Source organism: Carassius auratus, unplaced genomic scaffold (assembly GCF_003368295.1).
Source record: "Carassius auratus strain Wakin unplaced genomic scaffold, ASM336829v1 scaf_tig00019657, whole genome shotgun sequence".
Lineage (NCBI taxonomy): Eukaryota > Metazoa > Chordata > Actinopteri > Cypriniformes > Cyprinidae > Carassius > Carassius auratus.
In genome coordinates this window covers 1-144,179 of record NW_020524977.1, presented here as the reverse complement: position 1 = coordinate 144,179, position 144,179 = coordinate 1, and the positions used below count along the sequence as shown (strand labels likewise).

General features: G+C 36.4%; 1 protein-coding gene across 1 annotated transcript; it reads left to right on the top strand.

The window, feature by feature from the left end:
• Positions 1 to 27,279: 27,279 nt before the first annotated feature.
• LOC113076289 (kelch-like protein 29) lies at positions 27,280 to 142,807 on the top strand. Its single transcript, XM_026248950.1, has 10 exons — positions 27,280 to 27,367; positions 29,030 to 29,200; positions 34,548 to 35,048; positions 68,667 to 68,805; positions 78,447 to 78,643; positions 82,431 to 82,690; positions 96,115 to 96,313; positions 121,795 to 121,977; positions 122,319 to 122,499; positions 142,139 to 142,807. The coding sequence occupies exons 1-10, from the start codon at positions 27,280 to 27,282 to the stop codon at positions 142,362 to 142,364; spliced, it is 2,145 nt and encodes a 714-aa protein (XP_026104735.1). The 3' UTR covers positions 142,365 to 142,807.
• The last annotated feature ends 1,372 nt before the right edge of the window (positions 142,808 to 144,179 follow it).

Genomic DNA, 144,179 nt, shown 5'->3' with positions numbered 1-144,179 from the left:
ATGTCCATATTTGTGATGCAATGTATCTGAATGCTAAAATATTATTTATTGTATAAATTATAGGCTTTGTACTTCAGTTCCAACGGTGACACAGAAGCGGGTGCGTTGATGTTTAGTTCACTGTATTTTCGCTATCATTTTCAACTGTTTCCTTGTACCTGCAGAATCAACTTTAACACTCATTGTCTTATTGATAATACATCACTCTATAAAGGTCTGCTTTTATTTGTCTACCATGAAATCAAAACATCTGTTTTTTTTAAATAATGAAAACAAGGTCGCTTTCTGCCATTTGAGTTTCATTTTTGAACACATTAAAAAAATTACTGGAACTCGGCGTTTATAGGCTACGTTATTTGTCTTACAGTTTTTTTCCCCTTGTTTATCTGTAAACCTGAACCATGACATCTGTGTACCATTCCACCCATAGTAGTCTGATAGATAAATAGACAGATAATTGGATAGATGGATGGTGGATGGATGAATGGGTAGACAAATGAATAAATGGGTGGATAGGTAGATGAATGGATGAAAGAAAGAGGGTTAAATAGGTAGATAGATAGATAGATAGATAGATAGATAGATAGATAGATAGATAGATAGATAGATAGATAGATAGACAGACAGCTAGATAGATAGATAGATAGATAGATAGATAGATAGATAGATAGATAGATAGATAGACAGCTAGATAGATAGATAGATAGATAGATAGATAGATAGATAGATAGATAGATAGATAGATAGATAGATAGATAGATAGATAGATAGATAGATAGATAGATAGATAGATAGATAGATTTTAATAAGTACATACAGGGTTAAAAAAAACAGTTTTAAAAGGGTTAAAACAATTCCTTGTATTGGAAGCAGTTTATTATTTGGTATGTAGGAATGTGAGAATGTTCTTCTGAATGAACAATTACTATTCAGTGTTCATCTGTGAATTTGAGGTTACACTTGATCATGTTCCACCGCCTCTACCTGAAAAGGTCAGTGGCTTGTTTGCCACCATTTAAAAAGGTCACTTTGAAGCCCAGGACCTCTTGAGAAGCGAACAGGGCGAGCTGTCTTTGAGCTGCGCTATATTGGACGTCTGGGAGAAATGCAGTGAGTTCGTTTTCACTGACAGGTTCTTTGTTAGCAACACCATTACTGCAACCTCACGGATAGCCAGAGGTTCTCTTGCCAACAACTATAAAAATTATGGTCCAAGGGGCCATTAATTTCACACAGAACTCTTTTCTCCGTTTTACATGTTAGATTGAATTGCAACAGGATGTCCTTGGGGTCGTTTTTGAGTGTTGGGAAAGCATCCCTTATGAGGGGAAATTAGAGCAAAAGAAATAACTCATTCGAGGTCTTGTTCTGTTTCTGTGCCGAAGAATTTCTCTTGTAGACTTCTACCTCAACCAAATGATTTCTTTTCAGTTTAACTGCCGTACTCATGACACGTACAAGTCTCTAAAGTTCAGTGGGTGATTTTTCATTTTCAATGTCCTTAATTTCATAGAAAATCAAGTCAGCTTATAACGTGATCCCAGTAAGAGCCCACTGGAATCTGAAGCCTGCGTTTGGCAGATTTTGCATTCAATCACGATGATTCTGCTCGTCCGACAGATCCGCTGATGGAAGCCAAGGCCTTTCAATTCTGTGTTTATTCAATCACATTTCTGCCATTTCAAAAAAGAGCAGCAGGAGCTCTGACCTGGTTCAAAAAGCCCAGTGTCCCAGTGCAGTCCTGCCGGGCTGTGGCGTCGTGCCATTTTGGTTCATTGGCAGAAAAAAAGCAACGTCTCTCAGGTCATCCCACCAATAACTGGCATTTAAAAAGGTCCAGACAGTTAAAGTTGACATTCAGTGGACTAACTTCTTTAAGGTTAACTTAAAGGAAAGCAGATAACAGATGCAACCATGAGCACCTTCAAACCTGTGGGAGTAAAATAATATCAGTCTTCAAAAGCTGAAGATTCAGAGCTAATGCATCATCTTACATTTCATGCAAAGGATCAGACACACACATGGCAAAAATCATTGCCACACACATATATATATTTTAGATACATAATATGCTAAATAAAAAAGGTCAAAGTGTATTCATTTTTAATTTTTAGAAACCCATTCATTTGCTTTTTTAACTGTGCATCATTATATGGTTTGTTGCATTGTATTATTTGTTCTGCACAAAAAATATCCATTGTTTACCCTCTAAGGGCTTTAGCTAAGCAAAGCCATTTGAAAATGAACCTATCCATTAAGTATTTCATAAAATATATCAAATTGCAGTCCAAGGCTTGATTGCCGTACATGATCTCCATTTGATTTTGAAACAAAGAGGTGCAATGATTGAACCACCTTCACAAGTGGCGATGGGGAGGAGTTATGTCACTTCTCCTCACCGGGGCTTGGAAAGACACTACACTCATTTGTCTGCATTTCCAATTGGATGCGTCTAATGGCAGCAGCAGTGCATTGTTGAAGTTTGTTTGGGGCCACTGTGCAGCGGGAGAAATCGATAACCAATTGACTGTGATTTCATAGCCTTTCATTTTGAAAGATTTAAGGCAAGACTTTCATCCATATTGTCCTTCCAAAGTATACAAAGAGACTGGCGTTGTTTAATATAATATTGTGTTTGGAGTAAATATAATGGAAAAATATGCTGCAGTCATTTAGTAGTCATTAGCTGCATCTTTAACTCTCTCTCTCAGAATCTTTAGATATACTTATATAAACGTTTCAATAAATATAAATAATTTATTTAATTTTATATAATTTATTTTATTTTTATTTAGTGCTTTTTACAATTCATGCTCTTTTACAGTTTTTGAAACCATTCAGCTGATCTCTGTGTCTGGCGGTAGCACTCTTAGCTTAGCTTAGCATAGATCATTGAATCTGATTAGACCGTTAGCATCTGTCTCAAAACTGACCATATTTTCTATAGTATGGTTTTTATAGTTTCTATATTTTTCCTATTTTAAACATTATTCTTTTGTAGTTACATCGTGTACCAAGACCGACGAAAAATGAAAAGTTGTGATTCCATTGTAATAATTTTGCGCCTGTGTAATATCATTGCTCCTGCTGCACCCATGGTATGGCGGCAAAGTTCCTTGATCCTTGAGTCTAATCAGATTCAATGATTGAAGCTAAAAGTGCTACCTCCAGACCCGGAGATCGGCTGAATGGATTCAAAAATGGTAAAACTCAGCTGTTTAACTCTAGAAAAGTTGATAAAAAAAAGTGAGAAAAGGTGAAAAAAGTGTTCCTTTAATATCCATGGAAACCCTTCATTGCACAAAAATTCTTCAAATTAATAAAATTCTCTTCACACTAAATAAATAATGGTTCTTTTAAGAGTGTGGAACCTGCTGCTGCACAAAATGTTCTTTATGGGGGGGGGGGTGTTCTTTAGATCATTACAACGTTCTTCACAGTAAGAAACGAAAAGGTTCTTTGAGGAACCAAAGATTTATCTTCAGCGGCATTGCTGAGAAAACTCCCTTTTAAATACTTTATTTTTAAGGGTGTAGAACCTTCTGTTGCATTAAGGAAGTTCTCTAGATCATTAAAAATGTCTTCACACTAAGTAAAAATTTTCTTTTAAGGTTCTTTGAGGAACCCAAAATGGTTCTTCATTGGCATCACTGTGAATATCACCCTTTTGTAGCCTTTATTTTTAGAAGTGTAGTGGAAAATGATTTGTTAGATTATTAAATGAAAGAAAAAAGAAAATTATTATTTTTAGAAATGTTCACTGAAAGGTTAATTGCAGAACCCAAACTAGTTCTTCTATTACTGCAGAAACCCCTTCTTTAAGGGTTGCATTTAGTTAGTTTTAATTAATTTAGAGTTTCTTGCACCGTAAAACAGTTCTGATCTTGGTCAGTTATGTTCGTTTAGCTCTTTCACTGGTTGGTAGAAGTTTGAATAGGTTGTAGAAGAAACATGTTTTCATTCAAAAGTGACATCCGTGCTTCTCCTCTCGTGCCACTGCTAGTACCGTAGCTCGTGTTTTCATCTCTTCTTTGCATATATGCTCCTCAACCTCTGCAAATTCTCAAGAGAAGCCAGATCGTGAGCTCTCATCTTAATAAGAGACACATTAATAAGAGATAAGCTTAAAATGCATGGGAAGTTTGGGGGCGACTCAATCATGGTGTTCCGTTGTGCTTCTCATTGAGTCGTTCCTCATCACAATCACAAATTTACCAATCACGCCACATCCAAATGCTCGAAAGCAACAGCATTGAGCCGACAAATCACCGCAGGCTGGTTTGATACTCAAGAAGCATGTTTGCGATTCCCTGACACTATTGCATGATGGAATTGACATACTGTACGTATTTGCCTGATCTCTCACACGCATGCAACCCCTTCCATTCATCCAGTCCATTACCGCTAGTGTTAGTCGCAGTCATAAACATCAGCCAAGTTTATGAGTCATATCTCGCTTTTGTGCCTGTAGAAAAGCAAACAGCCCGTAGACTCTCTAGGGGAGCTATTTGCGTGCCACTTTTCTCTGCCGTGTGCCGCACTTCACGAGCAAATGCTTCCCGGTGCCCCCTGTCTTTCTTATCAACGTTATCTACAAATGGAGCAGAGATGTTTGAAGGTCATAATGAAATTAGAAATATTTCACCATGCCCTTGCGGAGCGGGTAAAGCGCAAGAGAGTGCAATAAATATTTTTGAACGAGGGCAGTGCCCCATCATTTCTTTCCACTCTGTTGGATATATTATCACTGTCATTTTTCCCCCTACCTATGCTGCTGGGAAGGTATTACAACATAGATTTTTATGATTCATCAGGGATTAAATCAATGCTGTTTGGGTTCATGCGCTCATTTTTTTAAGCTTCTGAGAAGCCCCACAATGCACTGTGTCATTAGGTTACTGGTATTACCATAAGAAAGCATTGTGGGAGAATGTCCTTGACGTTTACTCTTCCACTGTATGATCACAAAAGCAAAGTTTGCAAAGTAATGCCTAATAGAGATGCAAATATCCGATTGAATGGGCGGACGTCTCTCATGGATAGTGGCCTTTTGGCACAAGTATCAGGATTAAAGCTTTCTGGTTGTGCTTTTAGTAATTCTGGAGTTTTATTTGCTTTTACTAATGTAGCCAATCACCATCAGCACAACACAACACAACTGTTTCTATAACAGTTGCGCTTTAAATTAGCATTTTAACTCTGCAATGTTGAATACATTACACAGGATTTAAGCTTTTAATGGTATTAAAAGAAGGCTGCATTTATTTTATTAAATGCACAGTAATACTGTAAAATATTATTTAAATTTACAGTGATGCTTTCTGTTTAAATATATATTAAAATGTAATTTATTCCTGTAATGCAAAGCTGAGTTTTCAGCATCATTACTCCAGTCTTCAGTGTCACATGATCCTTCAGAAATCATACTGATATGCTGATTTGCTCAAGAATATATATATTTTTTCATTATTACTAATATGGAACACTACTGTGCTGCTTAATTGTTGTGTGGAATATTAGGCATGATATACTTGTTGAATAGAAAAAAGAAAAGCAAAAGCATTTATTTAAAATATTGTTTTGTAACATGATATACACATTTACTTTTAAATTCATTCATCTTTTCTTTAAAAGTATTAATTTAGATAATAATAAATTAAACTATTATTAGTAAGGTTTAGGTATTTTCTATGTTGTTGTTTAAATAACTTAAATAATTCCTCCTTAATTTCTAGTCTGTCATGCAAAAATTGTAAGCATAGTCAATTAAGGACAATTGGACAATTTAGTTAATTTTGCATTTAATTACTTTTATACAGTATACGTTTATAGAAAAAGAGCACTACAAATTCACTATGTACATGTTAATATAATGGTCTCATGTTTCCAAATCTGAGTTTGAGAAATTATTTAATATCTTCTTATTCATTGTCTCATTTTTTGTCATCTGAATCAACAGCCTCCGAGTTTCCGTGCTATTGTGCCAAATACAGGGCCGAGAGAGAAATTTAATTAGTTCTGAACGAATGGCAGCTAATTATTAAAAGAGACTTAGCGTATTTTTATTAAGTATTTGTGTTCGACCCTTTTGTTAGAACAAGGTGTTCGTGTGACAATGGAACATTTAATTACATTTCTTTTGTCTTATTAAAAACTACTAATGATTCAGAAACCTCGGCTGTTATTGCTACCATTATGAAGGGACCGATATGAAATGTGTCTCGGCAGAGCCAGTTCTGTTTCCATTTTTGTTCTCTTTTGCCTTCTAAAGAGTCTCTCACTCGCCGTGCCCTTCAAGAGGCAGGGTGAGGCATCATTACAAGGTAATATTTTCCCGCTTTAGGCACCGGCATTTTGATTTATTTCTTGTAAGAGAAAAATATTAATATTTATACACCGTGATGGGAGGGAAAACATTTAGGCAGTTGTTTTTATTCAGATCATTTAAATTTGTAATACGAAGAGTAAAAATACGAGTAGAGCTCTGATGTGAGCTGCATATGCCGCTGGTAAATTAAATGTATGAACAGCATGGTGGAAGGAGAAGCGCTTTTAGCAGCTGAACTTGTGGAATTTTGGAAGCCAAGGCCTCAGTCGAGCTCAAAGGTTGTTTTGAACCCTCTTTTGTGTTTGGCATGTAGTGTTAATGTACACCAGTGTAAAGCAGTTACCTGTTTATCCAGAGATAATGTGTTCTGAGCAGATTTTTGGTGGCAAAACTGTTATTTTTTTTTAAATAATGTTGATTGATTTAGTGTGGGCAGTGTGTATTGTAAAAATTATGAGTATATACTGCATGTACACATGTATGTTTTTAAAATGAACACTAACCAAACATCAAATAACAAAACAATTCAGTGTTGGTGAGTAAATGAAACCCTGTTACTAACCAGTTGGTTGGTGACTTAAAAAAAAAAAAAAAAAGATTAATTCTAGCAATGCCTAAAAATGCTATATGGATTAGTGTTGTTATTAAATCACAAAGATTTTGAAAACGGATTTAAAAAAATCTTGTTGTTTACAAAAGAGAAGCAGTTTAAATAAAAATAACCAAAATAATAGTTATGTTTTATCGTTTGAAAGAAAAAAAAAAGAAAAGAAAATAGTAATAAACAAGTTATATTTGTTATAGATAGATAGATAGATAGATAGATAGATAGATAGATAGATATTATATTAGTATTGCAACTGTTGTTATATAAAATTATAATAATAATAATTAAAAATAATATTTTTGATTATATAAATTAAATTTATTGTGAAATACTTTACAATTCAGTAATATTATAGTGATATTTCTTATATTATTTTTTAAATGAATAAAATAAATAAATTAAAGTCCATTTAAAATTTTAGGTTTCTTATGCAAAAACAGCTGCTCTTTATTTTTTACATCCGTTTTCCAACATCACTTTGGTCTTTTTCACTTTGGTCAGTATAAACAGGCTATTATTGCTACTGTACCTTTAAGACGGCATGTAAATGACCTGTTATGATTGGCTAACGTCTGTGTATCAGCATAGTTCATTCATTCATGAGTGTGTTCTGTTGCTGAGTAGCCGTTAATATGTTCACATAGGTATGAGCTCATGATGGTGACTTCTGCTTAGTTTTCAGAAGGAAGTTTTGATTTTGCATAGTCTTCATAGTACAACGAGTTCTCGAGAGAAAGGAAAAGTTGCTTTCCATGATGAAATGTTTCAGTAGATGAAACACTTCTGTGAATGATCACAAGTTATCATGCTCAGTCCTTCAGTGTGTGTGTGTGCGTGTGAAAAAAAGACCATATGGCTACTTTATCATACATTAATCTCCCAACAGAGAGAAACCAGTAACCATGATAAATAACATGCAGGGGAAAGCAATAAGAAGAAGAGTACAAATGGTAATATGAAGTAACTGCAATGTAAGAGTACTACAAAAAACTAAATGGGTACAAATAGCCGCAGTGTTTTCTGCAATGGCCTTTTACTCGACGGCCCATAATTGGTTTGTAGCTGCATTCTAGTGCGATTTGCTCTCTAATGGAGATGCATGCGGCCTTGTGACAGGATACGGAGGACACAACCCTCGGAGAATAGCCTGCGAATCTATTCCTCCACCCGGACGTTTGTAAGAGTCATTAAGTGCGTTTAAATGAGGTTGTTAAAACTGATGAAATGAGGCAGTGTATTTGAGAGTGGACGCAGAGACCATTTTTCAGCGTTACACACTCGGGGCGATCATCCATCTTCTGCCACGGATGGCAAAAAGTCCCGCGACCGCAGCGCTTGGGGGCAAGTGTCAAAGAAATAAAATGCACGTAAGCAGACCCATTATGCTGCAATAACAAAATGATGGAAATGATATTTGTTTCAATTACGTTGCTGCTGCCGCAAACGGGAACATGACGCTCACTGGAAGGACATGATTTGCTTGTGGACACATTTCAACAGTCGATTGTGAATTAGTTTCCTTTGTCAACAGAGCATTTGATCAACATACGAAGCACAGTCGTTTCGTTTCACAGTTCGGGAGGAAATTAAAGTCGTCTTGCAACAGTAACCCTGGCGTAGTCCGAGGACATGATAACCCTCGAGGGCCGCTCGATCGATGTGAGCTGGCACACTCAGCAGAGACCTGAAGTGACAGTGGGAAACACAGAGTGGGACAGAAACACACACACACACACACACACACACACAGTTTTATGGGAAACATTCCATAGGTGTAGTAGTTTTTATACTGTACAAACTGTATTTTCTATCACCCTACACTAACCATACACCTAAACCAACTATCTGCATATTTTTAGATTTTCAAAAAAACTTAAAGGGGGGGTGAAATGCTTGTTTTCACTCAATATCCTGTTAATCTTGAGTACCTATAGAGTAGTACTGCATCCTTCATAACTCCAAAAAGTATTTAGTTTTATTATATTCATAAGAGAAAGATAGTCTTTACCGATTTTTCCCGGAAAAACACGACCGGCTGGAGGCGTGACGTGTGGGCGGAGCTAAAGAATCACGAGCGCCAGTTGCGTTGAGAGCGTGTGGAAGCTGTGACAGCTGTGAAGGCTGAAACTGAACGAGAGCAGCAGCAGCAACGACTCGCTCCGAGCGGGGCTCGAACCCGGGTCTCCGATGGGAGGCGGACGCACTAACAAGGAGGCAGAGATATTTGAAGCAGTTTTACTCACCGCCTGTGGTTCCAACACACAATCGTGACCCTTTTTCGTTGGGATTGCATCATCCTTAAGAAATAAACGATACGCAAATCCGTCGTCAAACTGGGCTTTGTTTGTAAAATAAGCATTTCAGAAATGCAGGGAACAAACAAAAACACTTGCACAACTCCGTTGATGCTCTGTAAAAATAAACTCCATCCACTGGTCCCTTAATGCTGTTTCTCTTTTGGTAATCTGTGCAGGGTTGTCTTGCCCTGGCAACCAAAAACACACTCCTTTTGTGAGATTTTGCGACGCTCTCGCTCTGATCAGCGAATGCCTGTTGTGCTCTCACTCAGTGCTCTGCTATACGGGAGCGCGCGCTCTTCCGGCAGACGTGCCCTTAGGACCCATATAAGGAAATTCCGCTCCATCTAACGTCACACAGAGCCATACTCGAAAAAAACTTTCCAAAAATACCGGAAGGAGTATTTTTGGAACAGAAATACTCCTTCAAACATACAACTTAATTTTTGAAACTTTGTCCATGTTTAGCATGGGAATCCAACTCTTTAACAGTGTAAAAAACTCAGTATGCATGAAATAGCATTTCACCCCCCCTTTAATTCTGTATGATGTACAAGCTTGTTTCTTAATGGGGACCTAAAATTCATGGGTCACAGTTGATGCTCCCAATAAAAAGCGTCAACATTCACAAACCACTGTCCACTATTATTTTTTTTCAACAGAAAAGAATGCAACGAGCTCGTAATCATGACTTTATGAGTTGGAAATAGGAAGTTTCTGATGGCACGTGAAGACAGCAGAGAAGTGCTCTCGCTCAGCACAGTGCAGTGAATCATTTTGTTAACTTTGTAGTTTGTTATTTTGAGTCGTATGTGACGAGGTAACACACGTCCCTCTCATAATATATTGCTTTACAGATCTATCCCTGAGTCTCTACCCGAGCATCAAGTGTTGTCCCGCATCGCACCGCAGTCGTGCAGGTCTCTAATAGAAAGATGCCTGTTATAATGTTATGATCGAGGCTCTGGACTTTTTTCTATAACAAACTATCAAATATTTCTATAAAAACTTTCATGTCCTGGCAGTGACAAATAGCTTGTTTTAAATTGAATTTAATTACATTAATGTTATAAGTTGACATTTAGGCTACAATAAATATTTGATCCTCTACTATGTAAAAGGAACACTGCTGTAGAAAGCACCTTATTTGTCGAAGTGTTTGCAAAACCAATGTTATTAAACTTTTGTTCATATAGCAGTTGGCCTACTTTTAAAGGAAACAAGTGCACAATACACATGAAAGCATTAATAGTTTTGTGCATAACAATGTGATTAATTGTGATTAATCACAGAAAATAATGCAATTAATCGAGATTTTTTTATGTCACATCTGTTTGTCATTGACATTGAACACAGCTATTTTATTCATTTATTAATATGGCTGCTACTGCTCCAACTACGACTACTATTATTATTGATCAGTTACAATTTTTACTGAATGATTTTTAATTGTTGTTTCTGCACATCTCCCACTGTGCAAACTGAAGTCATGGAATATATCACATAAGTTGTATGGACTATACTGCTAATGGATTTTTTCTTCAGAATGACTATCGATGTAATTTTACTGGTAACATGTCATGACAGCATCTCCGCTCATATGCAGCTCATATCTATCCGTTCTTCTCCGATCTCAATCTTTACTCACCGAGCAGTTTTCAGGTATTACAAAAGCCTTTAATTACTCGCTCACTTAAATCAGATAAAGTGTATCTAGACTTAATTACTGTCAGTAAAGGGGTCAACTTGAATAATACAAACAATTAGCTTCGGCGTAGACACCGGTGCGCGTTAAAAGGGCGTCAGTTCCATTCATCAATATGCCAACGTGATGCATGAAGACGTTACACATTTTGTTATTAAAGTGAAGTCGAGATTGTCAGACTGCGGGATGCATTCTATTGAGTAACACAAACTGAATTCAGATGAAACAAGTAGTTTATAGCCACTATTTGAGGTTTGGTTTTGTTCTGTATAGATTAATCATCAATCAGTTTGCATGTTATTTTGATTTCATTAGTAATTTAGAATTTATGTACATTAATGCAGGTGAGTGCAGGGGTGATCTGAGGACCAGCACATTACAGCTCTCCCAGATCATTCCCACACAGCACTTTCACAATCTGAGAGCATGAGACATGCTAAACAAAAGCAAGAGAAGATGACTTTCCTCATGGAGATGCAGTCCAAAAACTGCAGCAAAGTTCAGTTGTGAGAGTGAAAAGTGAATGTAATGTGTGTCACATAATCTTGCCGTCATGACCAAGGTTGGACGAGCAGAGCTGGAATAGAGTATCAGAGTCGAACTACTAAGTTTGAAGAGAAAAATTGTCCAGTTTGCTTAGATATTTACTTATTTATGGTATGGTTAATGGAAATATTCCTAATTTTATGTTCTTTGTGGAGCTGGTGGTTGTTTATAAAACCGAATCGGTCAGTGTTGAAGCTCAGTGTTCATCTTCATTTCCCTGATAGATAAGTGGATGCTAGTTAGAAGGGTTTATTTGTAATTGATCTTTATGCAGAGGTGGGTAGAGTACCCAAAAACTTTACTCAAGTAAAAGTAAAAGTAATTCTAGAAATATTTACTCAAGTAAAAGTAAAAGTACTAGTCTTGAATAGTTACTTGAGTAAGAGTAAAAGAGTATCGGATAAAAAATCTACTCAAGTAGTTAGTTACTAGTTACTTTGGGTCATATATACGGAGCCTTTTTTTATATAGATATATAGACAAAAAATGTATGTAATGTATGTGTGTGTGTATAAATGTATATATTTCATCAGCCTTTAATCCAATTTATGTAATTTATTATAAAACCCTGTCTGTTTATTTAAGTAACAAATATAGGTGTCATGCCATAACATATTTTTAATACGACTGACTTTATTTTAAATGTGAATTTAACATTGAAAATTAATGTGATATAAATATTGCTACTAATCTTTCATTGTTCAGAAAGAGAGCAAATAACATTTACATTATTAAACATAATTTTCACTGACAGTCTAGATTTCATTCACTCTCAGAAACTACCATTAAAATCACTGAAACTGTTAACACTGTGAAATCAATATCTTAATTATAGATTCGTACACACATCTGCACTTTGTTGTTTCTGACGAGAGAATTCGGCAGAAAGAGGTATTCAGTAAGTGAGCGAGTGAAGGAAGCACCGGCATTTCAGCGATGACTCATCTGAATGCCTCTGATTGGCCATTGCATTCAAAAGCTCAACAGAACCGTGTGTGATTGGTTATAATGTGCAGCGCTGTAAAAACGCGTCTGTCACTGGCTCAGCGCCAGCAAGCGATCACAGATCTGAATTTAGCAGCTGATGATATGACTTGCTGAACGTACTCGCACTGGTGTGATTGTATTAAAATTAATAAAATCTTAATCGGCTATTCTTTGTCTTTTGGAAGCTGCATTCAACCTGTTATAAGCCACACACGTACAACAAACTAATGTCACAGTGGTATCATGTACTGTAATCGAATGTAGCCCAAGTTATTACCTGTTAAACAGTAGACAGCACACGCGTTCATCTAATAAGGATCTCCATCGCAAGCAAATAATAGCCTTTGCAGATTAGCTTTCAATTCAGTGCAGTTCCATAGCCCCGTTTTCAACGCTGCTAATATTCTTAAACGTTACAACTCTGAGTGAACCGCTTCAGAGCTCAGCTCGTGAAGCAGGGAACTGAACGACTCAATCAAACTGATTCATGAACCAATTCACTCGTTTGCCAATTGGTTTGATCAAGCCTTTGAACAGAGTTGACTCAAAAGAATGAATCATTAGCGAATGGGCATCGCTCATTGTCCAGAGAAAAGTAGACGGCGCGTTTGGAATAAACTGAAGCATTTATTGCATTAAGATAAAGTAACGAGAGGGGCGTCGCCCACAGTAACGAAGTAAAAGTACAGATTTTTCCCAAAAAATGTACTCAAGTAAGAGTATAAAGTACCCATCTTTAAATATACTCCGAAAAGTATTCGTTACCCCGAAAAATTACTCAAGTAAATGTAACGAAGTAAATGTAACTCGTTACTACCCACCTCTGTCTTTATGACATCATTTTATTACTTCTTAAACTTAAACTGACTCATTGGTGTGTGTGTGTGTGTGTATGTGTGTGTGTGTGCGTGCGTGCGTGCGTGTGTGCGTGCGTGCGGAGAGCACAAAATAAAGCTTAAAAAGCAGATGGGAAGTCATCAAGTCTGTGAGAGCAGAGTTTGATCTTCGTGCAGTGTGTCCATCTGATGTGTTTTAGCTGATCGCCTTTTTTAACGCATCGCTGGAAATTCAGCCACTAGTTGTCAAGAAAATTAGAAACAACAAGTAAAAAAAGTCTGTGAATGTTATACCGCAGTGAATTTCAGTCTCATTTTTGTAACTGTCTTTCTTTAATCTTCCTGTATGCTAGAGGCTAGGTTTATGAGGCTGGCAGAAAAAAACACTTTATTTCTCAGAAGATAACACCAGGCCCAAGGAGGCCCTGGCCATAGGAAACACTGGCACTAGTGATATGACTGTCAAAAATTATGTAAATATTTGTGAATATACACATGTTATAATGATTTAAATAGGAGAACATTTCTACTTATTCACATGGGGAAAATGCAATATATATAATAATAATACAATAAATTATGCAAAAAATACATTATTCATTTTTTATTAATTAAATAATAAATGAAGAAATAAAAGTACAACATTGAAAAATTGTGTACATGCAAATTGCACAAAATAGTGACTTTGTTAGAAATTTGAGTAATAGAAAAAACTCTAACTGCGGGTATTAAAATGAACATAAAAAACACTGCTTTAGAAAAAAAAAATTATAATCATTGATAATATATGGATAGTAGTAGTAGATTGTATGTGCTTATTCCCCGCGGGTTGTAAAAGAGACTAGTTTTTTAGTCCCAGTCCATCTGTACGTGAGTCACATGATGTCTCTGCTTAGATCAGCATCTATTGAGGGTGGAATGGATGTAAACTGCAGAAGCCAGCTAATGTGAGGAATACAAACACTAATGCAGGTGAGTGCAGGGGTGATCTGAGGACCAGCACATTACAGCTCTCCCAGATCATTCCCACACAGCACTTTCACAATCTGAGAGCATGAGACATGCTAAACAAAGGCAAGAGAAGATGACTTTCCTCATGGAGATGCAGTCCAAAAACTGCAGCAAAGTTCAGTTGTGAGAGTGAAAAGTAAAAAGTAGGCCTATTTTAAATAAAATAAAAAAGTTCACAATACATTACTTTTGAATGCATTATTTGTTTTGTGCGATTAATCACTGAAAATAATATGATTAATCGAGATTTTAAAATTTAAATCGCTGCTCAGCTCTATTATTGTGAATATCTGTTTGTAATTGACTTTGAACAAAGCTATTTTATTAATTTATTAATATGGCTGTTACTGCTACAGCTACGACTACTATTATTATTGATCAGTTACATTATTTACTGAATGATTTTTAATTGTTGTTTCTGCACATTTCCCACTGTGCCAACTGAAGTCAAGGAATATATCACACAAGGTGAAAAATTTGTGTAATGTCACATAGTCCCCAAAAAATAAAAATTTGTTCACTTTGCTTAGATATTTACTTTTAGTTTTAGTTTTTGGCTAAATATTGTTGTAAGTAAATCATAAATCAGAAAAACTGCTAGAGAACACAGACATTTATTGGCACTCATCTTTTGGACTTGTCATTTTGACTCTTATTGTCTATAGACTGTAGTTCACATATGCACTTGTGTAGAATAGAAATATCAGAAATTAAGATTGATTTAAAAAATCTAACATTTTTGGCTCCCTAAAAAGATCAAAGTGAAAATCAACAAATGCACTTAGATATTTACAAAAATGTTTTTTGGGAAAGAAATCTTGTAATTGATCAATTCTAAATGATTTATATGAAATAATTAAATGAATTTATTAATAAGAATGCAACACTGAACACTGAATTGTGTACTTTTAAAATGCACAAAAATTTATATTACTGAAAATATAGCATGCATTTGAATAATAAAAATCCTAAGTTAATGTAAAAATTGAATTCATTTAAAATACACAATTTAATAATGTTGAAATTATAGCATAACAAAAATTTAACCGTTAAATTTAAGTCTATTAAATATTAAGCATGTAACTGGACAGAAAAAAACACAGCTACATTTGCATTTGACTTTTAACTCAAAATCCCATTTTGTCCCATTTTATAATCTATGCTTGATTAGTTTATATATGCGTCTGTGTTGCTTAGACATGTCAGAACTGAGACATTTCTATTAATAACCTAATAATCTAAAAAATAAATAAATAAAAATTGGAGCTTCAAGAAGATTAAAGTAAAAATCGACAAATATAGTTAGATATTTACATTTTTGAATGAAAATGTGAGGGGTTCCCGTACAAAATGTGTGCCGTGATGCTAGTGTGTGTGCAGATGCTGTGGTGCTCAGAATTGCTGTGTGGTTGCTAAGGTGATTTGGGCGGTTGCTAGGGCATTGCTGACTGGCTTTGATATTAGCATCTCATATATCACAGCACTCTTTGTGAGGGTCAGCAGAAGCGCAGTGTGATACTCTCAGAAAAACAAAAGTCGGACAGAAGCACATTTACGCCGCGTGTCTTGAGGGTGAATGAAGCATCAGGTGCTTGTTGTGAGCGTGAATAAGCCCACGTCTCACGCTGCTGTTTCTTTATGGTGTTGTGTGATTTTTCTCGGTGATTGGCAGTCCTGTGGCTCGGGCCGGAGCAGCCAGCTGATGTTTGACAGTCTGCTGGGGTTCCTCCTCCATTTAATGACCTGATTTCCTGCCGATGTGCCCGCATTGACAAAGCCACGGCCGAGACAGAATCAGGCTGTTTCAGCCCACTGGTAATTGGAGGGAAAAAGCAAAGAGGTTCCTGAGGAAGATGACATCATCACTCGGAGGAGGTGTGGAGTGTTATTCTGGGTGCCGGTCAACATCATTTAGATGCACCTGTTTGCCCCGGTCAGCTTTTCTTTCTTTAAATAAATTCACCCCCCAAGGCGGTGCGGACCGACTACCATGATCCAAAAATAGATGGAAGTGTACTATTTTATTGTGCCATCGAGTGTTTTTATTTCGCCCCACCAGTGTAGAAATTATTTTGGAGATTTTTTTTTAAAGACATAGCAAATTGTAATACACAGAGGAGGGTGGGACTAGTTAAAAAAAAAATCTAATTTCTTTTTAGGTTTCTATAGAACATTTCCACCGCTTGTGCTGAGATTTTTTTTATTATTATTAAAATTAGTTTTATTAAACACACTATTGGGGGGCATGTTGTCACGATATGGAATATTATATCCAGTAACATTTTATGCTTTTATGCCAAATTTGGAATTTTGGAAAAATTATTCCTTAAATAGTAAAAATGCAAAAAAAAAAAAAAAAAAGCTTAACACAAACACACACATAGATAGATAATATATATAAATTAATAAAATAAGTGTAGAAATTACAATATAGAATGCATCTGACCACCTGATAAAAGTGTGACAATTAAATCTCGTCATTTTGTATTGCATGTTTTTATGTGTTCATATAAAATAAAATAAAAATGCTGTATACTTTATTAATTCTTGAATAATAATAAGTTAAAATATTATTTATTAATAATTAAACCATACGTTTGAATAATACAATTCATAAGGCATTCTAATTTAATAAAAATCATAAAAGCACTCAATAGTTGGACTTTGACTCAAAATCTAGTTTTTAAAATATATCCCTTGTGACATCTAGCCCCGTGTCCCCAACAATCTGTAGCCTATATATGCGTGTGTGTGGGATAGGAATATCAGAAATTAATATCTACTTAAAAAAAATCACAGTTGTCCATCTGTTGTCCTGTAAGTGCTGAGTGCTCCAGCCTCAGTGCTGTTATAATGTCACAGTGAATGAAGTTTATCTTCTGTCAGTCTATGACGTTCTCCCTGTGGTCTCTTTGTTGACTTGTGACCATTATTTTGTGACCAAACGAGTGGCAATCAGTGGCATTTATAGGACCCAGCATGAGGCTTCTCTCTCGCTCTGGTTTGTTCTTGTGACTCGACTTCACGTGAAGGACAGCCACAGTTACACATCATATTAGCAAGATTTTTAATGCTTAATATCTGTCACAAAACTTCAGAGCAATCGTAGAGATGAAATGACTCTGAATGAGTCTCGATGAAAGTTGAATCAGCTCTGTGAGTCAGGAGTCCATTATAATCATGTCTGAATCAAACTCTGATAGCTGACAATCACTTTCCCTGAAATAGTTTGAGGTGTCAAAGAGATTTTTTAAACTTAACATTTTTAAAGCAAAATGATGCTGCCTAGTAAAATTCCTAATTTTGATCAAAAATATAAGGCAGCGTTGTATGAGACGGTCTCAGAATGCATTCCGGTGAGATCAGAGAAGAGTTTGCATCCAAGATTGTGATTTAAGTTTGTTTTGATTTAGAAATATCTGCATAAATTAGCAGTGCATGCAATATGGATAAATGTAATGAATTGTGCTTATTAGAGTATGCCAGAGACTGTTGGCATAAGATCATTAGTTTGTTATTCTTACAGATCCACTCTTGTGCTATTTTTGCTGCAGTTGAACTTAATGCGTTTTGTTGTGTTGCAAGACATGAACATTAGCGGAGCATGTGGTGCACTTCAGATCAGTCATTTATGAGCTTCCATTGTTTAAGATGCCCATATTCATTCTGCAAGCGACAGAGCAACTGGATGTCATCTATTTTCAATGAGAGCTGATGATTTGAGGCTACAGAGACCCCGAGCATAATGTATCTTAATGCAGATGAGCAGTGATCTGATGCAATGACTGCAAATAGTGACCAACATTTCACTGACCTCGCTTCTAGAAGGAATTTTTTTTTCACTCATTTTCTTATTTTTCTCTTGTTACAAGGTTGAAACCATGTTATTGTGTACTTAAGACATATTGAACTCCAGTTCTGTGAAGAATTACGGATGACATTCAGCAAGGGTGCTTTAAAATTGATCAGTTAACCTTTTATATTGTGGCAAAAGGTGTATATTTAATTTTTTTAAGCTTTGTATTTATTAAATATTCATGAAAGAAAATAAGCAGCACAACTGCTTTCAACATGGATAATAATAAGAAATCTTTTTGCGCTGCAAATCAGAATATTCGAATGATTTCTTATCTTTTCATACAGAAATATCTACAGTGACTTCCAGTAATTTTTTTTCCTCTTTCCCAGCAGTATTCCATCATTTCTCAAAGAAAGCCGGGATTCTTTTAAGTCTGATGACAAGTGAACCTTGGCAACCCACGTTTGAGAGTTACTGAGCACTTACATTTCACGCTTGAGATCCGACATATGAAAATGTATAGCAGCTCAGCTAAATATGTCAGAACAGGTCTGACAGATCTGAATTCCAATGTCACACGCATTTTCCACTTTGCCCTTTCCCTAGGTGTTTGCTCTCCACTCAACATTAATGCTACTGCTTCACGTGATTCAGCACTTTTAAAAGGTCTTGTCCAGAACAAATTGCTTGCACATTTTGTTCATTGTGTACCAGTGTTTACAATGAAAAAGGGAGTCATCAAGACGCTTTTTCTGTGGCTCTTTGGTTCAAAATGATAGTTATGTTCCGTGAATCAGAGCCAAGAGTCTCAGGCCAAGTGAAAATGGCATGTCAAAGAAGATGATGTGATGCCTGATGATGGATAGAGCTTTCTTCTTTCGTTCTCTCTCTCCTCTGCCCCCGACTGTGTCGCCATATTATCCTTGGCCACAACATGTTGGAAAAAGAAGATGAAATAAAATAGAAAAACCCATTTGGCCTCCGGTTTGGGTTTGCTAGCAGTCTTTCTGTGTGATCCTTGCGGTCATGAATTAGTGGAGAGTATTGTTTGTGGCAGGCAGAATCAGTGAACAGGTGCTGTTATTGAAATGTTGATTTTGATTGAATTTGAATGTACACTGACGTTCGCTCGAAATGACTTGGACTGTGAGAGTGACACAGAGACTCTTCTTGCACTGAAACAGGACCAAATCATATGATCAGTTTAGTTTAGTATGAACACATCATATGCATAGCAACACCCTGATAACCACACAGAACATCATCCAAAATCAAAGTTTTTGTTTACATATGTGCGGGTACTGTTCACATTTATATATATATATATATATATATATATATATATATATATATATATATATATATATATATATATATATATATATATATATATATATATATATATATATATATATATATAAATACACATATATATACAGCATATATTTCAAAAATATTTACATGTATATATTTATATTACACACACACACACACATATATATATATATATATATATATATATATATATATATATATATATATATATGTATATAATGTAAAAAAAGTTTATTTTTGATGTGATTAATCGCGATTAATCGTTTGACAGTACTAATATGTATGTATACACACACACACACACACACACACACACACACATATATATATATATATATATATATATATATATATATATATATATAATGTAAAAGAAAGTTTATTTTGGATGCGATTAATCACGATTAATCGCGATTAATCGTTTGACAGTACTAATATATATGTATACACACACACACACACACACACACACACACATATATATATATATATATATATATATATATATATATAATGTAAAAGAAAGTTTATTTTGGATGCGATTAATCACGATTAATCGTTTGACAGTACTAATATATATTATTAATATATATATATTACTAATATATATGTATATACACACACATACTGTATACACACACACACACACACACACACACACACACAACTGCTTTGCACATTAGTAGTTTTGATTAAAAACGTGTCTTAAGACTTAAGAATTTATTCCAATACTCATATATATAATTATAATCCTCATAACAGTAAATAAGCTCCCTCTAGTGGTTATTATACCTAACTAATGGACTCTTAACACTGGATAACGCTCCTGAGCTAAATGCAACGTTACGTGACATTGTTCACAAGCTGTTATTTTTTATGTTTTTCTTTTTTTTTTTAACGCTGATTGAGAGATTATTTGAGACATGATACATTTTAGTAAGTTGTACTGTATCTTTAAACATATCTTTTCAATCTGTCGCGCCAAATTAAAGAAATCCAAAATGTCATGTATTGTTTGAATTTTGTGGTTAAAATGTACAGGATTTGAAAGCTGAGACTTTCTTTCTTATCAGAAGTAACAAAGCGGTTTGTGATTATTGCATGAGAGGCGGCTACAAATAAAGTCTGATGAAGGAAAAGATTCAGATCTGGCAACCCTGGTCAACCCTGGCTTGAATTACAGCTGATTCATGGGGTTCAAAAAGTATTGTGTTAATGGCGTGGCATTAATGTGTTTTTATTGCTTAAACAATATTAAATTAGAAAAGAAAAAAAAAACCACTCTCTTCATGCAAGTTGCTTTCTGACACATTTTCCCACCCCCTTTTGATTGACTGGATATAATCGGCTCTGATCATCGGCTGTTTTAAACAATCAGCTGGTGGAGATAATTGCTTTTTAAAAAATGTTTGCATATTGTAAATGTGCTGGAAGGCTTTTGTGTTTGGTTGTGATGTGAGCCGATGTAGCAGTGCTGGTAATGGAGTGGAGAGCAGCTTTTTAATGTCTCAATGTCAACTCCCTTATACTGGGAAGAACCAGAGTGATTAACATTTTATTACTGCCCTGTTGCTGACCTGGCACCCTCTTTCTGTCTAAATCGCGCTTTAATTCACTCAAGTTTTTTTTTTACCCTCTCTCTGTCTCTTCCTCCCTCTTGTTCTCTTCTCAGCTCTGGTAGACACACTCACTCACACACACACACACACACACACACACACACACTCTCCCCGCAGCTTCGGTCCCATTCTTGCAGCATTCCTACATGTCAGTCAGATAACATATTCTCAAACAGCACGTTTATGCCAGCAGGAGCAGATGTTTCCCACATGCCCGATCCTGCCGGTCCCGACTGAGTCACTCGCCCACCTCCTCTCCAGCTCTCTCTTTCCCAGGAATTATCACTCCTTTCATGGGCTGCTGTGAATGAGGACGGACTCATAGACATACATGACCTGAATGCTGCCAACTTTGCTTCATGGCCGTGTGTTTAGAGCCTGTAAAATGTCATGTGACTGATCTCTCTGTATGAAAACGGCTTACAGTACAACAGTTAGAGAACATTATTTTCCTTTTAGATAAAGGAAATAATATATTTTTTATATATTTATTATATGTTATATTTTGTAATATATTTATATGTAATATTATATATATATATATATATATATATATATATACATATTTTTTTTTTTTTTTTTTTTTCACAGGATTCTTTTAGAAGTAGAATGTTTATTTTGAAATAGAAATCTTTTGTTACATTAATAACAATTCAACATAATTCATATATACATACAAAACTGCATATTCTCCATTTAGGCCCAGCCCAGAATAATATTATGTCTCATTATTTATTTATTTATTTATTTTCATATCTATATGTCTTTAAATGAATTGATGGCACTAGTGTTGCAAACTGTAGTAAATTCATCTTGTCCTTAAAAACAGATGTTATAAACCCAGTACCTTGTAAACACAAATGAGTTCTCAGAAGGACTGATAAAAAACACCTGTGTGCTCTTACTTCCAGAAGTTGTTGAAGCAGCCAATCAGATAAGAATTTACCGGTGTTGAGAAAGTGTGCAGTATTCACCAGCCGGTCAGGGAACAGATGGTAGCCAGAGCGTTTGAAGCATGCTGCACACAGAAATGGCAAGACCTGGTTAAAAACAGCAATTCCAAATGGATTGGCTGGCGATTTCTGCACACAAAAATACTCTTTATTATTCCAGAGTTGTGTAAACTTGATTTGCCAGAGGTCAGAGTTTACTCACAGTGATTCTTTCTACAAAACTCTAGAGTTTAGTTTAGGAAACTTTCTGCTTTTTCTCCCTCAGAGAGTTTTTTTTTTTTTTTTTTTAATAAGATTTATTGTAGTTTTTAGTGATATTTTGAATTGGTTTTTGTATGCTCTCCATTTTCATTTTAGTTTTTATCATTTTTATTCAGAGTCTAGAATTTTCTACTAGAATCAGTTTTAGTTCTTTTAGTACTAGTTAAACTTAAGTTAAACTCAAGCAAATTATGAAATGTTGCCTTGCCAACTTAAATAATTATCTTTTTTATTTCAGTTAATGTTTTATCTGGTTTCAGATTTATGGTACAGTCAAATGTATGGTTGCTCTTCAAAATAGTTCTCCATTCATTTCAATAGGAATCCCAGCAGTTTGGTGTTTCCCATATATAATTCACTCACGTTCAGGTTGGTTGCGTGAATTCGCTGCGCTGACAGAATCTGCTTGGCTTGAAAGTGACTTTATTCATGACAATTTCATCCAAAATTCCTGAATGTGTCCATACCTTTACCCAACAATAAATATGAAAAAACTGCACTATTTAATCTCTTCATATGAGGCATCGATGGTCTAAGTGAGCATTTCCTGGTCAGAATAAGCTTGCAAAGTGAATATGAGCGTGCTCATTAATGTCTGTCTATGGTAGGGCTGTGTTTAATGCTCCACAGATGATGTCAGGTAGCTCATTGTGTGCCCAGCACTTTAAAACAAACAGTAGCTCTGAACTGAATGGGTTCTTCGAGCGCTCGACGTTGCTATTCATCTTGGCTTGCGTTTGATCAAGAGTCCTTAGGTTATCTAAGGCAGGAGAACAATAGAGGCGTAAAGAAGCCCTCAGGCCCCCCATTGGACAGAGTGCCATTGTCTGCTGTCCTCCTGCCGCTGATGTGTGGTGTGCTTTGGTGCGTCGGACAGGACGGTGGAGTGGAAGGAGATCTATTGGTGCAGGATCTCCACGGCCCCTCTGTTTATTTGTAAAAAGAGCCTGTGTTCGCTCAGCTCAACGCTTGTATTCTTCATGTCGGCTGGCATGCGTGGTGAGCCTCACCGTAACATGAGAGCTTTGCAGGACGTACAAAAAAAATCAAGGGGCTTGAATTGCATTCATTATTTCTTCCAACTCAAAAAGAAGCTGTTTGTTGTGATGTGAAAAACATGATAGGCTCGCAATTGCCTATTTAATCAATTACACTGTAAACACGTACACCTATGCTTTTCTAGTTTTATATCATTTTATATTGATGTTTTATATATATATATATATATATATATATATATATATATATATATATATATATATATATATATATGTATACATACATACATACATACATAGCTTTAAAAAAAATCCCATAGCAATGAATTGGACACAAAAAATTATAAAAAAAAATTGGTTGTAATAAATTGTATTTTTATTTTATGAATTAAAGTTAGGTGCTATTTATTTATTTATACATTTGATATTAATTATTATCCAAGTATTCTGCTCCTCCATTGGTTGTTAGAGAATAAGATGCTGTGTCTTTGTTGTGATGTAAAAACATCTGGTGAGTTTCCTCAATTACACTGCAAACTAGTGTTTTCTGGTTTTGTCTGTCTGTGAATGTATGTATCTTTCAGCTGAGACGGTGGAGGATTACTGTATGCATGCTGGTCTGCTATACTGAGCACTAGTTCACTGCCGTATGGGAAGCGGGTAACCATGGTGATATTTACCTCGCTCTCAGATAAGGTCCTGTTGGAATCGTTTCTGGCCAATCTGGCTCCTGCCAGAGTGAGACACGTCCCCCGGACCTCATTTGTGCACCTGTATGAGGAAAATCACAGTTATTACATTCTTCAAATGGCCGAGGAGTGATTGACCCGTTATAAGTGCCATACAGTCGGGCGACCTGCTCATGCATTAAAAATGACATTTAAGAGTTTACATTGTCAAGTTGTAGTGTTTGTAATGTGCTGCAGTGAATATGTTTAATGGAGGAAACTCTTGAGTGATGTGACACCATTAGCCTGATAAAAATGATTTGTATTGAGTTCATTTTTGTCTGAGAGCATCTTTGTTTGCATTAGATTTCACTAAGAATGACTTGATCTGTCACTAAAGTCCCTTACTCATACAGGCTTTACAGCAATGAACTGGACATTTGAAATATTTTTATTTGGTTTTGTGAATTAAACTTAACTCTGTATTTTACTTTAAGGGTCAATCATTTTAGTTAGATGTTTTATTTAAACCTTATTTTATTTAAAGAAATAAAATAAAATTGTATTTATTTTAACGTTATTTGTAAATTATTTTAACGATGTAGGTGGGGTTTATTTTATTTAAAAATTATTTAGGAATTAATTGACCTGAATTATCTTCGGTTTTTCTGTAAATCTAGCAGTTATTTAATTAAAACTGCAAAGACTTATGTGAATCATAAACCAAGCAAATGCTTCTCACAGTTGTTTAGCAAAGAAAAGCCTCATTTGAAAGTGATTGCAATAATGTTAGTGCAACGTTTTAACAATATAAATAAACCTGTATCTTTGTTCCGAAGTATAATATCCATTTTTTTTTACAAAGAAAAACATAAATATAACTGTTTTTTGAGAAACAGTGATGTCCTGCCTGAAAGATACCTTATTTAAGTATTTGTATATTGTACAAAAAACTTTTATTTTATTTTATTTTATTTTATTTTTGATGTTTTTATTTAAATTTTTTATAAATTATTTGACCTTTAACTAAACTCTGCTTATATTTTATTTGAGAAATGATTTGAACCTTCACTAAACTCTAAAATGTATTTCAGAAAAAAAATGTATTTGTAATATTATATTTTTTATTATTATTACTTTTGATTTTTTATTTGATTAATAATTTATTTATTTATTAGTTATTTGTACATGCATACCTACATACTGTGTTTATCATTGCTATCCAAGCATTCTAATCTCTATTGGTTGGTAAATAAGAGGTTTTTGCAGTGAACTGTTTAGTGAGTTGGGTCTGTGTTGTTTGTCTTGCATCATGAGCGTGTCGTGTGCTCACTGTGTCCTTCACTCCCCATGGACTAGAAAGACAGTCCTCCCTGTAACTAGATGCTCGCTACAGAAGAATCCCAGGCGACAGCCTACTACAAACGCTAAACTCTGTGCTGAAGAGCATGAGCGCATTTATTTATTTATTCGTTTATTTTTGGCTGCTTGGTTTTGCACAGGACACACACACACACACACACTATCCCAGGCTGTTTTCTGTTGAGTCAGGGAAGCCATCTGCCACACAGCGATAATGGCCCGCCAGGGATGCTCGGCCTGGTATAACCAGAGATGAATTAAAACACGAGAAAATAGCGAATGCTTGGCTCGGCTCGAGTCTTACCACGTTTTACAGTGTCTGTCATCACCGCCCCCACTGATGTCAGCAGATGCCCGTAAAGAGTCTGAAATGTGCATTTTATGCGTTTCTCACCAGGACTGCGGGAAAACTTGATATGCAATATTGTGTTTTGATACAATCGTGCATAAAAAAAGCCGAGCCGGGTGAGGAAGATTTAACATTTTGTGACAGCTGGTCGTAGGAAATGCATAGGATTATTATAGTGGAAAATACCACGTCATAAATGATGCATTTTTACGAGGATTAGAAAACACTTGGGAGATGAATAGGGCAAAAAAAAATGAAAAAGATAGAGGCTGTGAAGAATTATTAGGCTTTATAACATGTCGAGCAGCGATCATGAAACGAGGTAACTGTCGGTCAATGGAAGGCATAAATCAATCCTGAGACAACAACAGCTTTGTTTAGTCTCTGGCCTTTAATGTCTTCAGTTGTTCATGTAAAGTTTGTCAGGTTTTGTGAACTAGGACAAAGTTGAGCCAGGTGGGCTTCGGATGTCTGGAGGGACAGAGAGTCTAACTACATTGGGATTTTTTGGAGGAAAGTAGACTTTGTTTGGGTATTGCTTCGGGTTAGTGTGTCTCTATGTGCTGCTACTATTAATTAAGTTTACATTTTTGGTTTAAATATATGATAGCTATGCCATATTGTAGGGTGTCATCTTGCTTTTCCAAATGAGAAATTTCACAAATATGTGCCTTTTATATTAAATTAAATTTAATCTTTATTAAAAAAATACAATTATTAATGTAATTTGACTTATTTTTAGGTCATTTCAACAGTGGTAACTGTTTATTCATTCATTCATTCATTCATTCATTCATTCATTCATTCATGCATTCATTTAAGTAATTATGCATTCTTTGCATTTTTATATATTTTTTATATCAACCATTATATCGATTTCATACAAACTGATGTTGTTGTTTTTTTTTAAAACCTTAGGAGCTCAAATGAAATTTAATATGTTAACATGTTCATCAAAACAGTTCCTTCCACTATTATTTTTTTTATTTTAGTAATTTTTTTATATTTAGTATGTATTGATTTTAGCATCGTTGATACACTATTATAGTTCTTAGTAGTATTTTTAATTAAAAATGACCAGTTATGGTATTTTTATATAATTTACAGTTACATTTACAATTTTATTTAAAGTCTTAGCAATTTAGTTTTGTATCACTTGTGATTTTTAATCGTTTTCATGTGCTTAAATACATCTATATAGATTTTATAAATTATTATTTTAGGTTAAGGTTTAGTTATTTGAATACATCAAGTTAAACTATATTAAAGTGGCAACTAGATATTATTTTATTTAAACTATTATTAAAATTAAAACTACTTGTTTCAGTAGTTTTAGTTAGCTATAATAACCCTGATTCTGAAATAGTTGTTTTTCCAGTTCTGTGGCTGTTGAATTAGTTTGCTTTAGAAATGTATTGCTCAAGCAGGAAAGGTTTTTGCAGCACTTACCGTCTGGAGTTCGGCCCTATGCATGCGCACGCACCAGTCATGATGAGGTGTTTCGTTTGTTGATGATGTCAACGTAGAGCGCAACCCCACAACAAATTGGCTTTGGGCCGAGGTGACAGAGATGCATGATGGGTAAATTGATGAAGTAAAGCGCAGGTCAGGGAGGATAATGGAAGAGAGGAAAACACGGCGGCCGGAGCAGAGGGTTGATGACGAGGTCTTTTCCATTAACTCAGGGCTTTTGGGAGTGATGCTGGGTTAACTGGCCTCATACACCGGCCGGATAACTTTGACACCGCATCTCAACTCAATAAAAGTTGAGCAAAGAAAAGCAAGTGAACCAAAGTCTCTAAACTTCCTCTGCTATTAATCTTAACTTGAGTCGGAATGTCGTGCATTTTTCTTGTTTATTTTACAGGCTTTTCGAGAAGCTTCGTTCTACCACTGCTTCATGCCGAGTAATCAGCAGTCGTTCCATCTTATTTAGCTGGCTGTTTTTATGAATGCAATACGCGTTTGTGCATCAGTGCACACATATCTTGTTTTTCATTGTGACTATAAATGCTAAGAAAATGACTGTGAAACAGCTTCATATGGAGTAAATGTGCAACCTTTTATTTTATTTTATTCTATTTTATTTTATTTTACAAAATGACAGCTTAATTTGCACCTAAATTATTATTATTATTTTCTTTTCTTTTTTTCTATTCTATATATTTTTTATTTTATTATTTTATTTTTTTTGTTATTATGTTGGTTTTATTTTATTAACTGACCATTTAATATTAATTGTTAATTGCCAGAAAATGAAGGCTTAATTTGTACTTTAATTATTTTTGTATTACTGCATTTTTTATTTCTATTTTCTATATTTTATATTTTATTATTTTATTTGTTATTGTGATGTTATATTGTATGAATTTGCTGTTTAATGTTAATTGTGAACAGCTACAAAATGACAGCTTAATCTAAAAAATGCACATCACTTTTATTTTATTTTCATTTATTGTATCTTATTTTATCATTTCATTTTATAAATAGGTAGTTTAAGATTAATTGTGATAAAATTACTTAATTTGAATGCCTTTTAATTTGGAGTAAATGTACATCTATTTTTTAATTTTTTATTTTATTATAACAAAATCAGACAAATATTTTAAACTGCATTTAGACCTTTTATTTTATGTCCTTAATATTTTTAATCAAATTACAAATCTCATATAATATAAATGTAAATAAATTGACATATTTAATTAGACCTCCTGAAGTTGATCCCAATATAAAACACTCTGTGATTACGCTGTTTGATGAAGTCTTTTAATCTTTCTAATATTTTGGCCTGAGTTTCGATCTCATTTTCTGGTACACTGTAAATGGAGGAGTTTTAATGAGGGCATTTAGTAACTGTCTCCACGACACTTCTAGTTTTCTTGCTCTTATGCTAAATAATTAATCCAATCCTAGTCTGACACGAGTACTTCTAAGAACTTGAGAAATACTGATTATAAGAGCCAGACTCCTTCACAATGTGTAATTAGAGCCTCATCATTTCTGCCATGCAGAAAACGCAGAGGAAATCGCAAAAACCAAACGTAAAAGCAGAAACCTGACATAAACACACACAAGTTTCATTTACATATTTTAATTACAGTTATTCAAATTTATATTAGGGTAGAATAATCTTTGTTTTTCATGGGTAGAACGTAATCAGAATCTGCAATTGGTATGAAGTCAAATTGAATTTGTAATAACATAAAATGACCCATTAAATCCAAGATTTATGAAGCCAATTGGTGCCAATTTATTTAGCATTTTCTTTTTGATTTGCTATGTTTCAGATTCTAGCATTTGTCCTTTTGATTCCCACGGTCTGTTCGTTTAGTCCGTGTGATTGAGTGAAAGGTGTTTTGTGATCTCAGTCGTATGTATTGTGTCTTCACAGGCGGCGGGTCTTTCTCCCGGTGAAACACAGGCTCCGAGTCTCCTGTTGGCTCCTGGAGTGAGATGGGGCCAGACCCCCATCAACCAGTCCACCCCGTGGGAGACAGACGAGCCTCCCACCAAGCAGCACAGAGAGAGCGATGCCACAGGTACGCCGGCACCTGTCTTCATCTGTTCCTTCATACAGAACGGGACAACAGACAGGAAACAGTACAGTGTGTTTGTCATGGATGAGTTGCTCGTGTTGCTGTATTCCTCATCTGAAAGTCACTTTGGATGAAAACTGAACTTATGAATGAATTCATAAATAGGGTTTTAAAACAAATCAGGGGGCTTGGTAAGGACTTTTTTTGTCAATTTATTGGATCAAAAATACTGTAAAAATAGCAATAATTAATATGTAGTAATATTAAATATGTAATAGTAAAATGCCTGTATTATTTATATTGATTATTATTATTTGTTTTGATTTCATATGTATTTTATTTTATTAATTGGCTGTTTGAAGTTAATTTTGAATTGCCAGAAAATGACAGCTTAATTTGGATTAAATTTGCATCATTTTTATTTTAATATTTTTATTTCTTGTGTAATATTCTTTTAGCATTTTATTTTTTAAATGTCTATTTAAGGTTAATTTTAATAATTATTTTGACATAAATTTGCATCACTAATATTTTTTATAGGTTTTTGTATTATTAATATATTGCATATTTTATATTTATATTTATATGTTTATTTTAGTTTTAAAATGTGTATTTTATACACGTTTTCATAATCCAAAAGTGACTTACAAATAAAGCGCATCACATTGACGTCTCTGTTAGTGGTTGGGGATTGTTCAGTTGCTTGTTGTAGAGGTGTGTCATCATACGGAAGGGAAAGCGCTCTTGACCAATCAACTTACAGAACTTGAACTGGTCTCAGATTTATGAAATTAGCATATTGATATGAACCTAGTTATGATGTTTCCCTCCTCAAATGAACTTACATGGGGTCATTTGTGTTGACTTTTTAGATATTGCTTTGAAATTCATCATGCCATAGCATCAAACGCATGAAATTGAGGCAGTAATGAGGGGCCGACCAAAGTAATGCACATTACACGAGCGTTTCCTCGCATTAAAACTGAATGATCTGTTAATGAAGACGGACTGCTGCCCTTAGCCTCTCCTGAGTGATTATATGTGGGAAATTGGACATCGCTGTTGAAGAGGACAGTTTCGTCTGTTTTTTATTGGTTTCTCTCAAGCCCCCCGGGGCCTCTACAGGGGCCCCCTGCTGAGGCGTTTAAGCAGGAACCGAAGTCTCGCAGAGGGAGGGAGTGTTAGCATTGTGTTGTGCTCTACAGGGTCCCGCTTCCGGCACCTTCCCCAAAACACAAAGTGAGATGTCACTCAACTTCCCCTCGTTCGACAGCGCTTGGTGTATTATGACACATCTGGAGCCCAGATCTGCGTCCCATTAGCTCGGACACAAAAAAGCTACATAACGACTCTGCAGGCATTCATTAATCATGATGGTTAGCAGTGCGCGGTGAGGAAGTAATCTGAAAAAAAAAAAACTTTTCCCAAACTTTTACAAAGAATCGGCTCTCGCATAACGTCAATTTGCACTTTAATTTAAATTCAGCAAAAATAAAGTCCCTTGTAATAATTAGCGGTTGATTTAACTTGAGAAAAAAAAGAGATCTCGACTTTCCCGAAGTGATAAAGCGCTCTTATGAAACAACTATTTTATCCCTATGCGCATTGTAATTATATGAGCAATCAACGCTAGGATCCATACTGCTAATTTCATTAGCTTTTCAGCGCTGAAGCCAGGGCTATAATTGAGTTTCATTCTTATTTATTTATTTCTTTAATAATCTTCTGATAGATTTTTCGTCAAAAGACTTGATTGCAGTGCACAAATCTGCAGAAAATGCTTAAACGCTCTGGGAATTAAGTTTTTGGTTAATAGCACTTTTGTGTCTAATTTTTTTTTGTTAGCGTGTCCATGGCGCTGGAAATTTAGTGCCGCTATCCCTTAGTTTGTTCTGAATTATGCACGCACCTCATTCAGGCTGAATCTATTCCCTCTAGTATATTTCTGTCTCTTCAGACTATAGTGCGGTGAAGGCCAATGTCATGATAAATGTTTTTTAATCTTTTCCCCGCCTGGTGTATTTTGTGTAATGGACCATGATTGTTGAGAAGCTATTTTAGCAGCATAGGAGGAAGGGCACAGGGCCACAAGAGCACATATTCATGAGTAAACTGTATGGCAATCTGATTCCGATGCTGTGACTGCATGCTCAAAAGACTGAATCTGGGACTTAAATGGATAGTTAAAAATTGTGTCATCATTTACTCACCATTATGTCACTCCAAACCCATACATGCTTTCTGTGGAACACATAAGAAGATATTTTGAAGAATGTGTAAATAACGTGTTTTTTGGACTTACAATTATAGCCAGTGGGGTCTAAGTGTGTTTGGGCCCCAGTGATCTTCAAATAACTTCTGTTTTGCGGAAGAAATCAGTTGTTTTGAAATGTCATGAAGTTGAAGTTCACTTTGCAGTCAAAAGGTAATTTTAAACACCCAACCTAAAGATACCAAACATAAGGTATAAGGATACGATCACAACCTGAACTGCCTTTGTGAAGTTTATTATGTGAACTCACCAAATGTCCAAAAACAATGATGTTTGCTTGACCGAACGTGCTTGTGACTGAACGCTATCTCATGACCAATTTGTACATATTTTACGAGGTGGCTAATTCGCACGAATTCGTTTGACCTCACTTGTATGATTTTGTACGATTTGTCTAGATCCCAGTGATGGGTAGGTTTAAGGGCGGGGCTAGGTGTAGGTCATTAGTACAAATTCATACAAATTGTGCAACTTGTAAACTACGTACGGTCTAGCACAAATCGTATGAATTGTTATGAGTGGGGCCGTACGAATTTGTATGATTTATCCACCACATAAAAGATGTATGAATTGCCATGAGATCAGGCTGGACTGAATGTGTGTACCAGGGGCATTTCCTTCAAGGAGGCATGGGAGGCAGTGCAAAGAAAATTTTTTTTTCAAATATTATAAAAAGTGTATAAATCACAACAGTGATACAGAGGATTCTGATTCTTTCTTGTCTCCCCTGAGCTCATTGAATTTTAACATATGCCTGTAGTGTGCCATAGATTTGGTGGGAGTAATTGAGAATGAATGGAGGAAAGTCACGTGAGAGAAGGCAGTGCTGTCATAGCGATATGATTGGATATGCCTGGTTATAATTGGATGTGATTGGTTCATGCGAATAAATCCTCCTCTTGTTTTTACGTGCGTTTAATATGTACGAATCAGTCTGAATGTACAATATAATGGCATTAATTGGAGCACTGATTAAAAAAAGTAAACAAACAACTCACAGACTTAGATATAACCAGTTTGTTACGTCAAAATAAGTATTCAAATGGCCTGAAAACATGATCTATGGGAATTTTTACTGAGTAATCATCTTAGTGAACTTGAACTCTTTGACAAATATTTACCAGGCTTTGATGACTGATGATTTGTTCAAAGTTAACAATTAAAAAGAATAGCTGAACATACTGTTCACAAATAAAATATGAAATAAAATATATATTCTAAATTTAACTACTTCATAAAATTTTTTGCAAATTCCTCCATTGCACACATGGAAACTTCTGCAATTAAATGGCAGTTCTGACACGTGTACCAAACTGTAATGAGCAACAAACTGTATCGTCTGTGACCAGAAGAACTAAGCTTAAGAACTAAGCTTTTCCTTTTTTTTGGGTTGCATCTTATGACATTACATAGTTTTTGGTTCTTTAAGATGTATTTCATCTGTGTGGTGTTCATATATCAGTCAAACCCTGCCAGAGTTCATTTTTATCAAACCAAATTTTACCACGCCTTAAATTATTAAATCAGATAGATTTTCCTTTTTGCTTCAGCTGTCCCTTTAAGACCAAGTGGATGATGTCATTGAGGGCAATGCATTACTGACATATCTGCTTTTAGCATGAGATCACATCATTAATTGATTAAAATTAAACATATTCTCTGTAATATAGCTGAGAATAAAATTTCGTTTTTGTTTAGTTTTTTTTGCACACCAAAGATGAAATTTCTAGTCCAGCGTTACTCAACGCAATTGAGTTTTTACTGTACAGGTTTGTACAAGTTTTGAGTTTTTTACTGTACAAGAACATTACAAATCTATGGATTTCAATGTATATGATGCATCACACAGATGTAAAGGAAAGACACAAGGGTTTGCGGCAAGGATTTGAGGTAAACATCCATTGACCAATGAGAATTTCAAACAGGTCCAGATTTTCAGAAATCCAATTGGCTGTTATTCCCACTTGATTTCAGACTGACCCGGCACTTTCCACATTCTCGAAACGGATTTTACACTTTCATATAAATCAAACGCTCTGTCAGAGGTTTCTCTAGTGTGCAAGCACCCGTAGGATCTGCTATCATAACTCTGTCTGTCTTTGAAATTATAGTTATAGTGTTGAGATGAATACAAACAGTAAGAGGAAGTTTTTGCTTCTTGTGTACACTCGTGTTGTAACCTTGGTGCATTACTGCATTGGCGAATGACTCTGATATGACCCTCGAAAGATGAATAATGCATAAAGAAATAAATGTTTTCCAGTGGATGCCCTTGTCACAGCAGAAAATGGAGTTGTTATGAGTAAATCCCACATCCAAAATCAAACCGTAGTTCTGGGTTGACTCAAACACCGAAACCACTAGGTCACTGCTGGAAAATGAGAAAATCTGAGAAGAGTCAGATCTCCATGTGTCTTACATACATCACATTATGAGGCCATCTATTAGACAGTGCACTTCAGCTGACCTCTCTTCTTGAAAAAGGGAGAAAAAATATTGATGACTTGATGTTTTTTGCACAGGCAGATGCTGTTTAAATGCCAATGTCTGCTAATAGCTTCTACTTCTGAATAGTAAGAGCGAATAGGAAATCTTGGTTCACTGCATTGACTTTACCATGGATAGTGGTAATAAATTATCTTCAACAATATATCAAAATTGACTTAATTTGCTTTATTATTACTCAACTGTTCAAAAGTTAGGGGTTGGGATTTTCCACTGAATTTTCAGCATCATTACTCCAGTCTTCAGTGTCACATGATCCTTCAGGAATCATTCTAATATGTCCTGTCTTATATTTTGTTTTGTTTGTTTCTCATTGAACATCCAGTTTCGCTTGAAAATTGTCTCATTACCAGAGGTAATATTAACAGCAATTCACATAGACTTTAAATTAAGCTCCTCCAAATAGCAAGTTTTTCTTCTTTGGTTATTTAGCAAACACCTTCTTACCCAAGGTGCACGGATGCCATAAAACAATAATTGAGTTTCACAGTTTCTCCCAGATGAAGTGTATGGCTGAATGTCAAATCTGATGTTGATTGTTCTTCACTCTGTTTTTCCTTTCTTTCTCCGCAGGGCCCCCATGGGTGCCTCCAGTGGTGGCGGTCAGTCAGCCCAGCCTACTGGCCCATTCGTATGGGATGCCTCAGCCACCTGCCTACAGCCAAGGAGTGTCCGTCCAGTCTCCCATCATCGGAGTGACCCCAGCCATCCAGACCCCCATCCCACCGCACCATCCGCTCATGACCGCCCACTTCCAGCTTCCTCCCCTTTCCTCCCAACCTCCTGGCAGCCTGGTCCTCAACCTACAGAACCAGTCGCACTATGCCACCAGCCAGCCGCCAATCACCCCCGGCCAGGTAGTTCACCCCACCCCTCAGAGCGTGGTGGGAAACGGTCACATGACACATGTGCTCATACAGCCTCCCGCTTTGCCTTCCGCCGCACTGCCGCTAATGAACGGCCAGGCGACGACTCAGCCGGCCTCGACCAATCAGGAAAGCCCAAACGGGCTTCAGATGCTCCGTACGGTCGGAATGGGGAAGTACGAGTTCACGGACCAGAGTCATCCGAAAGGTAAGTGTTTCTCTTAGCTTGTGCGTTTGAGACTAACGAACGTGTCCGAGGATGTCTTGAAGTATCTTTTCCAGGGAAATAACCACAAACGTGTCAGGGAGACGATGTTAAAACCTGCCGAGTAGCAGCCGGTGGTGTAAAAGCATCTCCAAGGTCGTGGATTCAGTCCTGAAACAACTGTCACATAAGCAGACCTTTTCCTCGCAAACATTTACGCCAGTTTCTGAGAGTCTCCTGCTGTGAATTCTTGATGGTTTTCAAGGCTGTAAATCGTTGTTTGTACAAGATAACCTTGGACGAGACTCTGTCAGTCCAGAAACAGATGTTACGTTTTCCCTTAGCAATTTTCACATTTAATGAAGCTTTTAATCTAGGTTTAGATTGGCTTTCTAAGCTCATTTGATTTTTTTATGAGCTCTATAAAATGAGTGCAATTTACTTTCCACATCGATGCAACTTGCTATTGTCTCTTAAGATGCAAAAGAGCCAATTACATTAGACTTGCATGCATTTTTGAAATGTAACTGCTTAAAGCGCAGTTAAAGCAGTGGCATTGAAGCAGGTTTGGCTCTCTTGTTGTGGAAACTAAAGTAGACTAATGTGCCATGTGAAAGTCTCCGCTTACATAATAATGCAACCCAAATTGTTTATTTCTCTATAAATTAAGTCTTATTCATGTCAGTCATAGCCAATGTTTATTTTTATAGTCTTCTCTGTTGATAAACAACATCAACTTAAGATGATTTTTGACGTTTGAAGAGGATAAAATGAAGTTTTTAGTTAGTTTGAATTATCCTTCTTTTCCTCGCCTTCCTTCGCTTTTAAATAGCTTAAGAGCGCCGTCCACACTTTACTTTAACTGAATTTGCGGCAGTTCAGCGTTAGTTGCTTGATTGCAACTACAAAATACAAAGCCTATATATAAAACATAGAACTTTTATTAAACAAAACAAATAAAAATATACCATGCTATAGGGCAGACTATGCCTAATATAAAATAACAAATAACTTACATGAAGTTTAAATAGGTATACAAAACTGCTTCTTATTACACGCTTGTCAGTCAGATCGACTCACTCTCCTCACTAGAGAAATTAAATCTGATCTGTGATGCAGTCGCATTCAGTTTTTAAATATAGTGTCTATGTCTTTTACGGATCTAAATTATTTTTATTACCGTATTTTCCGTACTATAAGTCGCACGTTTTTCATAGTTTGTATGGTCCTGCGAATTATAGTCAGGTACGACTTATTTATAAAAATTAATTTGACATAAACCAAGAGAAATTAACTAAGAGAAAACATTACCGTCTACAGCTGCGAGAGGGCGCTCTATGCTGCTCAGTGCTCTTGTAGTCTACACTGAAGACATAGAGCGCCCTCTCGTGGCTGTAGACGGTAATGTTTTCTCTTGGTTCTAAATAAATGCGACTCATAGTCCAGTGCGACTTATATATGTTTTTTTCCTCCTCGTCATGATGTACTTTTGGGCTGATGCGACTTATACTCAGGTGCGACTTATAGTCTGAAAAATATGGTACTATAAAAAATCTAAACAACGTTGGGAGTCGGTGGGCAAGTGACGTTCCCGGTGTTGCTGCTTAACACCGGCATCACCGTCAGCACAGTCTATCACAGCAAGTCTAGCCAGATTGACCAGCCTAACAAAACTATCCAGAACTACTATTAACCATCAGGTTAGACCAACCTAGCTAAAACCAGTAAGCCACCTAAGACAGATTTAAGGTGTTTTTGTAAATATGTTTTTATTTTTATTTTATACAACTATATGATGTACGGTATTTGATTAGATTTTTGTGCTGTACTTCTGGTCCTTAAATATTTTTATTTATTTATTTGTTTGTTCATACATATCACTTCCTATGGTAAATTCAGTAAATATAGAAGCAGGTCATGTAAATTAGTGTTTTTCCTGGTGGTCAGGGCTCAAAATGTGGTATTGCACACTGTAAAAAAAAATTAATAAATAAAAATCTCAGTAACATTGGAAATATGCGTTTAATTGTTGCTTTAAATTTTGAAGTAAATCAAAGAATTGGCAAAGCTATAACTCAAGAAAATATACATTTATTACACTTTTTCAATTGCTTTGAATTTAATTACTTGCATAAAATTGAGTAGAAACAGCAGAAATAGCATGTTAAATGGCAGGAAACAGATTTGTTGTAGCATAATCCTTTTTACAGTGTGCATTAAAGATACTTAAACAGATACTAAAAGCTTCTTTTTCCTCACATTTGCGGCAGTTTTGTTATGCATTTCAATGGACTGAATAGTGGCATACACTCCATTCAGTTTGGGGTCAGTTACATTTTTTATTTTATTATTTATTTATTTTGTTTTGAGTGTCCTTTTTTTCAGGTTTCTTTGATGAATTGAAATTTTGAAAGAACAGCATTTATTTAAATAGGAATCTTTTGTACCATTATAATTGATTTAATGGAACCTTGTTTAATAAAAGTGTTTTAAAAATATCTTACTGACCCCAAACCTTGAACAGCACTGTATGACTTTGGTGGTTAGCTGTTTCCCAGCTCAATGAATTCCCTTCACTTTCTTAATTAGCTAAAAATGGTCCGGTTCTCTTGACTTAGATGGTTGGCTCATTTATTCACTCACACGTTTCACCTTGTTGACCTAATTAGCACATCGGAGCACTTTAGATATAAGATCTGGTTGACCGAGAGCTTGGCGTTTTTAGCTCAGTTTCCTGTTCCTAAATCTCTTTAAAGAAGCGCAGACCCTTCATGGGTCAGTACACACCAGCAGCAGTGTGAAAGTGTGGCCTTATCTCTTAATACAGCTGCGTTGTGCTTAAGTGCAGCTGGCAAGGTTAGCAGCAGCGTGAGAGCGCTCCCCGTCTGGCCTCGATTTGCACTAACATAGGTCTGGAGGTCCTTCTTTGTGCTCTTGGCTGTTTTTAGAGATGGAACTGGACAGGTTCCTGTCAATTAATGCTGAGTGTGGATTGCTTTCTAGGAACACTTTGGACAGTCTGTTCTTCCCGATGGTCATACGCAGAGATGTATAAAGTACTAGAGAACCATACTTGAGTAAAAGTACAAGTGCTCTATCAAAAAAGTGACTTGAGTAGAAGTAGAAGTGCTCTTTAAGCACCACACTTAAGTAGAAGTACTAAAGTATTCAACATTTTTTGTACTTAAGTATTGCAAGTAGTCTATTTTAAAATTTACTACTCAAGTACTGAAAGTAAAAGTAGAAGTATTGTGTTATGTAGCTATTAAAGGGGGGGTGAAATGCTCGTTTTCACTCAATATCCTGTTAATCTTGAGTACCTATAGAGTAGTACTGCATCCTTCATAACTCCAAAAAGTCTTTATTTTTATTATATTTATAAGAGAAAGATAGTCTGTACCGATTTTTCCCGGAAAAACACGAGCGCCTAGAGGCGTGACGTGTGGGCGGAGCTAAAGAATCACGAGCGCCAGTAGACTTTTGAGTTGATAGCATGTGGAAGCTGTGACACAGATCCAGAGGCTGAAATTTAACAAGAGCAGCATCAGCAAAGGCGGTATGCTATGTGGTATGTACTGAAACTGTATATATTTGCTTAGCGGTTTTGGAAAATGACTAAGTTCCACTTTGTCGTCTTTTTTTTTTTTTAAGCTGTACATGTGGAAACTGCAGTTTGATGACAACATCGCATGTTGTTTACTTGATAGAAGTAACTCGGTTACTCGGTAGAAGAGCGCGCACTTAGGACCCATATAAGGAAATTCCGCTCCATCTAACGTCACACAGAGCCATACTCGAAAAAAAACTTTCCGAAACTTGTGACAAACCGGAAGAGGTTTTTTTAGAACAAAAATACTCCTTCAAACGTACAACTTAATTTTTGAAACTTTGTCCATGTTTAGCATGGGAATCCAACTCTTTAGCAGTGTAAAAAAACTCAGTATGCATGAACTAGCATTTCACCCCCCCTTTAAAGAAAGTAGTCAAAAGTTTGAACATATTGTTTTTACTGTTTCAAATGATTAACCTAAAGGACAATCACAATTCCTTTGACTGTAACTTCTTGTAAACAAAAAATGGTTACTAGGGTTAGTTAGCCCAATTTGCAAAATGATGTCATTAATAACTTACCCTCATGTTGTTTCAAACACGTAAGACATCAGAGGGTCATTTAGAATTTTTTGAAGCATCGAAAATACATTTTGGTCCAAAAAGAGCAAAAACTACGACTTTATTCAGCATTGTCTTCTCTTCCGTGTCTGTTGTAAGACAGTTAAAAACAAAGCAGTTTGTGATATCTGGTTCGCGAACGAATCGTTCGATATAACTGGATATATTTGAAACAGTTCACCAAATCGAACTGAATCATTTTAAACGGTTCGCGTCTCCAATACGCATTAATCCACAGATGAATTAAGCTGTTAACTTGTTTAATGTGTCTGACACTCCCTCTGAGTTAAAACAAACCAATATCCCGCAGTAATTCATTGACTCAAACAGTACACTGACTGAACTGCTGTGAAGAGAGAACTGAAGATGAACACCGAGCCGAGCCAGATAATGACTCGTTCACGAGTCAAGAACCGTTTCTGTCAGATGCGTCCGATTCGTGAACCGAGGAGCTGATGATACTGCGCATGTGTGATTTAGCGTGAAGCAAACCGAAACACAGAGCGTCTGAACCGAACTGATTCTTTTGGTGATTGATTCTGAACTAATTCTGTGTTAATGTTATGAGCCAATGTGCAGTCAACGCCAATGACGCCATTGCATCGAGCGCAAAAGAATCGGTGAACTGTTTTCTTCAACTGGTTTATTGAATCGAACTGTCAGAAAGAACTAACGTTACTGGTCATCCGAAAACCTATGCAACCGGTTCTTGACTCGTGAACGAGTCATTATCTGGCTCGGCTCGGTGTTCATCTCTCTCTTCACAGCAGTTCAGTCAGCACGCGCAGTCTCGCTTGATTCGCTCAATGATGTGCCAGCGTCATCAAACCTCTCATCTACAGTTCTGGCAGTGGTTTGTAATGGAATGATTCGTAACATTATTATAATTGTAACGAGTAACGATGCAGCACATAAAAAAAATATCGGAGTAAAAGTATTAAACTCAGCGAAAATATGTACCGAAGTAAAAGTGGAAGTAGGAGAAAAAAATAATACTCTAGTAAAGTACAGATACCGCCTTTTAGTACTTAAGTACAGTAGTGAAGTAGTTCTACTTCGTTACTATACATCTCTGGTCATAAGAGAGTTCATTTGACCATTTTGGGTTGGTTTGGGTTTGTTTGGCTGTTGTCCAGTTGGGAAACTGTCTAAGCTTCAGTCCGTTCACTGACCATCTTTGTGCATATTACACTCAAAATGGCAATTGCTAGAAGAAAATCAGCTATGTGAAAATAAGGAAAGTGTAATTTAATCTTTGAAAGATATTACATGTAATATCCTCCAGCAGAACTCTATATTTTGCTTTGTTTTGCTTTTTGAATGACTTCCTTTTTTCTTTGATAGTCCATTTTTATTTTAATTCAATTTTTATCTCATTTCATTTTAATTACATGTTATTACTATTTATATTTATTTATTTTTGTTTGTTTTGACATTTTATTTATTTATTTATTTATTTAAGAAAAACCCACTTTTAAACAGCACATAAAAACAAACAAACCAACCAACAAACAGAAAATACTGTGGTTGTTCAGGCTACTTTGACTTTTGTCTAGCAACGTATTTAATTTAATTTACATTTTATGAACTCTTATCATTCATAGTATATTTTTATAAACTGTTATGAATACTTATGACTCCAGAAATCTGTTTTTGAAAGATTTGTTCGCAAAATGTACCGCTTAGTGTTTTCACTATTGACTTAGATTAACCTTCTGTGCAAAGCACTTTGCATTTAGTAGAATAGATGCTCATACGAAGAAGGTACTCAGTGATATTAAAGGAAGGGCAGTGCTGTTATATCCACTGACAAATGAGTGATGCTACATTTTATCATTAGTTCACATCCATTTAATCTATGGCACAAAAATAAAGTCCACATTAAAGTCTGGCAGAGAAGGACTCATTAGTGTTTTATGCAGTATGCACTTCTATCTTCTATGTGGCTTTTTCAAAAGAGCAGATTTTCTCTAGTTCATACAGCAGTTCTCATTTCATTTGAAAGGTGATCAAATGTCTCTGACCATGAATCTATTTCTGCATCGTTTTTGATTTTTTAAACTCCGAATTTGTCATTGTAGTTTAATTATTGGTTGGGATATTTAACATATTCTTCTTCAAAAGTGATGAAATGAAACTTCAAGAAGTCAGGAAATTCAAGGCCGCCCCGGGGTTGTTTCAGAGCCATTGAGCTGATTTATATTGTTCCGAATGTCTTATCAGCATAAAAATACGGCTTTGAGATTACAGTGGGGGTGTAGAAAGTCTTTGCCAGTGACATGTGGTGTTTAAGGCCGACAGCTGTTTTCGGGATAGACGCCAGTGGCGCTGCTCTGTCACACTCAGAAGGGAAGACACGCTTCAGAAATATATTGTTTCTCAATGAGCAGTTGCCTAAAAACACTATATTTCACAACAGAACAAGACAGATTGAAGACTGAGCCCATATTTTTAGACTTAATGAGATGTTGGCCCCGATTGGCACCAAAACCGACCTGAATATCTCATCTGATCAAGGAGAGCTGGTTCCTTGGTGCCAACATGTTGGCTGCGGTTTTCTCAAACACTTGAGATGGGAACCTCTCTAAAATTCAGTGCACAGAAGAGTTTTTTTGGGGAGGGATTTTTGCCGGTGACAGAATTCAGAAGTAAAAGGATTATGTTGTATCAGAGGCACCTACAGTAAAATCGCATAAACATTCAGACGCAAACAGAATTGACTCACTCGTTGGGTTTGAAATGGTAATTTATCATCACATTGCATCGTGAAATCATGTGCAGAGTGTAGGTGTGTGTATTCAGAAGTGACTAGTCGGTCTTAATTAACCTAGTTTATCAGTCATTTACCCAATGGGTCATATTTTTTGGATGCTATATATTATACAAAACCTGCTCTTGTGTAAAAAAAAAAATAGTAAAAATTGAAACAGAACAGTTTGTTGTTGAGAGCAATGGATTTCAAACTTTCTTCAAACTATATTGCTATGGTGTTTTAAAGAGTAGGGATTTAAAATTATTTTGATAATATTAATAATTAAAGATGTAATGATTCACTCAACTCATGATTTGATTCGATTCACAATTTTTATTTCACGGTTAGATTTATAAAAAAATTACAAAATGAGATCAAAGACAAATTATACAGTAAATGAAAAGGAATCGTTTAATTGCTGCACGTTTCTTTGTTAATTTGAAATATAACAAAACTAAACTTACATTTTAAAACTATAATTATAACTATAATTTCGAAAGTTTGAAGCAAAACAGAATGGTCTGACTTTAGTTTTGTGAAACTATACATAAAACATATCTGTATGAAACAGCAGACAAGTTGAATGAGACACAAGTTCACTCTCTGCCAGCAGGTGGCGCTTATGAACAGCAATGATGAAGTGTTCCTGGGTTACTGCTGTAAACAAAGCAGAGCTACGCTTATTAACTGTAATATGCATCATTCAATGGCAAGACGAAAAGAAAATGGCATCTAAACTATCATTTACTATATATATATATATATATATATATATATATATATATATATATATATATATATACAACAATTCAACTCAAATTGTGAAACTCTTGTATTAAATAAATTCTGTTCACACAGACTGAAGTAGTTGAGTTGGTGGGTTTTTGTTAAGTGTGAGCTGAATGAACTGAAATAAATGAACTTTTCCACTATATTCTAATTTACTGAGATACACCTGTGTAAATATATATATATATATATATATATATATATATATATATATATAGTTAAGTCAGTCATGAAGCTCCAGTTTGTGCAGGCTGATGGTTTTTAACGTAACTGATGATATTCAGAGAGTTAAACGACTTTGCAAAAGCCAATTGGTTGATGAACTTACTGCCTTGCCTTTATATGGCTGGCTAGCATTCACTGCAGTGCGCTTTTCACCTTCCCCAGCTCCACCTGTATAGATCTGCTATGGGTTATTTTGCTATATATGCTTTTTGTGTAGCAGCAGTATGTCACCGTATTGTCGAATGCATTGGCAGTAGCAAGTTCCTGCTCTTGCTTGCAACAGCAGCAATAATCTACAACTACAGCAACAGCAGCAGCAGCAGTGTAGCAGATCTATTCCACCAAGACCAAGTACATTATTATTGTCATTTCCATCACCATGCTAAAATCTTCAGAGAGTTGTCATGTTTAATATATATATAGTTCATTTAAAAAGTATATTTTTTTATATTATTGACATTGACCTCATTAAGTTGGTTGGAGTTTTTGTAGTGTTTGTCTGAATTCACAGTCAGAAAGCTCATCCAACAGTCCCAGCCATTTTCCACATCCAAGTGACACTAGTACAGCAACTTTGATCTGTTCGCTTGGAAATGACAGTCGTGTTATCCAGCGCAGTTCAGACTCCCCGTGAGTCCCATCTCGGGGAATGAGTCGAGACAAGCTGCTGGGCCGTTGACATGGAGGCAAACACAGACTCTTTGCAGGATTCCTTGTCTCATTAAGACAGAGCGGCCTCGGGCCATGCGTCATACGCCCTGCTCCCGGAGCCACACATGGAGAAATGAAGCTGAGCGCGCTTCTCCTCGCGTTATAAATGAACGAGCATCCATGTTAATGAGCAGGGACTTGAGGAACGATGCCATAACTCTGCAGGAATAAGTGTGTGATGGACGACGCAACATAAGATATCGTAAGATCACATGTGCAAGAATCGATCCAGAGTAACTTAATGTTCTCTTTGTTGTGCTCACAACAGCAACACGAATATGTTTTCTTCAGATATAGAGCTTAACATTTGGGTTCTGGGAGTAAAAACGCTATTGTGACATTAATTTTCAACAATCGCTGAAAAACCTTTACAGACAGACATTTAGTGAGCTCTGAGGTTATTAATCAGTGGTATATGCTTTGTTGAAGCCATCTGTTTGCATAAATGTATTTTGAAAATAAAGGTAATAAAATATTATATTTAAAGTAATTTAGTAGTGGAATTCATATTGAAAACTACATTACCCACAATGCAGTATAAAAATTCCACAAATCAGCTGCACCGAAAAAAATATTTAGCTCCGTCCTCTTTACCAACCTATGCCACTATCCTTCAAACCAATAAGTTTTACCCATTTGAACAGTGAGAAGTTTTTAATCATTTAAATTTTAATCAAATTTAGTATGATCACACATTCTTTGATGCTGTATATTTTAATAAGTACAGGTCAGAATAAGTAGTTGTTTCATTTTTAGATGAATATATGTTATGCTAAGTTATGATTTCATCCATTGAACTAAAGTTATTTGAAATATTAAAATAGACACTTGCATTTAGATGATTACAAAATCACTTTTGTAAATTTAATTTGATGTTAACACTAAAATGGGACGTCTCATATTTGAAATATAATAAATGAATACATACATGTACATAGGTACATAAATCTGTACCATCTGTATTATATATATATATATATATATATATATATATATATATATATATATATATATATATATATATATATATAAATATATTAGGGATGCACCGGTTGACCGGCCATAAATCGGAACCGGACGGTTTTTGCTTAAAATACGCGATCGGCAATCGGCCGGTTTTTGGTATTTTTCTGGCCGATTTTTTACCGGAAGTGCGGCCGCATGCACAGACTACATTGAAATCATTCGCTATCATGTAATTTGTGTGGAAGTATTTTGAAATCTGTGCACAGGACACGGGCAGCCGATCAGCGCTGGAAGTGCAGAGCTACATGTCTGAGGCACAGGTAGCAGGAAGCGTTGTTGTACTGTTGCTCAAATAAGAGCGCCTTTTCTGCACGCACTAAAGCTGCGCGAGCCTATACTGTACCGGTCCGCGTCCTGCACACGAGTAGTGGACAGTGAAGAGATGTTCAGATCAACTTCTCACGTGTTGGATGAGAAACGAAACGGACCAAACTGACAAAACTGAAATGTTTTTTTTTTTTTTTTTTGTATAAAGTAGAACCTGCATACACTTTTGAAAAGACAGAAGTGAATGTCAGTTGTATAGGAGGATTATTTTTATTTTACCTTAAAAATACATCGACTTAGTGAAAAAGTCTTTCATTCATCCAATTAAAACATTTATGGGTAATGATTCACAACTATATAATTTTTTTAACTGGAGACAATAGTTATTTATTTTTCATTGGCTCAAGTAAATAAAATATATATGTGAATCACTACCCTAATTTTTCTCTTTTTTTTTTTTGGACGAATGAAACACTTTGCATCTGTTTTTATTAGCACCAACATTATTTGATTTCAACATTTTGGAATAATTTATTTATATAGCATACTTTTTTCATTCTCACTGGTAAAGCTTTTTTTTTTATTTAAAACCAAATTTAAAAACTAAAACAAATACTGAATGCTGATTAAGAAACATGTTATTGAATGTGTGTTGATTGTGGTGTTTGGATTGTAGAATGCAGTTACTGTCTTTAATTTCACATGGTTACAGTTAATGTTTTATTTAAGGTCAGTTCTATGTAGTTTCAACCCAATTCAAAAACAAAAGCTAAATGCTGATGTCTGTACCATCTGTGTATGTATTGAATGTAGTCTACTTACTGTGCAGTTACTGCTGTTAATTTCAGATGGTTACGGTTATTGTTTTCAATAGCCAAAAGCCAGTTTGGCCTATTGAATAACAAATAAACATCTTGTTTATGCACACTTTCCTTCTTTCTTGTTTGTTGCTTAAAGATAAACAAAAAAAATCGGAAATCGGTATCGGAATCGGCCAGTTTGCTAGTAAAAAAATCGGTATCGGAATCGGCCAAGAAAAATCATGATCGTGCATCCCTAATATATATATATATATATATGTATTAGGGGTGGCACGGTTATACTTTTTCACGGTTCAGTTTGTTTAACGGTTTTAGAGTCACATTTTCGGTACAGTTCTATGTGCTATGTTTATGGAAAAACTATACTTTCTAATTAAAAAAACAAGAAGAATATTCTATCCAACTACAAACAACAGCACAAATAAATGCAATAGAGTAAAGATAAAAACAATAAACATTAATTTTCATTTTTTTATTTTATTTTTTTATTTTTTTTAGGTAGGTCTAGCAAAGGAGAATGAGAGTGTGTGAAAGCAAGAATATATGTATGTGAAAGGAGACTGTAAGTGTGTGAGAGCGCCATAATGAATTAAGTCTTGTACGGCCCCTCATAGAATCATGTTATGATTTATGGGGAAAATATTTCTGGAACCAGTGCCTCTCGAAAAATGGGCGGGCACTAAAGCACTCCATTGTGTCTAGATGAAAGAATAGATATGTAAAACGAGCCCTGTGTGCACATAAACACCTCCAGGAGAGTTCGGTGCTCTACAGTACACCAAATCCCATGATGCATCATTGTAAAGAGCCTGTGATTTTATAGCAGTGCCGCAGCTGCGGAGCTCACAAGGTCTAGGGATTGTTGTAGAAATCAGCTTGAGAGTGTTGGAGCAGCGTTCCCCTGCCGTTCCAGACAAATGACCTACAATGGCACGGCTAGTTTTGGCTGTTCAATTAGGAAACTAATCAGTTTAGACAGATGATTAACACTGCGATACAAGGGCCACCCCTGGAGCACCCCGCTTTGACACAGACTCTGCTGCTGCTTCTGTCTTTTGCATATACACTTGTACATTTGTGTGCATTTATTAAAATATTGCTGTCATTGTGTATCCTAATTACAAGCTTATCTGGAAGCCGTGCTGCAAGTTTCAGACATTTTAATGAGCACATTTATTTGTGTTCTTAATAGCTGTTTTTTACTGTGCAGTCTTAACTGATAATCTGGAATAATAAGGTCGGTTCAAGCGTTGCGTTTATCTGAAACAAATACTGGTGCCAGTGAAATTAGGATCCTTATTATCCTTATTGTGTTATAGTTATATACAGTGTCTTCTAAAACTATTTGGATGCTGAAGACTTATTAGAAATATTTAGTAATATAGTAATAGTAATATATAGTAATATATTTAGAAATATTTAAATGGCATTGTTTTAGATAACAGTACCTAAAACTATGATAGCAAATATTAAAAAAATTTTAAGATATAAAAATAATAATTATAATAGCTATAATAATAATAATAATAATAATATTTATTATTATTTATTTATTTATTTTTTATTTTTTATTATTATCTACTTATTTTTATTTTATTTTATTTTATTTACGTTTTTATTTTAAGTTACATCTACTTTTTATTTTATTTTACATGATTATACTTATTTATTCTGTTTTGATAAACACAATTTATATTGACGCCAAAAAAACAGACCAGTTCACTGCTTTTTTTATTTTATATAATAAAAAAAAATAATAATCATTTATTCATCAATAAGCCCTTAAATGCTATATATTATCACAAAGTTTGGAAAAAAAAATCTCATTTTATTTTTAGGTCCTATGAAGGTATATGTTGTTATTATGATATTTATGATGTTACTTATGCATACATTTATAAATAGTTATACATAGTTCATAATTATACATAATTATACTTTATAAATGTTAATTATGTATACTTTAAAAAAGTATTTGGATACTATAAGAGACTTAATGTTTGAATGTTATCGTATTAGATAACAACAGATCAAAATAAGATTTTTTTTTTTTCGTTTTGTTTAATTCTGCGATTTTGACAAGAAAAAGAGAGCCCAGCTCACTGCTTTTGAGTTTTGTGTGTAACAAAAAAAAATACCATTAATAAAAAATCAAATAAAATGTATATAATAATATTGTGAAGAAGCCTATGAAAGCTGAATATTATCACAAAATGTGATCATTTTATTATAGGCCTACTTGAGAGTCAGACTTAGTCAGGTAGTAATAATACTGGCCTATCATACAGTATCTGTCACGGTTTTACGCTGCCTGAAGGAATACGGAGTCGAGGATAAACGGAATAAGGTTTTTAATATAAACAACACAGGGGATATCCAACATGGAGCACAGAGGTAGACACACGTAAGTAGCAAGTGATGAATGAAGACCCGACAAAACAGAACTGAAAGGACAAGGCTTAAGTACAAAGGATAATTGGGGAAACACAGGTGGATGGAATCATTAAATTAACAGGGACATGGAACACATGAGGAAGATAATAGACACACCTGGGAACTAATCAAACTAAACACGGAAGACAGAAACTGGGTACTGGGGAAAAAACACTAAATGAGTCCAGGTGTGTGACAGTACTCCCCCTCCCGGTAGGTGCGTCCTCGCACCGTAGAAACAACAGAGGGAGGCGTGGGTGGGAACTTGGGAGGAGGTTCCGGTGTAGGACGGACTCCCAGGAGGGGGCCAGCAGACAGGGACCACAGAAGGAGGAGCCAGGGAGGAGACGACGGAGGAAGGAGCCAGGGAGGAGACAGGAGCAGGAGGAGCCAGATGGTCCACCAGAGACCAGCCAAGACGGAGATCCAAGGTGGAGTCGACGGCGGGAGGAGCCATGGTGAAGGAGGGGTCGACGACACCAGGGGGCCGACAGGCGGAGACTGCACCGGTGGGTGAGGAGCCCAAGATGGAGCAGCACAGCCGCAGAGCCAGGGTGACGTCGAGGATCCGGAGGGCCTAGGTGGAGCTGAAGGCTCAGGCGACCAAGGCAGAGGCGGGGTCCTGGCAGACCGCTGTGGAGCCGGAGTGACCGAGGATGGAGGTGGAACCGGAGGGAAGGAGGAGCCTGACAGAGCCGGAGGGATGGAGTGACGAGGTGGAACCAGAGGAGTGGAGTCCCGAGGCGGCGGATGGTCGACGACTGACCAAGGTGGAGCCGGAGGGACGAGGGAGCCCGGTGGAGCAGGTGGGATGACAGGCCACGGTGGAGACGAGGGAGCTAAGAGCCAAGGCGGAGCCGCTGGGTCGAAGGACCGAGGAGGAGTCCAGGGCTCGGAGGCTGGAGGCGGAGACAGGGCCTTAACACGCCAAGGCGGAGCTGGAGACTGGCAGTCCAGCGGCGAACCACCGCGCCCCGATGGCGCGGACTGAGGGTGAGCTGCGGGACTGACTGGCACCAGCAGGGATGACGAGGAACTGGCTGGTCTAGGAGGAGGAGAGAGGAGAAGGATGGGAGGAAGGACAGGAGGATCAGGACTGGACGGAACCAGCGAAAGAGGAGTAGAGGGACCAGCAGGTTTGGGAGGAGGCGGGAGAGGGAGGCTGGGAGGGAATACAGGAAACACAGAAGATTCAGGGCTGGGCGGAACCAGCGGTGAAACAGAAAAATCATGGCTGGGCGGAACCAGCGGAGACACAGAAAATTCAGAGCTGGGCGGAACCAGCGGAGACACAGAAGATTCAGAGCTGGGCGGAACCAGCGGAGACACAGAAGATTCAGAGCTGGGCGGAACCAGCGGAGACACAGAAGATTCAGAGCTGGGCGGAACCAGCGGAGACACAGAAGATTCAGAGCTGGGCGGAACCAGCGGAGACACAGAAGATTCAGAGCTGGGCGGAACCAGCGGAGACACAGAAAATTCAGAGCTGGGCGGAACCAGCGGAGACACAGAAGATTCAGAGCTGAGCGGAACCAGCGGAGAAACAGAAAACTCAGGGCTGGGCGGAACCAGCGGAGAAACAGAAGATTCAGAGCTGGGCGTAACCAGCGGAGAAACAGAAAACTCAGGGCTGGGCGTAACCAGCGGAGAAACAGAAAACTCAGGGCTGGGCGTAACCAGCGGAGAAACAGAAAACTCAGGGCTGGGCGTAACCAGCGGAGAAACAGAAAACTCAGGGCTGGGCGTAACCAGCGGAGAAACAGAAAACTCAGGGCTGGGCGGAACCAGCGGAAATGGAGCAGAGGAAATGACTGGAGGAGGTAGGAGTGGGAGACTGAGAGGGTATACAGGGGAATCAGGGCTGGACGGAACCAGCGGGGAAACAGGAATATTAGGGATTACCTCCGTAGACCAGTCCATCAGATCCAGAACTTGCTCCATATGACTTTCAGAGACTGCATATAGCTCACCCTCAGTCGCAGGAGTGTGGGCAGGGCTTTCCTCCACGCCCTCGATCTCCACGAGGACTCCCACGATGCACGGTGTTGCCGGCTCACACACCTGGTCAGTCGCGCTCTCGAGTTCCGGCTCCCTGTCAGTGGATGGCTCGGGCTCTGCGGCTGCGGTGGGCTCTGGCTCCGTGCGGCGTGATGGTGGCTGGCTGGTCTCTGGGTCGGGAGTGGGGCTGGCGAGGTCCTCTATGGGGCAGACGGTGAGAGGTGACCCATTTCTCGCCAGAGTCCACTCCACGTATGCGGCGAAATCCTCTCGAGGACCATCTTCGGACGACAACGCTCTGCATTTGGAGTTCAGGCTGGTGTTGTAGAAGGTGCAGAGCGCGCCGTCCGGGTAGCTGGTGGCATTAGCTAATAAGGAAAACTGTCTGGTATGGTCCTCGAGAGAACGTCCTTCCTGCTTCAGCAGGAGGATGAGGAATTCGGGACGATAGAGGGGATCCATAGACACTAAGAAACGAAAAGACTGTGAAAAAACAAAAGCAAAACGGAGGGAAGAACACGCAGTTTTCTATTTTCTCCTTTAGGTCGGGTCTTCTGTCACGGTTTTACGCTGCCTGAAGGAATACGGAGTCGAGGATAAACGGAATAAGGTTTTTAATATAAACAACACAGGGGATATCCAACATGGAGCACAGAGGTAGACACACGTAAGTAGCAAGTGATGAATGAAGACCCGACAAAACAGAACTGAAAGGACAAGGCTTAAGTACAAAGGATAATTGGGGAAACACAGGTGGATGGAATCATTAAATTAACAGGGACATGGAACACATGAGGAAGATAATAGACACACCTGGGAACTAATCAAACTAAACACGGAAGACAGAAACTGGGTACTGGGGAAAAAACACTAAATGAGTCCAGGTGTGTGACAGTATCTAATAATCATACAGCGGAAGCACTTGTGTGTACTTCTCTTTTTACCCCTAATAATTTTCCTTAATCTGTTGTCATGATGTCACACACACAGAGCCAGGTGAATTTGTGCTGAACGGTGTGTGAAATTACAAGAAAAGGTCCTACCGCTTTAAGATGCCAACTTTAAAATGCGACGGCAAATTAAGACATATTCAAGGCATATTTTTCTCTCATATCATTCCACAGGCCAGATTGGACTTCCCCAATTGCTGTAGTTTTGTATGTTTGCATGTTGGTTGACTGCACTAGTAAATCTGTGTGACAGTACAGCGAAATACTGCTGCTGCAATCAGCTTCAATAACATTTATTGCTATTCATGGGATCCGGAAGCCTTTTCCAGCAAACCCGTGGTGTTTAGCAGGATGAATGTGCTCTTTAAAATGTGAAGACCTCAGTTGTGGCTGCATCGTTATTCAGATTTCCCTCCAAAAAGATTGAATGGGTTGTATGTTTGATTGCGGACACATCTTGCCGGCGTGTCATGATGGGAAAACATTCATATTTATCACATTTAAATGTTGCACCTGTTTGTGAATGCCGAGCGGGTTGTTTAAAAGTGCAGTGTTTGGGACTAGTCTGACTGTTGAATGCAGGAAGCAATTTTGACATTTTGCTATCTGTCAATGGAAGGAAAATATCTGGTTTGTGATTATCTAGTGGTGCTGTTACTCCTTTGGCATTGGGTTAGCATATGATGTTTATGGGGGTCTGTGCTCACGTTATTAATTTAGCAAAAAAGATCAATTATGCATTCAACGTCCGTTTGCTAAACCTTAAAAATGACTCTGTATACGCAATGAAAAGTCATACATCTTTATTGCATTGCATTTGGATGGAGGAAGGAGTGGATGCTATTTACTTCCCTGATCAACATCGGTAAAAGGTGGAATGAAGATGAGAGGGTTAATTGTGGTTTCTGTGCCGTCTGCTGGTGGAGACTGTGCTCGGTGTATCCATATCAGAATTTATTAGCAAAGATTTCATGTGAAGGCTAAAATGAAGAAGTTTTTAATGAGCTTTAATGGAAAGTCAAACAGCCTGAAATATTTTGCTCACGAGTGTGTTTCGAAGATGGTGTTACAGTGAATTTGGGCGTGAGGTTATACTGTGTAATTTGTGTTAACATTGTGTTTTTAAATGATCAAATAAAATAAACGTTTAATAAAGTTTTATTATGATAATCTTACATATTAATAATGTCATCAGAAATGAATTAAATGTAATTTTTAAATGAAATTAAGTCAAATATATAATTAATTTATTATTAATTAATTAATATATATATATATATAATTAATTTATAATTAATAATTTTTAATATATAAAATTTGTAGGATTTTCTTTTTGAAGAAGAATTTTTTTGTTGTTGTTGTTCAGCAAGGACACATGCTGAAATGTCACAGTAAAGACTTTCACATTGTTGCACATGATTTCTATTTCAGTTCAATGTTGATCATTTGAACTTTCTATTTTAATCAACTGTTTCCACAAAAATATAAAGCAGTACACAGTTTTCAACATAATAATGATAAGTGATAATGATAAGAAATCTTTCTTGATCAGCAAATGGTCGTATTAGAAGGATGTGACATTGAAGACTGGAGTAATGATGCTGAAAATTAGCATTTCATCACAGGAAAAGTTACATTTTACAATATATTGTCTCACATGACATGCAAGAAAAAATAAATAAATTGTGCGCACGATTTACTTATTCGTTCCCTCAGTTTACTAAAACGTGCACACGATTACTATTGCGTTCGCTCGATTTGCGAAATCGTAAATCGAGGTAACAAATTAGTAAATCTTGCGCAATTTATAATCGAGTGAACGCAATAGTAAATCGAGGGAATGCTATAGTAATCATATGCACGTTTTAGTACATTGAGGGAACGAATTAGTAAATCGTGCACACGATTTAACATTATATTGTTTCCTGTGTGTCATGTGCAGTGCTCCGTAGACGACAGTTATTTTAAATTGTAAAAATATTTCTCAATTTTCACTCCATTTTTAATGAGATAAATGCAGCTTTGGTGAGCATAAAAGACTTCTTTCAAAAACATTTGACTGTAGCGTAGAAAATATATGCTGAAAAGGCCACATATGCTGGTTAGTGTTGGTTTAGTACTAGACTAGCTGAACAGAAGCTATTTAGGCGAGTAAACGACGACAGAAATGAGAGAAGCTTGCTGGGAAGCTTCACCAAAGATAACATACAGTACATATAATTTGCTGTATTTATTTCAGTAGTTACCATTGTTGTGGGCATGACTTTGGACTATTGTGCCTTCCTAAATCATCTCTTTTGATGAAAGTAGTCCATTTGCTATCTCAAACAGGAGTACATAAAGTGGATTATGGGAGGATTACGTGCGGACTCATCCCGGTTGTGTATTATAGTTTCTAGAATAAAGAACAAAGACGAGCCCACGCCAAATCCTCCAATAATCCGGCTGCTTGTTATCCTAATTTCTGAAAGCAGGTGTAAATGCGAGCATGTCTGAGGAGCAAAGAGTCAACGCTAGATCATTATTTTGCCATCATCCATTGAGATGTATTTGGAGCTGGAGTGGAGGTTGGTGTGAGCCTCTTCCTGTTATGTTTCTTAAGAAGGGAGCAGCCCTCTGTGAGCCATACATTACGTCCCCTGCAGTTAATATGCAGTCGGCAGGAGAGCTCATTAAGATTGATCATTCGCCGACCGCCTCCTCCGTTCCCAAACTCTGCCGTGCCTTCATTAATCACTCGCCTTTCAAGATAACACTCCGCGTCGCCTGACAGGTTCGCTCCGAGACACGGAGCCGTGGCCGGGAAACTGCAGCCGCTCTCTCTCACGGCATGTCCACAAACTGTCACCAACTCCTCTCAGATTTGCTTTCTTTCTTTCTCTTCTCTTTATCTTTATCTTTCTCCTTCTCTGTTTGTTTGTCTTTCATTCATTGTCTTGATGTTTTATAAAACACTTTATAGTCTGCTTTGTGCTCTTGTAAATCATTGTAACATTTTTCTTATTGTTGCACCTTTAAGTGTATAATTAAATCACATAATAAAGACCCGATATCATTTATTGTTAAAAGGTTTTACTTTTTGGAGATTTAATATTTAATTTTGGTGTTTACGTTTGTAAAATTCTAACCTGAAGTATTAACTGTTTGTGAACGATGAGAGCTCAAATCATGCAGCTTATTAAGGAAGGATGAGCTTTTACGTTAATGAAAATTTATATTTATTTATCTATTTATTTATGTTTTCCTGGAACTAAATCAGCGTATTAGAATGATTTCAGAAGGATTTTGTGACACTGAAAACTGGAATAAAATATTGCTAAAAATTCCGCTTTGCATCACATGGATAAATAAATAATAAAATAAAATAGAAAACAGTTCATTTAAATGGTAATATTTTGCAGCATTAATGTTTTTACTGTATTTTTGATATAATAAATGCAGTTTTGGTGAGAGGTTTTTTTCACAAACATAAAAGAATTAATGTAAAAAATACATGTAATTAAATTTAATTAATGATTAATTAATGAAACATTTTTATTAACGGCAATTAATGTAATGTAAAAGGTCTTGAGTAATATACGTATGCACACTTTATATATTTTTTTTATTTGTTATATTTTCTTTTATAAAACTTTCTAATAATTATGATGACAAAGTATTATATTTCTGCTTTTTTATATAAAGATTGGTATATTTATGTATATATACGTATTTCATTGTACTCTGTATTTCTGAAACCGGTCATGCCCATCATTTATTTAAAGAGCTGTTTTAAGCAGGGTGCTTAGCCGATGAGACGTCTGACAGGGGACTTGATGAGATTAGCCTCTGGAAAACAAGAGCCGAGGTTTTCCTGTGACATTTGGGCGTGAAACCACCTTTCCCAAACCAACCTCTGCTCTCGGTTGCATCAGACGGCTTTTTTAAAAAGTTCACACTTGAGTGCCGCTGACGTGTGTCCAGCCCTCACAGTCTCATTATCAGAAGGGTAAGAATCGAGGTCAGAGAAAATTGATGCCAAACTAGTTCCTTTCATTCTCACCAGGAGACGAAGTGACATTCAGACTGCGGCTCGCAATCAGAGCGGTCTCGTTTGCATATGCACCGAGGACGTTTTTTGTAACCAATCAAATCAGGCCTCTCCTTCCTGTGGGAGCGCTCACATCGGGGTGCAGACGGAAGCCAGCGGGTGAACCCGCCCCCTTCTCAGCAGGAAGTCTTGGAGGAAGTACAGTGTGGAGATGGAGGATGGGCTGCACCGCTCATTATACAGCAGCAGATATTCAGGACAGCCTCGTGCGCTGAAACACAATCACTTCAAGGGATTCCCAGCACACATACTGTAGACTGTTTGTGTCCTAATCGATTTGATGGAGGTGTAAGGTGAGCAGGAGGTGTTTTGTCAGGGAGTTGTAATTGGCTGAGGTTAGATGTGTGTATGTGGATAAGGGTTCGCTCACTGCTGTTACATTAAAAGTATTGAAAATGTTTGTGCTGAATTTTTAGGCAATAATTGCTGTAAGGTTTAACTTACCTTAGACTTTCACTGTATTTCTTATTTAGACAATGACAAGAAAATGAATAGAGTGGAACCTCACAGGATGAAGAGAAAGAGTTAAAGAGTTAGCTGACATGAGGGTGTCTGCCCGAAGGGATTTATTCATTATTTTGATCTTTTTTTAATGGTTCAACTTAGTGTACTGATTCATGAAATCCCAAATCATAAGTAATTGTGACTTTTTATCTCAGAATTGTAATTATTCTTAAAATGTAGACTTTATTTCTAGCGATTCTGAGAATAAATGTCAGAATTGTGAGATATAAACACATGATTCAGATGATTTTCACAATTAATATATCACAAATTTTAGCTTAAATCTTGCAATTCTGGCTTTTTTTTCAGAATTCTATATACATTCCCTATCATTTAATAAAAACATTTAAAACTTTTTTTTTCTCTCACAATTCTGACTTTATTTCTCATTATTCTGACTTTTCTTTGCAGAACTGTAAATTTATATCTCACATTTTGGACAGTTATACGTATATTGCAAGTCTGATTTAATATCTCACGGTAAAAAAAGAATTAAGTCAGAATTGTGAGAATAAGCATTCATATTCCTGCAGTCCGTAATGAGCTCCTGTCAAATCCATGGACTAACACAAACCCTAATACTCTGAGTTAATTTTTGTTGTTTTCCTGCTGGAAATTGTCACTTTCTGGAAATGGAAATAATGTTAGTAAGTTTCTTTATGACTGTTAGGTGAACATACTGTACTATAGAAGTGAATTTCAAGTTGGTGTGAGCAGATAGTGTCATTATTGTCATGTCCTCGGGTGCTGCACGAAATTGTAACATAAAAAAAAAAACCTGTTCATTAAAGCAATGTTCCAGTTGCTTCTTTATTTTGTTTTGTCTTTATGAAAATTTTCAAATGAAATGTTTTCTTGCAAATGTTGCTTTAAATGCTGTTTAATTGTTTAACTAACAAGAGCCCAGTTGTAAAATTGTTATGTGTGATTGTCACTAAGGTGTTTATTTTAACTTCGAGTTGGTTGCAATCATCTGCAGTTCCTTAAAGGGACAGTTCACCCAAAAATGAAAATCCTGTCTTTACCCACCCTGATGTCATTTTGTTTGAAACTTTCCGATTACAAAAAGATACTAGAAAATGTATAATGAAATATTGGTTTACCGATTTTAGCCTGTTAGACAAAAAGCAAAAGTGACAAGATCTGCTCAAACCAAATCAATTCAAATTCTCTTCTGTGTTTCTGACAGTGTGTAAGAAACGAACTAATGTGATTTCCATCTTTCATCTATAATTGAGGATATTCAGATACGTATGATGGGTTCATGAAACTGCATAACAGGGATGATCTGGGTATATAATAGTGTGCAATATATTATGGAAGAATCTGTCTGTAACAGGAGCAGATGCTGGTACACACAGTGCCAATGACGCGTGCATTTCTCCACTAATGAGAGCACACGTAATTAGGGATCGAGAAACAAAGGCAAGCGAATGGCAGAGTAATGCAAGTATAACTCACACATGTTCACTTATAGCACATGCATGAAGACTTCAATCTGTCATTCCATAGTTTAGAAAAGCTTTGCATGATGTACGCAGTTCAATAGCAGTGGAAATCTTTCATGATCGTTCACGTTGTGTTTGTAAAGCGACTAGCATGGGCTCCACACCTGCTAAAATACATGTTGGAAAAAAATATCATGCTTTATTGCTTAAATATACATATTTCCGCAGCATGAAATGTTTTGTATTGGTACTAGGCTCAAACATTGTAGAGCTTTTACACCCGCACGGTAGAAATAAATTGATCCCCTTGTGCTTTTCAAAGATAATCCATAATTGCCATCACTGGCGGTTCATTAGTAGTGCGGCTACAGTGAACACGTTCAGATAATAACTATTTTTGTTGTGGCTTCTCCGGTAACTGTGCAAAGCAAATTCCCTGGCCGCTAAAGCATGGCGCTTCTCAGAAACATGGACAGAAAGCATTTTCCCGGCATTATCATTGCTCAATTTGAATGCATCTGTTGAAATAAGGCAAAGCATAGGTGTGAAATATGCTTGCTTGGACATATTTTATGATGCAGACGCTGGAGTCAGCACTATGTTTGTAGTGAGCTCTATGATGTGTAACAGTACATGAAATGAAAGGCAACGATGTGCAGATTCCAAATTCTTGTTGGCTAAAGCGTAATAAAATAACTCATGTAGTAAATGGACATGATGGTGTGACGGATTTAAAAGGATTCTCTATATTTTAAGGCACGGCTGTTTTGCATTTGTTTTATTCAGACCATGTGATGTGTTGTGTCATTTCAGTACTCTTGTGCTATGCTGAGTATCGTTTGCCTAATTTGTTGTTTACAGTCATTTTAAAAGTTGCTTGTAAATCTCTCATTATGCTATATTGTTGCAAAATCATATTTTCTTTCAATTAGGACACGTTTTGTATTTCTTTTTGAAACTGGTTGATTGCAGTCCTCATTGATCAGAGCCAAACACCTCCGTTTTTGACCGAAAAGTGTTATTTTCTGATCATTTCACTAAAAAAACGGAGGTCTCAAAAAATCAGTGAGACATTTGATCAATCAGCTCTGAAAAGGAACACAAAACCTGTTCTAAAATTTTCTAAAGTGAAAGAAAATACTGCTAAAAAGATTGAATCCAGTATTAGTTAATAACATAATATAATGAGACATTTTTAAGCATTGTTTTAGGCTCGTCTTTTTTTAATTGTAAGCCACAAGTTATTGAGGTAGAAAAGTACAAAAATTATAATATATATATATATATATATATATATATATATATATATATATATATATATATATTATTACCAAAAGATTGTGTGATCGATGCCAGTAAGTTTGGTAAATTTAGTAATACATTTGTAAAATTTGGTCATATTAAACAGTATTTTCAGGGAAAAGAAAATCCTGTGTGGGGTCAGAATGATCCAAACGTGTCCATTACTGTTAGCAGATATGATTCAATAAAAGACATGATCTTAAAATGTAGTTCTCAGATATCATCTCAAAATACTGTTCACTGTTAATATTGCAAATACTTTCTTATCTGATCCTTTGTGGTGTATGCGCTCTCACACACACATCTGAGTGTGACTCATGCAGTACAGTGCAGTGGATATAGAATATATTCAGTATATTTGTAGTATTATGTGGGAGCCCAAGGGTTTTGAAAAGGTTGTAGTTCATATGGATGTCTTCGATTTTCCTCCATATGAATAAAGTGTAAGCAGGCTGTAGCTGTAAAATGGTCAAAAGAATATGTTGAGCATTCCCCTAAAATGCTAATCTAATATCTTTATTAGAAATTATGAGAATGATATATTTATTTATTTCTCTATTGCTCTATTGTTGCAAAGCAATAAGATTCAATTGTGAGAGCAAGATTAGAAGTAATTAGAAGCGCCACGGTTTCAATCGCGCTGATCTCCAAAGCAGGTTTTGTTTTGGGCAGACCCAGGGGTCACCAGTAAATGATTTCACAACACACAGTTGTTCTCTGAGATTTAATGGAGTTCAAATTAAGCACTGGCATGAGATCTTGATATCTGTGCCACTTGCTGAAAATGTTGATTGAAAATTTAATGTTTTATTTTTTTATTTTTTTAATAGACAATAATTACATGTATGTAAATATATACATATGATTCTTTTCTAGATCTAAAAAAAAAATGCTTAAATATTTCTCCATGCATATATGCATTTATTTGAAATTGCCTTTATTTTTATTAATTGTTTGTTTGTTTGTAACAGTGAAAAACTGTTACTGTATGGTGACTTGTTTCTGTTATGGGGTTAAAAATAACTACATAAATAACTGTATATTATATTACTTTATATATTTACCGGTTTATATCTTTATATATTCATTCTGAGTTTATATCTTGCAATCCTGGCTCTTTTTTTGACTGAATTTTGAGATCATGAGATTAAAATAATCCAAATAGACCTAGCTTTTTTAATTTGGTCTTCTATTTTACTCTCTATACTGCACTGTTTTACATTATTGGTTATGTTATGTTGTTTTTTGTTGTTTTATGTATAACAAATGTAATATATTGTGTAAAGTTAAAAACTACTGTTTCCTTTTGATATGTTTGGTTAATTGCCCTAAATTAACATTATAATTTGACAGCACTATAGTTTTGTTTTGAAAAATATTTACAGTAGGTAAACACATTTAAAACATCATATGCTGTAGAAAACTAGTTTAAAATATTGCTGAATTTTGGTGGTTAATTCACATTTTGGATCAAACTTTAAATCAATGTAAATGATAGAAACGTTTGAAACATTTGGTGGACATTTTTGTAAAATAATCGCACAATATCCCTGCACCAGAATTGACATTAACTGAGGAAAATGCTTTGAATAAAAAAAAAAAAAAAAAAAAAAAACATGCAGTGTTCAAAATCATTTTATTTATTAAATTTAGAATAAATGCTTGGCTGAAAATAGGATTCTACGTTGTTGTTGTTTTTTTTTAATCTATTGTCTCCATAAACCTTTTCTGGAGACATTTGAAAGTGACTAAATTGAAGGGAGGTGCTGATGTTCTGGCAAGCATGCCGTTTTTATTGTTTACATTTTTTTATATATTTATTTTTTTAAACTTCCTTTCTGGCATAATGTGACAAGTACACAAGAAACGCAAGTGGTTTCTTCCAAAGCATAATGTGTCGGTGGATTATATATATATATTTTTTTTTCAGCAACAAGGGAAGGAAAAAGGATTGAGAGAGAATTAGCATACTGTACTCCTACTGCTTTGTTCTGAACCGAGATGCAAACATATTCAACATTGAACCTAAGGACCAGCCCATCAAATATGATTTAACACTTTAAACTGATCTGGGTCTCTGTGTGTGTGTGTGTGTGTGTACATTGGTAAGTTGTGGCCATGTGCCGAAAATAATTGCTTATTCCATGAGCTAATTGCTGCGATTAATTCAGTTAATGAGTTCCTGAATTAGTCAGATAAATGCATTTGCTTGTGCTCGAGTGTGTGTGTGTGTGTGTGTGTGTGTGTGTGTGTGTCCATGCTTTGCTTGTCAATTATGAATTTTCGTCACGATTAGCCTCTCCCTCAACCAAGATGAATCTGTATTGGAACATAGCATTGCCTTGTAAACCAGTTTATTTTTAATTTACAGGGTGCTCAACCAAAAGAGGGCCAAGAGCACTAATGAGAAATATCTGCACACTTTAAGATGTTTTATTTGGAGTTCTCATGTCACACAACTTCACATTTGCAAGCTAATCCGTTCATTCTCGATTCACTTACATTATTAAGCTTCTTTTGACATATGATTAAATGCATGTTTTTTGCTTGTGTAAAAGGATTTTTATAGTAGTTTTCCTATTTTTGAAAACTTCTTCAAACTGCTTCATCTATGTTTAAACATTTATCACCTATCCTGGAGTAAAGAGCCTTGATCAACATTGTAGTGGATTTTTCTGTCATTGGAGAGGATGATCTTTGGGAGTGATGGTAATGACATTTCTCACTTTTTTGATGATGGAGAAAACTTGGGCTTGCTTATGTTGCTCATGTTAGGAAGTGCCGAAGACTGTGGAATTAACCATTTAAAAAAAAACGAACAAAAAAAGATGGATTGCTACTTAATTTTATTTTAATATATTAATTAAATATTTGTAATGTTATTCGGGGGTGAACATTTATTTGTATTAATTTATAAAATAATATCTGTCTATATAATTAATTTTTATAATTATTATAGTTTTTTTGCTAAATAGACTAGTATGGAATAAATAGAATGTAATGGCCCTGACTGTAACACTTTATATATAAATTAACAGTCATCACTAACTGTGTTTTGTCACAATCTATAAAGTTTAATCCAGCAGGAAAAGCAGATCAGCTGTGACTGATGGAAATAACCCCATTTCAATGAGTTGAATCCAAACGAGATTGCAGAAACGCTTTAAATTACCCATCAGGCCTCTTGCATTTGTGGTTTCAGTACTTTTCCAATCTCAGAGATTCTTCTTCTTTTAATATCGGTTGACTAGATAATATTTGACTTAAGTATGTTGAGTGCTTCTATATATCTGTGAAGACGAAACGTAATAAAATGTGGTTAGAGTTCAGCTAGGAGTCCTGGTTCATGTATTTTATATACTGGATTTTAGCAGAGTATATATATTTATTATGTCCATGGCTGTAGAAGGAGTTTGTCATTATTCTGAGCGGTCAGGGAATATATTTCACATCACAGCTCTGTGAGTCAGATAGTAAATCAAATCGTGATCTTTGAACTCGAACTGACAACCCTGCTGCTGCCACAGTAACCTGGATGGATTTTATTGGTGGCTTTTGCCACCACAGTTCTGTTTTTGTAAGGCCATCTGTGTGTGCGTGTGTGTGTGTGTGTGTGTGTGTCAGTATGTAGCTTGAAGTGACACTGTGCTGGTCTTGGACTCTGGGTTTTGGAGACGAGAGCACAGACTCCTGACAGGCATCTCCTCCTGTATAAGACGAGGCCAAGGATCATTTGTCCAGTGAGGCATACAGCACAGATTCACTGCCTCAGAATCGCTGGTAACATGTCCCTGGATAGTCAACTGGAAAGAAACAGGAGTAATCCACGGAGCTGCTGGAATCTGCTGCTATTCAAAGCTGAAAGAAGAAGGAAAAAACAAATAGGGATTTTCAAATCTATCTATCATCAGGTTATTTTATTTTATTTTATTTTGGTATTTCTCTAATTACATTTTACATTGAGTAAGTTAAAACTAGGAATGTCAGTTTAACATGTTAAAGAGCATTTACTTGTTTTTAAGTTTGTATTATATTATTTTATTTTCTGTTGTTTTTTCCAAGTAAATTTTTAACTGAGTAAGTTAAAACTACTTAATTTAACATTAATGTAGAGCATTAACATGTTTGCATTTTATTTTATTAAATTTTTACTTTATATTATATAATATAATATTTTATTTTATTATTTAGTTTTTTTTAATCAAATTTTACATTAAGTTAAAACCAGCAATTATCACCATGTTTAGAGCATTAATTTAATTTAATTTTATCTTTGAATCTTAGCTTTACGCATTTACTGATCATTTAGTTAATATACAATATACGCTTAATAAAACAGCAAATATGTTAAAAATCTTTACACTTTACATTACATTAAAATTTTACCAATGTTATGTGCAAAAATAATGATAGATATTTTACTAATGTTATATTCAAAAGAAAATCACAGATATTTTACTGATGTTATATTCAACAGAAAATCATCATGAGGTTACATCTAAAAATAAATGACAGATAGTTTCTCCAGGCTTGCTTTCAGTAGGATTGTTCTGCAGTGCTTCATGAATCGTCCTCCCCTCCCTTGCATTCGCAAATGGACTCTTCCCCAAATGTTGTTGTTTTTGTCTTATTTGTAATGGTGACACACTTTACTGGCTTCTGATTGGATGTCATTTTTTTTATTCACTCCCTCAGTAGCTGCCATAGAAATGGCTCTGACATGCCCTACTACACCGTGGATAACAGGAATAAATGTTTAGCTATTGCTTTTTTTTTACATACTTTTTATCCTCCTTACACACACCCCCACAGGGAGGCTTGGATCGGTCCGCTTTACCGATGTAACGAGTCAATCCACGTGTTTAGCAGTTGCCATTTTGGAAAACATGAGCTGCCCAGTGAACCTTAGAATAGCTCAATAATGCATCTGAAAAACTCATCGAAAGGTTGTTGTAGGGCCATTTCATGTCCGTCTTTCCAATGCACTTAAATGGCCATTATATTATTTCCCCCTTTCATCTCGTCCATTCATGGTCTAGTTGAATTGAATTGAAGCGGCTCTGTGTGAGTCTTTGTGTCCGTGAAGCTGTTGCATGTACAGTAAGCTCTCTCTCCCGTCTCGGCCTTGCAGTTAGTCCACTCTCACATGCTGGACTCTTAAAGCCTGAAAAGAAAGACTTCGAGGACCTCTTCTTCTAATACAAAACATTCTGTGCTCTCTGCATTTCTAAAAATTAATCACAGACAAAATCAATGTTATCCATTTTGTTTTGGAGACGTATTAAGTTCTAGATCTTTGTTTTGACCTTACCATTTCCAAACTGAATTATTTGCTGCACTTATTATATCAGATCACAGGTCAAAGATTTATTTAGCACATAAAAATACTTTTAAATGTGTGTATTATGAAATGAATGCAATTGATTTTCTAATTAAAAAAATAAAATAATAATTAATATTTTTCTTTCAGTGTAGTTTTATTCATATTTTAGCTTTTTTCTATATAAAAAATACATTTTGCATACTTTATAAGCATCTGGAGTACTGAAGAAATTAATAAACATCTAGAAATGAAATGTGGATTGTGGATTAAATGTGAAAAACATATTATTAACATTTTCGCCGATTACTATTTTTGTGGAAACCATGTTACCCTAGCATTTGTTATGAATATGTATTTTATGAATATTTTTTTTTTTTTAGCATTGATGCACATTGATCAAAAGTAACATTAAAAACATTTGAGATTTTAATTTAATATAATTACTGTTCTTTTTGTTCATCAATGTTTTCCAAAAAAAAAAATGCATGCAGTAAATACTTTTTTCAACACTGATAATAATAACCGTTATTAATAACTTAGTGCCAGCGTTAATTTATAAGTCAGACAAATAAAATAATTCAAATAAATAAATACATAATAAGAAATGGAAGAAGAATAATTAATAATAGTCTTATCATTATTAATTCGTTTCTTTTTTGTGGAAACTAATAAACTTTTTTTATATAAATACTTATTTTATGAATACTTTTATAGATGCAAAATAATCTTTTATCATTATTATGATCATCATCTGTTTTAGTTTGATATTTTCTTTCAAAACAATTGTGGTGTATTTATCAAAGCAGTGAACAGACAGGCATCCCAGAGTCTGTGTTTTTCTCCACAGTGCATTATTGGATTATTGAACTTTCTCTGTTTATTTGTGGTTAATGGACTGAAACCTGCTGATTGGCTGTTTAAGTCCACTGAGAGGCCAATCAGGTGAGAGGTGAGAGCAGCACGGCTGATGACCTGCGAGCGAGACATGCCTGACCATGAACCCTATACATTCATGAGACTTTGTTTTTCGTGCTCCATTAGTTTCCTCCTCCCTCCACATGACCGCCGCATGCTACAGGAGACACACACCTTCAGAATGGAGATTTTAGCATTAGTTCAGCACCGACAAAGAAAGTAGGTTACTGTTGCACCATTTTCTGCAAGACAGCCAATTATTTTCCCATTACATGCACAACACACTCTGTAATTTCCAGCGTGTGTTCAAACCATCGAATCACATATAATCATCTCCACTACCTCAGTGTGCCTCTCAGGTTGGGCAGAGGGGCTCAGAATTCACCTGCCATGGGATGTTTGGTGGCCAGTGCTAATGATCGCTGTTCCACGGAGAGCCGCACCGTATAATTAGCTTTTCCATCAGCTTTTCTGCCGCGTCCAGCGACCTTGCGGGTGAACCATTGTTTACTGACAACTCTAGGTGGTCCTGTCGAGCTCTTTCACCGTCGTTCTTCGGTGAATTGGGTGTCATGTGCAGAGCTGGAGATTGGATGTGAAAGCCATGTCATTTAACGCGCATTTCTATTGCAATCCCCATATATACACACACATACATCTTCTAAAATAAAACTTGTGTTATATGGAGCACATGCATTTACATTATTCAAATATATATATTTTTTAATTCTAATCAAAGAACAGCTGTCAGTTCGGCATTGCTAATTAGCAGAGGACGGTTTTAGCACTGCTTTTCATAATACATAATCTATGTTTGTAGCTTAATAAAAAACTATTTTGTGTTTATTTTAATGCACACAAAATCCAGCTATTAATTACATTTTAATAATGATATTTCTTTCTGAATATTGTTACATTTATACTTTTGCTGTTTTACATTGTTTTAGCATTGTTTATTGCTTAAATTGTCCAATAAATACATTTGCAACTTTAGATTTTAGAAAACTTTAGAAAATACTTTAGATTTTTATATCATGAAATGTTTTGCATGTTTAAATTAAATTAAAATGAAATTAAATGTCATATATAATTCACACAGTAAAATATTATGGGTTTTTAAATAGCTTTTAAGTGATGCAAAGTCCATTTAGCTGTTTTTTCTTTGTTCATCAATTCAGTTTAACCGTAAACAACTGTTTTATAAAAAAAAAATTAATAATGGTTCTATCTCTAAATCTATTTTTTTGTGTGTTTGATAGCACAACAGTTTTTTTTTTTTTGAATTTGTAAAACAAAAAAATCAATTTTGTGAATCATAAGTATTGTATTGTAATCTGTAGTATATATATATATATATATATACACACACACATACACAATATGTGCATTTATATAAAAAAAACTATTTTATTAGAAATATTGTATTGCAATCTGTGTATAATATATATATATATATATATATATATATATATATATATATATATATATATATATATATATATATATATATATATGCACATAAAAATTGCATTTATATTTGTGTATTTATGCATTTAGTAAATAGCTTAAATTGTTCGATAAATCCCAAGAAATTTGTAAATTTCAGAATGGCTTCATATTATGAAATGTGTTGCATGTCAACTATAATTCAGACTGTAATATACTGTGGGCTTTTAAAAGCTTTTTGGCAATTAAAATTCCATTTAACACATTTAAATTTTTTAAATATTTTTATTTATTTATTTATTATTTAGCCTATTGATTCATTCTGAACCGTAAACAACCAGGCCTCAGTGTTGGAGCGTCAGTAAATCAGCTGCTTTCTTTGTCATTTCAGTGTAATTTTAGACGGCCCTGAGATTCATTGTGTTTGGTTTTCTAAAGCTGAAGTGGCCGCTGTGGCTCAAGGCTCTCATTATCGTTCTGTGTGTGTGTGTGTGTGTGTGTGTGTGTGTGTGTGTGTGTGTGTGTGTGTGTGCGCGCGCTGCGTTAATGTAGTTGTTCATTTCGGTGATGTGTTTACAATGCTGTTCCATTTGCTTTAGCGCTGCAGATCAAATTGATTTCTGAAATAGTGCATTGTTTCTAATAATTTGATTCGCTTCTCCCTGCAGTCGGATCTTCACAGTTGTCTTGCGATTTTATGAGTGATTCAGATAGTTAACAGATATAAATGATATTATGTCCATAAACTGTAGAACATGGCTTTGTTTGGTAAAAATGCTTTAAATTGTTTAAATTGATGCTAGCTGTCTTCACGGTCTATATCAGAAACGCTAGGATGAAAACTGAGGTAATTTTCTGTATTCACAGAACGTCTCCACATGCCTTTGTTCCCAAATCTTGACTACATGATGTACTTTGACTAAGTTCTCGCTTTGCCAGATCAAACAAACGGCTTGTATCGGCTGTAAAATCAACCAAGAGACACATTCACTCAGTATGAGCCGTTATTCATGAAAATTCACAGATTTGGACCATTAGGCTGTGGAAATAAACAGTCGACGGTGCTGGGGAAGTGGCATGAATTAGCCGATGGTGAATCACAATAACACATTGCATAAGGACTTGTGTAACGTGTTGTCAATACAGTGTGTCAAAACGAGGAATATTTTTGAATTGTAACAGCTGAAATATGTTGTAGCTGTCACGGATTGCGAAACAGAAAGCTGCTGTTGCATAAAGAGACAAGATGGCTGTCTGAAGCATTGACCTTACGCTGGCTCTCTGTTGGAGATGCTTTGCGAGGTCCGCTCGTCAGAATCGCTTTATAGATCCTATAGGACTTCTGCCTCGGTATCTGTCTGTTTACATCTGCTGCTTGATTGTGCGTGAATATTCCCATGATTCTGGTAAACATGTCAACCAGATCTGCAGGAATATTCATCTGATTTTACTAGCAAATCTCTATATACTCTATATATGTTTTGCACTTGATCTGTATAAACGTTTTACACTTTATTTTTTTATTTTCAATTGCTGCTTTTTTATCAGTGCAGTGTTTCCCCCTTGCTTGATTTCAAACAAACTTTTCTTTTGTTTTTGGTTAATGAAGATCAGAGAGCACAGGTATTTTTTAAGGAATTGAATGCATTGATGAATTGAAAGTGTTTTGCACCGTGTCTGCTGAGGTTTGTCTCTCTCTTTGAAGCTTTCTGTTGGTTTCTGGCCTGTTTTGCTGATATTATGATTTTATGGTCTTAAACTCTCAGCGCCAGTGTTTGCAGTGAATAGAAACTGCATTTATTTGGAACGAAATACCATACGGATGTATTTAAAATCAAGTTTTCAACATCACATTTGTTTTCCTTTCTTATAATTCACAAAGAGAATTTAAAAAAATCATGCATCCAGGTTGTTGAATAGAAAATGTAATATATTTATAAATTACAAAGAATGATCTAGTTAGGTTTTTGACACACATTAATCATCATTTCTGCTGTGTAGTTCTCCTTGTCCTAAAATACAGACAATACGGTTTTTCTATCTAGTATTGTTAAAAAAAAGCCAATGTACCCCAAGGAATATGATAATAAATCAATGGTTTGGGCAGAAAATGTATTTTTAATTTTTGCCAGTATTGTGCACACTTATTCTTGCTCATATAGGTCAGTCAGTTCCTATTTTTATTCTTTCTAAAGCTGTGAAATATGGCATTGTGTGTTTGCATCTTCTAATCTGAATCATTTCTGCTTGATGTCTAATGTGAATTGTTTATTCTGCTTCTAATGTGTCCATAAAGTGTTGCATTTTTATTCGATGCCGAATAAATTCTGATTTGATCTATGCCACTGTGGTGATATTTGCCACTGTCTGCTTTTGTTGATGCATCTGTTCCAAAAAAAGCTGAATTCTAAACACGTGTTTGGCATTGTCTGTTTCTTCTTTGTTCTACAGAGATGTTGAAGGAGCTGAACCAGCAGCGCAGAGAGAAAGAGTTTACAGACCTGAAAATTATAGTTGAAGGCAAAGAGTTTGAAGTCCACCAAAATGTTCTAGCTTCCTGCAGCTTGTATTTCAAGGACCTGGTGAAAAGGTTTGCCTTCCTCCCTTCCCACCAGCCGTTGATCCAATCTGTTCTTTTTGTAGGGCGCATATTTGTCATTTTTTTTCCCTCCCTCTGTTTCTCTCTTGCAGGTTTGTAGGAAGACTTTGGTTTCTATCACAGGGCCAGCAGCCATTCACCGTTTCGCTCAAATGAATGTATCTAAAATTGGGAAAAAGGTCAACCCTTTTCTTTCTACCTTTTCTTCCCCCCATTTTAGAACACATTAACATTAATTTCCATTTTTGTAAGCAGAGAATGTGTTCCATGATTGAGGGATCTTAAAAAAGAAATCACAATAGGCATTCAAATCATCCCCCTCTAAAATACTATGTTGTGCATTCTGGAAAGTGTGCTCTAAAAGCAATGTGCTATCTGTCACTATTTTGACTATGGGATGAGCTTTGTCAGCCATTTTATCAGCAAGCGTATGGTCTTCATAGGGCATAAAAGTTCCCCATTCATATGTTAAACATTCACGGTGGGTGCATTGAATGGTAGGAGCCGCATTCAGAGTCGCAAACAATGAGATGAGCTGAGCAACTTTCTCCCGAATTGCCATTTACTGTATTTACTCTCTACGAGTCTCTACAGTTTTCCAAATTACACTCTTCTACATCCATTGCCAGATCACTTTTTGAGATTTTTCTTATTAAAATATTTTGCGAGTGCTGCTGGATTTATTATGTGTGTGTGTGTTCGTGTTTGTGTGTGTGTGTGCTCCCATTTAAATTGTTTACTGTGTGTTTTTGAATCTCATTTCCATTATTTAGTGTGTTTTGAATCTCATTTTCATTGTTGGTGACACTATAAACAACAAGCTACTTTTTTTTAAGAGCCAATGAAATTTTGACTTTTTGACATATTGCAAAATAATTTTAAAATTAATAATTATTGGAGGGTTCGTTGTTTTATTAAAATGGCAAACATAGTTGTAACTACAGCAGCTTTAATAAAAAAAATCTTTGAAGTGCAAGACATCTAATTCATCAATAGTTGAATGTTCATATATATATATATATATATATATATATATATATATATATATATATATATATATATATTCCAGTAAAGCATGAATGCATGATATTTTTTTCTAAAGCTTTTTTTTAAAACAACATGGATTACAAAAAGGGTTAATTTATGATGATAATAATCAGAAATGTTTCTTATGCAGAAAATCATCATATTAGAATGATTTCTGAAGGATCATGTGACACTGAAATTTGTATGCTGACAATTCAGCTTTCCATCACAGAAATAAATTCTACAAATCTTAATATATATACAAGTTATACAGTTATTTAAAATTGTAATAATATTTCCCCTTTTTGTGTATTTTATTGCTTTTATTGTATTTTTCATAGACTTTTAAAAAAAACGTACCAACCTCAGACATTTGAATGGACTGTTTGTTTTATTGCTTAAATATGATACTGTACTATATATAAATACATTTAACTTCAACTGAATTTATGCAATAACACTCAAACAGACCTAATTTATATAACCTAACCCTAACCCTAACCCTAACAGTATCATTTTTCTGTATTTATTTTACTGTGGAAAAGATGTATTGGACAAAATCTATCCAATCTCATTTGATTAGCTTTCTCGGTCCTTAGATAAAACAGTGTAGAATAAATACAACAGTTAGCTTAGCACAATTACCTCCAAAATATAGTTACTACAAAAACAGCACTTTGTGTGCACATTTGCACTGCTGTCCCAATATTGAGAGATGTAGTTAGTAGCTTGGCTGTTTTTAAGTGTGTTAGTCCCTGATACTCACTATACATTAGATAGTCCGGGCTGTGAGTGACTGTCCTCAGATGCCCTTTGTTCTTCTTGGCACAGTTGCTAGTTTTTCCCATTCACAATTCATAAGCTTGGTCCGCTGGGCAGGACTCGTCGCCCTGCACTTTCTGTCTGATTCTATTCCACTGAATGCTGAAACTGTCGCGCAGGTACTCTGGATAGATGCCAGTCGCCTTACAGAAAAACCTGAGGAGCCAACTCATCAGAACGCTTATAGGGACTCTAGATGACAGGAACTCGCTGCTTAGGGAAAGATACAATTGTCCTCGTAAACATTGGACCTTTGTAGACGCACGCACACAGGATCCGGTTTCCACTGACCTTGTGTTTGACAGAGGACCTTGCGTGATTGTTTGGTGATATCAGACTGAAGGAGACATGTTTTGGCAGGCGATGTGCACAGATTAGTCTCTCCGGCTCTGAAATTCATAGAGGATTTCATTGTTTCACAAAATCACATTCTGCTTTTTGTTGTAGCTCAGCTTAGGGGACCTGCACTGAAAATGTCACTGTTTCTGTAACTTACATACATGAATAGTCAGTGTTTATCTGTGTTTTTGCCATTTCACAGATGCATTTCATCCAAACCATGCTAATGGCAGGAACAATTTCTCTGAAGCACGCTTGGGTTAAGTGCATTGCTTAAGGGCAAAGTAGTAAAAGAGAAGATTTGTGATCTCAGTACGTCTCCAGGATCTGGGTCACCCTCACCTGAACATGAACCCGTCGAGTTTAAAGCCCAGTTCCTTTAGGTCAACATGAAAAAGCATTCACAAGCCAATTTAAATGCATAATATGGCGTATTTCCAAAGGAAAAAAGGGATTTGTTTGGATTGGCAAAAGATGTTTCTTAATGACGTGTTGAAAGAGAAGGGTTTTAAAAAAAAATGAAAAATATACAGTTTTAAGTACTATTTTATAGTAGCTTTGAGGTTTTTATTTCTTGCATTGAATCAAGAGATTAATCTGTGACAGTTAGATTTTCATTTGATATAATAATTACAGGTCAAAGTTCAAGGTTAAAATAATGGCAGGCCAAAGTTCATCAGACATTGTCAATATAAAATGTTTTTGAACATGCTTGCGTTTTCATTCTCTCATGTTAGCATGCATATGAATAGAAATGAAAGGACACAGAGTCTAGTGTTAGCAAAATGTTAGATATGATTATGCAATGTATTTAGGTTAAAGAGTTAAAATAAATTGAAATTCAGATGCATTTAAACTGTAATTGTTTAATAGGAAAGCAAAAGTTGTCAAGGATGATAGATAAAATAAAATAAAATAAAATATAACAATAATATTCAATTCAATTTAATTAATTTATATGGAAAATTTAAAATAATGCGGGACTTTAATTTATAAACATTTTATAATATAAAATTACTCTTATTTTGAAATGTCTGCACTTTACTATTTTCAGCTGCTCATTGAAACAGGCGATGGAGATAAGAGACACACTCTAAATAGCATTTATTGACTTAAAAAAAAAAAAAAAAACATTTATAGAGTAGACAGTCATTAATTTCCACTTCCTGTCATACCAATTCAGCTTCCTGTAGGGTGTGGCCAATTCATTTCAAATTCTCAATTTTGTGCAAATCTAGTTTCAGTTGATGTTACATTAGCATGATTTTGGTTGGAAGAATTTTAAATTATATTTACACAATTTAATATAAGCATTGATTGTATCGCATGAGTTCACCATGCCGTTATTTACAGCTTTGAACAATGTTTCCTTTTCTTGGCCTCGTTATTGCCTGAGCCACATGTTATTTTTACGCTCGCGCATTAAGCTCATCTGAGGGGTGCAGGAGAGTACATGCCACCTGAAGGATATAATGCACCTCCTAAATGTGCACACACGTTCCCCTCGGCCACGGGGAAAAAAGCCATTACCCTCCCCTTTAGCGTCAGCCGCGTGGAGCGCAGAGACGGATTGCCCTCAGTAATTCCATTTTCCCCTCCGGATTTTCAATAAGTATGCTCTGTGCCACTTTAATTTATGGGTAGTGCAACTGCAGCAAGCGTATGTGCGTAATGTGAAACTTGGCTAGCTTAAAGTAGCTTTGACACCGCGCTCTGATTTATTTATTTATATAAGACCACGCGTTTGTTTTACAGTAGATGTGGCATTACAAGTGCGGGGAAGTAGCAAGGTTTCATTCGGAAAACAGTGGGAGATCATTAATCCCGTGGGATGTGACAGTCGAATTCTATGAAGGCACAATTACCTCCCGCACTAGAGGAAAGTCACTTTCTGGCTGTTTTCGCGCGGAGGGTTGAAGTTTATATACAGTAATGAAGTTCCACAGTGTGCTCCTTCATTCATATTTCATGCTGTAATGGTTCAGTGGCACTATTTTCTCTCCAAACCTTCAAAAAAAGGCTTATTTTTTTTATTTATTCCCTTTTCCTGTCATGCTTTTCGGTCATATCTGTAGATTTTTCGAGAATCGGTATTACGCCGAAATAGGAGAGAGTGGGGTAAGCGGTGTCCTATTTTACTTGAGTTGTCCTGTAGGCAAGCAGAAATGGGATGAAATGAGGTATAACTAATACTCCTAATTATATTGCGGGATGTTAGCTGTCAGCTGAAATGATCTGTAACATACACCCAGAGAAATCTGAATCAGATTTCCTCAAAATCAAATCCCAAATCTTGAAGTCTTATTTTGCTGCAAACTTATTTTGCTGCAAACTTTTGCAGGTCTTAAGACTATGTATATAATTGTTAGACATATTATAAAATGATATGTATTTTTAATATAGTTCAAATAGTTATTGTAATTTAATATAATTTGAATATATATATATATATATATATATATATAATAAATATGCAGGTCTTAAAATACAGTTTTTAATATAAAAATGTAAAATATGTAATAAAATGGTGTATGATATTTTAATAATATGCAGTATGTAGATATATATTGTATTATGTATACTGCATATTTAATATTTTTTATTGTTTATTTATGAATTATTGGAAGACCAGAATACTTTTTTTTTTTGCATAAAATTAATTTTACCTGGCTTATAGAAAAATTATTTTGAGATGCAAAAAAGTGTTTTTTTATTAAGTGAACGTACCCCAGTCCCCTATATCTCAGATGCCAACATAACGCTGTAGCCATTTCTGTCTGGAAACATACGTGAACGAGGATAATTATGGTCAATCAAGCATGCTTTTTTATTTTCATGTTAAACCATGCCTTACTGGCAGTGGACAGAGAAAATGAGCTCCAGATATTTTTAATTTATTTTTCCCATGTGTGTGTGTGTGTGTGTTTGAATGTGTTAAGAGTCGACAGTGGCCAGCAGTTTTTTTGGATGTGCCCAGCTAATTTATAATCTCGTTTGCACACACATGCACCATGTGGCCATCTCCCATCATCCTCATGTTGGCTGCTAATGCTGAAAAAATGGCACTTTAAGTGAGAAAAATAATAGATGCTCATTTCTGTAAACACTTTTTCTGCTCTATCTCTCACAGACATGCCGTCTCTCTCTTTCTCTCTCTCTCTCTCTCTGCCTGTCTCTCGCTCTCTCCATCTTGCTGAAAAACAACGCTTGCAATCAGCAGCTCCATAAATATGCACCTCTCTCCAAAGCCAGAGTGATTTCCATAATAAAAGTGCTCAGACAAAGCAAATCGCTACTCCAGCCGATTCAGATTGCACTAATTGACCTGGTTGATGAACATGCTTTTGTTTTATTTCTTCCTCTGTCTTTTTCCGTTCTTATTGTCCCCCCCCCACCCCCCCACCCCCCGGCCCCCTTTCTCTTCTTTATCACCTCCATAACTTAACCCAGGACTACATCCCATTCTATTATCTTAAAACCCGACCGCCAAGGCAATTAGAGAGGACAAAAATAACAAACTCTGGCTTTTTTTGCTTTTCAGGAGGGAGTGGCGTTTCTTAATCTTTTCAGCTGTAGTTCCAGGGGCGTAATTGCACATTGTCCTCTTGAGTTGTCCTTCTCCCCCCTCAAGTACTCAATCAGTGGAGACTAATGACACCCTACACACTCCTATGTTCATGCACAGGGCCACAGGGGTCTTTGTTTAGGTTTGGTGGGGGGTCATGGTCCTGAAGAATGGCTGCTGGCTTCCTGTGGCAGAGCTAACGTCCCCTTGCTTCACTTTTTCTTCTCTCTCTCTGACTCTGTGTTCTTCACTCCACCCATCCTCCACATGTCTTCACCGTGTCCTCAGCTCCTCCCGTTTCCTTTAGTCGACTTCAACAGGTCACGTGTGGCGTCGTAGTCAATGTTGCCGAAAAGTATTGTGTTAAAACGTTCTCAGACGCGCATTTGAGTAGTTTGTCGTTCACACCCCCATTTCTCAGTCTTGTTTTCTTTCTGTCGGGAAACACAAAAGATCTTCTTCGGCAGAAACTCTGAGCTTGTTTTCAGCGAGGGGCGTTGTTTTGGTCGCAGGGAAAGTGGATGATTTAAACTGCCAAGCTCTGAGAAACTGCTCCATTTGACTGCACTATATTCCAATTCTTCCGAAGACACACAGTCGTTTTTTTTGAGAGAAACATACCGAAATCTTTTTGTTTACAGATTGTATTTTGCATTGGGATTCGAACTGAATAAGTGCAAATGAGTTTTGAGAGCTCCGGCGGCTACACAAAAGCCATAATGTATGGCTTCACAAGGCTCGGAGTATAGTGTAGTGAGTCGTATGGACTACTTTTCTGCTTTTTAGACCTTTTTGGAGCTTGAGGGTAGAAATCATTATGCGTTTTCTTTGCATGGAAAACAGAGACTCTTTTCTCCTTTTATGTTTAATAAAAAAGAAAACGATTACTGGTTGGAACAACGTAAATGATTCATTTTTAGGAGAACTTTATAAAGTTTTTGGGTTTTGCCTCTAACATTATTTAGCAAGATTTCTAAACTCTTTATACATACTCGAACGTATTTTATATATGTATATGTGTCTTTTATTTTATTGTTGTAGTTGACAGTGTGGTACTAAAAAGCTGTTTTTGAAATCATATTTAATGAATTTCATAAAAAATGCTTATATTATTGATATTATATTATATGGTATTATATTATTTGTTAAACAACAAACTAGTCAGTATAGCTATAATGCAAGACATTTCTAAATGCTTTCTATATTTATATACTCTCTGTATTTGTATTGTTGTTTATTTATTACAGACAGTGAGTGTAGCACTTAAAGGCTTGAAGTTGTTTTTGTGATCATATTTTTCCGTCTTAAAACGAATTAATATAATAATAATAATAATTGTCTCAATTTGACATATTTTATTATTATGAAACAACAAAGTAGCTAGTCAGTATAGCTATATAGAGTAAATAGTCTGAGTATTATTGCTTTCTAAAGGCACGGTTCTGTTGGATTTTGGCTAGAGTGAAGTTGTGTTTGATTTTTAAATCTTTAAATCTGTTTTTGTTTTGATACGAGGCAAAATCCAGAAGCTTTGAACACATGGACGTGGGTTTGCAGAAGTAAATAGTCTACTAAAACTTTTTAAATTAAGTCATTAGTACTTGGTATTAGCAGTTTTATTCAGATGCTGTGTCTTAATATGCACCGCATTCAACTGCAGACTAAAATGCCAATTTATCTGTTCAAGAACCATGTAAGAAGGTGAAAATGTGATGAAATGTTTTGCTTTCGAACACACCGGCATCCCCGTCTGCTTGTTTTGACTGCTGTAGCATTAAGACACTTGATGTTTTTCAGCATTGCATCACTTTACAGACATTTTTCACTCGGCGGGATCCATGGGAACGTGATTTCAGAGTTGCCTGAAACTTAGACAGCTCTCTATTGTGTCTACAAAAAGCCAATTTGTAGAGCAAGGTCGAATACCCAGTGTTTTAATCAATAAATTTGCCGGAAAATATTAGGTCCGGAATGACCGTTTCGGCTGGTGGATCATCACACAGGCCGAGACAAATATCTAGAATCACCTCATTTTCACCTTAATGGCCTTTTCATGTATATCGGCTCTCCGTCTGGTAGCTTGGCACTTATCTGGTGACTGAACACATCAGTGCTATCTTCAGCCCACACTAAAACACAATCAACGGCCGCTTGGCTATTCATTTGACTCCTCCTGCCCTTGACCTTCAGGGGATTCTCGTTCCTCTCGGATCATAAAAGCACAGACGCTGCTGGTTATTCACATTTGCCATCCACCCCTGGGAATGATCATATTTGAAGTGATCGAGACGACTGCATGTGAAAGACATGAGCGTGCAGGTAACTGTGAGAGTCCGTGGATGTGCTCGGGCTGCTGCAGGAATCTTATTAACGTAATGAAACGCTCGCTCCGTGTGGACAGGCAGATTGCGGTGTCAGTCCCCCTCTCCTTCCATGTCTTTCTCCCCCCTGTCATCCTCTCTGTGTGTTTGTGTGCCACCTGCGCCCGTCCTCAAAGCATGCCATGCTCATGTTTCAAATAAAGTGTTTCACGTCTTTCTTTCATTCAGACTGAGTTTAATTTCAGATGCAAGAATCAAACTGTACACAGTCTATGCTTTATGCTTTCCCTGTAGGGTCCTTCTACAAAACGGATGCCTTTTGTGTTTAAAAAAATATATATAATAGAAAAAAGAGAAAATATGCATAAATAGTGCCACATTTTCCTGTAAATAAGAGACATTCATGTTGAAACACATTCACAAAAATCTAACTTTGCGCAATTTTTTGTGTTTTACTTAACCCATCTTTAAATATGAATGAATGCCCTGTTTCTACTTTTTATATTACATGCACATTTTGATGAAAACAAAATGGAATATATGGCAATAAAAACTAGCCTTTTGTCATTAGTCTCTCCGTATATATCTTAACTGTCATGTGCCGGTTCTATGTATTTCTTTGTGAAATTTAGTAGAAATTAAAAACTTTTTTTTTTTTTCAGTGTAAAATGCTTAAAATAGTATTTTATTTTATTTTATTAATTTATTTAGTCATATTTCATTTATATAACCAAGTACAACATAGTTTAGCCAAGATCCTGCCAAGAAAAATAAAAACGGTTTTAATCAACACATACTAAATTAATACTGACAATTAGAAAACCTTTCAAAGGCAAAAGAAAATGTTAACTTATTAATTGTTTTATTAATTCATTCATATAATTAAAAACTATTAAAATGTAATTAAATAAAAAATATATTAATAAAATATTTTTTATAAAAGAAGATATATTAAGTATATTGTTAAAATATAAATATAAACAAAATAATTATTACTAATGAAATCATTATTAATACAGACTAGCTAGTAACTAATTATTAATAGTTTAATATTACTATTTAAATTTATAATTAAACAAAATTAGATGTTGAAAATGAATATATATATATATATATATATATATATATATATATATATATATATATATATATATATATATATATATATATATATATATATTTATATATATATATATAAATTAAATAAGTAAAGAAACAAATAAATAAATAGGTCCTATTGTAACTTAAGTTCAATCCTCTTTTGAATATGTTTATCTTATGCATTTGCTTTTTTATTAAAAAGGGTCCATCTTAAATGTCATATGTCAAGCTCAAATAAATTTAAATGTATTCACTTTCCTTCAGATGGCAAAATTTTATTAACTTTTAAACGCATTATAATGTTTATAAATCGTTCAGAATTTGCTTTTAAAAAGGCAGCCGTTTGATAGAACCATCCAGTAATGGATTCTGGATGTATTTGAAGCATGATGTGGTCGTAAGACTTTCCCTGTGGTCATGAGCTCTGTGTGTGTGTGTGTGTGTGTGTGTGTGGTCAGGTCATCGAGAGAGACGGGCTGTGGAGAGAAGCTGGAGCTGAAGATGACTAACATCGGTGCAGATGTGCTGGAGCTGCTGCTGGAGTTCGTCTACACCGGCTCGCTGGTCATCCACTCGGCCAACGCCAAAACCCTGCTGGAGGCCGCCAACAAGTTTCAGTTCAACACCTTCTGCAAAGTCTGCGTGTCTTTCTTAGGTACGGAACTCAAAAGATCCCAGCATCCATCAGATGGAGTCATGTACAAGCTCATTTGTATAAAGGTCAGAGAGACATTACATTAAAATGTCACAATCTGATCCAGCACTGATTATTCAGCTCAATACCAGATATAGAGGAGGTTCAGATGACCAGCAGAGTGAGGAGAAGTTCTTCAACTATGAACACTTTTGTACCTGACAAAACTACAAATGAAAGTAGTGAGAGTAAAGAATTAGCAATTTATAGACTCCTTTGTCTTGCTAAAGCTAATTTCATAGATGTTTATTTATCAGCTTTTCAGTCTTTTGAAATAATGATTTTGAAAGTCTTTTGAATAACGACTTTCACTTTTTGTTATTTTTTTATTTCCCTTGATTTTCTCTTCTTCTTATTTCTTAAGCTCTTCCATCATATTTATCGAAACAAAATGTACACTACTATTCAACATGCAAGGCTCGGGGAGATTTATTTTAAAAGGAAATTCATATTTGTATTCAGCTTGGACACATTAAATAGATCAAAAGAAAAGACATTTATATAATGTTACATAACATTTCTATTTCACATAAATATTGTGCTTTTGAACTTTATATTAATCAAAGAATCTTAAAAGATAAGGTTTCTACAAAAATATGAAGCAGTACAACTGTTTTCAACATTGATAATAAACGTTTCTTGAACAGCAAATCAGTATATTAGAAAGATTTCTGAAGATTTCTGAATTCAGTAATGATGCTGAAAATTGCTTTGAATCGCAGAAAATAAAATACATTTTAATATATATTCAAATAGAAAACATTTTTGAAACTGTAAAAAATATTTCAAAATATTACTGTTTTAACTGTATTTTATATAAAAAAATTAATGCAGTCAGAGAGAGCATTATAGACTACTTTAAACTTTTTTTTTTTTTTTTTTTTTTACCACCTACCATCCTCAAACTTTCGAAAAAATAATTTTGTTGTTTGACCCTTGCCCCAATCTTAAAAAACGCAACTGTATTTGAAGGCTGGGACAAGGTTGAAACAAAAAAATCCTTGCATAAAAAGGCATTTAAAAATAATTAAATAATATTAAACCGCAAAAATAAATGATGAAGGCATAGTAAACAAAAACGAAAACATATTTAATGTGACCTTCATTGCAATAAACAGAACAGCTCTTACTTGAAGAATCAGTCATATATAATGCTAGTGGAACATCTCAGAAAGCTCCAGCGATATATTATTTGATAATATCAAAAAGTCATTCTGCTGAGGTTTGTGATACCATTGATATTCTATATGCACCGAGAATGTGGACGAAGTCAAACTTCTGGTTTAAAAGGTCAGTAAAGATATACCACCAAAAGCTATTGATTTGTTTCTTTCTAGTATTGCCAGTAGTGCCTTGCAGTCCCTGTAAGACCCCAACAAATGAAAGTCAGTGTAATGCATTCAGAAACATCAGGTTGAGGATTGGTTTGTGCCTTTGGGCAAAAAATCTGATTGCATGTCAAAGTTGCAAAGTACAAAACAATTGATTAAGTCCGGTGAGGGTGTGTAGGAATGAGGGGAACACAGGTTTAGAAACATTTTTCAATGCCGAACTACACAGCACACAGTCTGGGAATTCAAGGACCGCATATTAAGAAAGCATTCTTTAAAATAGGTTTAAGGAAAAGAGGTTAGAGCAGCTGAAGTTCTGTTGGTAGCGAGGTGCAGGCCATGTGTTTGTTATGCCACACACAGCATCATAGACTCAGAAACTTCAGAGCGTGTCTATAAACTCATGCTAGCACCAGGCATAAGCCTCGCTCTGCGGTCTGTCTGCCTCTGGCACAAACCTCACCTAAAAAAATCATTTTTCCTTCCTCTAAGAGTGAAAGAAGACGAGTGGCCCGTTTGGTTTATTGACGATGGCACGCTGCAGGCCAGCCTCCAAAGACCCAGACATAATAAAAGCCCATCTGCCTCCACCAGGCGCGCACTCAACCATTTTTACAACAATTTGTACTCTTCTGTTTTATATTGGAGACAAATTGGGTAGCATAAGAACTGCCGATGACACAGGGGTTCTGATGCGGTCCACATTTATTATATTTATCCGGAACAGGTTGCGTCTGTTACGGAGTGATTTAGATCTACTGGCCTTGTTGTCTGCAGTCTTGGTGGGATTTGTTTATTGGATTGTCAGAGACGAGCGTTTTGCATTGCAGCAAGCATGGGTTTCAATGTCAGTTATGTAACTTATTTATTTTCACATTTGTTTATATACAATTTTATTTAATATAATAAAAAAAAAAACGGTCACACTTTATTTTAGGGTCCAATTCTCACTATTAACTAACCATTAACTATGACTTTGTCCTCAATTAACTCCTTATTTGCTGCTTATTAATAGTTTATAAGTTAGTTGTTACGTTTAGGGTAAAGGGTAGGGTTATGGATGTCATGCATTATATGTTCTTTATAAGCACTAATAAACAGCCAATATGTTAATAATAGAAATGCTAATATGCAACTACTTATTAGTGTGAATTGGACCCTATACTAAAGTGTTACCAAAAAAACTATAATTTTTTACAATTATATAATATGCATTTTGAAAAATTGTACATTTATATAGCATTTTATATTTTTACATTTTGTTATTTTAATTGATTGATAATTCTTAGTGGTAATTACATTCTGATTAATTAATAAAATGTCAATGTTTTTGAACGACATCTCTGTAAAACTTTTATGTATAATGTATTATATACTGTATATGCACTTTTATCCATTCATTATTCCAATTATTTACGACAAGATATAATGTATTAAACCTCACATAATGAATGATTCTAATGCATTATATAATTTAATAACCCATCTAAAATGCATTGAAGGCTTTAAGTATTTAAGTGTTACCGAAATCTCTTATGCTCACAAAGGCTGCATTTATTTGATCCAAAATACAGTAAAAAATTTTATATTTGTGAAATATTGTTGCTATTTAAAATAACAGTTTTCTATTGGAATATAATTTAAAATGTAATTTATTCCTGTGGCTATAGCTGTCTTCAGTGTCACATGATCTTTCAGAATTTTTTTTTTTTTTATTCTTTCACAAATAATATGCTGATTTGCTGCTCAAGAAACTTTTCTTATTTTAATCAATGTTGAAAACAGCTGATTCATTTTTTTTTCAGAATTCTTTAATGAATAGAAAGTAATGAACAGCATTCATTTGAAATAGAAATTAGAACCATTTATTTTGATCAATTAAATTTATCCTTAACTTTGATCAGAGCTGTGTATATTTATGTATAAAAGCCCACTAGTTTTTATATACATAATTAACATCTTCAGTATTTCACCACATACGTGTACTTCAGCTTTTCTTCTTATGCTTTTCATATTTGAATTAGAAAGATTCTCTTCAATCCAGGCTTAGATTCATTCACCACGGCAGGAGTGTCAGACTCATATTCAGCTCTTGTGGTGTAAAATAGAGCTCTACACTTACAAAAAGACTCTTGCCTTGTTAAAAATGTGGGCCTTTGCTCCCGCTTGGTCAAATACCTTCAGATGTGACTCAGCGGGACTAAAGATGAGCTTCACCTTGCCAATCTAATCCACAGGACAGCGTCCCAACCCGCTGCTCTGAGCTCGATTGATTTGTTCTGTTGTTTGTCTCCGGAGCGCCTTAAGCAGGGGCCCATCTCTGGAGCCTCCCAGATATACAGCACAGATAGCTTTCCTATCCCCTCTGTGCTGTGATCTTTTATGGATGTGAGCGCCTCTCTTGTTCTCTTCTTCAGAAAAGCAGCTGACTGCAGCAAACTGCCTGGGGGTTCTGGCCATGGCCGAGGCCATGTGCTGCACGGAGCTCCACAACATGGCCAAGGCCTTCGCCCTGCAGAACTTCCCCGATGTGGCAGGACAAGACGAGATCCTCAGCATCTCCAAAGAAGACCTCATTAACTACCTGTCCAATGACAGCCTGAACACCAAGGCCGAGGAGCTGGTTTATGAGACCGTCATCAAATGGATCAAGAAGGACCCAGTCGGTAGAGTACAGGTGAGATCAGCATCGCTCATGTGTGCAAGCTGCTTCAAATCTATGCCTTGTCTACATTTTGTCCTCCAAATATATCATTGGACCATGAAACACTGAACCAAACATTTGGATCCCTAGCTATATATAGGGATACTACATCCAAAAATGAAAAAGTATTTTGAAGAATGGGAGTAATCAAACAGTTGACACTAGACATTGAGTTCTGTAGTATAGAACAAATACAATGGAAGTCAATTGCTACCATCAACTGTTTGGTTACCCACGTTCTTTAAAATTATCTTCTTCTGTGTTTAAATGAAGAAAGAAGTTCATACTGGTTTGGAACGACATGCATTATTGGGTGAACTATCCCTTTAAATTAAAAAATGGAAATACAGGATCGGTCATAACTTACATTTATGTCTTTTCAACACCAACTTCCTCGATGAATGTCTTTAATTAGCTGGTTCTTTTTTAGTGAGTCATAAACATACAGCTGAACCACTGTAGTACAATTCTCAGTGAACTGATTCATTTCAGTGTGATGCGATTGCTGAATGAATGACTCTTATGAACTGGTTCTTTTTAGTGAATCAGATACATATAAGTCGTGAACTGTGTCGTCTCAAACTGACTACGTTTTCTTTTTAACCAAATGAAAAACCTACAGCGCAGCCAATGTAATCTGATTCCTGAACAGATTATACTTATGGAGCATTACTTTTAGGTGGATCCATTAAAAACATAAAGCATGACCAATACAGTCTCAATTTTGAACAATAGAGTCTTGTAAGAGAACCAAAACTGAAATCGCAGATAGGATCATGAAACAGTTAGTTTAGTCATTCAAAAAACCTAGCACAAACTGTGTAGTCTGATTCCTGAATAAATGAATGTCTCCAGTTCCCAAACCAATTATTCTTTTTAAGTGAATCAATCAAAAACATACAGCATGACACACGTCTGATTCATGAACAACTGACTCACATGAGACGATTCTTTTAATTAATCAAAATCATAGTAAGACTATGTTTTCTGATATCAGAATTAATGATAAGCTGATTCTTTTTAAAACCATACAATAATACAACGCTTTTATTCATTCCAAACATATGAAGTGACCTGATTCTTGTGCAAATTACTGTTTAAACCTGTTTAGTAATGTTTAGTCAATACATCAGAAACATAGTATCCTATTCCTGGCTCAGTGACTCTTATGAAACAGTTTTTTTAGTAATTCAAATATAGCACAAACTCTGTAGTCTAGTTCCTCAATGAATCACTCTTTTTATTGAATCATTAATGATTGTAATCAGCAAATAAATGCCAGGTGGAGTCGTGTTTGTGACAATTTGTGTGGAAATATGCAACAAATCTAACCCTATAAATGTAGTTGGTTTCTTAAATGAATGACTCATAGGAACAAGTTTTTAGTGAATCAACAACATATAACACAATAAGTGTAGTCTGATAAAAAATATTTCCTGTTGTTGTATTGTATTTTTGACCCAGCATAAAATAAAAAAGTGGTCTCATAAACTCACAAAGTCTGTTCTTAATCAATTTTTAGTGTCTGTTTTGCACATTGAGTCTTAAAACTGTTTTATTTAGCGCTCTGACTGCTTTCCGTTTGCTAGTTTTGTCTGAAAGCTGAATTTTAAAGGCTGCTTTTTGTCGAGACACAGCAAGAGTTCAGGCCCCCTGAAGTGCCTTTGTTTCTTTAAGGATCAAAAGACCTGTCTGCGGTGGGCTAGACAATTCAATAGGGCTTCCTCAAATCCCACTTCACATTGAAGAAGTTTTGGCTTCACAGGGCCCCGAGAACAAGAGGTCAACACCATTTTGCTGGCCTTGCACTTCTATTTCTGTTACCCTGAAGTATACATTCAGGCAAGTCGCAGCAAACATAAATAAGAGAGAACGGAGCAGAGAGGCATGCAGAAGTCGAGGCCCGAGATCAGATATTCAGGGAGCGTGTGGCATGACATTGGACCCTTTGGAGCACTGATGGGGTGCAGTGACTGTCTGAAATGGATGAGCCATGTGTGACAGTGCTGCTGTTTAAAAACCCCCTCATGCACCACCACAAGCTTCTCTCTGCTATAAAACAGAGTTCATAAACAACTCTGAGCCACAGATGCATTTTTCAAAATCTTTCTCTCCGACTCTGTCTGTCTTTCTAAATTTCACCCCCTTACAGACTCCGATGGAAGGGTTTTGATTGAATCCACTGACATTTCCTAAGGATATATCAGTTCCAATTATCACAGTCGATGCACGAACGCAAAGCCAAATGCTCTGAGCAAGCGTTTGTTCCTGAGAGCGTCTCAGTGGTCCGAGATAGGGATCGTTTTTTGGCCGAAAGTATAGATAATTAAAAAAGAATACTTTTATGCTTCATGGTAAATTAGTGGTGAATTAGTGGGCGGCGTGTGGGCTGCGTGCAGCCGCCAGACCTCCGTGCACAGTGATGTATGGATCTTTATTCTGCAATCCTTCACGCCACTGCACAATTTGCATTAGTTTATTACAGTAAGTCAACATGCTTTTTATGTGCTTGTAACACAAGAGCCCGCGTGAGCTGCTGGGGAAGAAGCCAAGCTTTAAATAGAGCCTCTCACAGCACACCTGGGACCGGCGCAGAGCTCCTGCATGAGATGTGAATGATCAGCCCTGTCCTAATGTTAGTAAATGATCCTTACTTTGTCCTTGGTCCAGTAGTCATACGTCTAGATGGACTGGGTGACTCATTTCGATTTGGATTGGTGTGTGAGAGACTGTGGGAAGAAATTGGATTGAGAACATGCCATTCAGAGGGATAAAAGTACCTAGACACTTGTTTCATCACTTGCTTAATGAGTGTGAAAGATCAGCCAGGTTTACTGAAGCATTCAGAACACACAGATCTAGTCTCATGCAACCAGACTTTTGACTTTTGTCATAAATGCAGTCCACTTTGCAGATCATTATGACTAAAAATGGACAGGAAGACAACCATTTAGATGTTTTATAAATCATTTCCCTCACTTCTTGGTGCCATAATTATAATATTTGAAGAGCTTTTATTTTGCTTGGTCCATTTGCTTGACATAAATCCCATTTATTTCTTCCGTAGTGGAATTGATTTTTAACACTACAGTGAGCTCTTGAAGTTGTTAATCGATGATTCTTTTGGAGCCATTATTATGCTTTATTTCTGTTTTTATATCTCAATATTTTTTTGTTTTAAATTGTGTTTAGCAGTGCAGTTCCTAGTGAAGGTCTAGGCTAGCCATGAATCATGAAAGGAGCAATCCGACAGTCAGAGAGTCACTCCAGTGAAGCATTGTGAAGAACACAATCCAAACTTCTTGAACACTATACATACACTTTTCAATGTATATTTTAAAGTGTACATTGAAAAGTTTGGGGTCAGTACGTTTCAGGGTTTTAGTTTTTTCTTTTGAAGAAATTAATTATTTTTATTAAGCAAGCATTAATTAAATTGATTAGAATTGACCGTGGAGACATTTCTAATGCCATTTTATTTTAATGCCTTTTATAAGAATAATAAGTGTTTGTTGAGCAGCAAAACAGCATATTAGAATGATTACTGAAGGATCATGTGACACTGAAGTAATGTAAAGTAATGCCATAAATTATATTTTAAAACATGTTTAAATAAAAAAATACTTATTTTGTCCTTCTGTAAGACTTCTTTCAAAGCATTTAAAAATTGTACAATGCTTCATTTTCATTCACTTTATTTTATTTTATTTTATTTATTGAAGGTGGCTTTAACAGTAGGCAGTAACTGTTGCACTCCATTGAACATATGAGCCACTCAATTTAAGTGCCTTCTCTCCTCCAAATCTATTAATTATGGCAATCTGATTATAATCAGTAAATTACAATTACTGGGCAAACATTACATCAACTGCTTTATATGCATAAGCCAGGCTGATGAAGTTTCTAATGTGCCCCACCACTTTTTTCATTGTCCTTATGTCCTTTCTTATTTGACACGCCAGTTATAACGTGCGTACTGATTCCCATTAATTGTACTGTTTTGTTCTGCGTCCAATATGCTTCAGACAGTCTAATAGCATAGCCCAGAGACTCAGTTGTTCATAAGAGAAAGCAAACTTCATAGTCTGACCGCCTCCAGTGACTCAAATATCATGTGCAAGCACAAAAATCAGCTTTGATAAACCTTGGCCTCAGTGCCACGCGTCCACCTGCCGGGACCGAGCAGCAGTCACACTGTCACTCAAACGCAGACTAAACTTCCCGAGATTGCTAACAGCACGGCTCTGGAGCCACCAAAGATCAGGCCCTTGTCCTGCCGAGCACAAGTCAAAATTCAAACCCTTTCCATGACACGTCCAGAACCTGGCCCGCACGCTTTCAATTAGATCTGTGCAATCCTGCCAAGCCCTGCGCAGCGGAACCATTAAAGAAACGCCCCGGACGAATTCATACAGCACTTTATCGTGACCGGTGAGGCCGGCTGACAAAGAAGGTTGATTAATTGCATCTCCTTTGAGGAGAGAACTAATATGCAGCTGAAAAGAATGCTTAATGATGGTTTTTGCACAAGGGGGCAATCTGCATTCCCCCTCAGCAGGGATATCTAATTCAGCAGTCAGAAAATAACAATGGATGCGGCGGCGTTGATGCTCGGGCCTGGCAGACAGTGCTCATTAGCTGCCGGGGTCATGTTTGACTTGAGGGCATAGAGGAGAATCTTCCCATTTAAGCCTTTTAATGAGATCAGAACTTCTTGAATTTGCAGATGTTACTGAGGACTTCAATCTCACCTCTCATTCAGTCCTAGTATAAAGACGTGGCGGATGGACTATTACCAAATCACCATGACCATTTAGTCTAAATTAAAACTGTAAAAGAAATATATAGCAGAGAAGTGCAGGAGTTTATTATCGTTTGCAGATTAAATGTGCTGGGTGGTTATTGGTCTGTTTATTTTGATGTTATTGATCTGTGCTTAATTTCGCATCATAAAATACCTGGATCTTTCAATCTACTTTGCAGACATACTCTATATTTTACAACGCAAAGGTGCTCTTCTGAACTCGCGCATTACGTTGCACTGGAACGTTTGACCCATTTTAGTGAATACATGAATACTATAGGTGATTTATTTTTATATACATTTATTTATCGACCACAAAACCCAAATTCACAAAAGTGAATCTCAATCCCTTTCACACTGAGATTCTGGAAAATACACGGGTAATGTGTCCCGCCAACTGTTCCCGAATCAGCAGATTTTGGTTCATTCACACTGCCAGTGATCTTCTGGAATCTCTGCATGCGTTCATATACAACTTGTAAAGGTCCCGTAATGACACACGACATCAGGATGTGACGTGTAATGTACGAGTCGAAAACGCTAGGCATGTTAACTTTCTCTTAAACTGGTGAACGATCTCAGCTTTAGCACGGATATTGAGGAGCTAACTGATCTCTGCTTCATTACATTTTGCACATATTTTTTCATCACGAAAGTTGATCTGCCTTCAAAACACCTGGTAAAAGAGTCACACGATACATCACTATGACATACCCTTTACGGCATTGATTCTGGGATCAATCCCGGAATCAATCCTGGGAAGTGTTTGCGTTCACACAGAAGGCAATCCGGAAATTTTCCGGGGAAACAACTCTGCCAAATCTACCACACAAAAAGAAAATCTCTATAAGACAGCATTTCAATTTGAATTACAATTTTCTAAAATATATTATTAATATTTTATCATTTATGCATTTGATTTAAAACATTGTCAGGGATAACATTTTTTGGTATACCAAATATTTCTATACCTAAATTGTACAGTAGAAACAAAAACAGCTTCATCTCAAAAAATATCTGTCCACACAAAAACCACAAAACCGTCACAAAACGATGTAGTATATATGCCAGACCAGTATGTGGCGCTATAATTCTGCCACATAGATACACTATAAACCCAGAAGAAGACTTGGTCTATGTGCATAAACCTTGTGAGTGGTATACAAACGAACATGAAACAATACATTTATTAATCATTGTTAATTTTAGTTGATAAAAAGACAATCGTTCAGTGTTTCTTCATGTTTTTGTTTCTGTTACGTGACATAGCGGTGTCTGACTAGGGCCGAGACGTGGGCCGATGACGTCATCATTCCACATGAAAACGCAAAGGCAGCGTTTTCAAATTTATCCAATATCAGTTTCACTCTCCCAAAACGGCAAATCCGTGTGGACGAAACGCCTATACGATGCAAAATGTATGCGTATACAGCGAAACTCGTCTCCACGTAGAGGGGGCCTTAATCAGTGTTTAGGAGCTACATTGAAAATTATATTTTGTCAAAACACTATTTATTTATCAATTAGTCAATTTAATTCACGACTGAATGTGTTTTTTTTATCACTAATAAATGTAAAAACACTAATTTTAGTTAAAACAGTGAGAAGCTGCAAGATTCTTTATACTAGTTATTTAATCACAGTAGCACAAAGCAATAAATCTGTGAATAGTTTTTCATTTACATTACACAAATAGTTTAAATGAATCAATGCACTAAAATGAATCACATTTTCCAAAGCATTTTTATTACTTCAGTTCACTGTGTAAATGTGTTTTGTCTTATTACAATTAAATGTAATCTTTTTAGTGTAAACGCAAATATATTGATTTCATTCACCATAAGTCAGTAGTTTTACATACCAATGTCTTTTTAAATTATTTTTGCAGTGCTTAGTGGGGTCCTTCATTCAAACATACCTCTTTTTTTGTGCATCAATTCAAGACTTTAAATCTCAGTGCTAGTTGGTTTGGTTCACGTCTTAAAACTATTTTTTAAAAGCATTTTGAAATGCCTACAGTGTGAAGGAAATGAATGAGAAAAATGCTTGAGGAACTGAGACTGCTGAGAAAACGGCCAGCCACTGTTGCGCTTTATTGAGACGGTGAGTCAGCTTCGGCTCCTATGCATACATCTCTGTTGTGTTCACTCTTTCAAAAGCTGAAAGCCAGAAGTAAGCCCAACTGAATCTCGCTTCAGTGCGCACAGAGTTTTCTCTCTCCTCACTTGCGTTTCTCTCTGTCTGTCTGACTATCTGTCTCTCTCTCTCTCTCTCTCTCTCTCAGGAAGGGATACCCCCCGGCTGAACTCTTCTGTTTTCTGTTTGAGAGAATATTTCAGTGGCTTATTTCTTTCTGCCTGGCTGATGTTATATTTAAGGAAGACTAAATAAAGTTTCTCCACACTCGGTATCTTCTGCATAAAATCAACATGAGGCCTCTCACAGACATTTGCTCTGTTTCTAAACCTGAGCTGCCTGTGGAGGCAGTGTTTTCAGACAACAGACAACACTCCTGACTCAAAGGCTTTTGGAAAAGTATCATTGTTTTGGCCAAATTTGATGTACACTGCCAAAAAAATTGCTTTTTTTTTTTCTATTCAGTATTTTTGTCTTGAACATGTCTAATCATTCTTAAATTTATAATGTTATTATTATCAAAATAATTATTTTTAATTTATATAATATGATAGAAAATATTTTTGGAATAAAAAAACAAATATAACAAAAAAAAAAAAATTATATATATATATATATATATATATATATATATATATATATATATATATATATATATATATATGGCATATATCTTAATTCTTTTACCGCCTAAAGTGATTTAATTTGTAAGAATTTTGAAAAAAAGACTTCCATTGTGTAATTTTGCTTCTCAATAAAATTTGTCTTGATTTAAAAATTTAAGATATTTGTACTAGAAAACAAGAGAAAAGTGAAAATCCAAGATTGAAGACAAAGTGAGAAAAATACTCATGAATAAATGTAAGCACTTTTGCACTCGAGAAAAATCCTCTCGCCGGCCCCCGCTCCCTCTAGTGAAGATATCACTGCGCCAAGACGAAGTGCTTACAAGCACTTGCCATGGTATTCCGCCATACAATATAGTTATCCATTTTACACGTTTAGAAAAGCGCAACGTTTTTTGTGTTACCGTCCTAGGTCGAGTTACACTACGCGAGTAACTGTATTTAAATAGGGAAAACGTGGAGGTGTTTGGTAGCTTCTCTGCTTGGCCCATATTGAATGAATGGGCTGAGCTAAGTGCTTTCAAAGTGTCACCGCGCGCCAAAGCGATTGAGTGCACTCACTGAGACGAGAGAGGTATGTATCAACTCGTCTTAGTTAAGGGAAAAACATAGTTTAATATGAAAACACGGTGGAGTATCCCTTTAACATCCATGGAATCATTCCATTCTACAAAAGGTTCCTCGTAGTGGAAGAAGGTTCTTAGTGGAGCCCAAAATGGTTCTTCTGTGACATCACCATGAAAACCTCCTTTGAACCCTTTATTTCTCAGAGTGTAGTGTTTGTGCATGCTGTGTATTATTAATAAGCCGATTTGAGTTTTGCAGTGTTAGCATAGCAGCTTGTATTGGAATCAATAGTGTGCCGTGCTCATGTGGAGTGCTATTTGTGAGGAACACAGAGTTGGTGCCAATTTAAAGAGTTTCAAATCAGTCATTTCATGCTTCCATGGTTGTTAGGATGCTGTCTAGGCACGCAGCTCTCTAGGTTTTGGAAACAGAGCAATAGACACTCAGATGCTGCTACCTGCTGCCCAGCAGACGGCAGGAAGTGGAAAATGCTCTGTGTGCGCTCCCTGTCACCAAACGTCCCCCAGCAGGTTCACACCTAGACTCTGTCATTGTAGCCCAGCGTGCCATCAGACTGATTACCATGACGTGAGTGTCGGTGTGCATCACTGTGTGTGCAGTGCTTCTTTTGTCTCTGTGGCTCGGGTGGTTTTGGAGCTGATGTTGCGTATGTAGGTTTAATGTGGCCGCTGAGGTGTGTAAGTATTGTGTCTGGGACGAGAAGGTGAGATACTGTGCAATGTCTCACCTGTAAGCCAATACCTCTTGCATATTGAATGAGTCGAGCGAATGCATAAAACTTCTTTAAGTGCTGCGGTGTGGAGGTGGAAATTTGCTGGTCTGATCTCTGCAATGAGCAAGAGATGAGCGATCACCATTGTGCCCTTAAGCAAGACACTTAACCTCTCCGTTAACAAATTAACTGCAACTCAAGTTAAGATAGAAGTGTCTGCGAACTGGCTTTTGAAAGAAGCTGCGCACTTTAACCATGCACTGTGTTCATGTTCAAGATCTTAGGTGAAGTGTGTATTGTTTCGATAGATAACTCTACGAGCCGTCAGAGAGGGAATAGGGACTTTGAGGTGTGTGAATTAGAGCTGATTCACGGATGCGACCCTCCTGAAGAAGTCCGTCAGGCACAACCCAAACGGCCAGCTTAAGCACAGCGTGTCACTTCCCTTTAGCACTGATTTAATGCCCTGGAGATTGGCGTCGTTAAGCTCATTGACAAATTGAACCTAGCATTGGAAGAAGTCTAAGCGCAAGGTGCTTGATACATGAATATAAATGAGGCGGAGGATACGGGATGTGTGTGAGTCTCCCTGTGCTGTTTATGGCTGAATAATTGACACAGCTGCATGTGATGGGTGCTGGGTTACAGGTCAGACTGGGTGAAACAGCCCAACTCAGCTGAAGAAAAGACAGATAATATGTCTGTTTATAAAGGGCGACGGTTCTGTCATGTTGATGCTGGAATTTTAGTTTAAAGCAAAATGCTTAAAATATAATTACAAATATATAGTATTTTAAAGTTGTGATATAAAATAGTTTCAAACAAATAATTATATATAAAACAGGTTATTTATGTATATTTACACAAAAACCTATCTGTTTACATAACCTACAGCGCATTATATTAATCTTAATTTTATAAAATTAAAATGTAAAATTAATATTCAGTTAAATATTTGTGTAAATTAGACATAACGCGTTTAAAAAAATATTTATATACAAAAAAGAACAATTTTAATTAAAAATTTAAAAGTATTTTATTATTGAAAATTATTTGTTGAAATAAAATATCAAATTATATATTGTTATCGAAATTTGTTATATCAAGATATCAAATTATATATTATGATGAATTATATATCTCATATATTATGATCATCATTATCACACTGTTATGTAATAAAGTGTGTTTAAAATATTGTAAACACAATTTTAACGTGGTATTAATATAATGTATTATTTATTCAATTTTTATTTATTACATTTAATAAACTTTAATATTTAACATTATTAAACATAAATGAATACATAAATATATCAGTAATATAATATGTTGCAAAATATAGTAATAATAGTAATACTTTAATTTTCTTAATGCACTTATGTGTATACTTAATATAAAGGTCTACTTATGAACTTGTGAATGAACACTGTAAAGCTAATATTTAATGTATTTATTTTTTTAAGTTGTGTTCTCTTTGACTGAATTTTATATGTTGATTTCAGGGTTTCGGTCCCCTTTAATGGCTGCTGTCTACATTATGATTCTTCATCTTAGTTTCATCTGACTTCGTGATTTCTTTCCTCCGTTGCATTTTTCATCCTTGAGGGTAAAATGTGTCGCTGACGATCCGCTACTGCTTCTTTCGTTTCTTCTGGAGGGTTGCATATTTTATCACTATCACTTAATCGCCCGGCGCAAGACAGGAGCCTACGAGCACCATCAACGCATTTAGCTGTTCAGATTTATGATCTGGAGCTCAAATCCCCCTCGTCTGGTCCCGGCGGCCGGGTCGAGCTGGGAGCTTGTGATTATTTTCTCTAACCAGTCTAAAGCGGTTTGGCTGGGTTGGTTGAGTGCGGTGAGGGGGAAGGGAACAGCGCCGGCCGGGGGAGCGTCCGTCTGCTGTGACATTATTTTAGATCAGATCCTCACTGGGATCAGGTTAATCCCTGATCTCACACTCGAGATGCAGGAACAGTTCAGCGATACGTGATCCTGTCGAGGGGACATGTGCTAAACCGAGCAAGCCGCTTATTATATCAGTATGCAAATGATGCACATATGATATGTAAACCCAGAGTAATTAACAATCCATAAAGGTGGAAGTCTGGGGTAAACCAGAAAGTTCAGATCCGGCACAGGTTTTGGACGGTTGAGCCAAGCATGTGTAAAGCTGTGTGGAGAGTTGGCACACAGGTCTGAAATCTCTCTCGGGCCGTGCATGCGTCTGGCCTCTTGCCTTCTATTGTCTGGGAAGATGTTTGCTAAACGAGCTGTTTTTGTTTAGGGATGTCAAGAGATTTATTTATTTAATACTGATTTAAGTTTGTTTATGCAACTTTCATATTGTTTAAATAGGCAACTAACAAACTAACTAATACAATACATAAATATTAATTATTTATATTGTTAATTACCTTGATTTGTTGTTTACAATATAACTAGATTATTGTTCACAAAATAAAAAATAAAAAAAATACATAAAAACACATTACATCATAATGCAGTTTTAATGCCTTTTTTAAATAAATAAAACCATGTAGATTATTTATTTATTATATTAGTTTTTTTGTGTAATTTTGTGTTTATTTGTAATAATAATACGTTTTTTATGCACATTTTAGATGGGTTAAATATCCAACTAACTAAATAAGTTCATAAATAAATAAATATTAATTATGAATGATATTGTTAATTACCTTGATATATTGGTTGCAATATAACTAGATTATAATTCACAAAATAACTAAAAGAAAAAAACGCATTACATCATAATGCAACGTGTTTTTATATTTATTTTATAAATACAATCCAACTATGTAGATTAATATATATTTATTTGTTGTCAAATAGTCAGTTTACTAACTTACTAACTAAATTAATTAATACATATTATTCAATAATTATAATATTAATTAATTCACTATAATAGTTCAATTTATTGGCCACAACTATAATTAATCTGGTAACACTTTATTTTAAGGTGTTGTTGTTACACATCACATACTATTAGAATAACAATAAATTATGAATAATTACACGCAAGTAACCCTAACCTTTCTTTGAACAATAATTCAGTATCAACCAATTTGTTGTAGTTAATGCAGGCTTTCTAATATCTTGCTAATAATAAATGCAGTGTTTTAATGCTTAATAAACAAGATAAAAAAAAGTTACGTAATTGAAAATGTTGATAGATTTGAAAAAGCATTAGGATACATGGATGCGCTCTCGAAAGTGATTTTGACCTTCAACCTCTATTCACAATCCAATTCCCAGTAGATATAATTCAGTTTCATCCTACTTTTTTTTTCTTATTGAATATGCACTTTCACAGGAAATGTTGCCTATAATGAAGAATGGCTAGAACTTGTCAAGGTCAGATCAGGGAAAATCTCTCTCTGCGAGACAACAGAAGCCCAGGTGTTCACACGGGCCGTGTCAGTGTTTCTTACGGATGCTTACGTAATGTGTTGTGAGCTCAGAGGTGAGAGGGTTGGGTTGGCTGCTGTCCCTGTCAGCTTGTGTTTACAGCATTTAACGCTGACGTGAGCAGAACACCCCACTGAGGAGGACTCTCAGCAAACAAGCTGGCCACGTCTCAATGTTTTTCTAAGAAGCCTCTTATGCTCAAAAAGGTTGCATTTAATTTATCAAAGTAATATTCTGAAAAATAATATTACAATTTAAAATAACTGTTTTTAATATCGTATTTATTCTTGTGATGCAAAGCTGCATTTTCAGCATGGTTTCTCCAGGCTTCAGAGTCACATGATACTTCAGAAATCATACAAATATGCTGTTACTCAAGAAACATTTCTTATTATTAATGTTTGCAGTTGTGCTGCTTAGTATATTTGTGGAGAGCATAACTCCAGGACCCTTTAATGAATAAAATAGCATTTATTTGAAATATAAATTATTCGTAATATTATAAAAGTATTTCATTTCACTTTTGATCAAATTGCATTCTTGGTGAATAAAAATATGCATTTTTCTAAAAAAACAAAACAAGCCTAACAGACCATGATCTTTGTCTGATAATACTGTATATGTATATGTTTTTTTTTTTGAGTCTTTGAAATGAATCTGTTAAAGAGTCTAAAACCTGTTTTGAACTCATGAGTTGAATCTAATGACTCACTGTTCACTGAATCAATCCGAGCTGTTCTAGACTTGCACAATGAACTGCAAGTGATTGCTTTTGTCATTTCCAAATTAAAATCAATTGAAAACTGTTACAATGATGTGTACCAATAGCATATGTTATACTGACAGCTTGTTCATATTGTATATACTATATTCACATTCGGTTTATCATAATAGTTGGTGCTTTTTAATGTAGAAAAAAAATACAAAGAAGTGTTGGGTACAAAGCAGTAGTATGTCTTTTATTAGTATTTAAGTATATGGTAATATGGTACTAAAATAATAATTTTGTGGAACTGAATCAGAATCACTGAAGTACTTTTAATAGTAATGCAGACTGAAATCACATGGTGAATATATTTCTCTCTCTTTCTTCCAGCACATATCCGAGTTGCTGGCCGTCGTCAGACTTCCATTCATTCACCCCAGTTACCTGCTGAACGTTGTGGACAATGAGGAGCTGATTAAATCGTCGGAGGCTTGCCGAGATCTGGTCAACGAGGCCAAGCGCTACCACATGCTGCCTCACGCGCGGCAGGAGATGCCGACACCCAGGACGCGGCCGAGACTCTCTGCAGGTCAGACCCTTCACGTTCTAATTCTCATCTGTCTTTCACTAGTCTCACGTAGCCTGTAGCTTTGACTAAACTGTGAAAGCTCTGTTCCACACTGCAGCTTATTCTGGCTCGAAGCAGCCACTTACAGGAAGCGACCGTCTGGCTGAGATTTAAAGCAATCAATCACAGTTTGCTTTGTTTTTTTATGAGCCGTGTAGGAGCAGGTTCATCTGAAATAGATGATACCACAATGTGTTATTGTTTTTTAGCAGCCTTTTCAGGAACGCATCACATTATGGACGTTAAATGGGTCGTGAATGCTGTTGCTGATGTTGAAACTCCGGAAGATTACTTGTGCAAGTTCCTTTAAGATGTTTATCCTGCTGAAGAGTCATTATAAAGTTCCCACTAGTGATGCACGGAAACAAATATATGGTAACACTTTAGTTTAGGGACCAAATCTCACTATTAACAGGTTGCTTATTAGCATACAAATTACTAGCATATTGGCTTTTTATTAGTATTTATAAAGTACATATTATGCTTTATTCTGCATGACCACATTTTAGATCCATTATCCTACATTTACTATAAATAAGCAGCAAATAATAAGTTTATTAAGGCAAAAGTTGTTATTAATAGATAGATGATAGTGAGAATTGGTCCCTAAACTAAAGTGTGACTGATATTTTTTTTTCCACCAAATTCGAGTTTTCATTTAGCCAAAAAACAAAGCTGAAGCTGAAATTACAGACATGCTTTAAATAAGGTTAAGTAGAAATATAATGAGTATGTAATATATTGCATATATTTATCAAAATGCTTCTGTTTTTTTTAGCCTATTATTCTTATTTGTTATTTCTGAGGTTATGTTTTCAAGCTGTTTTATTGACATTATTTATACTGTTGTATTGTATCTCGCAGCATACCTTTATGATGTTCATTCATCTCTATTTTGTGCCATAACTAGTAGTAAAGAAGTCAAAGATGATCTGTTGAAATTAAAGGCAGCTAAAATGATGAAGAGCAACAAAACCACATTTATTGATCACATTTTGTTTTAAGTAAATTTTATTTATAGAGCACATTGAACACTGACCAAAGTGCTGTACAAAACAATAATAAAATACAGTAAAGTATCAAATAAAATTACAATTAAAATCCAAGATAATAATACTAATCCATAAATTAAAAATCAGGAAAGGCCATTGAATAAAATGTAAAGACTTAAAAGCCGAAATAGTAAATTTTACTCTTAATTTTAGATCAAAATTAATAAAGTTCAAAGTTTATTTAAAGTTGTTTTTTTTTTATTGGATGGGAGGCGCGTTTCAAATAATGTTAAGTGATTTTTTTTGTTCAAGCAAAGATCAACAAATAAAGATTAAAAATGACAAATCAATATCGTCAACCTAGAATTAGCTTCCACAGAGCTGATATATTTGCCTTTTATAGTTTATCTACATTGAGTGCATGAAATAGACACTAAGGCCCAATCCCAATTCTATTTTATACCCCTTCCCCTTCCCCTAAGAATTGGGACACCACTACCATGACGTCACACGCCATCATTCGTCGTCTAGCTCTTACAAAACACACATATACTGGAGTGCATTAGAGCCTTTAATTATTCTTCTGTATTAATGAGCTGCTTACTGACACAGACACACACATCGGAAATTGCGCAGCTAACATATCCAGGAGAAAATAAACTTGTCAACGCTGCCCCATTTTATTAAATGTTACTTTTATTAAATACAGTTTAAATACTGAATCGCTACATTATATTATCCAGCGACGAGAGGATACAATCACTGTTTTTAAGTAAACTCAGTCTAAAAAAATAAACGCACAGACGTGGATACACGCAACTTCCATTTTCTCTCTCTCTCTCTCTCTCTCTCTCTCTCTCTCTTTTGAATAGGCAATATTTGAGAAAATGTTTAGCGATTTCTAATTATTGGGGGGATTACGGCAGTTATCGCCCTGATCAGACATATGCTGTGGCATGTAATGATATGACGTTAGCAAATATTAGCGATTTTTTGCAAACATTTCTTTGAGTAACATGACCATTAATATGAACTCACAATTGAATGTAACATGAAACAAATGATTACTTTTTGGTTAAAATCTTTATTTATGCCAAAAAAACTTAGATTTATGTTGCTTTTTGTTCGTTGTAGCAGCCATGTTGCCGAGATAATTCATACCCCTTCTTTTGAAGTGTGCTCCCGAAAAATCATTAATTGAAGGGCTATCTGGCCCTAGAATTGGGCTAGAATTGGGATTGGGCCTAAAACAGTCCAAATATTTTCAAATGCTGGTGCGTCACTATTTCGCACACAAGCCTTATCCCCTCTGAAGTATCAAAATCCTCTCTTTTGGAATCAACAAATGGCAGACGTTCAGCATCTGTGTGGTAAATCTGATAGCTGTTCATCTCAGTGTCTCTCTCTGACTGTATCTGAAGTCAATCTCAGGCTGCTGTAAAAATGCAACCAAACTAATTTATGGTTCAATAAGGCTGTCCTCATGCAGCACTGTGAATCACTCTCGCTCTCTCCTCGCGCAGCCGCTCCAGCCCCCATGATTCCCTCAGCGAGGCGTGAGTCTGTGAGTGAGCTGTACATTTATTTAATCTTGATATACTGTGGCTCTCTTTCTCTCGCCCCTGAGTTTTATTGATCTCTGCCCACTGCAGTATAAGAGCTGAATCCCTCCCCCACTGGACCCAGATCAATCTCTCAGGAGCGATAGATAGCACGCACAAAACACAATACAATTACCATAAATATATATCAGTGTTGCTGAAGCTACCTGAAACTGTAGTTTGCTAAGATGCTCCTTAAATTAATAGAAAAGCATCAAGTGAAACAAGTCAAAATAATGAATTTAGGTATGTACCTTGAAATGACCATGCTATTTCTTGAAGCCTATGTGGGCAATATGAATATGGTTCTGTGTTTATTACCATGTTGTGTGTGTCTCAAAACCATGACAAAAATGTTGTATGGCGTTGATGAATCAAACCTTGAATGTACCTTGAAAATACTATACTATATCTATTACTTTCTATGTAAATCCCCCTTGTGAGCAATATGAATATGGTACTATTTTTTTTTTTTACCACGGTATATATCTATCAAAACTATGGCAAAAAACTTTATATGACATTATTCTGTTTCAGAAAGTAATGCAACATGGACAAAAAGAATATACAGGTTTAACGCCATTATATTTGGTTGCAATACAATCTTATTGATATATTAATCCATTATTGAGTATTGTTTAAACTGCTCTATAGACGCCATATTTTATTTTAGAGCTGCAATAGATTTTTAGTAAACAATGCATTTTTTTTTTATTTCCTTATGCAATGCACACAAAGTTTAAAAAGGTTTGGAATATAGTCATATGAGCTTTTCTGATACTTTTTATAGCAGTTTTTTTTAATACTTTTTAGGAGCTTGACAGCTCATGAACACAATGAACTGTTGTTTGGTATATTGAAATATGTGTGAAGAATCTTTACATAAAGAATTGCTTCTTATTCTTAAAAAAATAACATAACAGCATACATGAGGATGATTAAATAACTTTTTTGATAAACTATTCCTAAATATTTAGTTAAAATACCGCATAGAGACAATCTGGATTTGGATAATTTACATGAACTGTTCAAAAGAGTCAGTTCACTGGAGTGGGTTGAGTAGAAAGAATCAAATCACAAGAATGAATCTGTTATAGAGTGCATGGAATCACTAAAATGAACTAGACTTCCCAAGTTTTAAATATTACTTCAGGCTTGTGTTTCATCACATTACACTTCTTGGAAAAGTAGTTTGTTACTGTAGACGCTGCTCTATTTTAAAAACGACTGTCACACTACTGTGAAGTGAAACCTTTTTATTAGCATGATCACTTTTAGTTAGTTCCTTCCCATCACTGATATTTGTTCTGGCATTGAAAGTGATTCTAGTAGATTCACACGTCAGTCAAGCGAAATGGAAAGTCAGTCACACCAAAACATCACAGCTCTCATCTGATCCCAGCTGACTCCAGATACACAAGTGTTCTTCTTCATAAACATCTTTAAATGCTTGGTAAATACGATGCATAGTTTCCAACCTTTAAGAACGCCCTGTTTGTTCTTACTATTAAACGAGATATTTATGGAAATAAGCAGCCTCGGCAGAGGAACAGATTGCTCTTGGGCTCTGAGATTTTTCCTACTTGCTGGCCAGGACTCGGAGGCTCTCTTCAATAAAGCTAGGTTTAATTATTGTCTGAAAGGTATTACATGCTGTGCATGGAAGTCATGCCACTCCGCAGAACTTATTTTCTGCATGAAGGACTTAAAGTAATTGGTAAACAAATGTGTTTTTACGATACTGAGTGAGTTTTGTTTCTGTGGTGTGACAGCAGGTAAACAAACATGGTTTTGTGATTTGACCAGATTGTAGATTAACAGCTGATTTGACCAGTTTTAATCATTTTGAACATACTTGAATGTTTCGAGCTTTAACATGTAAATATAATACATTTAATATATAATTTTTAAGCATCTTTATTTGTATTCTTGAAGTTTCTTATAGCAATATACACCCTGTAGGCAAACTAAATAGGGTACTTTTTTATTATACTCCATATACATACATTATGTAGGGGGGGGGGGTTGTACTTTTTAAAAATATATTTTTTATATATACTGTAGATCTAATTCATTTTGATTGCAGTTACTATTTGAATAATTTTAGTTCTTTAACGCTCTCTCTCACACACACGCACACACACACACATATATAATGGATAAAGTTTGTTGCATTTGATTCTTTTTTTCAGTTTTAGTATTTATTTGTTTGTTTATTTGAAACTTTATTTAAGTTTTTTGGTGAGAATTTTAACAGTTGAACACAGTTGAGTTGAATGTTGAAAGTCATGCAATCAACTTTGTTATTGTTTTTGTTATGTTTTGATAATATATAAAATGTAATAGTATTGTTTAATATAGATAATATTCAGATAATATTCATTATTTTTTATTACAGCAAATTTGTCATTTTGAGTGCCAACATCTCTTCCTTTCTTTCTTTCTCTCTCACTCTCTTTTCTCTTTCTGTTGTTGTTGATTTGGTTTGTATTTTTTCCATGGTACCACGCAGTTGTTTTCCTCTGTAAGGCTTCGTGGACTCGTGTCCTCTGTGTTTCTCTCAACATCTGTGCCTCTGATTTGCTCAGGAAGGATGGACTTGTCTCCTTTCGACATTTTTTATTAAGTCTTTGATTGTTTGGCTGTGTACAGGACTCTCGAGTGAACTGGTCTCTGGCTTGACCATCTGGCAGGCCATCTGATGGAGGTTATGAGACACCGCGTGAGGGCCTGTCACCTGTAGGACCCGTTTATGAAAAAGAGACTGCGAAGAGAGAGAAAACTAGGCTAGAAGTCAAAGACGAAGGGGAGCATAAATTGCTTTTTTTTAGCGACAGAGATTGAGGAAGTGCTGCTAGGAGTTTGTAATTGGCGTGTGTGTGTGTTTGTGTGTGGCCGAATGCATTCGCTCTCCACCTGAGCTCGGCTGATAAGTCTCTTATGTATGAAAAGACACAGAAGAGGTGCTGTGATGTCACCCATGAAAGGTTCCTCGCCAAGCATGAGCTCGATCAGAGCATTCTGGTTTGCATTGGCCCGCGGCTCTCGTTCTCCGAGCTGCAGGGAAGTGCCAGCTGTCGTCAGACTGATGGGACTCACCTGGGCCCTGCTCTTCCCTCCGCTTCTGCTGCACAGAAATCCTCCGAGCAAATCAGGGTGACGCACACCTGGCCCACACCCAGTAACTGGTGTAGGTGGGCCATCAATCCTAATTAAACTCACGACAGTCTCTTTTAGCAGTCCATGCTGGCACGAGGACTGCCGTCACATCTGTAACTCAAATGATCGTCAAATAACAAAGCGTTTGTTAATCTGACTGGCCCACACTTGTAGCTGATTAACTGCTGGTCTCGTGGGTAGGTCAGGTGTGTAATTAGGAACCATAAGGGACGAAGACTGTGAAAGGTGACCCTGTTCTGCTTAACTCTGACCCTGAACATCATATGATGTTCGAACAGCTTTACTAAAGCCGAAGTTTAATATTGTGGCCCTCCTTGAGAGAATTTATATGAGGAAATAGTTTTTTGAAGATTTTTTAGAAGTGGCTTGATAATTTTGTCATTATTTACTCACTCTTGTGTTGTTTTAAACCTGTATAACATGCTTTCTTCAGTATGCTTTGGACCCCATTGACTTACAGAACAGTATTATTTTAGTATTTTATGTAGCCTATTAGTACAGTATATATTTATGTTTTCATTTAGCTTTTATTTTCATTTTAGGTTTAGTATTCTTATTTATTTATCTATTTATTTATTTACATTTGAATATAGGTTAAGTTTATTTTTATTTCAGTAATTTTAGTGCTTCAACTTATTTCAGTTCCAAGGCAACATTTCCAGGGCAATTTTATTCCAGCTTAAACGTAAACAGTTATTTATTTAGCTGTATATACTGTAGCTCAAATTAATTTTTCACTTTTTATTTCAGTCATTTTAGTAGTTAACATATTTATTTCAGTTTTCATTTCAAAAGTTTTTTTAAGTTGTATTTTTCATCTTATTTTTGTATTTGTTTTGTTTTTATCGCCAATGATTTTGAATAGTGTTAGTTTTATTTAACAATAACAACAGTGATGGAAAAGCAAGAACAAAGACTTTTTTTAAATGGCATTTGTTCAATAGTTAAGGAACATGTATAAAAATATTACTTTTATTTAAGAAACCAGCTTAAACTTTTAAGCAACCACATAGCAATTCTCTAAACTATACTACACTAACACTACACACTATATACTTTACATTCTCTGATGCATGTTTTGCAGTCAGCACATTTTTGAAGGATTATTCATTTCATGGGTTTCTGAAAACTGTCCTATTATTTTTACATTGATTGCAGTGCGAGTAATTTTGGATAAAAGTGTCTATAAATGTCTCATTCCAAAGCTGTTTATATGCACATTCTCATTCACTATAGGACGAGCAAAGCACTCTAACAGATTTGGGATGCTGTTTGTCCTGATAATTAGTCTTAGTCTTTTGATTCGCCCTTATAGTGATTCATGCGTTTTCTAGCTGTGGTGACCTATTGTAGACATGAAATGTAATTTATGTGAGGAAGACATCCATATTAACTTAAAAATGGTCATTAATCTTCAAAGAAACTTAACCCGCTAAAACATAGCTATAAACATTCAAAAATCATCTGGATTTAGTCTGATTCAGTGCACAGACAGTGCTGTTTTTGTGCTTTATCACTGCATCAAGCCGACATAAGTCTTGTTTCGAACAATAGTTCTTTATGTGGCTTCATAAAAGCCCGTTTTGCAAGAGATGGTGTCAATACAAAGATTTACAGTGCATTTTATTTGTGTTTTCTGCTGAGTTAAGCACGCTACAGTGCTTGTGCTGTGTAAAATAGGAATGCAGCAACCTGTTAGTATGGATGGCAAAATAAATAAGCCAATTATGTGTGAAGTGTTGAACAGGGTTGAGAGTTTTAGCTTGGGTTTTACTCTTTTTGTGTCCAAAGGTTAGACATTACACAAGTCATTTTCAATCACTTACACTACCGTTTTTAAAGTTTGGGGGTGTGCGATTTTTTTTGCCATAAAATATGAAATATTACAATTTAAAAGAACTGTTTTCTATTTAGATATGTCATTTATTCCTGTGATGCAAAGCTGAATTTTCAGCATCATTACTGCAGTCTTCAGTGTCACTTGATCCTTCAGAAATCATTTTAATATGCTCATTTGCTGCTCAAGAAACATTTCTTTTTATTATTCATGTTGAAAACAATTCTGCTGATTAATATTTTTGTGGAAACGGTCATACTGTATTTTTTTACAGGATTATTTGATGAGTATACAATTCAAAAGTTTTTTTATCTGAAACTGAAATCTTTTGTAAACATTAAAAATGACTTGACTGTCACTTTTGATCAATTTAATGGCTCTTTGCTGAATTAAAATAGGAATTTCTTACTGACCCCAAACTTTTGATTGGTGCTGCTGTACATGCTTTGCAAACTGTTAAATGCGTTATTCAAGTCACAGTATGCAGGTTACCCTCCTGTCTGATCTTTATTATTGTCGTCTGGTGTCCCTGTCACTAAGTGAGTTGCATTTCTGTCATGTACGAGTGTGCTGTCATGTCATTTCTGTGCTGTACGTCTGTTGCCGTCAACTAATTAGCTCCCGTTTCAGAATCCGTCCTTCCTTTTGGCGGCCATTCACAAAGCTTTGACACACTTTATTGAGGTCACCTCTTCAAAGTGCAACATTCAATCAGCTGCTGGCGTGTGGCAGAAGGAGTCAAAGGTATTGGATTGTGCTGATGTGACACTCAACCCAGTCCTTTACAGACCACAAACCGCTTTTACGGACTCATTTCTCAAACTGCTTTTATCGCTAAAGCAGCAGCTTGAAGGTGAGGACAGAAGGGCGGCGTTTTGCAGTACGTCTGCGTTTGTTTAATTGATTTAGTCGTGCCATGACTGGAGGGCAAACCTCATTGCTTTCTGCGTCTCACCTTCAGCGCAGGGTCCAGTCGCTTTAATTAGTCTCTTTCTCTGATAGAGCGCAACGTCTCTGTGGATGCCTGTGGATGTTACTGAAGCCGATTTGAAGAACTGTGCATGATCGCGAGGGAATTACAGCCGTTGTCAGTCCTGACCTCTCTCTGACTATTGCATCAAAATGTATGGCTTGTTCATTTGGCTGAATAAATGGTTTGATATGCCACCTATAGATGGACCTTAAATTTAACAGCATTTTTCCATTTAGAGCTGATTTGCGAACAGAACCGTTTGTGGAGAATCAGGTCCAGCTGTTTAAGAAGTTGTAATGTTGGTAGAAAAGTTTGAATGTTAGCACACATCCATCTTCATATCTGAGGCTTTTCATAAGTGGTAGGTTTGTTCAGTAGCTAACGGAGTACGGAGACGCAAGGAGCTCCGCTTCGAATCCCTTGTAATCAAAGCAGACCAAATCTGCATATAAAGAAATTAAAACGGGATGGTTGCATCAACAAATGCGTTTTTATATCAGTTTTGCATTTGTTAACACTATCTGGTTTTTGGTTGGGTTTGATGTAGGGCATATTTCCAACACGATAGAGCATTAACTTTTAGTGAACATCCCTGGATATTTGAATTTCTGAATGTCCGCAATATGTACCAGAAGCAACATAATAAAAACACATCAATACGTACCCATTTCAATGTAATAAAAAGGTGCTAGGGTTTACGAATTGAACCAGTGTTTAAGCACCACTCAGTGGACATTTCTCTTTGAAACTGTGGCGAAACGTGCAGTAAGACATGGAAAAACCGTGTTACACAAAAAATGGTACATATTTTTATGAGACCAGGTTGAATTTTGCACAGTTCTGGTGTGAATGTTACTGTAGCACAAATAAAAGGCAGAAAACGTTTGCAGTTTTACTGCAATTAATCATCATTCCTGACCCCCTCCGTGACTGTTGCATCAAAATTGGGGGTTCGTTCATTTTACAAACCACCATCATAATTGAATTTCCTGTTCACATGTCTTTTGTTGGCTTAATCCGTCCTAGAGAATGGAAATGATAAATGTGTCAGCCCTAATCATAACATTTCGCTCGGTACATTTCAGCTGTTGATTGCTTTCCCGTCGTCTACAGTAGCTGGATTAAATTTACATTTTGAAGTGGATGATTTTGTGGCTGTATTTGGCTCAGTGGGCCTGCAGTGTTTTAAATTTCCCTGTCAGGAAATCTTTGTCACACTTAATGCGGCCATATTCGAGTATGACGAACATTTTTGGTTGATAGACTATTAAATAAGACACTGCTGTTAAGAGACGGATAGATAATGTATGCGGCAGTGCTCTACAGGGAGGAATTCTCTCTCCCGAGCACAAAACTCACTCAGAATCCTGTCCGGGAGCTATTTCTCTTGTTGCAAAGGGCAGCGGCGTGCCGTTTGATTGCTGCTTGGGTCTCTTGTAAATGACAGCTCACAGTGCAGTGGACTCTGAGTTTATGTGCAGATATTGTTCCTGGAGTTTGAGCTGCTCTTAGTGTCGAGTTCGGACAGCACACCTGCGGACCGTAAATTTAACAGCATTTTTCCATTTAGAGCTCATTTGTGAACAGGACCCATTGTGGAAAATCAGCTCTGGCAGTTTAAGAGGTTGTAACGTTGGAGGAAAAGTTCTTGTTTGAGCTTAAACAGCATTTTGGTGTTCACACTGTATGTCAGTCTGAGTTATGCACCATTCAGAATTAAAGCTGCAGTAGGGAACTTTTTGACGCTCTAGCGGTTAATAAACAAAACTGCTTGCGTCTTGCGGAAGAACATCGTAGCCGGAACTACTTCTCTCTGTTTATGTCTATGAAGAATCACAAAGGTACTGGGTTACTCCGCCGCAGTATCCCCGAAGCAATCTAAAATAGTCTGAATATAAACACTTATTATAGGTGTACCCTAGTGATTCAGGACAAGCCAAAAACACGGTTTGGAAAATGGATTCATGGTGTACTCGCTTATTATGTTAATTTTTCTACATTTTGAACACAAACAAAGTTACGGACCGGAGCTCTGATTGGTTGTTTTTTACCGGGAGCGATGGAGTTTCTGCAAGACCACTGGGAGGAGCCGGAGGAGCTTGATTTTTTTCACAGATTATCTGTCTCATATTCTTCTGTCAGGACATAATGTCAGGTTTAATAAATATGTAAAAAAATATTTTTTTACAAAAGTTCCCTACAGCACCTTTAAACTGCAGATGCTTTTTGAATTTGAATTCAGTTGCTGAATTTGAATTGAGGTAGTAAACAGTGCAGAATTGAAATTCAAAATTATTTTTATAATTTTTAATTATTGTCTTATAATTATACTATATAATACATTTAAATGTTTTATCACTGAATATTTGAAGCAAAGTCATTTGTTGAATGCTGGCTTCAGGTTTGAAGGTTTTTAGGCTTTACAGATGCTGCTGCATGAGTTTTTCTAACAGAGGCCGAGGGAGTGGTGGCTAATTTTATTCCTTCCTTTTTCTTTTTTTCTTCTTATTAACGTAAGTTATTCTGTCACTCAATATTTCACAGAAATTAGAAGACGGTCAATTCAGTGAATAATTTTTCCTGTCATTCTAATTCAAATTCCAACATGTCTTTGACTTAAATTTGGCCAATTTTAAACAAATTCACACTCTTGATTTGAAAGAGAGCCGATTATTCTGCTCTGGTGTGAATGTTCCTGTAACACCGATAAAAGAGGGAAAACATTTAGATAAAGAATCATATTGTGGAATAATATGTTATATAATCAACTTGTAGAAAATTGACATTTAATGACCCCTTTAAATGACTGGTTAAAATACTAGATTTATATGCATGAGAAAGAAAGCTTTCCTCAAAACGGCACTCTGGCTGGATTGGCTGGCTTCACGCAAGAGGGTTATATGAGTTCACTAAGAATTAAAGTCATGTTTATAGTAATATGTTAAGTAATGTCCAGGTTCTTTGCATTTATTTATTTACCAGGTTGGCAAGGCTTGTGGCATCAAATCTTTGCAAGTGGTTTGTGTGGCACTTACTTTAGTAGCCTTGAGCACACCTGTAGATTATGCTCGTTCTCAGTGTTATAATCTATTTCAGATATACCCTTACCCAGATTCACCCCTTTACTCCTGAAAATTTCACATGGAAGAAGTAAACCATGGTTGGTTCATATTTCCTTTATACTTTATATTGTATGAAGATCATACGACCACATTACTGTCCAAGTGGCTGGTTACTGGCTAGAATATGCTGCAATTGACTATTCACAGAGCTCTGCCTGAATGGAATAATTCACCCACATTTATTTTCCTTCATGTCATTTTAAACCTGTATTGATTTCATTTGTTTTCCCTATCCCTATAAAGCTTGACTTACCAGTCCAACCATAGCAACTGGTGTCGGAAGGGAAGGGAAGGGAAGGGAAGTCGTGGCCTAATGGTTAGAGATTCAGACTCCTAACCCAAAAGTTGTGAGTTCGAGTCTCGGGCCGGCAGGTCGCACTGGACTATAAGTCGCATTTATTTAGAACCAAGAGAACACATGACCATCTACAGCCGCAAGAGGGCACTCTATATCTTCAGTCTAGACTACAGGAGCACTGAGCAGCATAGAGCGCCCTCTCGCGGCTGGAGACGGTAATGTTTTCTCTTGGTTCATTTGTCTTAGGTCTTTTCTTTTTGTTCATGTCATATTAATTTTGATAAATAAGTCGCACCTGAGTGCAGGACCAGCCAAACTATGAAAAAAAGTGTGACTTATAGTCCGGAAAATATTGTAGCCCTAATACATGGCTAATTTTCTTGTAATATGCATGCTAATAAGCAACTAATAAGTGTTACCTATTCTAAAGTGTTACCAACATTTATTTATATTGAAAAAATAAGTTGATTTTTTTTTTATATATAATATAAATCAATTTGTACCACCATGAGTAAGGGTCCCTTATGCCAATATTAGTGCCTGGGTACATGAGACTAAACTACTGCAGCACCTGAGCTTGAAACAGTGAGTTGGATTGTCCAGTAAATGCACCATATTCAATAAAAGCTGAGTAGGAGTGAAAGATATCAAGGTTACGGACATCTTTAAAGGGCATTTTGTTCCACACAATACTATTATGTGAGCAAAATGATTTTCATTTCATCCCTAACTACATCATCATGAACATCATCATTCCCAGAAAATGTATTTCCAAGGTAGAGCACTTAATTACTTCTTCAGGCCTGACTTATCCTCTCTTTTCATTTGCGAGGTTTTTGACTCACTCCGGTGGGACTGGATTGAAGGGCAACGAAATGACAGGGGTAAAAGCCCACACATACAAAGTTCAGACGTTCAGGGACGCCCGTGCCCGCAGCGTCACCTGCCCGCCACATCTTTCTGACAAGCGGGTTCAAAGCTGCAATTTATCTCTGCCCACGACCGCAACCGTCTGAGAGTCTCGGAGGAGAGAGAACTTCCTCTCTTCTGGACTCAAAGACCTCTTCCACATCCAGCTTTTAATGGTAGGGAAGAGCAGGACTAGGGCAATTAGATGGAAACCAAGCCCTGTCCCAGCTGGGGGATCCGGGGTCTTGTTCTAGGCCAAGGTGCAGGCTGTTTAGAGCAGGTTTGGGTTTCCTCCCACTGCGAAAGAGAGATTGAGCTCAGGAGGAGAGAAAAAGAGACAGTTATTTACCATCGTTCCCTACTCTGGATGTTATCATTATCACTCTTTAGCTCAGTGGGGGATGAGAGCTACCTGGCCGCCCTGACGTCCCGTCTGGCAAACCCTTATTTACCGATGGCAGCCGCTGAGTCAATGCTATAGATAGGACACATTAAGGGGAAGTGAGGTGGAAGAGACAGGTGTGATTGTCCTGTGGGAGGCTGTGCGTGCCGAGCGAGGAGAAGCTCACCTGTCAAAGGTGTGGATCGCAGCTCAATGCGTCGACAGAAAGCTGGCAAAGAGGAAAAGTAGATGTGGGAAGCACTTGCCCCGCCCACATCCAGCTTGATTGACAGGTGCTGGCTGAACTCCTACGGGTCCACTTCCTGTTTACTTCTGTTTTTGTTTACTTTTCTATGACAGCGCTTGCTTTAGGCTGTTTGAATGGAGGTAACTCGATTAAAATCAGCACATCTCATTAAGGAATGAAACGTTGCTTCAGCAGCACTTTTGAAGGCTGAAAAAGGTCACCTGCTGCTCGAACAGACTCAAATCTCACAGGAAATAAGAAATGGCTGTGGTTGCCCTTTAGGGCTTACAGTGAAATGAATATACTCACTGTGACAGTGACTGGAGTGATAGAGCTGCCATACATTTTTTTTTTTCACATTTCAGTTCATTATAAGTACTCACAGAGAGAAATTTATCGTCAGGTATACACTACCAGTCAACAGTCTGGACACATTCTTTATTATTACTATTTACTAATGATGAGAATATGAGAATTATATAATAAATCTAAATAATAAATCAAAACAATCATTTGGTTTAAAAACAATAATAAAAAAGGAAAGACTATTGAAAGACTTCACATGTTTGCTGGACACTTGTAGGTTTTCCTTCACTGGTTGAACTCATCCATTAAAAATGTAAGTGTAAATTCTATAAAATGAAAATTTATATTTAAATTAAATTATTAGTTAAAGTATTAGTGTGTGTGTGTGTGTGTGTGTGTGTGTGTGTGTGTGTGTGTGTGTGTGTATATATATATATATATATATATATATATATATATATATATAGTTTATTCTTTTTTATATACAAGTTGTACAGGTATATCTGTATTTGTCTTAAAGTCTAATATTACACATTACTGCAAAATCATGAGAAAATCATATAATTTCAGCAAGGGTGCACTTCGGCTACTTACTAACTTTGCTAACTTTTAAAATTCCTAGTTGTGTCTGTAGGATTCCTTGCAGTTCCTTATTTGTTCCCTTTTTAACACTATTTTAAAATGCAAGTCATGAATGTAAACGAGCTTTTTACAGTTATACACTGTTGTGATAAAAAGGATACAGTATTTATTTGTTTTGTTTTGCACATTTGCACATGTGCTGTCTGCTCTACCTGCATGATTGCCTAAAGGATGCTGAATTCTTCATTTCCAGCAGATCAGGCAGCATATGGTTCAGCAGCAGTCTGGTCCTTCCTCATGTCTCAGTTAAGACAATCCACTTCACACTGTATTTTTTTCCTCTAGATTTTGCTATTTTTTCTCTCTGTTCCACTCCAGTTGTGTTGTTACCTGCCCTGGAGAGAAAAGCCAAGATTTAGAAAGAGAGAGAGAAATGTAGAAGGAGAAAAAGATGACAATATTGTAAAAGAAGGATGCTGGAGCAGAGAGAAGCCCATGGATCAGGCAGGCGGCTGTTGTCAGGGGAGCGCTGGGGAAGTATTGATTCGGAAAGATGAGCCAGCGGTTAAAAGAAGCTCAAGGATGTCTTCACGTCACTCTCTCACTTTTCTCTGCTCTCTCGCCGACTTTCTTCCTGCACCTTAAACAAAGCCGGTCTCTGCAAGGCGATTTGATGACAAGCCCTGCGCCGGTGTAGACATGATGCAGGAAGTCTGAGCGCTCGAACCCTTACACACACAATAATAGGCTTTCTAAGTGTAAACCTGGATAGAATTACACCGGATGATGCTGGGATCCTTTTTTTCCTTCTGCAGGAACATTTCGACCTCGTTTGTTGAAGATAAATGCAGTAAGGTGCTTGTTAGGTGATTGTCTACTGAGCCAATCAATGCAGAGCTCCCAAGTCTTTATGGCCACATACACAATACAGGTTTCAGGAGTGACAACTGCATTTAAATACACATTTCTTTACTGAAGTAATATTACAGCAACCAAACATCATTTCACTAGTTCACGCTTACATATAATTAGCTGAGGTATGGTATGCGTATTTGGCGTGCTGTCCGGGGAAGGGCTCCGGGCTCGGGAATTGCCCGAAGCTAGAGTACCCCCCCTTCCCCGTATATTGTAAAGTGAACTTGAAGTGAGGAGATGGGGTGGAGGAGGGATGCTGATAAACCGTCAATGGATAGAGGTAAGTCAGCGATATTTATACTGTGGGATTGATTACTTGATTGTGGTCCACCTGTGATGATTAGGCTAAGTATCTGACGCGCTCCTCCCGAATCTTCATAGATAATTACATTTCACTAGTTCACGCTTACATATAATTAGCTGAGGTATGGTATGCGTATTTGGCGTGCTGTCCGGGGAAGGGCTCCGGGCTCGGGAATTGCCCGAAGCTAGAGTACCCCCCAAAAAGGCAAATGTACAGGAGGACAGCCGCCAGTTTAAAGAATGCCCCCCAAAAAGCAGAGTACTGGCGGGGGCTGATTTGGTTTCTGAGAAGTTATCTCGTTGGCAGGCTGGAAGGGCCTACGTACTCCGGAGGGAGCGACTTGGGCGTTGAGAGAGTAGGCCCTACCAGCTGCAGCTAGTGAACTACGTGGTTGTTGGCGCCCGGTCGGTAGGGCTCGGGCCGATGCTCAACTGGAGTTTTTTGGCGTTGGATCGGTGAGCCCTGCCGGCCGATGAGGAGGAGCGGCGTGGTTGTGGTGCCCGACCGGGAGGACCCGAGTTGCCTCGACCGGAATAGGTCACGGTGTCGGCGTACGGGCCCTACTGGCTGATAGCCCCTGCTATTCAGTGGGTGAAGGGCCTAACGCTGACCGAGAGGGCCCATGAAGCCTCCGACAGGAGATTGAGACTCAGGATGACGGACGTCTGGGTCCTCTCGGTTAGGCAGATAAAAAGCTTTTGGGCCAGCCGACAAGGAGGACTCTGGCAACATCCGAAGGGAGATCCCGACTCACGGCATCGGCTGGATGAGATTCACTTGCGGCTGGCAAGCATAGGCCCGTCCGGGAGACTCTCGCCAGACGTCTGAAGGGAGCGCACGCGACAGACGGGTAAGCCTCGGCGGACGGGGAGGGTTGGAAAGGAAAACCCGACTGGGAGGACTCTCGCAGCATCCGATGGGGCCTCAAACTCAGAACATCGAACGGGTAAGCCTCGCCAGACGGGGTTAAAAGATGTGAGAGTAGCTGAGGGTAGCTTTTTTTTTTTTTTTTTTTGCAGGATTTGGCGAGAGGACGAGACTCGTGGCGTCGGACGGTTAAGCCTCGCCTACCGTCAAATGGAAAGGTAAGTTGTGTGGCCGAGAGACTGTTGCCGACGTTCGAAGGGAGCACACACATCGAACGGGTAAGCCTCGCCGACCGTAGGGTGGAAACGTAAAGCAAGTCTGACCAGGAGGCTCTCGCCAGCGTCCGAAGGGAGCACACACATCGAACGGGTAAGCCTCTCCGGATGGCGGACAGAAAAGGTAACGATAGGTGGCCAGGAGGCTCTTGCCAGCGTCCGGCGGGGACAAACTGGGTGAGCCTCGCAGGCCGTAGGTTGGAAAAGGTAAGTTAGGCTGTCGTCGGCGTTTAAGGGAGTTTGCTACTCCTGGCAAGAGACGGTTTAGCCTTGGTGACCATAGGAAGGAAGGAGAGTTTATTGTGTGTTAGGTACTTGCAGCATTTAAGCAGCTTGCTTGTAGGTTAGTAACCTGAAACACACAGTAGGGTCGTGGTTGGCTGGCCAGGAGGCTGTCGCCGGCGTCCGATGGGAGCACTCACATCGGACGGGTAAGCCTCGCTGGCCAAGGGTGGAAAAGGTCAGGTTGTCTAGCCAGGAGGCTCGGACCGACGTCCGATAGGAGCTTAGCTCCAGGAATCGAACGGGTAAACCTCTCTGGCTGAAGGACGGAAAAGGTTGTCCGGCCGGGAGGCTCTTACCTTCGTCCGACAGGAGCTTAGCTCCCGGATAGAACGGTTAAGCCTCGCTGGCCAAAGGACGGAAAAGGTAAGGTTGTCTAGCCGGGAAGCTCTCGCCTACGTTCAATGGGAGCCTTGACTCCATGCGTTGGGCGGGTAAACTTCTCCGTACGAAAGACAGAAATGGAAAAGCAGGTAGCCGGGGGCTTTCACCTACGTCCGAAGGGAGTGTGAGCTCCTGGCAACGAACGGGTAAGCCTTGTTGGCCGCAGAATGGAAAAGGTGAGGTTGTCTGGCCGGGAGGCTCTCGTCGGCATCCGAAGGGAGCTCGTGCTCCTGTCATCGAAGAGAGAAGCCTCGCTGGTCATAGGATTGAAAAAAGGTTTAGGTTATTTGGCCGGGAGGCTATGGCCAGCATCCGGTGTCTTTTTATTTATTATTTATTTATTTATTTATTTTCTATATTTATTTGTATTTTCATTTATTATATTTATTAAAATTTGCGACACCAGATGGGTAGTCTCTCCAGCCGTCGGAGGGAAAATTGAGATTGTTTTATCTGCGAAGAGCCCGTTAGTGTTCGGCGAAAGCGTAACTTGCGGTATTGAATGGGTACATCTTGCCATCGAAGGGAAAATTTATTTGGGCTGCAATGTACTCATTTGTGTTCGATAGGTAAATGTCGCTTTTTTTTTTTTTTTTTTTTTTTGGCTTTTTTAATCGGGTAGCTTCGCTGGTGGTTGGATGGAAAGTCCAAGATTGATTAAGTGGGAAAGCATCTGGCAGGATTTGAATATTTGCGTTGTCAAACGAGTAAGCTTTGCTGATAGTTGAATGGAGAAGGCAAAGGTTGGTTCAACCGGGAGCCCTCTTGCAGCGCCTGGCAGGGAGTTTGATACTAAGGATGATTTATAATAGTTGAATGGAGAAGGCAAAGGTTGGTTCAACCGGGAGCCCTCTTGCAGCGCCTGGCAGGGAGTTCGATACTAAGGATAATTTATTTGTCTACGAGGGTAGACGCTGTGAGGCTTACTTGGATAATTGTTTAGCAAATCCAATGAGCTGCTTCCGATAATGAGTCCGAAAAAATCTTGGTGCAGTCCTAGTATCCGAAATTAAGCGTGCAAAAATAAATTAGGATTTCCTGTGCCAGTGTACCCCAAATGGGTGCCATGTATCGGCGATGTGGTCATTGTCAGCACGTGAGATCGATTGTACATATCGACGATGTAATCGTGCATGGGTGGAGTAAGAGAAAGATTCTTTATACTGTCTGAGCTTACTATTTACCATTTTGACCATGCAGGTGCACGAAAAGAGCCTATGGAATCGCCCATAATCAAAAAAAAAAATATATATATATACTTTCGGACGTACTGATACACTGGTATTAAGTATAAATACTATATTTAGTATTTATAGTCGGCACTACGATCATCTCGCTTGTCCAAAGATTTTTTTTTTTTTTTTTTTTTTTTTTTTTTTTTAAACCTACGGGCTCACATCGTCCTTTGAGGGCATGGGCGAGCGGGAAATGCAGTGCTGAGATGGGATAACGGAGCGGTTTGATTAATTAAGGTAGGCCGAATTAAGGTAGGCCGCCTAATGATTATTATAAAAAACGTTGGTTGGAGAATGGGCCTAATATCGTCTTGGCTATTGTCGATACATGGTGCTATCACCGCAACCTCAGATGCATGGCATGCCTTTAGGCGGAGGTGATGTGTGGTATTATTTTTTTTTTTTTTTTTTTTTTTTTTTTTTTTTATATTTAAGTGTAGGAAAGGCTCCTGCGGGAGCAGACGCTGCAACAGCAGTGGGGAGAACGGGAAAGGCTCCTGTGGGAGCAGACACTGCTACGGCAGTGTGGAGGTACAGGAAAGGCTCCTGCGGGAGCAGACACTGCGCGGCAGTGAGGAGGTGTAGGAAGGCTCCTGCGGGAGCAGACACTGCACAGCAGGGAGAAGGTGTAGGAAGGCTCCTGCGGGAGCAGACACTGCACGGCAGTGAGGAGGTATAGGAAGGGCTCCTGCGGGAGCAGACACTGCTGCGGCAGTGGGGAGAACGGGAAAGGCTCCTGCGGGAGCAGACACTGCTGCGGCAGTGGGGAGAACGGGAAAGGCTCCTGCGGGAGCAGACACTGCTGCGGCAGTGAGGAGATACGGGAAAGGCTCCTGCGGGAGCAGACACTGCTGCGGCAGTGGGGAGAACGGGAAAGGCTCCTGCGGGAGCAGACACTGCTGCGGCAGTGGGGAGAACGGGAAAGGCTCCTGCGGGAGCAGACACTGCTGCGGCAGCGGGGAGATACGGGAAAGGCTCCTGCGGGAGCAGACACTGCAGCGGCAGTGGGGAGATACGGGAAAGGCTCCTACGGGAGCAGACACTCCAGCGGCGGTGGGGAGGTACAAGAAAGGCTCCTGCAGGAGCAGACACTGCAGCGGCGGTGGGGAGGTACAGGAAAGGCCCCTGCGGGAGCAGACACTGCTGCGGCAGTGAGGAGGTACATGAAAGGCTACTTGCTTCGGCTGCTGTAGATGTTGGCAGCTTAGCAATTTGTTGCCTGATTTGACAATTCCTCAGGCCTTGTCCACCTTATTATGTTCCTGTTGGAAAAGCATCTTTCCTCTCATTTGGCCTCCGGGCTCTTTAGACGGACTCCCGAGTGGATACGTTTGGAACGCTGTTTTCACGTTGTATTATGGACTGTGGAAACAGAGGCTTTTGGAAACGATTGAGCATGTTTAGTCTTGTAAGGCGTTGTACCGAAAGACATGATTATAGCAGTAACGTTAACCCCTTACAAGATACCCCCCATTTTTGGCGTGGAGGCAGAAATTATATACCCAAAATAAAGATGTTTCTGTTCATGATTCTTTCTGACTAGATCCACGATCAACATTTGTCCACGAGCTAACACTTTGACGTTTACCGTTCAGGAATAGGAATAGTTTTCCTGACATGATGGAAAATTAATCACTGGAATTATGTTTTATCGAAATATTGGTCAGATATAAAAGCCAAAGTCTTTGGACTTCAATTGATGCGCGGCTTATCCAGATCAAGTAAGAGAGTGATGTTTAACGTGCTGTGAAAACGAAACATAGACTGGGGCCGTTGGCGATGCTTGCAGCAAATGGGTTAACGGCAGTTATGTGCTATTTGCTTCCAAGTGGTTTCTAAAGAGACTTACTTTCCGGTTTTCCGTATTACGGTCCTTAAAAGGCGATGGTAATTTTACTCATGCTTGCTATCCTGCATCAAAACACGAGGGCAGATGCGTTTTAGATTAATTTTGAGTGATCACGCCAGTGAATGGTAAAATAGGTCCCTAAATGATTTGGTCCTACCAGAAGACTTGCATGCAAATGAAAATTTTTTAATTAAATTAAGCATTTAGCAGGCGCTTTTATCCAGAGACTTTTTTTTTTTTTTTTTTTTTTTTTTTTTTTTTTTTGAACTTATGTCTGTATCATTTCGGCGAGGTTTAAACGTGCGCGGTAAGGCGAATGTAACAATAATAATAATAATAATAATGCATTTTATTTGTAGGAACAAACGCCAAAAGCAATACAATAATTCATTAAAGACAGACAGTCTTGAATAAATGTGACTTAATCAACAAAAATCGCCCAACATAGGTGCATGCAGAAGGAGTACATACCATAGCGTAGGGGCTTTATATGAAAAGGCTCTTACCCCCATGGTCTTTAGCTCACATTATGGCTGGTGAAGTGAAGAGTTAGTAGAGCGAAGAGAGCGTGATGGAATATCAGGACTGATGAGTTCACAAAAATACTCAGGTGCAGTCCCATGAAGTGCCTAGTATGTTAAGATAAGAATTTTAAAATCAATTCTCATGTTTACGGGAAGCCCGTGTGATTGTGAAAGAACCGGTGTAATGTGTTCGCGAGGAGAAGTACAAGCGTGCGGCAGAATTTGTATACTGAAGCTTGCTCAACGATTTAGCTGGAAGGCCTGAGAACGAGGCATTACAATAATCTAATCTAATGCCTTTGGCTTCGTGGTTAAAAAGTGGCATCATCATCCGACGGAACGGTGTATCTGTAGTCCAAATCTATGCGGAATCCACACCCCGGATCAGCGGGTGGCGGTAATGCACCTTTACGTTGGTTTGCCAAAACCTCCATAAAACACTACTAGGAGAAGACGGAACAAACTTTAGCCGCAAAACTGCTTTTAGATGCAACACTTTGAATGCAAACTGCCGTAAAAATCCAATGAAGAAAAAGAAGAACCTGTTTTTTAGCGTCTTCGCCTGGAAATGTATTAGTCTGCGCGCCGCTAGAGGAAGCGGCCTCAAACTGCCACTCGGCCGGAACGCCGTGGTGAAAGGCTGAACCGTGGTTGGATTCTTTCTGCTGCAATCCAGCGCTCGACGAGAGCTCGGTCTCGGGCGGCGCGATCGTGTATCGAGCAGGCAAGCTCGGAGTTGCACGGTCTATTGGCCACGATGTGTGGCTTGGCGAGGATAGCAGCTGTCGCGATGACGCTTAATGCTGCTCAACGGCCGTGTTTGGCTGGGTAGAAATGATCTCGGGTCCGGCAAAAGCAGCAGGTCTTATAAATCCCCTGTGTAGCACTCTTCGTTGGTACGAAAATTGGGTCTGTGATAAGGTGACTGACGAGGCGAACCAGCATGCTGATAAACCGTCAATGGATAGAGGTAAGTCAGCGATATTTATACTGTGGGATTGATTACTTGATTGTGGTCCACCTGTGATGATTAGGCTAAGTATCTGACGCGCTCCTCCCGAATCTTCATAGATAATTACATTTATGTTCGGCAGTTTGAACTAAACCACCATTGACAAAGCTATTGTGTTTGGTTTATGTTTGGAAGGCTGTTTCACAGAGCACACTCTTGAAGGGTTGCCATGTCCACTTATTATAAGCAACACTTATTAAACATCTTTAGGCTTGTTATTTGGTCTCAATCCAGTTTATGGAAGTGCAGGTCACTTATATGTTATTACATGGTTTGAGTTTAACATTAACGTGTTTGAGTTTATTAAGGTCTTGTTCTTGTTTGTGGTTTATTTTTCTAGTAAGATCTGGCAACGCTAAAGAATCTAAATATACCTTTTAATTTTCTTGCACCACACAAACAGAATAGACACAACTCTGATATGCTTAACAGTGCTGGGTAGATTACTTACAAATTTTACTCCCATTACTGATTCCAAATTACATGACAAAAATTGTAGTTCGTAGCGTAATCCATATATTATCATATAATCAGACTTTTAACATGACTTGTTTATCACATTGATTTAAATAAGATAATCTCATGAATATATAATACAAAGACAAAGAAAATATATTCCATTCATTGTTATTAACAACATGATGTGCATTAAACATTACGGGGCCGATCATACACCCAGTGCAAGGCGCGGCGCTAGTGTTTTTGCTAGTTTCAGCCGGACGCAGTTCTCATTTTCATGCCCTGCGCTGCGTTGTTTAAGTAGCAAATGCATTTTGTGCCCATTTGTGCGGACATGGGCGTGCTGGTCTAAAAAAGAGGTCTGCTATTTTGAGAAACTGAAAATAGATTGCGCCATAGACCAACTCAAAACTGGTCTAAAGTCTGGTGCAATGTTTTTTATTTGTAATTAAAAGAGCTGGTTAATAATATATTGTAATATTTACAATGTGCATACACTATGTTTATTACACACACAGGGAAAGCAGCACAGAAACATTTTTAAAAATGCAAAATTACATTCCGCCATGTAAATAGCGAACCCGCCATGGCGCGAGCACAACTGGCTTTTAAAAGGGATGGGAGATGAGACTCTGATTGGTTTATTGCATGTTATGCACAAAAAACACCCATCACTCATTAAGAGAATAGGGACAACCCATTTAGACCATGTTAAACTAGCATAAGTGGATTCAGACTGAGTGCACCTGTACCGTGTGCTTTAGACCATGCACTTAGATCATTAAAATAGGGCCCAACGTCAAAGATTTATTAATTATTATTACATTATTCATAATTTATTGCAATTATTATTATTCACATAATATGTAATCATGTAATCAATAGAAAGTAACTAGTCTGTTTATGAGTATTCTAAAATGCAATAGAATCTAATTACAAGTCCTTAGTTTATGGAATCTGTAATCCAGATTACATGTAATCAGTTACTACCCAGCACTGGTCATTAACAACTGGTTGTTCGGTTCGGTATCATACACATCCCGTAGAATCTCTGCAAATGCGGGTGTCACTCCCTGAGTTTTTTCAATTGTAAAAACTTCTTTCAGTGCAACTCTGTGAGTCTTTTTGGACATGATTTCAAGAACTTCATGATTTGTGGCATCATTTACCAAACCGTCTGAATTACACACCAAAGTTTGAGTATAAAACCTGTAGCACAGTGATGTTTGCCTCCATTAATAAACAGTTCTTGTAATATAACTCTTTAGCATAACTGTACAATGTTAATGCTTGCATGCAATGGTGGACCCAGGTGTGCATATATTGGCTCATCCAATCGGATTTTAAAGCAGTGTGTGTGTTAGAACGGAATTTGTTATTACAAATGCTAAACACTCATATTTCATCTGAGTACTTTGCAAAAATGAGAGTAGCAGAATAGAGGATCACGGATGAGTGCTCAGGTGCCCGTGATGCATTTCATGTAGTGTCGAAGCCAATGTGCCCAGGGCTGTAAGACTCTTGAGGGCATGCAGCCAAACAGATGGTTATGAGTTTAGTTAAGCTCTGATAATTCACTTACACTCTTCATTGGACACACATGCACAGACACACTCTTCATGTGGATGTTGGGTAACCTGGAAACCAGTTTTTATATAATATATTAGGTGCTGTATTTTAATATTAGTTTCATTTATATTACATACACTGTCATTCAAAGGTTTGGGGTCAGAAAGTTTTTGAAGGAAGTTTCTAATGATCCCCACGGCTGCATTTAATTGATCAGAAATGCATTAAAACAGCAATACTGTGAAATTATTACAATTTAAAATAACAGCTTTCTGAATGTATTTTAATATGCAATTTATTCTGGTGATGCAAAGCTGTATATAAAACATCATTACTTCAGTCTTCAGTGTCACATGATCCTTCAGAAATCATTCTAAAATGCTGATTTGATGCTTAAGAAACATTTTTTTATTACTATTAATGTTGAAAATATATATATATATGGCTGTATATATATATATATATGTATATATATATATATATATATATATATATATATAGTATATATATATATATATATATATATATATTATGTGTAGAAAACAAAGAAAAACAAAGACAATTTGTTATATGTTTAATTGTTTGATTTATGCTACATTTCCTATCAATTTTATTATTTTCATCATGAGAATAATACTTATTATTTAGGATACTTTAAATGTCTACTGTGCAGTTAGCTTTAGAAATACACACAGGTCTTTTAGAAAATGTGTTTGTTTTCAACGTTGAATTCATCAAGAAGCTCTAGTATATTGCTAATGGGGTAGTAAAATTAATTAATTATATTCATCATTATATTTTATGTAGTGCTGTCAAATGATTAATCACAAAATAAAAGTTTTTGTTTTATATATTTTTTTTCTTAAATATATACATGCATGTGTGTGTATTTACAAAAATACAAAAAAATAAATACACAGCACACACACAAAAATTATGTAAATAAAAAAAAACTTTTATTTGGATGAGATAAATCATGTGACAGCACTAATTATATCTAATCTTTATATATTCTATATGTTTGCATTTCAAGTAAATTGTTTATCTGTTATAATGATGTCTAGATATTTCTTGAAAACATTACTCTTCTTCCAGTGAGCCTTTATTTATTTTTGTAGTGCGGCTCTCTGGGTTTTAGATTCTCACATAAGATAGCTGCGATGTGAAACGGTGTGGAGGAGCAGCAATCTTCTTCGGGGGTCCCTGCAGTCCATCAATCCGCCATGAAGAATAACTGCACTCCCAGCCTTTGTCAGGCTCTCTATTTCAACACACCGTCACGACCACCACAGGGGCCATCAAGTCCTCATATATTTGTATCCTCGGTCTAACCCGCAGGTGTAGCAGAGGTGATCGTGTTGGTGGGAGGACGGCAGGCGATCGGTATGAACCAGCGCTCTCTGACGGCCGTCACCTGCTTCAATCCTCAGAACAGCAAATGGTATCCTCTAGCCAGCCTCCCGTTCTACGACCGGGAATTCTTCAGCGTCATCTCCGCCGGGGACAATATTTACCTGTCAGGTACGTCAGATTTTGGAGGGAAGGTCATTCATCAACAGAACAGACTCTGCGGTTGCATTGATGTGATGAAGGATCACCAATGCAGTTGCATTAATCTGCATCCACCGACCCATAATATCAAAAAATCTATTGGTCTCCATGCCAGATAAATGCAACAGATCCTTTATCAAGGTCACGTTTCCGTCCAGCTTATTTTGGTACTTTTTGAGGTCGTATTACAAGTGTTGCTCTCCGTGCTGCATCGGTAAACAGTTGTAAATTTATTCCCAGATTTTTCAGAGCATTTTCAACATTGACATTGTGCAATGTCAAGGCGTGACGGTGCGTGGTCTTGTTTCCAGGTGGTACGGAGTCAGGGGTGACAGTGGCAGATGTGTGGTGCTACATGTCTCTTCTGGACAACTGGAACCTGGTGTCCCGGATGACCGTCTCTCGCTGCAGGCACAACAGCTTGGTGTACGATGGGAAACTCTACACTATCGGAGGACTCGGGGTGGCTGGAAACCTGGAGCATGTGGAAAGGTAATTTGTCCTGCAGTTAACTAGCTCGGGGGAAAATGAATGCACAGATGCATTGTGATGGATTTTCAGATGATTCATATGGCACATTTACACTCGGAGCTGGAGGAGAATTGGCTATTCTTAGAAAACTAGCAGCGTTATTTTAGTGTTGGTACTTTGTTGTATACATTTTAAATTAGATTTTGAGTTTTCATTTTAATTTTAGCTCATTTTTAGTTTGTTTGTTGAAAAAAACAAATGAATGGGAAATGTTGCATAGGCAAATAGCTGAAAAAAGTACAATTATTTCATTTCAGTGAATCATTATATATATATAATACATATATTTTATTTCAAGTAATGAAAATGTTATTTTATGGTTTTAGTTTGCTAACAATAATAAACCTGTTTATTAAATATGTAGGGCCAAATTACTCAAAATTAAATTATTAAATAAATGTTGAAACATCTCCCGGATATTTTCTACTTGTATTAAAATTATGTCATAGTCAATGTTTTGATTGATAACTTCATCTTGCAAGAGTCAACAACAAATCTTTTAATGTACCATCCTTAGCCATAGCTGATGCGAAAAACATGAAAAAAGAGCCTAAATTAGAAAGACCAAAGAAATGGAGTTTGAAAGGCGATGCTGCCCACAACCACGACCCTGGAAGTGATATGGAGGCAGGAAATAAATAAATGAATGAATAAATACATAATTAAACATATAAATAAATGAATAAATAAATAAAAACATGAATAAATAAATACATATTTATATAATTATTTTTGCATTTATGAATTAATTTATGTATTTAATAATTTTTTTATGTATTTCACAATTTATTTATATATTTTAACATTTATTTAATTATATTAATTATTGTTATTGTTTTTATTATGAAGTTTTAGTTGTGTAATTAGTTTTAGTTATTTTGAGAAATGTTGGTTTGCCAACTAAATTAAAAATGTATATATATTTTCACCTTTTTTGTAAGCTTTCTATACAATACTAGTTACTATAAAATACTCCATGCAGTATTATATTTCGGTGATATTCTGTTGATATTATATATATATATATATATGTGTGTGTGTGTGTGTGTGTGTGTGTTTATAAAAGTTTTTGTAATTATGTTGTCTTTTTGTCTTTTGTATTAGTTTTTGTTTGGTTATGTTTTTGTTTGTTTGTTTATAGATTTGTATTGTTTTAGTTGGAGTTTTTAGTTATAGTTTTAGTTTTTAGTTTGTTGATTTAGTTTTAGCTGTTTTAATGTTTATATTTTATGATACTTATATTCATGTTTATTTTATTTCAAGTGATATATATTTAAATGTATTTAATAATAATAATAATTACAATCACAACAACAACCCTGGATGCTAGCAAGTAGTTGCAAGTTGCAAGCTTCCATACTTTGTAAAGATTGAAATGGATCAATATACCTGTGCAACTCTGTCTTTTTTGTTTGTTTGTTTATTTTGTTTCTATTTTGATGTAAGGAGAATTGCTTCTTAATTGCATTTTACCTTTATAAATGAAATCAAGTGAATCAGGAGGTACACACGATTACCATTCCCGCTTGTTAACCTCCCCAACATCAGATATCATCCATAATAAACACCACATTCAAGTCATCCTCAAAAATTAAAAGTCAACGTGGTTTGCGTTATAAGTGATTTAAGTAGATAAAAAGTATTTCTTTCTCTTTCTTTTTAAACACATGAAGCTTTGAAGTGTTAAATGACCATAATGAAGAGCAAAGGATTAACATGAGATGTTTAACTGATTTTTTATCTGTATGTTTTATCATTCTAGTGCTGTTACAGAGTCAATCCTCCTTATGAACCAGATAAATCATTCGTTTTTTTCTAGCAAGCTTTCGTGCTTTTCCTCATTAGCAGTACACAAAATGCGTTCAAAATCAATTGTGCTGTCAACATTATAATTACAGCTTATGATCAATATCAGTTAGCTTCCACAGTGAATCTTTAATTAACACTCGGAAAGTCTCGGTTTGAGAAAAGTTACTTTCTAATGATCCCTTCTTTATATTGTTATTTCTATATTTACATGGGCATTTATATTACTGAATTATTTGTGTGTGTGTGTGTGTGTATGTGTATATACTGTATATATATATGGTCAAAAAAGCTACAAGTTATTTTTTTTCTAGCTTTCTTGCTTTTCCAGATTATCATTACACATGAATGTGAACAAAATCAATTGCTCTGTCAACATTCATAATTACAGCTTATGATCAATATCAATTTGCTTCCACAATGATTCTTTAATTAACAAGTCCAGCCTGAAGGAAATGCAAAGTTTCCCTCTCGTAATTATGATTTCATAGAGCCATACGCATGCACTGAGCTCCTGAATACGATCCTTCTGACATGAGTTGAGCACAGCAAAACAAAGATGTGAAGCACTGCAGTATGGGAAATATATGTGCACAACAGTTTCATTTTTTGCTCATATCTCCTCATGTGAATGTGTTTAACCTCTTAAGAGTGAGATTGTGAAACGTCTGATGCTTCAATTGTGGGCGGCACGAGGGGGCAAGATTAAACAGGGCAATCAAAAAAACATTATGGCTGGTATTAAAGGAGCCCACCGCAGCTCATTACTGGTCTGAAAGGAGCTCAGGTGTCCCTATGAGTGCACAAGTCTGTCAAAACCAGCCTAGAATTTGATATTTCTCTTTAATGTCCATCATATTATGATGCAGCGACTTTCCCCGTGACACCTTTGCACTTAAAGCTGCGGTAGGTAACTTTTGACGCTGTAGCGGTTAATAAACAGAACTGCTTGCGTCTTGCGGAAGAACATCGTAGCCGGAACTACTTCTCTCTGTTTATGTCTATGAAGAATCACAAAGGTACTGGGTTACTCCGCCGCGGTATCCCCGAAGCAATCTAAAATAGTCCGAATATAAACACTTATTATAGGTGTACCCTAGTGATTCAGGACAAGCTAAAAACACGGTTTGGAAAATGGATTCATGGTGTACTCGCTTATTATGTTAATTTTTCTACATTTTGAACACAAACATAGTTACGGACCGCAGCTCTGATTGGCTGTTTTTTACCGGGAGCGGATGACTTTCTGCAAATGGTCATAGGACCACTGGGAGGAGCCAGAGGAGCTTGATTTTTTTCCCACAGATTATCTGTCTCATATTCTACTGTCAGGACATGATGACAGGTTTAATAAATATGTAAAAAATATTTTTTTACAAAAGTTCCCTACTGCACCTTTAATAACCCAAAACTTCAGATGAAGGTTTCCTTCCCTTCCAGAAATGAGCTGCATATGATCATGTTATATGGATTAGTTTATGTATAAAGCCCTGAAGCGTGCCGGACGTGCATGCATGCATGTATGCTGAGTTTAGATGTTCAGCATCCTTCACCCAGTGCTTCAGTCTGTATGTGTTGCATGTGAAATCGATATCATAACTCAACTGCTCACCATTATATTCTCATTATTGTGAGTTTAGCTGAGCGAATGCATGCTGTACCTCAGCGCTCAGTAGCGCCACAGGGATAAACACTTACTATTGCAAGCATATAGTTTCAACAACCTCAACAGCTTGAATATTTGATTTGAGTTTGTATCCCGGTGTTTGTGGGTAGGTTTTGTTGTAGCGTGTGTACTGTACACGAGTGAATCCTAGGATTTGATCAGCATAGACGAATGAAACCTCTTCCCCCATCATGAAGTCATTTACAGTGTGACGGTGCTAAACTTACACTGAGATTATAGCTCAGCCCCTTGAGAAGGTATATGATTCAGCTTATTAGAAGTATTTGTTAAGACTGGCTAATAATATAGTTTCTGATTCTAACCATGTCCTGCATAATGAGCATTGCGTAGTTGTATAAGTAGGAGGTCTAATGTGTCTTGTTCTTGTGTGGATCAAGTGCGTGTTTTTGCTTAAAGGATGCTGATTGTTGTAAACACAGATACTGGGATGCAAGAAAAATGTCAGACTTGTCTGACAATAAGGTGCTACATCACATCACATAAATGATAATCGACTGTAATAATGATCAGCAACCAATTTCATTACTGATTAGTTGAATATTTGAACTGTGCATGAGGAATGTCCATCAGCGATAGCACTTTTAAAGTATTCAATATGTTAGGTACAGTAATTACATTCTGAAGGTTGCAGTTAATTATCACTATCTCTGTTAATCATCATTGCATAACAGATGCTGTCACTGATGGCAACTAACAGTAAAAAGTTTGAATTTATATATTTATATTTACTGTAGATTAATTTGAAATGTATGTATTAATATTTTAGTTATTTAGTATATATATAGTAATTTTATTTGATATTTAAACATATAATTATAAAAATAATGTTAAAATGTATACATTCATTGCGTTATTGTTAAGACTATATATTAATATTTTATATATTTAAATAGATCATATGGTTTTAATTAAAAAAGTTTTTATAAATTATTATTACTTTATATATAAATATAAAATCAAAGTTAACATTTTTAATTTATTAATGCTAAATATATAATTGAAGTTGGAATTTATAAATTAATATCATATTAATTTAAATGTATGTATTAATGTTAAATCATTTTAAATGTATTAATGATTTTAAATGTTAATATATAAATTCAAACTTGAATTGTGTGCAATTTGTGTGTTTATTAAATATAAATGAAATGTAAAATGTAAAAATTTGAATTAATGAATTCTTTATTATTAAAATGCTTTATTCATTGATATTGATAATTGTACTAATATTTTATTATAGAAATTATATTTATTTAAATGTGTATATATATATATATATATATATATATATATATATATGAATGATTTAATTTTAATTAATTATATTATATTAATATATAAAATGAAGACTTCAACTTTATGAGCTAGCATGTATATATTCTGTGGCCTGCATGACCCATCTCCAGTCTGGACACACCGTTGAACATTGCATTACTGAGACATATTTGTCAATATGCCATGTTTTAAGTTCATCTTAGATGAAAAATATAGCTTACAAAGTCTAGTTCCATCTTTCTTGCCCTCTTTCGATCTCTAACCCCTTGTTTGTGGCCCTCCATCTGTCTCATGGTACGTTTTCATGCGCTGAGCCATGAAATCATTTCTGCTCAGAAGCATGTCTTCAGTAAGGCCTCTCTGTTCTGCCACCCAGCATGAGCGCATGGGGCGGCTTCTGTCCCAGGGTCACGCTGCTGGCTGTGTTATTGCCATGAAACAGTGTTTAAGTTTCATTTCTGATTTAGTTTGTGTGCAGGCAAACTGTTAAGTGCAGTTGATTGCTATTCCAAAACAAATAAAAGAAATGACCCCCCCACCCCACCCCTAAACTCCATTTTGAGTTTAATGAGCTCATATAGATAATACAGCCAAATAGCTCTGGAATATTTGCTATAATTGCTGAGTTGATTCAGATAATGAGAGCAACAACACAGAGCATTAGAGCGGAGAACGGTGCAGAAAGCATGACCTCACACGCTCTGTGCTGCTGTTTCTAACACTATCCAAATCAAACTCGGCTTGATTTCCTGCTCGTTTGTGCAGCTGAGGCTTCGCATTATTACATGCTTTGTGTTGTTTAATATGCCCTTGTGGTTCTTTTTAATTAATGGAAATTAAAGGAAATCTCCTATAGATAAAGAACCATTCATATTAAAATAACACATGCAGAAATAACGAAATAAAAGATTGTAAGTAAGTATTTCAAGTTTGAATTGATGTGAAACTTTAGTTGCTCTAACTGCTCTCCATTTTTCTTTAGCCTTTTAGCCTTCACTAGCTCATTTAAATAGTCCTGAAGTGTGATAAATGAATTTTTAAAGTGCAATTATTTCGTGTAGGTCATTAAACTGCATTTATAATGATTATAAAATGATTAGCAAAACTGTGTAGAAGTTTTAAATGGAGTATGACTTGCCATACCACAGGATATGACAACTTTATAATGTACTGTACAGTAAGGCAGACAAACAATAATAATAATTATAATAATATTGTTATAAATGTATATATTTATATAAAAATACATATATATTTAGATTAATAAATAAATCTATATTTATGTATTTGTTTATATGCATATTATTTTGTGTGTGTGTGCCTGTAACTTGAATTATGCATGACTTTCAAATTATTAAATTAATGTTTGAATAAAATAATTGCTTGGAAATTAATAATTTTTTTAATTAATGCATTTTTTTACACTGTAAATAATGTAATGTTGCATTATACTTCCATGTATAATTATGCATCCTGAAAATATTAAATAAATGGAATTTAGAACTTGCTCCTAATGAATTGTTAATTTATTATTATTATTATTTGCTTTCTTTACCGGTAAAAATCTTTAAAAAAAATTAAAATATAAAGTTAAGATAAATGTACTTGGAAAAGCAACCCTGAAAATCAAAACATATCCATATTAGTTTGAACAGCCTGAATTGAATGTGTCTTCCTGCACTGGCAGATTTAACGATACTTTAAAGTCTTCGTATTGTATTCTGCGTACTGTTTTGTAATGCACATTTCATTTGGTTAAAGCATATGAGGCAGTTAACTGCAAAATAAAAACAGGAGTTTTTGCAGTGTGTGCATACAGTAGTGCACGTAGTAAAATGTACTTTGTTGTTCAGTTGAGGAAGACGCTTCACTGGTAGCTCTGAGATGTGAGACCCCCGAGGGTCCATTCACTTCCAGTCTGCCCCGACCGATGCTCAGCGTCCCTCCACAGAAATGCTTTGACAGTAATCCTGTTCCTATTGTCCTGTAACCTGAAGAAAGTGTCAGGCCCTTCAGTGCACCCTACTGAGCTCACACTCACAGTCTAAGCTTAGAAACACACACACATGGATGCACACTGGACTTTGGGCACATTTTGAACCCTTTTAGTATCGCAATTTAAACTTAATGAAAGTGGGAAGTAGTGCATTTTTCAATTAGTGGTTGTAGTTTTGCTTTTAGTTAAAATTAATATGCCTTTTTTATTTATTTTTTACATTTTTGTATTATTATATAAACTAAAAACAAAATATTGTTAACTAAATTAAAGTTAAAGAAACTAAAACCGTAATAAACTTACTAAAAGCCACACACACACATATTTATAAAGAATTTTGCAGTTTAATTTTGCAATTAATTTTTCACGTAGAGCCAGTTAGGTTTGGACAGATATTTTCCCTTAATTAGTGAATCATCGTTTAAAAACTGCATTTTGTATTATCTTTGTGTTATATTAAAATTAGTTTAATGATCCGAATCTTTTAAGTGTGACAAATATGCAAGTTTTAGTAAAATGTCAGTATCATATACTATACTAGTATATAGTTTATATATTTTTAACTTGTTATAGTTGAGCTTTTAGTTTTTAGTTTGTGTTATTTTAGTACCTTAGATTAAACAATGTGCATGTGTGTGTGTGTGTGTGTGTGTGCGCATATATTTTCTTCTAGTAGCTGCTCATTTATTATCAGTGTGTGTGTGTGTGTGTGTGTGAGGGGCATGTTCTGCGGCGGGACCGCGGGTGCTTGGCCTGTAGCGTGGGCTGCGTTCCCTCACCCCCCGCTGTGATAATCCAGCACACGGTGAGATTAAGAATCTTCAGAGCGCCGTCACCCGCTGCGCCCGCTCCCCTTCCTCCAGCTCGCTCTGTCCCGTCCCCTGCCTCTCGTTCCTTCTGCTGGTGTAGAAAATGAGTATGAAGAGGAGCCAAAACCTCCCTAAACCCCTTCTCTAATTACAAACCTCTCCGTTCCCGTTCTCCCGGCTCCATACGCGTGACCGCGGGCAGCCTTCGATCGCCAACCTCCTGGAGCGATGCGCTCTGCGGGGCAGCTCGCTCCCTCCGACTCAGTTCGCTGAGCTCGTGGCCAGAAAAAGCTTCTTCCATCATCTCAGAAAGGGGCATGTTTAGTCCTGGTGGGCATCTAATGAGAGGATTCTGGGCCTCTCGTGGAATATGCTTTCCTTGCAGCCCAAACGAGGGACTTGTAAGTTTCTCGAGGCATTGAATTACAGTTCAGTTACATTGAAAAACATTTTTGTGAATCATAATGCAGCTGATATCATCATTGCATATTGTCATTCTGTAGCTGATTCTGAATTAAGTTGGAGGCTTGTTTAAATCATGGCACTGACAACAGCAAAAACATTGAATCTGTTTGTTGACTTTGTGTTCAAAGTTTCTTTGCCCGCAGATAAAAAGCAGCAGATATTGCACATAAACTCAGAACATACAGTTGTGCTGGAGAAATTTGTTGGCGAAGAACTTTGTGGTGCTTGTGAAACTCTTTTAATAAGACACGATTCCATCAACCTCACAAAATTTGATCTAAGCAGAACTGCCAGTTCACATCTAAACAAACCGAGTTGCTCACGTTAAACTTACATCAGTTCACAGTTCACACTGGAGACAGAAAGACCAAACCCTTGAGTCTGACAGCGGAGCATATTCTAATATTTGGCCATGCATGAGGTTACTGGGAACTTTTAGCTTTCACCCCAGTAAAATTGCGAGGTTTACTTGATGAAAAAGGCCCTGAATATTCAGTGAGCCCGGATCAGTCATGTGTGCTGTGACGGCGATATATTTGGGCTGCACCCGAGGAGGATATAAGGTTGGTGGAAGTAATGGATGTCTGAGCGAGACTGTGTACCATCACCAGATAAATGACTGGCTGATGGTTTTGGAGATTTCCAGGTTGCACCGGCAGGCAACTCATTTCTCTTGTTCCTTCCTGCTTTCCCTCTGCCCCTCCAGCGGAGGAAAGCAGAGGGTTTGCTGACGGAAGATACGGCTCATGCTGGAGAAACAGGATGATGAACGGAGCCACGGGAAAGATTAGGAATATCCACCGTTTCCTCCGGGAGATATGCGGCTTGTGATGTCACAAAATATTATCTGCACTGTTTTTATAAGTAAATTAATAGTTTGTGTGATGTATTTATATGGCGATCAGGTTTGTAGTATAGGTTTGGCTCATTTACATGAAATAATATATATATATATATATATATATATATATATTTTTTTTTTTTTTTTAAGTAAAAAAAATGCATCTTTGATTCAGCAAGGATGCAATAAATCATTTAATTGGAGTAAGGATGCTGAAAATTCAGCTTAAGTTTTTAAACCTTCAAATAGAAAATAGTTATTTCAACTGTAATAATATTTCACAGTATTACTGTTTATTTACTGTATGCTTGATCAAGTAAATGCAGCCTTGTTGAGCATAAGAGATGTCTTTCAAAAAAATGAACTTTTGACCACGATCTGATAAACATTCGAGCATGTGATGGTTCGATGGATGACAGTAATGTTTCCAAAAGAGAAGTTGTGTCACAGATAAAAGTGAAATAATGTGCAGCTGAGTCTTTCTTTAGAGAAGACCACAGACAGCAGTGAAAGTCACGGGCTGTTCTTTTGTCGTTGTCTGTGGATCCTGTGCGACTCGACCAGCAGCACTCAGGTGTATGGTAAGCACCGCTTCATTCAGGACATAATGAAAAGGGAAGCGCGGGCGGGTAATGAAGTCTTGGGCGAGCTTCTGTGGCTGAGACTGCTCTCGCCGTGAGCTTTGGTAATTGGCGCCTGACCTACTCCGCCGTCGAGTTGTAATGTCACAATTTGTGTGTGATGCACAAATCCAATTAAGTCGGAGTGCTGTGCGGAGTTCTCCTGATGGAGGCTCAAGGTGCCCTCTGCAGCGATACTGTGTGTGCAGACGCCACTGGAAGCCTGGAAGAGCCACATCACAAATTGGTGAGATCAGAGAGATTATTAGACATGTCTGTGTGGGCTGATCGCGCCGGCCCTTTAAGAGCAGATTAAATGAAGTTAACAGATGAAATGAACATCTCGTGTGTACTGCAAACAGAACTAAAAAGCAGGTTTTTATCCACCCGGACGCAATATAGTGTGTAAAAGATGTTAAGATAGGAGGAAGAAGTAGACAGTGGATTGTACACCAATGTTTTTACACCAAGGCTTAAAAAGATAATGATGCACTTAATTAAGGCAAGTGCAAATGGAACACTAGTCAGCAAAATCACGGGAAAATCACTGTAACTCACCAGGAACTAAAAGATAGTAAATAGAATTTTAGTCTGTAAAATAGCATTTTTTAAAGCACATATTGTGTGCGTGCTGAATTTAATTACATTTAATTAAATTAGAGTTTTACTCCATCTATCAACTATGTTAGGTCCTTGAGTTTTTTTTTTTTTTTTTTTTACATCTATTTGTCTTTCAAAGAAACATTACTATGTCTAGACAGGAGGGATATCTTGATTTATAAAATAAATATTCTATTCTATTTTTATTTAATTGTATTTTATTTAGTTTGAGTGAATAGACGAGTTAACATTATTATGTTCAGACAGTAATATGTTGATTTATAAAAGATATTTATTTTATTTTGGTGATGAGTTAAGATTACCATGTCCATTAATATGTTGATTTAAAAATAGTTTATATTTGATTTGTGAGTGAAAAGGTGTCTTTTATTTACAATAAATTGAAAAAAATAAATAATCAGTTTGTGTGTTGAGTAAATATGAATGATTTAACAATAGATAAACATGGGTGTAAATATGTTTGTTATTTTGCATCAGATTTTTGATACAAGCAACTTTACCTTTCTTTGAGAAATAAGCACAAGCTTCAGCTCTAATGCTTATTTCAGTTTTCATTCTGTCTCTCTAGTTAAAAGGCCATTAAATCACTAATGGCCAAAGCATGAAATGTCCATAGTTGCATTACAGGAGTTGTTCTGTTATTTTCTGGCCCATGATCATGTTTATGTTTTCTTCTGTAAAGCAGTTAGTTCTAATTTGATTCTGAAGGTTATTTGCTTCTCTAAGTGAATGCAGTGTGACACTGTAAGAAGAAGAAGTAGTATGCATAGACTACTTTTGTCAGAAGTTTTATTTTGCTTTTTTAAGTTTGATATTTAAAACTGAACTTTGATGAATAATTAAAAAGTGTATAAATAAATTAAATAATGAACCAGACTAAGTGACATATCACCTTTTGAGTCTGTTAATTTATTGATATGACACAGATTTCTGTCAATATTCTTGACCAAAGTGTAGAAGCTCTAAAGAATTAATTTGAAGACAGTGATGAAGCTATTATCAGCACAGCAGATAACACACACCATAATTAAGATGTTCAGAGACGCTGTGTGCTCAGCTTGATATCCTTTGCATTTTTTAATTCATTTGCTTTTTGCACTTTGGTTTTAGTTTTATGGACAGTTTTCCATTTACCTTTTTTCAGTTTCTCTTAGGGGTGGGAATTCTTAGGCATTTCTAGATTAGATCTGATTCCAGAAGCCATGATCATACTCCAAAATGATTCTTTGACATTCTTATTTTAATTATTCAGTTGTGCATATATATTTATGTATATTTAAGGTCTGGTTTTAAATTGAAAGAAGAGGAAAATTGGAAGAAGAGAAATATGTTAAATATTCTCATATATATATATATATATATATATATATATATATATATATATATATATATATACACACAGGTGTATCTCAATAAATTAGAATGTCGTGGAGAAGTTAATTTATTTCAGTAATTCAACTCAAATATATGTATTAAATTAATCCAATGCACACAGACTGAAGTAGTTCAAGTCTTTGGTTCTTTTGATTGTGATGATTGTGGCTCACATTTAACAAACCCAACAAATTAGAATATGGTGACATGCCAATCAGTTAATTAATTCAAAACATCTGCAAAGGTTTCCTGAGCCTTCAAAATTGTCTCTCAGTTTGGTTCACTAGGCTACACAATCATGGGGAAGGCTGCTGACCTGACAGTTGTCCACAAGACAATCATTGACACCCTGCATGAGGAGGGTAAAGCCACAAACATTCATTGCCAAAGAGGCTGGCTGTTCACAGAGTGCTGTATCAAAGCATGTTAACAGTTGAGAGGAAAGAAAGTTGAGAGGAAAGAAAAAGTGTAGAAGAAAATATGCACAACCAACCAAGATAACCGCAGCCTTATGAGGATTGTCAAGCAAAATTGATTCAAGAATTTGAGTGAACTTCACAAGAAATGAACTGAGGCTGGGGTCAAGGCATCAAGGGCCACAACACCCAAATTTGTCAAGGAATGTGTATTTCATTTGGAAACCAAGGTCCTAGAGTCTGGAGGAAGGATGGAGAAGCTCATAGCCCAATTTTCCAGCAGGATTTGGAACCTGCCCACACTGCCAAAAGCACAAAAAGTCGGTTAAATGACCATGATGTTGGTGTGCTTGACTGGCCAGCAAACTCACCAGACCTGGACCCCAGAGAGAATCTATGGAGTATTGTCAAGAGGAAAATGAGAAACAAGAGACCAAACAAGGCAGATGAGCTGAAGGCCACTGTCAAAGAAACCTGGGCTTCTAGACCACCTCAGCAGATCCACAAACTGATCACCTCCATGCCACGCTGAACTGAGACAGTAATTAAAGCAAAAGGAGTCCCTACCAAGTATTGAGTACATGCACAGTAAATCAACATACAGTACTTTCCAGAAGGCAAACAATTCACACACACACACACACAAAAAATATTTTGTTCAATGTTTTGTTTACAGTTAAAAGAACCAAAGACTTAAACTACTTCAGTCCATGTGAATAGAATTTATTTAATACACAAGTTTCACAATTTGAGTTGAATTACTGAAATATCTTTTCAACAACATTAATTTATTGAGATGCACCTGTATATATAAATGAAGAAATGACAAGTAACAGTGAATTAAATTAAAACAGAATTTTGAGGTAGAAAGACCTAAATATCATTTAATTGTAAAAACAAAACACCTTAATTTATATTTTTACATTGTTGGGATTGCAGTTTTTGTCTTTATTTCATAACATGTCTTATTATTTATATAATTGTTTTTTATCAGAACAGCTTTCACATTGAGAGTGACATTTTAAACTGGACATTGATAATCTACAATACAACTGCACATTTAGCAAGAGACTCATCTGGCGTTCATCTGTAGTTCCTCAAGACTGCTGTAAAAGGATCTTTATCTATAGACTGTCCAACCGGATGACCTTTATAAAGACCCGAGGAAGCAAAGGTCACCTCTTTTCTGAAGAGAATTGGTGAGTTGTATTTATTGTTGCAGGAGCAGGACTAGGATGCCGCTGTCATCCCATACAATTAACCTCTGATCCTGGTGACAGGTTCGGCGTTTGTAGCCGGACGAACGCAGAGGAGCCTGTCACAGGGCTTTCCCCAGCCATTCTCTGGCGAAACTAAAGCCAAGCGTGTTCAGACAGTGCTGTGAGCGATATTCACGCTGAGATTGTTTGGTCACTGCAGCCCAACGCATCCATCCACACGGCAGACATTCACTGCTTAACGCGTTTGCTGTGCTGATTACTTCACAATAAATAATACAGAAGTTTAATTGCAGTGTGAGGAAGCTGAAGTCTTCCGTGATGTCTCTGTGAGGGGCCGTAACCTCAATTACAAACCGCTTCAGCGTGCGTGAAACAAGATTCAGACTGCAAATTAAGTCCATCAAATGCTGTTTATTTATTGTGACGGGCCACAAAGGGCAAGAGAATGTCTTTTTCTGCCATCAAAATGCTTCTTTTCAAAAAACACACATCTGTTTTAATGAATTTAGCTCTCAGAATAGAACTACGCTTGTTCTCCTGCAGCCAGGATTGGCATTGTACACAACAGGGGCTTGTTGTTCATTTAAAGGAACAAAAACTTTATTTAAAACATTTTTGTGAGCTGAAATTGTTTAAAGCAAAGTAATTGTAGGGCTAAAATTAATAACACATGGTAAAATACAAGTGAACTAAAAAGTAATTAAAACTGGTATGAAACTAGACAATATAATATTAAATTTATTATTTAATAATCCACATAAGAACAAAAAACAAGTTATTTATATTCACTGCTGATTTGAAAAAACAAATTCAAGCTGTTTCAATTATTATTTAGATACTAGTTCCACAGAAATTTTACGTTCAGTCAATTTCTGTCTTTAAAGTGTTGCCTGAATTGTTAATTTTAGTTGTCTAAACCTTTACTGAAATTGTTTATTGTGCATCTAACCCTAACAAAAAATGTTTTTTAATTGGTCAGACATTAAGAAAACTACAGCAAATTAGGTAAATTACAATTTAACGATTATGTTAACTAAGATTTATTATTTGGGAATCATAAGAAATTGTTGTGGAACTAGTTATTATATTTTATACTGAGTTTAAGAAAATGTGTTCCTGTAGCTCAAGTGGTAGAGCATTGCGCATTACCTGACCGTGAACTTGACAAGATGGCACTGCTGTTTCTCCCGCAAAGTCTCTCATGTATATACAGTATTGTTCAAAATAATAGCAGTACAATGTGACTAACCAGAATAATCAAGGTTTTTAGTATATTTTTTATTGCTACGTGGCAAACAAGTTACCAGTAGGTTCAGTAGATTGTCAGAAAACAAACAAGACCCAGCATTCATGATATGCACGCTCTTAAGGCTGTGCAATTGGGCAATTAGTTGAAAGGGGTGTGTTCAAAAAAATAGCAGTGTCTACCTTTGACTGTACAAACTCAAAACTATTTTGTACAAAAAAAAATTTTTCTGGGATTTAGCAATCCTGTGAATCACTAAACTAATATTTAGTTGTATGACCACAGTTTTTAAAAACTGCTTGACATCTGTGTGGCATGGAGTCAACCAACTTGTGGCACCTCTCAGCTGTTATTCCACTCCATGATTCTTTAACAACATTCCACAATTCATTCACATTTCTTGGTTTTGCTTCAGAAACAGCATTTTTGATATCACCCCACAAGTTCTCAATTGGATTAAGGTCTGGAGATTGGGCTGGCCACTCCATAACATTAATTTTGTTGGTTTGGAACCAAGACTTTGCCCGTTTACTAGTGTGTTTTGGGTCATTGTCTTGTTGAAACAACCATTTCAAGGGCATGTCCTCTTCAGCATAGGGCAACATGACCTCTTCAAGTATTTTAACATATGCAAACTGATCCATGATCCCTGGTATGCGATAAATAGGCCCAACACCATAGTAGGAGAAACATGCCCATATCATGATGCTTGCACCTCCATGCTTCACTGTCTTCACTGTGTACTGTGGCTTGAATTCAGAGTTTGGGGGTCGTCTCACAAACTGCCTGTGGCCCTTGGACCCAAAAAGAACAATTTTACTCTCATCAGTCCACAAAATGTTCCTCCATTTCTCTTTAGGCCAGTTGATGTGTTCTTTGGCAAATTGTAACCTCTTCTGCACATGCCTTTTTTTTAACAGAGGGACTTTGCGGGGGATTCTTGAAAATAGATTAGCTTCACCCAGACGTCTTCTAACTGTCACAGTACTTACAGGTAACTCCAGACTGTCTTTGATCATCCTGGAGGTGATCATTGGCTGAGCCTTTGCCATTCTGGTTATTCTTCTATCCATTTTGATGGTTGTCTTCCGTTTTCTTCCACGTCTCTCTGGTTTTGCTCTCCATTTTAAGGCATTGGAGATCATTTTAGCTGAACAGCCTATCATTTTTTGCACCTCTTTATAGGTTTTCCCCTCTCTAATCAACTTTTTAATCAAAGTACGCTGTTCTTCTGAACAATGTCTTGAACGACCCATTTTCCTCAGCTTTCAAATGCATGTTCAACAAGTGTTGGCTTCATCCTTAAATAGGGGCCACCTGATTCACACCTGTTTCTTCACAAAATTGATGACCTCAGTGATTGAATGCCACACTGCTATTTTTTTGAACACACCCCTTTCAACTAATTCAACTAATTGCCCAATGTCACAGCCTTAAGAGCGTGCATATCATGAATGCTGGGTCTCATTTGTTTTCTGAGAATCTACTGAACCTACTGGTAACTTGTTTGCCACGTAGCAATAAAAAAATATACGAAAAACCTTGATTATTCTGGTTAGTCACATTGTACTGCTATTATTTTGAACAATACTGTATTCATATATATATCATATATTCATATATTTGTGTAGACTTCATATAATATGTCTTCTCAACTAAGTCCAAGCAATAAAATGTGTTGAATTGTACATCCATATATGTGGATTAAAGCTCTAAGCCTCGAGAGACTGTGTTACAGTGATTTTACCCCAGAAAAGAGTGTAATTAGGCATGACGTGAAGCTGAAAACCTTCTTAACTGCTGTAAAATCATTAGAATGGCCTCTTGGGGCTCCTTTCTTTTATAAAGCGGCAAAAGCAGTAAAATGAAAGATAGTCATAATTATGAGTTAAATGCATTCATTGCTAGATGTTTGCATTTCCTCAAAGTTATGTGAACTGTGTTTATGCGGTGTGTTTGCCAAGTGTTGCTATGCAGATTCCAGAGTGGTATTATTGAGATTAGTGAATGTTATTATTAAGAACTAAATCTAAAACTAATCAAATGTTTTTCTTATTGAAATAAAACTAAAAAATTTTTTTTTAAATAAAATGAGAAATGTTGTCTTGACCACTAACTGAAATTTTAAAGTACTAAAATCACTAAAACAAGAAATATTAACTGAAATAAAGTAACAGATAATACTGAATTTAAGTTAGTAACGTAATAAAACTAAAACACACACACACAATGACCAAAACATAGATAAATAATATAAAAAAAGATTAATACAATTATTGAAGTAAAATGAGTTTACGTTGGCACTAAAAATACTGAAACTAAAACTGAAGTTAAAAACAAATACATATTTAAAATAAATTATATTTTAAAATGGTAAGAAGTAGCATATACTAAAAAATTATAAAATTACACTGATTTTATTTTAATTTAGTGTTACATTGACTTAAACTAAAACTGAAAGGAAAATAAAACTAAATAGGAAAAAAGAAAGATTAAGAAAAATGACAAAAGCACGTACCAAAAATACTAAAACTGAAGTAAAAAAATAAAAATAATACAAAAATTGAATGAAAATGTGAAATTAATAGAAATGCTTATTAAAACTAAATTCATAAATCAAATTATTGAAACTAAATCAAATCTAAATAGAAATATATAATATATAAAAATAAAATTGTAAAATTGTAATAAATCTAATAATAGTATATAATAAAGCACCACAGATCTTGGGGTGTTCTGCAGGTGTTCTGTGTGGTTACAACGATGTTTAGCTTGGCAAACACAATCACAGTAAACAGAATAATCAGCTCCATCATCTTGGTGCAAGTTGCAGGTGTGTGTAGGAAACGTCCAGCGCTGGAGAGTTTTATGATTTTAAATAAAGCACAGATCATTTGCTTAATGCTGTAGAAATTCCTCAAATAATGAGAGACCACGGACTCCCAAGACGTATCGATTCCAGCCGAGCGTGTTTACGCCGCTGGCTCGGCAAGCGCAGCGAACTTGACCCTTGACCGCTATGACATCGCGTAGATATACCTGAGAGGAACGGCAGATAAACCGTTCTTCAAGGACGGGAGGAACGATAAGGACAGACAGGAGCTCAGAAGTGCCATCCTCTGGCTTTATCAGAGCAAACGTGAGGAGATTTTCTATTCATGTGTCCTAACAGCCCTCACCACCTCCCGCTCCGGCTGATCTGATTGGCTCCCTGCAGACACAGGTTACCAAAGCAGCCAATCAGAGACTCTCAGGTGATTAAACAGAGAGTGAATTGTGAGGCGGGTGAATGTGGGTCACAGTACAGTAGCTCTGATAATTACAGGAGCGCTGATGAGATCATCATAGAGGACAGATCTGGATAACATCCATTATTATCTGCTCTCTATGTCACTCTCATTTCATTCCCTTCTCAGTCGCTTCTAGAAAGGTCAGTTTCTGAAACTCACTTGGACTATATTGGAACAATATACACTTATGTTCAAACATTTGGGGTGGGCAGGTTTTTTTCTTCTTCTTTAAGGAAATTGTAAAAAAATTTCAGCGAGGATTCATTGAAAAATAGTAACCGTAAATGCAACTAATTGCAATTTTAAAATAACATTACTAATTAATACAAAAATGTATCTGAAATATGACACTTGTTTAAAAAAAATGTTGAGCCTCTACAACGGCTACAAAAAAGTAGTTTGTAGTGTCGAAACAGCAGAGACGGCGATCTTATTCAAGTGTGCACTTAAAAATTAGAACTTATCAAAGATAAACTCAGCTAGTCGAGTCACTTGCCATTACATTTAGCATTTTTGCATTATGTGATGCTGCGGCGTCTCACTCGATTTGTGCGAGCTGTTGCTAATGTATTTGCAGCCCGAGGCTTCTCATCCTGCCTGCTATATTCCTTTTCTCATCATCTTTATACCTCTGCTGATGTGGTCTGCAGTGAATTGAAATATTGGCAAAGCTGTTCATGCATTTATCTTACAGAAAGTATCTGTGGTTAGTAATCAGTTCCGTTCGCTTCATAATTGTGTTTCGTGTCCTCACGTGTTTGATTCATTAAATAGTTAATCAATAGGCGCAGGAGCCAAAGCATTTTGCCGATCTTGAGGCGTTCTCTGGCGTTCCCTCAAACTGATTCAGCCTTTCGCGTGATCTTTTGGGGGACGTTGGGCTGTCAGGAGACAGATGCTGGTGGAATGGTCTCAGTCGTCATTCAGAGCAATTAGGAACGACTGATCCTGAGAAGAATGGCGCAGAACGGTGAACACACGGCCCTCAGCAGCACTCAGGCTCTTTTTTACTTTTTCAGTTCAAATTACATTGGAATTGAGGGAGCAAACTGGATGCAGAATTACATTTGAATTAAATGAGAATTCAAAAACTCATTTTGAAATAGAAATGTAGTTCTAATATTGATTTGACAGCCTTGTTTGGAAATTTTGGACAAATGCAAAATGGCAAATGTGTGATGGAGGGTTATATGGATAGATAGACTTTAATTTCCATTTATGCAATTTATGTACAGTATTTCTTTATTTTTAATAAATTAATTTTTATTAAAATATTTATGTTTAAATATATTAAACTAAAGATTTTTTACATTCTTGGTTAAAGAAATATATAAGACATGCCATGTATTTAGTCCAAATTATTTAATCATTTTAATATTTGTTATTTTTTATTAATTCACTGTTATTTATATATTTCATAATATTTTTATGAAATTTGATGAATGAAATGGCACATATTTAGTCTGTTTATTTAATCATTTTTAATTAATTCACTTTTGTTTATATTTCATCATAATGCATTTTTTAAGAATTAAATGCCACCTTTTTGGTCTTTTATATTTAATAATTTTCTAATAGTTTTTAATAAAAATAACTTTACTACATTACATTAACAAAATGTTAAAATGTTTAATACTTGATCTTAAATCTTATATATATATATATGAATCTCTTTTAATAGCTCCAGTTCAGATTTCCATTAAATTTCATGCAAGATGTGACCAATTAACAAATCCACATAGTTAATCAAAATCGATCCTTCTTCAGTTGTGAATTGTGTCCAGCTCTGCTGATTTCTTGCTGTTACAGTTATATAGCGTTGGTTTTTCACAATAAAGCACTGCGTCTTCATTAGGACACATTGCGAGAAGTATCTGTTGCAGTTAGAACCGTACAGACAGCAGCAATGCTAATAAAAGTATGTGTTTCTTTAGGTACGACACCATCACCAATCAATGGGAGACGGTGACTCCTCTGCCCAAACCGGTTCACTCGGCGGCTGCCACTGTGTGCGGAGGAAAGATCTACGTGTTCGGCGGTGTGAACGAAGCTGGACGCTCTGCTGGGGTTTTACAGTCTTACGTCCCTCAGACCAACACCTGGAGCTTTATAGAGTCCCCCATGATCGGTAGGTACTTCGTTTCAACACCAGTTTGTTAATGGAAAATAAAAAATGTTCATTTGTGCATGTAAATCTTTGCGCAAAGACGATTTAAAAACATGTATTTGTCAGCATGGCACCAGGAGGTGTTTGAGTGTTTGTGGTCGGCCGTGGTGAAAGGCTTTTATGGGGCTGTTTGCTTTGCTCAGGGGCTCAATCGTAGCAGAAGAACAGCAGGACTGATACGGCAGATTGGGACTCACCATCTTTACTTGCAGTAGGAGGTTTTCAGGCTTCAATTAGCTCAGTGATTGCTGTGCTATGGCATCATAAAAGCCATTTCATAAACTAAATTAACTTGGTAATTAAATTAAGTTGCATTCAGTACATAAAACTAGATAAACATGAAAAATAATCATGCAAGTCCACATGATCATCTTTACTTGTTGTAATAATTGTTCAAACACTTGAGTATATTTCCATGTTTCCCTTTGTACAGAACAGTCTCGTTTAATCAACCTTCGAGCAGCTATTTATAGCTGAAGTTGTAAGTGTATGATTAGGTTAAAATCAACCGCGCTTTTTGAGAACCAGTAAAACTATTAACTAAAATTGCAGTATTAATCAGTAACGCTGTACATTAAGATACTATATGTTGACATTTAGTTGATAAAAATAAAAATGTATTGTGTTGAAATATTTAATATATTAATTTTATATAAATATTTATATTTATTAATAATAAATGAAAAAAAAACTTTTATAACTGAACAAAATTATAAAACACAATACTTTTGTTTTTGCCCCAAGTGTTGAGTTTATCATTTCGTAAGTGTATATTAATAATTCATTGTATTCATTTATGGTGATATATTTTACATTATTTATATTAATTATTTTAAGATTTGAATGTCATATTTAAAATGTTATTATAAATTATTAATAGTAAATGCCATTTAAAAAAAACATTCATGATATCTTATGTTAAATGGTAATGGACAAAAACTTAATCTTAGCTCATGTTACTTCAAATATCAATATTATAATTGATATTTTAATTATAAAATTATAAAATAATTTTTAACATTTCAATTCAAATATAAAATTAAATATAAATAATTTAATGCAATGGATTTTTTATTTTTAAATAATATAAGATTGAAATAATACAAATAATGTAACATTAAACATTGTTATATTTAACTTTTCTTATCATATATTTATCTATCTTGTTAATGTTACTTCAAATACTAATGCATTTTTAACCTTCACGTATGAAACTGTATATCTGCATTACTATAATATTTATATCAATTATAATAATATAATTTACTGTTGCAATATTAGTTGACTATACAAGGATAAATTAAGGATAAATACGAGCATGGTATGATTTCGTGTCAGGAATAAGACTACCTCTATCCTGGCAGTGGTTAGTGTTTGGTTCTTTCTCACTGATTGACAAGCCTGTAAGTCTTCATTTCATTTTCATATAGCCCTTTTTTCACCCAGAATGAGAAACTGCCATTCTACCATTGCATATTTCTACGAGGTAATGGTCTTATGCTCAAGGCTTTTAACAGGTTCATTTCTTCAAGGTCCCATGTGATTGTGTTGTTTGAAGACCTGCGGTCAGTAGTAAACAACTACTGAGCAAACACTAGTTCAACCAGTGCCAAACAAGACAAGCTGTCAGTGAAGGTCAAACAGGCATAAGAGCCACTGGAAGGCACCCAAGCCACGTGGACAGTGGGGAATTGATTGCAAACAATTGCTTGTACAAATTATACAAGATTGCAGGGCGTCTTTAGAGTACAGGCACATTAAAAAGTGATTCAGGGGAGCCTCTGGAGAGTGTGATGAGTTATCACTGA

What these genes read in the sequence shown, in the direction of transcription:
- LOC113076289 (XM_026248950.1), top strand. Translation starts at nt 27,280, where the DNA reads ATGGAAGAGAGGAAAACACGGCGGCCGGAGCAGAGGGTTGATGACGAG. An exon ending in GCTTTTGGGAGTGATGCTGG is followed by an intron (nt 27,368 to 29,029) that starts GTTAACTGGCCT and finishes TTGTGATCTCAG; the next exon opens with TCGTATGTATTGTGTCTTCA. An exon ending in GCGGCCGAGACTCTCTGCAG is followed by an intron (nt 96,314 to 121,794) that starts GTCAGACCCTTC and finishes TCTAACCCGCAG; the next exon opens with GTGTAGCAGAGGTGATCGTG.